Raw genomic sequence first — 144,179 nt, 5'->3', positions numbered from 1 at the left:
GATCATCTCTGCAGTAATCAAGATGTGGTCGGCAATGGCTGCTCCTCTTTCTCTAGAATACACTTGTGATTCATGTGAATCTCCACTTTATAACTCTTGCCATCACTAACAATTTCAGCAGCAAGCACTTGTCTTGTGCGTAGCTTCATTCAGTTGATGTCAAAGTTCTTGAATCATAAATGATAAGCTCTTCATTCCCATCTGGTTCTGTCTAGCAGAGATTTATTCCAATGCCATAGAGTGGAGCAACCCCAATAATAATCAACAATGTCTGTTTGTCATAGCAAATGAGTAGAATTGGATGTCAGTCACTTGATCACATTTTCAAAATGCACTTTCTGCCAGAAAGTCCATTGCCATTGATCTGTGTTGTAAAAGAAGCAGAGAGGAGTTATCATTGATTTTTGTGGTACAGATGTACAGAAGTTCAAAGAATATCTAGTGATCTTGCTTATGTTTTAACTGAAAGTAAATTGCCTTCATGTTGTCCTGCAAAACCTATACATATCTGTAGTGCTCAGAAAAGTGATTATCCCTTGGTCAATCCTCTGCTTTCACTGTTGGTGGACCTCCATGGGATGCAGGGAGACAGTTGTATCACTACAGTCTCCTCCCATAGGCTGCTCTCATGCCTGGACCACCTCCTCCTACTCTTTTATTCATCTGGACTGTTTCAGATTTTCTTCACTCCACTCCTTCACAGCACCACTGCAGTGTTCTTCGCTCTTTCTTAAATATCTTATCACAGAGATACCACCAGCATCACTGATGGGCTCAGCTGTGTACTGGTGGGTCCATTTTGGAGCTGGCCAGACCTATCTCTATCTGACAGGGGGGACAGCCTGGTGTCTTCTAACAGAAGCCTCCTAGGTATCACCCCCACTACCAAAACCTTGCCACATAAACCCAATACATATCCAGCTGTGGTTTTGTGAAAATTTTGTTCTTGTTCAGCAGCTGTGACAAGGTTTCACACATTACCTTCTGCATTGGATGAAGCTCAATATTATCACCTGTTTATTCTGAAACTTCGGCAGATGATTGCCATTCTTGTAAACAGAAACTGCACTTTTTGGTTGTGCAGCAGAATTCATTGTGCTGAAGTTCATCAAGTGAAAGGAATTCATTATGCTAACTGACCATGTGACAATCACGTGTATGTGGAACAGCCTTATTTTCTCTGGCTGCTACCAATTGAATGGCGTAAGAGAGGGAGAAGACATGATCTCAATTCTTTCTTCATCAAGAAGAAACAAGCTCCCCTGAGCAATTCATACTGCACAAAATGAGTGCAGTACCGGTGTGTCCTTGAGAAAACACAGCATGCAGGCTCACAGGACATAAGGCAGAGGCTGGTGTTCTATCATTAGAGAAGCACAAAAAGATAGTTACAGGCATGCGCTGCAAAACTGATGGCTTTCCTCTTCTCCTACATATCTTCTTAATATATAATTCATATAAATATAGCTACTATAATAGCTATATTTAAATGTAGCCTATAAAAAATAGTGTCTTCCAACACCATGTTTATCTGGCAGAAGAACTTTCCATGGCTAAAACCAAAATCCTGCTAGAATGTGAAATCTTTACAACTTTGTAGTTCTTGGGGTATTTCCAACTGTCATACGAGAACTGTTTTCCTTATTTAACATTTTTTTTTCAAATAGCCTGTTCAAAAAGTAGAATGAGTTGGTAAAGAGACTACAGAAATTCAGCATATCATTACCTTTTAACTGAAAGATTTTGAATGATTTTTCTAGACTTATGCCTGATGGATTTTACAAGCATTTGAAACAGAGAACCAAGTAGATCTTTTTTTACTCAGCCATGAATACCAGCTTCATGTGTTAGAAATACCAACCATGTGGTGCATTTAAAACCTATTTTAGTATTTCAGATTCCTTTTTATCAGAGGTTTTTTTTTTCAAGCAACAGATTTGTGTAGTTTTCACTCTGAAAGTTGATATTTCAGAATGTTTTCATTCTTTTGAAGAAACAGTTTGAGAGAATAGATATGCAGAAACATACATGACTAAAACCCAACTACATCTAAATAAAACTAAAATTTGAATTGTGAAATATAACTTAACATCAGAGAAGCCTAGAGTATTCACAGCACCATTCTAAGTGACTATTTCTTTTGTGGTTCATGCCATGTATAGTGAAGCAATGCTAAAAGCGTTTCTGTACATTCTGTGAGCAATTACAAACATTGGTCAATGCACCAATAAATGCTAAAGTGAATTACTTGCATATGATTCTCTATGGGCTAAAGCAAAAGTAAAGCAAAGAGAAACCATTCAGTGCCTGCAAAATTGATGTGACCATGAACTCTAAAAAGTGTTATATGGCTACATTTTAAAAATGCATAGTTTTTATAGAATATTTGTTCTCTGCTTCTCCAGAGATTTCTAGATTACTCAATTTTTATCTAGCATTTCTATCAGCTCTGAACAGAATGCTTGTAATACATCTAATATCACAAGAATAAAATATAGTTAGTCTTGAGAATATATTTTTCCAATTATGTTTTATTTACATAAAGGTAATTCTGAAAAATAGACACTGTTTGACAGTTGCTCAAATACCCTAAAGGCTGCCCTTCCCAATCTTCCCTCATACTAAGGCCCATACCTGCAATGAATAAAAATACTTGCAGCTATAAAAATTGTACATAAATCGAATCTATTATCTCCAAAACCAGCCCACATTCAATTTCTTTTCTAAGCTTTCGTTAGCTTTAAGTACACTTGAAACATATTTGTACAAATTTGTGCTCAGGCAGCTTAAGGACAATTAGGTAGATATAGGAAAGGGAAGTTAACACTAGAATGGCACTTGTCAGCTGGCTAGAAGTTTTATGAGATGTCAGTTTTACTAAAAATACACAGTGCTTGATCTTAGACTTCATTGTGTGAAGACATATTTGGCCAGACCTCAGCGTTTCATCCTGAGCCTGAATATATATATAAAGACTCCTTGTTATGCTGCATGTTGATAGAGAAATATTTCATTTCAGTTCTATCTCTAACTGCATTAAGTACTTCATCTTGGAATGCAGAGATTGAACTTCTGTTTTCACTTCCAATAGAGGGAACATTTGCCAGCTGTAGAAAGAGCCATTTTCCCTGAGTATACATAAATGCCATAAGAACAGTAAAACAAGTTGGCATAAATACAAAAAAAAGAGAGATTCAAGTAAAGAGAAAGAAGAAAAAATGAGAAGGAGGGAGGGAGGGAGGGAGGGAGGAAGGAAGGAAGGAAGGAAGGAAGGAAGAAGGAAGGAAGGAAGGAAGGAAGGAAGGAAGGAAGGAAGGAAGGAAGGAAGGAAGGAAGGAAGGAAGGAAGGAAGGAAGGAAGGAAGGAAGGAAGGAAGGAAGGAAGGAAGGAAGGAAGGAAGGAAGGAAGGAAGGAAGGAAGGAAGGAAGGAAGGAAGGAAGGAAGGAAGGAAGGAAGGAAGGAAGGAAGGAAGGAAGGAAGGAAGGAAGGAAGGAAGGAAGGAAGGAAGGAAGGAAGGAAGGATATATAGTGTTCTTACTCACTATTAGTAAGAAAAACAAGTAATAGATTGCATGAGAAGATTATTAGAAACAGCATGAACTCTTCAAGAAATTAAATCATTATTAAATGAAGAATATTTGGCCAAATCCACATTCTATGGTATGTGTTTTTTAAGTCTGATGTATAAAAAAGAAGAAAACAGAATTGATTAAAATGACTAGTTAGTTCTGTTGGTTGACAACAGGCAATTTGGAGTGAAATTTTTTCCTATTTGAATAACAGATCAATGAATTTAAAACATATATTAAGCTCTTTAAAACATTATATATATATATATAGGTAATTGGTAATTATAAAATACACAATATACAATTAGTCTATTAAATGTTTTGGTTTAGTCAAGTCTATATGTATTGTGACAATAATATAGCAACTTTTACCTATTATCTTCAGTAAATTTGTGAATTTGTCCCCACATTAAAAAGCATACATGAAATAGGGAGGGAAAGAGAACTGCAGAGAAACTGCTGGTGAGTGACACACAATGGTGTTAGTCAAAAATTAGCAGTTTTTGGTGAAGGCACCTATGTCAAAGCAGCCTCAAAGGAAAGAGCTGTTTTCTGATTGAAGGAAACAGCATGATTCCCATTTTGGTGGAGACAGAAGCTTCCTCTTTGCACTGACATGTATTCCTGAGCTCAAAGCCATGTCTCCCACTGCCTTAATTTCTGTATAATGTAATGTTGTCAGGTCCTTTTATTCTAGACAGGTTTTTTCAACTGCACTCACTTAGAAGCAGGCAGAAATAGAAGTCTGTTTAGCAACAACAGTTAGCTGAGCTATTCTGCTCCCTAAATTCCTGCTCATCTCTCTTGACACTCTGGCAGATGCATTTTTAATTGCTATTTAGTGACAATGGCATTCAGTCAGAGTTTTATAATTGTCAAAAGGCTTTTTTAAATTTTACAATACCTTGTCTTACCAACTAGTTATAGCTTTGTCAATCAGTGAAATTAGAGTGCAAGTTAATTTACATTTCAGCAAATGTGGTAAGACTTTTGCAAAAATATCTCTGTAACTCAACCTTAATTTTGTCCAAACTGTTCCACACTGGAATATCATCATTCAGCAGATGCTGTAAAACCAGTTGAAACACTGTTGAAATGCAAAATAGGAAATGCACTCTTTGTGCCATATGGGAGATGAAGAATGTATATGCTCAAAGCAGGACTGCACAAATCTTGTCAGTACAGAAGCCAGTACTAGACAAAAGCAGGTGATGTGAGTGGGAGAGAGCACAGAACTGACAATAAATAGGTGCCTACAGAGCATGCACATGCTAGAAATTATTTCTGTCACTGAATCCTAAATGATTTTGAGTTGGATTGGGTGTCTGGGTTTCTGTCTCGCTGTCTATATTCTGCCAATGCCTACATGGTAAGAAAATGTAAAATAAAATTGAAGGAAAAGACAAGTATCCATTCTTAAGCCACAAAGATAGAAATATAAAAAGAGACATGAAAATAAGGAGAAAATTTTTATGAGATAAAGTGTTTTATTAGAATAAATAAAAATGATTTTAGAAGAACAATCACTTACATGGTTAAGATGTCAAATATAAATTTTAAATCAATGTTTAACAAGAAATATAAATAAAGCATTTTGTAAGTCATGAAAATCTCTAAGAAAAGCTTTTCAAAGAAAAGTAGTGGAAATGATTAAAGGGATGAATAGACTTACTTATTAGAAAGATTAAAAGCATAAATACAAATAGTTTAGTGAAGTAATTAGGCGAGGGAAGAAAGGAGGACATAATAAACTACAAACATCTGAAGGCAGTAAACACAAAGGAAGGAGAGGAATAATTTAGCCTGATACAAGAGAGTGTAATTAGAAGTAAAGGAATTAAAGTTAAAAGGGGAAAAAATACATGGAGCAGAAGAGAAAAACACTTGCTCACTAGATGAAAAAAGATTGAAGTGATGAGGGTCTATATCTGAAACTAAGTAGATGAAAGGATTGGAAAGTATAGCAAAACAAACAATAACAAAAAGATAAAAAACAAGTTCTAGAGGGCTGCATGCAACTGTCTGATTACAAAATTTACATTCTAGGACATTGCTTACCTTCTAAAAAAATACTTTTTAAAAAATAACTGGAATGATCCTTTCAAAGATAATTTTCACTCCCGTGTAAGCCTTTATTAGTGCCTGTTACCTCACTGAGCTTATGTGGTTTGGTTTGGAAAGCCCTCTGGGAGAGTGAAGAAAGATACCTGTACAATCAGAGTGAGCATCTTCAAGTCATGTCAAGCCCAGAGAGCAAGAATCAGATTTATTCCCAAAATCACTGACAAAGCAATGATCAGGAGGATGTGTGAGAGACTCAGTGCTTGATCTTTGTCTTGCTTACTTGTAAAAGTTAGGGCTTTATGGGGAGGCTGTGTCAGCATTTCAGATTTGGATTCTGCTGTTCCCTGATCAGGTGTGCTCCATAGTCTTTCTGTGTCTCTTTCCTATTTTCTGTCCACTTTCTATCAATTTCAGACTATCACAATTCCTCTTCCTTTCTTTCACTGCTCTCCTCCTGTCTTCTCACAAATAATTTCCTGCGAGTTTCCCCCTGCTTTCCATGCAAGCACACTGGCTTCTCTCTGCCTCCTTTCCACTATTACTTCTCCCACAAGTCCTAATTCCTGCCTTCATTTTCTACTTGTCTCCCTTAGGGACAAATGACACAGAATATCTCAGTCCCACAGTCTCTCCCTTAGCCTCCTTCTTCACCTTCCAAATTTCTTTATTCAAAAAACAGCTCTTATGATAGGAAAAAAGAGAGGACAGTGCATAGGTTTGTTTTTTTTTTATTATATGTAGAAATAATTTACAACTAATTTAATTTCTGCCATAATATGAAAAGTAAAAAGTATATTCGAATGGAAAGCCACAGGTTTAGTTTTAATCAGCAATTTTCAGGCTCCTTTTCTGATTTTAACAAGAGTGAGGTATGTCCTGAGACACTTTCTAGAATTTCATTTCTTTCTGGAGGCAAGAGGAAGGCAGGGTTATAAAGTGAATAACCTCATATTACCATGAGGTTTAACTGAAGCACAAATAGAGTAGCTGTTATTAGAGATGGGCCATGTATTGGCATGAGGCTGAGCTCTAATCTTTCTTTCGACCTTAAGCTTCTGTTCCCAGGACTTTTGATCCAATTCTAAAGGCAGTAAAATATATTCCTACTGTCTGTTATGTTTCCCCAGTGTTCTCTATCAATCCTGATACTCCTTTTCCTAGGAAATGGAGGTTGTTATACTGTCTATCATTATTCAGTCTTGTAATTATATTTTAAAAGCATCCTAGATTTTAGTGCGTTTAAAAACTTAGTCTACTTATGTTACGCTTATCTTCCTATTGAGAGATTTAAGGTATAACCTAAAACCAGATATACAAAAGAAAAATAATTAAGACTTCTTTTCCTCTTTCTATATTCAGAGGGAGGGTTTTTTCTACTTTGTTTTTCAGGTGTACTGAAGCAGTTATGACAGGTAATGTCAGAACTATATATGATAACTTTTAAAGGAAGTACATGCGTTGTTAAGATTGATTTATTAGTTTACTATCAGATCAATTTTGTAACAAACTTTAAATTAAAGAATATCTTCCAAATTCCCTGACTAGTTTGACTGTTAAAGAGGCTACTCTGGCCTTGTTATGATACATAAAAGAACGAGAGTGGCTTATGAAAGTACCCTAGAAGATTCTGTCTGTTCCTTTAGTTTGAGCAATTGGAAAATATCTGCAAGAATGCCCCACAGAATTATTACACACAAATTGTCTCAAATTTGTTTCAAGTAGCATAGCTGTACATTTCCTTTCTTGAAGCTCTGCTTTGTGTACTGCAGCTTTAGAAGATCATTGCCCTCAGCTTCACTGAAAGCCCAAGGGGGAAAAAACCACTGTAAGAGCAGTCCCTGAAGTCACTTGCTTTTGAAAATGGTATCCAAAGTATACAATTCAGAAAATCACATTATTTTTTCACTTTGTCTCATTTGAAAAATCAAAACTAATCTCATGAGTTTCCTGATTCAAATTCTGTTACTCAGTTATTATCTAAAGATTCTAAATGTGCAACTCAGAAATATTTACCCATGGCCTAAAACTCAAGTGTGCTCATGCTCTTTTGAAGGAGCCAGTGGCTTTTTGGATTCACACTAAGATGTATATATATGTAAGAACATATGCAAGTGATTTTTCCATATGATGTATATAATTTTTTAAAATTTCCTTTCATTTTTTAATCAGCATTCTTCATTGATGAAAAGCTATGAACTGGAAACAGCGTTAGAAATCCTAACCCTGAAATTATCAGATTCTGGTAGAAAATTGAATAATTATTTTCCTTTCCATTTCCCAGTCTGTCATTTTGTGATGGCTCAAGTAATCCTTTTTTCATCTTGTTCTTGATGAGATGGCTAATAGTAAGTCACTTATTTTAGAATTAAAATTATTTTACAAGTCATGGGCTACTTATAAAATTCACATTTCTTGAATTGTTCAGTACAGATCCATTTGGGAACCTTGAGTTTGTTTTAATGACAGCTTAAGATCAAGCTATCAGGTGTGATTACAAGTCTCACATTTGTTAAGTGTCTATTTACTTAAGAGGTGTCCATTCTCTTCTGACTCAACATATTAACAGGTGACAGGTCAAGTTCTGAAGGACAAGTTACTGTGAAAAGCCACATCCTGTTTGCTTTGATTTGGCCCTTTAGACATAGTGAACAATGAATAGAGTTACCAATATCAGCCAGTCCACCTGGAGCTAAATAACAGTTGTATTAGGACAGTAAAGTATCAGACTGAATCTGCAAAAAAAGCAAATAGAAAATTTCAGAAAAGTGGTATGGAAGAAGCAGAAAAATTGTCTTTATAATGAAATAACAGATTTTTTTTTTTTTGTTTCTGTGAATGCACTTAAACATTCATCAGACTTGTACACGTTCCTTTTCCTTAGGTGTTTTTTATCTGATGGCATGAGGACTAGCAGCTAAATGTCAGCCATATAACTGAATCTATGCACTGACTATCACACAGTTCCACACCATTCTGTCTCCATAAGCCAGGTCACAAAAGAGAACGCTAATAGAAGTACTTCTTCACTGAACCACAAGGCTCATCTCTTGACTAGTATATCTTAGACATTTTTGTTTCTGTCAGTATGACTCTGATTTGTTCAGGGTCACTCCCACTTGAGCCCTATGGATCAGAGCATGTTCTGGGGACACAAACTGTGTCTTAAAAGCCTCTCCATCCTCTCAAAGATTTTTCTCAGAAAAGAGCTCTCTTCACCATCTCAAAGCTTTGGACTAAGTCTCCTCTGATGCAGACAATACATGTAATTAGGAAAACCAAAAACCATTTCACCACCCTGATAGTTCTCAGCAGTTGCACTGACCTCTTTAAAAGGCTACTTAGAACTTCTTTATGCCTGATAAACTTAAGTGTAGTTACAAAATCCAAAGGACAGAATGTCGGTTTAAAGCTGCTTTTAGTTAAATGCCTCTCACATCTCCTGCCAAGCATTTCTTTGTGGGACCAGCAGATAGCAGAAGAACATGTTGTTTCTTCCTTTTAATATTTTCAATGTGGTGGTAGGAGCATGTCAGAGTCTATTTATGAGTGGCTGCCACTACTGACCTTTTTTATCCAGAGTGTTTTCTAATAAGTAAAGAATTAACACCCAAAGAGTAGCAGTTTGTAATTTCCTGGCTTAACTTTGATATGAGTATTACCCTTTTGAACTCTATCATTACCCTCTTACTCATCTGAAAATTATGCATAAAATTAAAATCAGTAGCTGAGAATATAATTTGTTCCATTCGAGCCATAGGAAAAAAAATCCAGTAAGAGAGCTTGAGTTCAAACAGGAAATTTCAGTAACATCTTTCACTCAGGTAAGTGTAGATCCATCTAAATAATAGCTTTGACTGTCCAAAATCAGAAACAAGCAGTTATGATAACATGTTACATTACAAAATCCTGCTTTCCATGTCCTTACAAAGTTATTGTTACATGAACTAAAAGATAAGAAAAATGTTATGTTTTTGTGTGCTATATGTGTTCTATTATACATCATGTCTCATCTCTTGGTAATAAGGTCCTAATTTTTAGCCACAATCATATACAAATGCCCTCTGTTTTGCTTTGCTTTGTATTGTTTTATTTTCTCCTGTATTTAACAATTAAACTTCATATTTTTATTAACCAGTCTGATTTGTTAATTGGTGCTTGTTTCACTAAAAATGTTTTAATATTTGGCTTTAATGTTGTTCAAGCATTTATATTGTTCAAAGTTTAAGTCATCTTATCCTTAATAATGTAGCATAATCATTAAAAAACTTTTCCACTTTTCCTCTCATTAAAATATTCAACATATTTTGTTATTCCCCTACTACTCAGAGAATTGGACAAATATACAGCTGAAGGGGCACCTGAAGCTTTTGGGCTGTCTCCAGACTCTGGCCAGGAGTCAGGAACAAACACAATAATATTGTACTGGCAATCTGTAACTTTAACTGTACTTAGTGACTGTACTTTGTGTGCAGACTGTGGTATGTAGTGATGCTACTTAGTAGCTCTGTTTTCACATGTATTTCTCTAGTCTGAACTTCCAAAATCACAGTGATTTTCATGGACTGACTGATTTATCTTGAGACTTTTCTTAAAACCCTTCATAAATCATAAATCTTTTTCTTATTGCTCTAAGGAATGATTCTCAAACCTTGGTATTCTGGCATTCAAGAATCCTCACAAATAAATAAATAAATAAATAAACTGCAAGTGGAAAAATTAAACTATATACAATTTTGTGGTTGATTGACCTTGTCTACTCTCCAGATGCCCAGCCTCTCTATTACTACATCTTCCCAACAGGACCAGGGAGAAAATGTGACAAAAAACTTATGTGCCAAGATAACAGAGACTTCACTCAGCTATTACCATCTTGAGCAAAAAGGAATCAAATTGGTAAAATTGGTAGAATTTATTTCCAATTAAAAAGAATAAGATAATAAGAAATAAGGAAAATTATGAAACATCTTTTCCCCACTCCTCTCTTCCTCACCAAGTTAAACTTCATCCCTAAATTCTCTACTTCTCCCCTGAGCAGTGCAGGAGGATTGGGAGGAAATGAGCTGTAATATCAAATCCTATATCAAACAGCCCATATTTAGTTCCAGAAATCAATACTCTAATTTATCCCTCTGGCTAATCATCACAATCCAAACTACCCATCAAGAGGGACAGAATAATTAAAGAAAAGGTATAAGCCCCTGGTCACTTTTCTGGGAGAAAGCTGAACTTCATCTGCATAAGGAAAGCCCAAGAGGTCAGTGTTTCAAACAGGTGATAAAAACACAGCTGTTAGAAGCAGCTGTTGCAAAGTGAAAGAGTTTTTGGCAGTACCTTTTAGTTTCAAAATTAACATGCAGCAATCAAAAATGAAAGATCCTGACAAGTTTTAAAAATAGCCAGAAGCAATGAAGGGAAAAATGTCACTTACATAAACATGGCTAACTGGACATTTTGGGATTCCTGGAAGAGACTGGAAGAGTTACTTTATAATTCTGACATATATTATCCAGAACCATTTTGAAATACATTTACTTCAGGAGTCCATGATATATACATACCATTCACACCAATTGCTATACCAGTATACTATTATACCTATTATATTATATATTACTATAAATAACATTATTGTAAATATTTACAGCAGCATAAAATTAAAGAAAATGTCATTTATATTTCTTTTTATTATAGTTTTAAAGTATGTGTAATAAGACAGAAAACAATTTAAACTGTTTTTGCTAATGTTTATAAGTGGGTGTCATTAGAAAAATTCAGTTATGGGGAAAAGAAACAAAAAAAGGAAGAAAGAAAGCTTTTCTTAGAAATACCACCTTAAAGTCTGAGAAGGAATACAAAGATCTGTTGCATGAATAGCTCTTTTTCCAAAAAAGGTTTGCAGTAGATGACACATCTACCTGTGGTAATAAATCAGTAGCTGTTGCTGTGCTAACTCATGCTGTCTATTTGAGTGGTATGCATGCCATAAGAAGATGTACACAATCCTTCAAGAAATAATGAGTTTGACCAAAATGAGACATGTCCAGATGTTGGTGTTCCCTATTTTTATTTTTTTAGTCAGTCTCTGGAAGCCTGAACTAAGTTAGGCCCAAAGGCTTGTACTTATTTTGTAATAGCTTTCATTTGAACTTTGTAGATCTCTCCTTTCTTGAGACAGACAGATAGATAGACAGACAGACAGAACAAAGCTTATCTATCTATCTATCTATCTATCTATCTATCTATCTATCTATCTATCTATCTATCTGTCTGTCTGTCTATCTACCTATCTCAGAGTATATTACTCTCTCAGAACAGAGTAGTTATTGTCCTGTATTTATTCACTCATGCAAGAACATTTCTGAAATGCTCATGGATGTAAATGCTTCTACAAAATCTCAGCAGCTTCTTGGATATTTTTTGACACTCAACACAATTCACTACTTCTTCAGAAACTTGCAGAGTTGATTCCTTCCTAATTTTAATATGTTATTTCAGTGTCTCAGCATTAGCTTTCTTTCCTCTGATCCTCTGACACTGATTCTTCCTTTGAACCATGTACTGTATTAGGAGAAGCTGTTATAATACTGATTTGATATAATTCAAAGTTGGGCATACTGTGAAGTACAGTCCCTCACAGGGGCAGGTAATTCCTTTCATTTCATTATAGTCTTTGGTTAATATTATTGGCAGATTTTTTGTTGCTGTTACCAGATTTATGAAGTAATGGAATAATCTCTGGAGATAATTATTATAACTGTGATAAATGATTTACTATAGGGCAGAAATAATTTTAATTACTTTTACTCTACATCACATGGAAAGGCTGAGTGTTTCCTATTCCAGATATCTTACATGGTTTTTTGTACAACATCTCCACAATTATCTTTATCCATGTTCTCCAACCCTCAGTTAAGATTTCCTCTTAAAAGCACTCAGTTCATATTACTGATTTTGTTCCAGCTAGTACAGGAGGAATGGAAAGGATAGGAAAACATGATTAAATTCCTTTGCTACATCCAAAATACTAAAATAGCTTTGTTGCTAAGGGCTTCTGTATCTAGCCTCACTTTTGCAGCCCAATGTGTGAGTTAGGTAGGTTTGATTTTTATTGGGGTTTTTTTTTTCCCCTTTTGTCATTTCTTAGCTCTGAATTGTTTGGATTCACATTGCTGTAATTGCTTTAAAAAGAGTGGTTTTCCTGCAGAGGGTGAATTTGGCCACAAATGCCTAATTAGGAAGATGGAGTGCTTGCTCACAAAATGCCCTGTTAAAAAAAAGATATACAGCCTGTATTTATGTCAAGTAAAAACAACCAACAGGACAGGCACCACAATCCAACAACCTGGAAATCATATAGAATTTATAATCACTTCATTTGATTTTTTTTCTTCTTCAGTTTTGTATTGTTTTGGAGGATTTAGTCATCAAGAATTTGTCTCATGTAATTTAACAAGGCAAATGCCAAGTTTCATGATTCCTTATCTTAAGAGTAATTTTCATAAAGAACAGAAAGTTACAGATTTTTGGGTTAAGATGAATAAATAAATGGCTTTATAACAAAGAGCTAAAGTTATGTGTGGTCATTCTTTTAAATAAATCTGAGGAGTGATACATACCTAGAAATTTTGCATGAGTGTGACTGTGTTTGTGTATATCTGCCTGTGATGAGCAAGGGGAAATCATGGGTACCAAAGTCTTCTTCAGACAACAACAAAAAAAAAATACCTCATAACTGTAGGGGACTTTAACTACCTCAAGATCTGCTAAAAGGACAATACTGGATGCAATCCAGGTGGGGTTTGGAGAGTTAAAAATAATCTCCAGACACAGTGAATTCATGACATAAGTGAGGCACTTTATTGGACCTTATCAAATCACAGGGTTTTGCATCAGATGATGTACAATATCCTTCCAGACTTACTTGGAAAGCCTCACAAACAAATAAAAAATGAAAAACCAAGTATTTTGTGTTATCTAATTAAAATAAGCATGTACTTCTGTATATGTGTACATTTTTACATTGCATTTTTTCAAGCCTATGTAAAAAGAGTTATATTATTTCCCCACCCTGATTTTTTTCCACAATTTTTAGTCATTTTCATCATAGATTTTATTATGTCTGCTTGAACTTTTTCGGATCTGTATTTTATTTTTCAACTATTCATTTTTTTTATCCCTATAGCATCATAGAATGAAAAGATACGTGTGGTTGACAGGGACTTCTGGGCATTGCCTAATCCAACTTATCTGCTCAAAGCAAATTCAGTCAGAGAAGGTTGTCCAGAGCTGTGTCCATCTGGGTCTTGAATATCTCTGCAGATGGAGACTGCCCAGCTCTCAGCAACCCATTCCCATGTGTGATGAACTTCACATTAGAAACGTTCTTTGCTTATGATTAAACTAATTTTGCTGCATTTCTATTTGTGCTTCTTGCATTTTGTCTTCTCACTGGATACCACTGGGAAGGCACTCTTTGCACCATCCTATCAGATATTTATATAGTAAAGAATGCACAAATAATATATTGCAAATATTTATATTAATTATATTTTTAAAATTTCATAATAAAACTTCGAAAAGAGGGAATCAAAGAAACTATGAGGGTTTTTTGGATTTTTTCTTTTTTTTTGCTTTAATTAAATGTTCCTGATAGGAAAACATCTTATAAATCCAAATTAAATCCATTCAAATTATTTCAGCTAATTTTACAAATTAAAATTTTTAGTGGTTAATGGGAAGGGAGTATTCTGCATATATTCCTTGTCTGCTTGTGCAGAATTTCCTGCAGAATTAGATGAATAGTATTTCATTTCAAAGAATATATTCCAGATACTTGAATAGATATCAAATGGATTATTTGATGATAATGTGCTCATAAGTTTTAATTAAGTGTTTTGAGGCAAATGTAGTTCAGGGTCAATGTTACTGTTTTTAATTATTATTTTTAAAAATTCTTTTCAACAAATAGGTAAAACTTTGGTAAAGTCTTATAATCAATTTTTGTTATACTACTTTTATTTGCAAAATTCCAGCTCTTTGTGGAAAGCAAACTTTTCTGAGAACTAATAGCATAATGTGTAGATAAAAAAAAATCAAGGTCTTGTTAGTAATTTCTCTGCTATCAAGAGAGAGAATGAGATGTTCATACCTACAGCCTAATTTTTTTGAAACCTTTTCTGTGGGATGCTATGTGGAATTGAAGAACATCAAGCTAATAAACAGTATAGACCCACTTATTTTGTTTATCAGATCTGCCTGAAAAGCTGTCTCACCATTCCTACAGTGAAAGTGATGGCAAAACCTCGCTTTGTCTCCAAACTCTGAAGTCTTGTGGCACAGCTTACATTCAATTTGGCTCTTCTGAAGCACTGAGATTGGTCATTTGCTGCATTTAGGCATCCCAAGGTTTTGTTGGACTTTATTGATCATCTGTTTCTAGATAAGAGAGCTTTTAGGCAAGAGCCTGATTCTCCTGTCCCCATAGGAATCCAGACTAAAAGATCAAACAGAGACCAGCCCAAGAAACTAAAGCAATATCTTTAAAGTTATATGCTTACAGAGATATGTCATCACCCCAGCTGAGTGGTTTCTGCTAGTGAGGCACAAAATATCCCTGTTGATTTGGATGGAATTTCAGTCTTCTGAAAATTAACCTTGCTCAGTACATTTTATGTAAACAATTTCATATTCTAAATAGGGAAATAAAAGCTGAAGTCTTTGTAAGGAGTGTGGGCACTGTTTGAAACCTAAATATTAGTCTTGCTTCCTTTTAAACTTAATAGACGGAATACATACATCCTAATGAGACTGTTGTCCTTAGCTTTAAAACAATTTTATTTAATTGTAACAAACATTCCACATATCCTTATAAGAACAAGCAAATTGTCATCACACTAATCATCTTTCTTTTATGAACAGATATGTTTTACTAGGAGATACTTTAAACAGAAGAAAACAATCTGTCACCAGATAATTGCTAAAAGGATGGGAATAACTCATACTGTTTGTCTATTTCTTATGTTACGGGCTTGTGGCCTAATTTAATCTATTGTGAATGCACAGTAAACGCAACATAGTCATTTTAAAATCATAAACCTCTCAAAAAGCCAGGCAGAGGTCTTCTATAATGTGTTAGGTTATGGATATCATATTTACTATTGATCTCTGAATAGAACCAATTCATTCTGTACTAGAAAATATTTTTCATGTATTTTTAGAAGATATTGAATGGCTCTTAATCAGTGACAAGAATGTTTTGTGTGTTACTGCTCAAAGTAGATCAGCAACATTGTCAAGCATTTCAATAGAAAAACCAAAGATTTTAGAGGCTGAATCTTGCGTGGTATGACTTGAATGAACTGACTTCCTGTTCAGATTCCCTTAAATTAAAGGAAAGTTCAGAGTAAGCAATCCAAATGTGCTGATGGAGTTATATATGGAGATCCACCTACTATATTGTATGGACATAGTATTCATTGTAGTTTGAATCACTGCTGGGGAGGATTTAATTTAATTAGCTACTTGATTATTATAGTTTGTTTCTGTGTTATCTGTCTCAAGAAGCTTCTGTTACATCCCACTCCCTACTCATTCTATTTTCTTTTCTTCAAACCACCCCATTCTAATGACCAGGTTCCTGCATCTCCTTCTTTATTTTTTTTTCTATTCAAGATTGGATGCAGAAATCCCCAATATACTAACCTAATCTCACTTTTGTGTCCATGGTCCACTGGTCCAGGCTTGGATGACATTTAAAAAATATCACATATGTGGTCTAACCAAATATGGAATACAAGTGGGTATGTACTTGTATTAAATAAATTAATATCATCAGGTTTTGACTATTAAAATCTTTTTATTTCAGAAACCTTGTCCTGCTCTTGAAGTCTATTACTTCCTCCTTTACATCTCCTTAACAGCCTTTTCCTATAAAGACTGTGTTATTACACTCCCACAAGACTCATAAGTGGCTAAGAATAGAGGGTATGAATATAAGAATGAGATTCAGTTCACTGATTAAAGACTCTCGTTTTAAGTATCTATCAGAACATCTTTGGCAGATGTTTATCCTCCTGTTACAGTCAATAGTTGTTGAGGGTAGGACTGAGTTTGTAAAAGCAGGTATATAACACATAACACCACACAATTTTCCAGAGGGTGCCCCAGATATCCACATGGGACTGGCAGGTAAGATGGATAACAGACAGGAAGCCTCAACCCCTCTGAAGCAGCAGGAGAAGGCCACACAGTATGTTCCACAGCATTTCACATGCCACTCCACTCCTGCTTTTATATTCCTTGTTCTCAGCACATCCAGGTTACCATAGAAATTCTTTGTGGACATTATCACCCTAGATAATATCTACCTCAGAGTAAAACAAATCCCCTCAATGAATTTCAGAACAAAGAAACAATCCCCAAAACAATAAGCAATAATGATGGAACACTAGCCTCTTTCCAAGGCTTGTATAAATGACACATTTCTTTCAATTATCCTCTTATTTGTAAGGGAAGGATTTGCATCTGTGCATGAAGAATGACAGGTTCTGACTGAAAAACAACCAAACTACAGCTGCTATGTGAGAAAGGGAAATTCAGTGAATTGTTTCTGAAATTAGCTATCACATCATGTTCAATTACAGGGGAGTCAGGCTGTGTCTCTGAAGGTATTTCAGTTACACTTCTTACATTGATATTGACATTCAATAAAAGTACCAACTTCTAACCCTACTTTAGTGAGGAAATCTTGCCTGCCACCAATCCCTAGTCAACTCATTACAAATTTTCTTAGTTTCTGACAATTTAGTTTTCAGAATATCATTCACAAAGCCTATGCACATTAACAGTGTTTGCAGTCAGGAAAATAGGTATCATGAATATTTTGAAAGCATGAAATCTTGAAAAAAGTTGTGCTCATCTTACTGACTTTTAAACTAGTTTTTAAAATAAATAAAAGAATGAAAAATTTTGAAAATCCTGTAGCAGACATTTGAAAATCATTTAAATGTCAGACCTTATTTTTTATTCTTTTTATAGATTGAAGATATACCAAATTTAATTGATATATGTTACTTTTTTTCCTCATAAATGTCATGCCCACAAAACATCTTCTACATTTTTATCATTGACATTAAATTCCATGAAAGGAATAGTACTGTTGATGGCATGAAAATGCCTTTGAATCACCTGACAGAGTAACTTCTTTCTACTATATAGATAAAGTAGAAACGAAAGTTAAATAGATGAAGATAAATAAAGTTAAATAGATGAAGTAGAAATTTGTTCCCATCTCCCAGCTGTATAACTATACCAAAATAAATGCCAGCTAGTATCAGCATTTTCTTTTTTGACTCTTCAATTCATTAAGCACTGAAATAAAGTTTTCAGGTTTAAAGAATGCAAGTGCCACAATAATCTGAGTTTTCCTTATGTTTCATCACATTGTCTTTGTTTCTTTCTGTCACGATAATGTTGGGTTTTTTTAAATTTCCTCTGAAAAATAAAATTTGTGAGACACAATTCACTTAAGTAGTTTTGTTGTCATAAAATGGAAAAAATTGAGCTTTTAAAAGTATTTTGTCAAATATAAATAGAAATTCCCTTTCCAGAGTGATTTAGAAGGATTTAGAAGGAAAAAATATGGAACCTTTTTCCTAGAGTGACAAAACATGATGTTTCAGTACTAAAACATTACAGATATTTTTCTGCTTTCCTTTTAACTTGTGGATTATCTACTAGGAGAAGACATTTTACATTGTCAAACCAATTTTATACAAAATGATCGGTACCGCCTAGACTTATTTCAAATAAATGTGAAAGCCTGTGAAGATTACAATCTAAGCAGGCTGCAAAAAATAATTCAAGTAGTGATGCCCTGAATAATAAAGGACAGTTATCTCTGCTGATATGGCTGAATGTGTCAGAAGCTGTTACCACAATTTCTCAATTACCTGTATGCAAGATAATGTGAGGCTGGACTTGGCTGTCCCTCTTAATGTCAGGCAGTCACTTATACCTTTCCATAAGAGTGCTGATCTTCAGCGTCCTAGAGGACATTGAGATGTCTCTTTTTTGAAGAACTTTTCCAGAAGTAAATAATTCCATTTACTGGAATGATGTGAGGCAATCACACACAAATCACAGACATGGCACCAGGCAGTGGAGGGCTCCTCAAACAAGATATCAGCAAAAACAGCAGGGAGAGGAAAATTTTTCCAGAAACTTGGAAGGCTTTAATTCAGTATATCTCTTCATTGTAAAAGTAATAGAGATTTAAAGTGTTATTGAGTTTGTCACTGATAATGACAAATAAACATACAACATCTTTTTCACCAATATATGTCTTCTGTGGTAGACATTTTTTTTCACCCTTAATTTAATTATTAAAATGCTTTCTCACATAGATAATTCACAGGACAATTGGAAAGTCCAAATATATACTATGGAGCAACTCATCTTGACAATGAGATCTAGAGGAAAACAGTCTAAAAAAGTCCTCTTTCTTTTTTCTGTTTTTTTTTTTAATTGAGGATTCTTAGTCTGGTTCCCAAAGAGAGTACCATCTGTAATGAGATGATGCTACAGAAAGACTTACTATCAAACTTGGAGTCATAACTCTTTGCAGGGCACTGCAGGACTCATATGTACACAAATCGCCTCCAACTCAACAAAAATGTCATACTTTGAATAAACATAAGATACTAAATTGGGAGGTCGAGGATTGAGGGGGTGGGAAGACAGAGTATGTTTTAAATATTATCCCCTCCTCAAAGGCAGCAGAAGCTGCAGAAGGCTTGATATGGGATATTTTACTGGCTGGTGCATCTAAAATTTTCATGTAGCTCAAATTATAGTGTCTTGTTTTTCAAGATTGCATCCACACTGCAGTTCTTCGTAGACACAACATAAAGAAAAGGAGGAAATTAAAATATTATCAATGCTATGAAGCCAATAAAGCTGTGAACATTGTCTGTTAATAATTTCCTTATAAACTATTTATACATACTAAAATATTTTTAATTATATGTTACATGTTTAATTTGATCTTTATTCTGTCTCATCTCTCCTTCTTCTGGAAATTTTTTCTAGGTCAAAAGTAGTTCATGAACTAAGGGATTTAGCAGTTATGGATTTAATGCAAAGACATTTTATTTGAAAGAATGGGAAATGTGGTTAACAGGAATTGTACTTGAACACTGTTACAAGAATAAGCTTCTCAGTTCGATGTCTGATAGTCCCTAGATCATAGATTACTAAACCAATTTGGGTTGACATGGTCAAATTGTTTATTGCCTTGCAGACAGTGAATAGGGTGGTATTTGTTATTAGAACTTTTTTCTACAAGGAATGAAGCATCAAAAATAAAATAGTCTGAGCAAAATGGAAGAGCAGAGATGTGAAAGGCAGTGAAAGAGAAAACAGAGTTCAATTTAACCTCTTTGTCATCATAAAATAAGATATTTAGGTCAGACAATACATCCTAATATTCACCAATGACAACATCCTTAAGTGAGACAACTGTGTTCTCTTCAACAATGTATAAGATACATTTGATTAGCTTAAAAAGAAAAAGTGGGTTTGGGGTATAACATCAAAAGACAGTTTCAGTGATTTAAGAGAAAAAAAATAAAAGCTTTGATTTTTTGAAATCAATTTAAAAATTCAGAGTAAAATCTTTTGTTGATTTGCTGAACATTTTCAAAGTTCAGTCCACTGAAAAAGTGCCACCAGTAGCCATTATTTGGGTCCCATATCTTAGCTCTGGTGCCTGCAACTTAAGAAAGACATGAGCCTGCTGAAATGAGTCCAGAGAAGGCCATGAAGATGATTTGAGGGCTGAACACCTCTCCTATGAAGACAGGCTGAGAGAGTTGGGGCCATTCAGCCTGGCTAAGAGAAGGGATGACCTCATTGAGGCTTTCCAGTACCTAAATAGGACTACAAGACAGCTAGAGGATTTTTATGAGTGTATGTAGACAAGAAGGAATAGCTCTAAACTGAAAGAGGGCAGATAATAGGAGGGAATTCTCTACTGTGAGGATGGTGAGACACTCGAACAGGCTGGCCAGAGAAGTTGTGGATGCCCCATTCCTGGATGAGTTCAAGGCTGGGTTGGATGGGGCCCTGAGCAACCTGTCTAGTGAAAGGGGTCCCTGCTCACGGCAGCGGGTTGGAACTAGATGATCTTTATGCCTGGAATAAATTACAAGTTAATTTGTTATATCTAACAAGGTGTGAACTTTGCTTTATAAGAGATGGAGTGTTTTGCAACATTCTGAGAGTTCACAAACGTACAACCATGAAATTAATCATGTATGTGTCATCCAAGTGGAAGCTATGACTTTCTGCATACATGGCAATAGATGAGTTAAAATAATGTTGCACTTTTTTTTAGATTAATGTCCTTCATTTCTGTGGTAAAATTTTTACCAAATCCAAGAAAGTTATAAATAAATTGATCTATTCTGCTTCTACCTGGTCTTTTCTCAGAAGAATTCCAGTTACCATAAAATTTCTGTTACCTGAATAATTTTGTATGTTAACCTTAACAATTGCTATGTAACCATGTCAGGTGCTGAGAAATCCTCCTGAAATCTTAACAAAGGACAAAAACAAACAAAGCTACAGTATGATTGTAGTTACAGTTGTTAGTCCATTAATAAAAATTACTATTGCAAAACTGGATAGTTGAAAAGCACACACACATACAATCAGATCTCAAAATCAAGTTTTCTTTTCTTTTAGCATTTGTACTACTGTCTATGCATTTCAAAATGTAATTTAATTTTATGTAAAAAATTTCCTGAAAGGCAAAAATGCATTTCAACAGTGGTAATTCAGTCTTAAACCATGCATAAAAAACCAATAAAGAGCAAAATGCTAATAGGTTTGTAAATGCCCTATGACCGTTTCTAGCTATTTTTCAATATTTTTCAACAGTTAGGAAACAGTCACTGAAGTAAGTCAATAGTCTCTTACTGTATTATTCACTTTAGAAAAATGAATGTTTATCAAATGGACTTGAATTGATAATAATATGATAGTTCATGCTTGAGAAGCCTCACAATCACCATTGTGAAGAACTGGATATTGTCTTTCTGGCATAATTACATGGACAGTGGATTGCACTTACACCTTCCATGACCTTGAAAACAGTTTCCCATACCAATGTCAGAAACTTTTTTTTTTTTTTAATTCTGCTGCTGCTGCCAAGTGTATAGACTAGACAAGTAAATAAATTAAAAGGTATAAGGTAAATACTGGTAGTAAATAAACAGTTATGCTCTTTTTTCAGTTTTAGGAAAAAAAATCCTCAAAATTATGAACTATAATTTAAATTGCAGATTTTGTAAGACATTTCATTAAGAGAATTTAATTACGCTGAATTCTTATAAATTGTAAATTGGAATTTAAATGGCTAGTGTTTTTAAAATTTGGTTTTAAATATTCACTGAGATTCCTTGATTTCATGATCCTAAGTTTCAAAGATGTTAGATTTGATTTACAAGCTGTTGCATATTAAATGCTTTCAGTAGGTCTGACTTCTTTGTTCCACTATATGTTCCTGAATTTAGCAGAATATATTTTTCTTTCTTTTCATGGCATTTTTCTCTTAAATGTCTTGTAGATCTGCATATTTTTATAATTCTTTAGATACTTTGCTTCTACATTGGACATGCACTAATTCTACTGTTATTACATATAAAAATTTTCCTTGCATCTTAAAATCAATATTTATCTATACTGTATTTATTGATCTGTTACTCAGCAGTTCTAGTGTCCTTCTGTAAAGAAGACCAAGGAAGTCTTTATTTTCCTTCTGTTCATACCCCATCCTTACTGTAATATGAAACAGAATTCTAAAATGTTGCAACTATAGCTAGGAGAAGGTACATTCTCTACATGAATATAAGAAAGATATTGCTTTCTGATGGAGTGAGCAAGAAGGTTCCATAGGTATTTCCCATGGAAGAAAACATACTGGGCTTTTGGGCAGCTATGAAATTCTTATGCCCTACAAAGTTATCTGTTTCATGTTTGGATTTCACTGGTCTATCTTTCAACTGTTTACATTGCAGTCATAACAGATCACCTTATCTAAATGTAATTATTTCCATATAGCCCATATTTTTATTTCATTCAAACTCTCAACACTGTTAAATTTTAAAAAGGCTCCATTGTATTTAAAAATTGAATAGATTACCATATTACTAAAGAGGCATTCTTGATTTGAAATGGGGATTGGATTTACTGACGTGTTTAAGATTTGTTAGTTTTGGAGAAGAACATAAAGCAGGTCAGTGTTTCTGAATTATGTCACCATTTAGTGGAAAACAAGCCCTTTGAGAAATAGCAATCTACTTCACAATCACGTTACAGCTATAGTTACAGTTTATGATGATTTATTAATACAGTCTGGTTGGGTTGCTCAAGCATTTTATTTTGCTTGATCTGAATGCTATCTGCTTTATCATTTATGAAATTATGTAGAATAGTCTGACAGTGTTTTGAGATGGTGATATTCTTATTTATTAAAACACATGTCCATCTGTGTGATTACACATTAGATTTTTTCAGTACTATCTTGTCAGTTCCTTCAGTTTTTACACAACTTCATTTTTATTTAGTAAATGATAAAGTATTTTCTTTAGGTAACTCTATTCATGATTTGGGTTTTTCTTCCTTCATCTAAGGTAGTAAAGAATGTGGGATAAGGACTTTTTACAGCTGTATAGAAAACTACTAAACACTGGAAAAATGTATTTGCAGTTTAAAGATGTATACAAACACAGAGGAATGTGTGTGCATGTCCAGGGGCACTGGTAAAAATATTTTTCTTCTTTAGATGAAGTTAATCAGGAAAATATTATGAATCTGGGATATATCACAGGACAATATTATGAATTCGTGATTGGTCACAGCTGCAAGAGACTTTATCAGGAGAAATTAGGAGAGTTTCCACAATTCTAAACCCATATATATTTGATTCTTCTGAATATTTTTCATTACAAATACAATCTTTATTGATAAATAAAATTATCTGCTGTAGCAATGCACATGGGACTGTACAGGGCAATCAAGTTTTGCCTACATTATCATAGTGTTTATTTATTTACAGAAAAATCTGCATGAATGCCTTCCATTGGTTTACATGAAGTATTTACAGTGATTTCATTTCAAGAATTAAAATGATACATATATATGTGTAACTTAGAGGTAACATGCTGTTTTTCACTGGTCCTCTTGAACAACAAAATATTTAGGACGCTCCAGACATTTATTTTCACATGGCAGTCTTTTTTTACTCTGTGAAACTGACAAAAATGCTGTTGTGCTCAGTGACATCTCAGGAAATGCCTTTGCCTTCTTCAGGTTTCTAAACTGTGGTAGAACACTCAAACTGAACATGAGGCTGAGCTAAGATGTGTATGATAACCAAAAAACTCCAAGTTCCTTTGTCCCTGTGGTAACTATGTCTTGGGTCTATCCCAGAAACTTTTCCTGGCACAAGATTGTCAGCTACAGACATTTGGAATTTTTTTTATGATACTGTTTAGACCACTCAAGGGCCTAAAGTAGACACAGCAATTCTGAACAAAATCTCTCTTTCTCACATAGCTTATTTTCTGTGGGAACATGGTATCTGCTACATCCAAAGAAGAATATTTTATCACTAAAAGCTGCATCTCCTTTTAGAGCTTTTGCTGAGATAGATGTGTTAGCAATCCCCCTCTATCTTAGACTAGCCCTTAGCAGTATAAAGCAATTAAAGATAATCCTGGCATGCCTTGAAAAAGGATAATGTTTTCTGCAGCTCTTTTGTTCATGATTTTCAGGTGTGTGCTTTTCTCTACTGCCCCTGCAGATTGTGTAATATAGATTGCATACTGATAATGCAGGCTGTTATCTGTAGGTGTTCCTAAATAATGAATAGCCCACTGTAACAGCTTTTCTTACAAATAACTAGCAAAATCTGGCTTCAGTCTGTTTTTTGAACAAAATAATTTATAACATTTCTAAAATAGAAGCCTACCTCTAGGTTTTGAAATCCATTTTTTGGCACCTAAGGGTGTCTTTCAAGTTCCATTCATTTCAACTTTTAAATTATATTTAGTCCAAAAATTGAGGTACTTCTTTAGACTACACTGTGCCTGGACAAGCACAAACTCTTGTCCTGAAGTGTATTGGATTTGTATGGCCTGTTTTTAATTAGCACGGTGTCAACAGTGGTGGCTTCTATGAGAAACAGCTGGAACATTCCACCATGTCTGTCAGAGCCAATCCCTGCTGGCTCTGAAGATGGACATGCTGCTGGTCAAAACTGGGCCAATTAGATGTTGGTAACGCCTCTGTGATAATAGATTTAAGAAGAAATCAAAACAAAGGTGGTGGCGCAGTTCTAATTCCAGCCAGAGAGGAGGAGGAGGTGAAAACACATGAGCAGAACAGCATGGCAACACCACAGTCAGTAGAGAAGGAGGGGGAGGAGGTGCTCCAAGCACTGGAGATGACATTCCTCTGCAGGCCCTGCTGAAGGCCATGGTGAAGCAGCTGTGCCCCTGCAGCCCATGGGGATCCATGGGGAAGGCAGAGATCCACCCACAGCCCATGGGGGAGGTGCCCATCCTGGATGCCTGGAGAAGGCCATGGTCCAGTGAGAGTCCTGGAGTAGCCAGTCCATGGAGGACTGCACCCCATGGAAGAGTGACCCACACCACAGCAGCTTTGGGAGACTGTTGCCCATAGGATGGGCTCACATTTAAGCAGTTCATAGGAAACTGTTTTTCTCATGTTGGAGAAGTTTGTGGAGAACTGTCTCCTGTGGGAGGGACCCAATGCTGCAGCAGAGGATCAACTTCCCTCCGTGAGCAGGAGAAGCCATGGATGGTGCACTAACCATCATCCCTATTCCCTGTCTCCTTGAGCTGCAGGGGTAGACAGTAGAGCTGGGAAGGAGGGAGGGGTGAGGAGAAGATATTGTTAAGGGTTTATGTTACTTCTTATTACCCTGCTCTGATTTTGTTAGTAATAAATCCATTTCAAATCTCTACATTGAGCCTGTTTTGCTCTTGATGATATTTGATCAGCAGCAAATTCTCCCAGTCCTCAACCCATGAACCCTTCATTGAATTTTCTCTCCTCTGTCTGGCTGCAGAGCAGAGTCAGTGGGTGACTGGTGGGTGCCTGACATCTGACCTAGGTCAACCCATGACATGAAGCTACAAGGACCCTTATACAATATTTCAGTTCCCAGGGAAAAAAATCTAGGCATGACATTCTGTATATATTCCTACCTTACATATCCATATGTGAGAGGAAGACAAATGCTAGATGATAGCTCATACAGAAACATGTTTTGCTCTCTCTCAAGTGTAAGTGTATGCCTCCATCACACGTTTTGTTTTACCACATCGTCTGGGAATTACTGTGGAACATATTTGTAATGTGCGGGGTTGGTGAAGGTTCTGCGTTTCTTCTTAGCTTGAGGTTGCTTTAGCTACTTTCTCAGCAGGAGCTCCCCTCTTATTACTGGCCATGACTCTGTATGTGTAAGTGAACTCTCAAAACAGGGGGGAATACAGTGTGTTTAGTAACAATTTCACCCCCTAATCCAATGCCCTGTCCTTTGTTCCATCAATGTGACTCATGTGGTTTCTCTCAGCAAAGACTAATTGCTGAAAAAGCTGTAGTCACTCTGCTCTGTATTTTAAATGAAAACTTTAACTTTTTGTAGTCCTTGGTGCTTTATTGATCCATATTTAACAGAAGATTTTCCTTATGGAAATTATGCTTGCATTGACAAATACTGTGAATAATTCAGGATAAATGAGAGGAGCATATTGTAAATGATAGTTTGCACAATTGAAAATTGATGATCAGAATTTCTTCAAGCTCTAATCTACCATCAGACTGGGCCAATTAAGTACAGCAGTGATTATGGCATCACTATTTTCATTTGTTTGTCTGTCTTTCTATAACCATGATTCCATAGGAACATAAAAAAGGACATAATGTCCTTTTATTTATTTTTCTTTTTTGTCACAGTCTTGCCTCTGTCTACCCAAGGAATTATTTCAATACATCATTAGTCATCTTGGAAATAATTTAAAAGTTCTTCCTGGATGATCATAAGGGATTTCAGCACATTTAATTTATTGATGCTTTTCTCTGCTATTCTCATTGGACTAAAACACATGCCATTATGAATAACCCTTCCCACCACCCTTGATTTTTAAAGAAAGCATTGCAAATTATACTGTTTTTCATTCCCTCTAAAATTAGTTTTAACACAAGCACAAGTGTCTCAGTTGGAGTCAACTTACAGTAAATATATACTAAGAAGAAAGGAAATCAAATAACATAAATCAAGTAAAAAGTGAACTATCAGAGAAAAAATCAAAATGCCAGCATTTTTCATTATATATCTCCTTATTTTTAGAGGTTTTATTCCATGTTAAAAACTAAGACTAAAATCTGGCATATGAAATATGACATTTCAGTCTAGAAATAATTTTATCTCATATACATTGCTAATAGTTAATTTGTGGCATTTTGATAATATTATATGATTGAATGAAAGGTGGCATTACAAGCTGGAATCATTTCAAGAATTTAGATAAATGTTAGCATTAAAAGTATCTGTAAGAGGTATATCACATCTTTAAATTCACGTTTTCTTGATAAGTTTTGGGGTTTATGTTTGCAACTCCACTATATTTATTTTTCTATCACTATAGTATCATTTAGTATTATTGTTATTGTATGTTAGCTTTAGACTGTGCTTATTGTGCTTTACAGTCAAGTTGTTCTCACAGTTAATGAATTGAATGTGTACATGTATGTACACAGTATATGATGCTTGACAATATGGTCTCATTTGAATTCCATTTTCTTTTCCAATAATCTTGTATTTGACTGCAGTATTGCTGAAGAGAACCCAGGATATTAGAAAACCTTCTGGTGTGTTATGAACAGAGCCATCACGTCTCACAACATGAGCATGAGACTTAGGCAAGTGGCATTTGGTTTGCACCTTCTCACAGTAACACTTCTGTACCATATGTTTTTACAGCACAAAACCAGATAATTTGTCATACTTTGTGATCCCACATGACAATCACAACTGCATGCCTCAGCTGTGATCTGTCAAACCATTATGCCTGTCACATAAGGGTCAGAAGAAGGAGGAATACCTTGCTGCTGTGACTCAGCCAGAGGGAAGGAAAGAGGTCAATGCAACATCTCAGAGGAGCTCCACCACAGGGTAACATGACCCATCTCCAAGCAAGTGCTATTACACTCTTTCACCACTTGAATGTCTTGAAGAAAAATTTCAGTGGCCACTGAAGCATATTTTATTTCTGTGCAAACCCTTAAACAAAAATGCTTGTGCAGATGCACTACAGGGCTTTGAATAGAGTTTCAAATTTTCATTGTTGAAACACCACAAAAACTTCCATCTATTGATCCTTTGGCAGAAGCTGAAATACAAACAAGGAATTTAGCTTTCCACAGAATATTGAAAGTACAGTTTGCTGTGCAGATTAACACATGTTTTCTAGAGTAGCTACACATCCATTGTTCACACTCCCTGGAGTATGGCAATCAAATATTTCTGTTAAACATGGCAGACAGAATTCACGGACAAGCAGAAAAACACAGGAAATTTCTTTCTGCCAACACAAAGAAGGAATATAATAATCTTGAGATTCTGATTATATTCCTAGTTTTGTTCTTCATCAGTTAATATGTCCTGCCTTTACCTTTTCCCTCCAACTGTATACACAATAACACTTTTTTCTTTATGATAAATGTTACTTCCTTGGCTCCAAAGTTTTCCTTTGAAAGGTCTGAAATACTCTAAACCTACTTGGTAATTACATTAAAGTATCAGTTAATTCACTTTTATTCTTTTGTTCCTTAAAGTATACACATATATACATAAAAATTAAAAAGAAAAGCAAAAAAAAATCCTCCAAAAACCCCCAAAATGAAACAAACAAAAAACAACAAACAAACAAACATAAACACACAAACAAACAAAAAAACGCCCTCAAACAAAGAAACAAACAAAAAAGGACAATTCAGACATACCTTTAAAAAGTCCATGTCTGTAAAGGACATCTGGAACTCATTTTCCAATTAATGGCAAACTGCTGCCAGTTTGTCACTATACTCTTCTATATTGCCTCAATATAGGAGCGTATAGTGAGTCGCAGATTCTTTGCTGAATGAGTATTTCCATGTTCCTGATAATTCAAAAGTGTTGGGTGAATTCTAAATGATTCAAAGCCCTTTTGGTATGAGGACTTAAACTGCTAAGTTTGGTAACTCTGCAGTGCTTTTTTCAGAAGAGCTTAGGTGATTAAAAAGAAAAAGTACTACTGATACTACAAATAATCCAAACAATTTAGTCAAAATAATGTAGAGATGTTTTGATATTTCCAAGTAAATGTCTAGAACACAGACAGACATTTCAAAGAATGAGAAGTGGAAGACAAAAGGACCTTTACAGATCTAGACAGATCCAATGTGTCTCCACTGTTATCAAATATAACTGATCCTGAATGATCCTGTCCTGAATGAGGGACAGTTAAAAACTGAAAGTCACCAGAATGCCTAAGATATACAACTTCTGTCATTTTCTTGTCTGTACAAATAAAAAAAATCTTCAGTGCTCTTTTGAGTCCTGCTGGTATCACTTTTGAAAATTCTTCTTACATGCTTGTAATTATTGACCTTTTCCTTAGGTATTCATATTTTCTGAACTGTAGCCATCACAATAATCCTGTAAATAAGCACCTGGTTACTTTATAAATTCTATATTGTCACTTACTATGCGTTTGTACAGTGCCTGTCAGCACAGTCCTTTATTATTACTGTAATTTGTGTAATATATTAATATCAATTCAATTAATTATTATTTCCTGCAAAAGGAAGTAAAATTGATAGCATGCACCTAGCCTCACAGAGTTCAAGAAGCATTTGGACCATACTCTCAGTCACTCCTGGAGATGGAGCTGTGCAGATCTGGACACCATAATTCTTGTGAGTCCCTTCCAACTCAATATATTCGGTCACTCTGTGGTTCTGTGAAGTAAAGACATGGGAAATTTTCTTAAAAATATTAACTACAATATAATATCCAGGTATCTCAAGAGACAGACTCCTTCACAAAGACCTTTCCTCTGTCTCTGTCTCCTTCAGATACAGAAACACACAATATAAATAAATCCTTATTGCATCAATGAAAGGTAATTATACCTTCAGTGGCATCAACAAAATTTGAGACTGAAACACCTGCATGCACTCAGTTTGTGATGTATTAGCCATTTAGGAGACAAATATGAGATAGGTCACAATTAAGGTTGTGACTACTTTGTTTCTTCTAACCTCACTTGCCCTTTGATTTTAGGATATCAAATGATTAATTTGACTAGGCACAACCAATTAACTCCTAAATTGTTGTTGTTGGGTTTTTTAAAGCACTGAGGTCTGACCTAAGATTAGTTTCAATGATCTGAGAGACCTACAGCCAAACCTTGATATAATAATTTAGGGAGCCTTCTAAAGCAGGGAAGGAAATACCTAACTCATGTCATCTTTCAATAAGATGGAGGTGCCTAGAAAATGAAGACAAAAAAACGTAAAATTTCAGTTAATTTCCACTACTTATTCTTGTACCATTAAAATTTATATAACTGATATCACATGCCAATAACTGAATTTTTTCAAAATGAAAGCATAAATATTTTCAGAGAATTTGAAGGAATTAGCTGTTGATCTGCTTTGAACAATTACCAGCTGTAAGACCATTCAGTCTTTAATATGTATTCAATTCTCACCTCAAATTCAATTCCACGTATTAAATCCATGCATAAGAATCTATCATGTCTTTCATGAACAAACATGCAATAGCCTGATCTATTTTTCTTAATATATTTTTTCCTTTTCAATCTGACATCTTATTTCAGCTTTGCCTCTATTTTCTTACTTGTCACATATAGTCCTATTCCCTGAGTTTTCCATATCTTCCTTTTCCCAACTGATTTCATATCTGCCATTATTTAGCTTCACAATTGCAGAGCCACACCCCCATCCCTCATCTCACATCAACTTTTTTCCTCAACATTTTTTGACACCATCGCTACGCTTTACTGCTTCTCTTGCTCACATTGCAGACTAACATCTTTAGCACTTTAGTTTTATCTCCTCACGTTCCCAGACTCCAGTTCTTTGCATGATTTACTTACTCATTTACTTACTCATTTTGTTTTTACTATGGGCTAAGTTCTATTCAGGCAAGAAACATAGTATAATCATGTATGTTGGCAGGTTATTGCTGTCAGTCATCCTAGACAAGGGGGATAAAAGTACTAATTTGCATTAGTTTGCCTCCACCTGCAAAGACAATACTACCTGTGTTGTCCATGGTATAATGAAAGAACCACAGCATCATAGAAACTGTGTTGGAAATATATCTCCAAATGCTAGAGAATAGATTCTTCCCTGTGGCATTCTTTAGAAACTTCATTCATACAGACAAAATGATGGACAGCTTACTGAGAAACTGCTTAACAGTTCCTCTCCAAAGATATCTGGTGTTTTACTATGACTAGTTTCAAAAATAATTAGATTGAGTTAAGTAACCCCAAGACTGGTTTTTACTGTACTCCAGAAAAATGAGAAAGATTCTTAGGCAGAAAAAAATTTACTTTACCTTATTATATATTAAGATTGTCACATGAGACAATCAAAGTGAGTTGAATCAAGGAGAAAGTTTACAGTTTAAAAAATGTTACCTGTTTAATATTCTAGAATATTGTTTTAATAAAGCAAGTGTTCTTAATAAAAATAAATGATTAATTGATTTGTAGCTCTTTTTAAAATATTGCTTATAAATTGGAGACTTTGATAATCAAGGCATTTTTAAATTTTTTTTTTTTTTTCAACTTGTCCTTCTGTAAATCTCCTTATACTTTATAAGCACTTTGTTACTTAAAGCCATAGGGAAAATTTCAGTTATTTGAGACTATTTTGAGACTAGAAATTTCCAAATATATATTATTTCCCTTCAAACGTATTTAAAATTAATCCCTTTTGGACTATGGCAGTGGGCTTAAATTAAGGTAGAATTAGTACTCCTGACAAGAGAAGAAACACTATAAAGCTTCATCTTTTGACCTTCAAAATAATAGTTAACTTCAGCTTAAGCAGATGCTTTAAGCAAGACTGGATTTAGAGGATACTGATTGTTCTGAAAAACAGGAGATTGTATTTGACTTAAGCTTATTTACCATAAAATTTGTTTTGTTGCTTGTCATTCAATCTAAACAAAGCTGTGTGAACAAGCTGGGTCTCTATCAGACTGCCTCTATTTCCCAGGTTCTGAGCCACTGAGTTTGTCAGCTACTTACTTGCAGTGGGACTGGAAACTGCCATTGGGCCTTTACTGTCAATCTCTTAAATGTATAAAAAGAATGCTTGAAAATTGTTGAACATGGCTTACTTTTACCTATTAGCTTTCACACTCACATGCAGAATTTTCTTTCTGGTATGACTGTTTCTATCTTCTTATGCCTTTTGGAAGTTACCAGTAAAAAAAGTCTCAGCTAACTCCTGATATGGAAATCTGCACAGCAGCCCCCCAGGGAGCTGCTGCTTTCATAACAGCTAATGGCTTGTCTAAAATTGTTATGACTTTCTAGAAAAGAAGAATTTAATGTTTGAAAATTAGTACAAATTTTTTTTTCAATTTATAACGTGTTTAAAAATAGTAGCTGCTATATTTTATCACAAACAGGTGGTTTGGAGTATATTTTTCTAGATCTCATATATATAAGTCACTTCCTCCTGGTGAGATTTACCATTGGTAACAGAGATGACGTATTTGATTCTTTATCTGAAATATCAAAAAAATTTGTGCCAATGTAGGTGTATCTTCAGATACACACCTTTCTTTTTTTAGAATGGGATCTGTATATGTACCATTGCTTTATCTTGCTGGTGGCAATCACAGTTTATATGCACTAAAGGACACAGATCTTTAATTCCTACAATACCACTAATTTTGCATCTTTTCTCCTTCCTGTGCCACGTAGTATCTTATCTGTTTAGTAGGCAATTTTATAAAATTACGTTTTCTATCCTATGCTATTAAAAGCCAGGACCAAGTGGCTTCCTATCTTGTTTCATCTCTAGATTCCACTGTAAATAGTCAATAATGAGTAGTTTTGCAAAGATATAATAGCTGATGTCATTCTCATGTGATTATGAAATCAGCTACATAAATAGAAGAATAAAAGAATATTTTAAATGTAAAAACAAATTTAGTGCATGAAGAAAACAATCTCAAAGAAGAAATCATGTTCAAATATTTGTTATACTTTCATGCTCTATGTATAAGAAAATAAAAAGTTGGGTTTATTTTTCCTAATTCCCCTGATCTGTTGAACATAGTATTATTCTTTGTTCTCCAGTCTAGTCATATCAATTCCCCTGGATCTGGAAAGTTATCATAAAACAACTGATACAAGAAACCTGATAAGGTATGGACTTGTGCAGTAGAAAATGAGCTTACAACCAGAACTCATAGGCTAAAAACTCATATTAAAAAAAAAAAAATCTGCAAAATCTCTTCCCAATACTCTTATACATTTCTAGAACTCAATATCACTTTGAAGAATGGACTGAATAACAGAAAAAAATTAAAGATAAAATGTTGTGGGTTTCCGAAGACTTTCTGTATCAGAACACAAAAAGATAATAACTTCTGTTACCAATCTACATATGCGTAGATTGAAGAAGCAGAGCACAGTGCTCCCTGAGGAAATAAAAATTAATGAAGACCTGACAGTCAGTAGAAGCTGGAGTCAATCACCCTTTGTAAGGTACATTCCTAATATTCAAAAAAGCTTAGGAAGTGTGTTTACTCCTTGAAAATTATACAATTCAAGACCACTGAAAGGATTATTAAAAAAAAAAAAACGAAAACAAGGGAAAACCCAGAGCTCTAAATCTGAATCACTGAATGGAGAAAATATTGGAGAAAGAAAAATAAACTTGATATCAAGGAAGAGCTATTATCACAAGAATACAATGATCTGAACAAATCCATATAAATCACTGTTGTTTTGCAAGAAGATTGTACCATGACTCCCAGATTTCAGTGTGCTACATAAAATCTTTTACAAGCAACAGTGAAGGCTAGTGCTGCTACTGAAAATTATTTTTAATGAGTCCTGAAGTGTTAGTTTAGGTCAGTTTCTCATATTATTCATGAACTACGGTAAAACAGACTGAAATTTAATTTGAATTCAGGGTTCATTAATATTTCGTGTAGATACCAATTCTTTAACAAGCTGGTGAGTTATAGGGTACATGAGACTTTAAAAAATGCTATTTTGTGGCATATTTCCATAACTGCATTAAAACTTACTGCTACTTAGCTCATTTCTCAGGTTACTGAACTTGTAAATTGATAGAAAAAAATTCCTTATGAAAAAGCAAACAAAAAATCATACCATTATACACACCAAAATCATCCCATTTGTCTGGCAATAAACCATTTTTTTGTTTATTATAATTAGACAAAATCAAGATATCAAATATGAGCTTTGTCATAAGCTCACTTCACTTTTTTCCAACTGGAATTTATATTAAGACTGTTGTTTCATCTGTCTTTCGAACTGCATATCAAATTAAGGTGTCAAAAAAGGCAAAATTGTTCCTATTAAAAAAAAACCAAAACAACCCATCAGAATATTCTGTATTCTTACCAACAGGCAAGGAATAAACCAGTGAGACCAAATAGTAAATTTCTATAAATTATTTCAATCCCAAAATTGTTTTTCAAAACTAAAAAACCTGATGATCTTGGAGGTAGACATTAAGATCATTTAGAAAAAAAAATCTTAAACTTTTAAAATAAAATGCAGTGCATTTCAGTAATCTCATATACCCCTGGAGACAGAAAGAAAAAAATAAGCTTCCTTTTTTTGCCTTGTCTCATTACATCAAATGTTACAAGTCTACAAAAAGTTCAAGGTGCTGATGGACTAAAAGGGCATTAAAAGGGCAGTTAAGCCAGTTAGAGCAGATAAACACATTGCCATGGACATAGTAGATGATTTTTCTTTTTTCCTCTCTTTTTTTCTCCTGTTAATCTCAACAGTTGATGGTGCAGATAAACCCTGAGAGCTCAGTTCAGTCATCTAAACCAGCATCTGGTACTTGAGAGTTCTTGGGTCAGTCACAGGGGGCTGAGACATAGGAAACAGAATTGTGTGGGGGTTCCAGCCCTTCCACAGAGGCAGCTGGAGACCAGGACAGACTGGCAGGGATGAGGCACAGAAGTTGCTGTTTAGACAACTGACAATGTCATCATATTCCTGTTCCTCTCTGGTGATAAAATTACTGTAACAGGCTTTACCACAGAACTTCAGGTGGAGTTATGGCTTACTGATCATCTGCCATGTGCCCACATTTTATTTTTTCATTGGTTTACTCTGAGATTTGTTGAGAAGACAATTTTAGGGAATCTTGCTTTTGACACAAGTAGATGAATGATAAATCATCAAAACTGTAATATTTTTTTTTCTATTCTGTTGAAAGTTCAAGTGAACTAGACAGTCTAGAACAAAGTAACTTGGACACAGGGTATTAGTTATTGACCATCTTTGGACAAAATCAAACACCTCTTCTTAGTTCTTTTCTGTTCAGCAATGCAAAATGGGATCAAAAACTGGAGCACAATGAAAACACCAGAGATTCTAATGTTGAAAACTACCCTGACTGAAGTATATTACTTATTTAGACTGTTTTGTAATAAAATTACATTTGCTTAAAGTAATCTAACTTTTTGTTAAAATGGATACCAGCATTAAGAGGAAATATATTTCCTCCTCACTTATCCTTGTTTAGTCATTTGATACAATTCTTACAGAATAGCAGAATCTGTATCTTTAAACAAAGATACCTAAATCCAGTTGAGCAAAAACTGATACATGTACTAAAATGTTTTAAAAACTAAACTAAACATGTTTGGCAAGTTTTGTTTCAGAATTCCAAAAATATGGTAAAAAAATAATATAAAGGTAGACAAGTCCACTTGTCTAAAATAAATTCTGAAAAGTCCTAATGCCATGAAAATATGCAATGGATAAATTATTTAACCCCCTCCTCCCAAAAAGATAGAACAACAAAAGCAAGAATGTCTATAACTTAGTCATACTCTGTTAAAATACAAACCTGGTTGCAGAGAAAATGAGAAAGGGCAAATACTGGCAATCCAATGGTCTTTTCTAATGTAATATACCTATGCTCAGATTATAGCTTGGCCTCAAAGGTGCAGTTGTGGGTGTTTCACATATTTCATTCAGCATTCATTAGGATTTTTTTTTTTTAAGACTGTAGGTTTTTAAATGAAAATAAACATTGGAAGCTTGGGGGAAATATGCATTGGCAGCATTTTGTTCAATTTCCTTGGCAATGCTTTTTCCATCTCAGTAGCAATGGAAAATGAGATGAGAAGACATTTTTAATAAACTTTTGTCCTGGAGACACTTGCTCGGTTATAATCACTAAGTATTTTCATTAATTGTATTTTCATTTTATATTATGTGAGTTTCTAAATATATTTCAGGGAAAAAAAGAAAGATGTCCTTGACACTATTTACAGTAATTCTCAAGTTAGTGACCACTTCAAAATAACGTCCTGCAGTTGCTATTAAAATGTAGTTCAGAGTTTCAATAGACTGCTTGTGCCTGACAACTAATTTTTTTGTTGCTCCCTTGGGGAGTTGCTAGAAACAGTCTTCAATGTAGATTCATCCTGTGACTGAAGCACAGAAAGGAAAAGCTGAAAAATGAGCAATGGGAACAGCTTGCTGATGAAGTTGAATGAGGAGCTAGTAATGATATTGATGACATTACTAATTACTTAGCAGGCAGAATTCAAAATGAGAATTCATTTGTCATCGTGATATCATCAATCAGCTTTCTATTGCCTTGGGAAATAGGTTCGTGCTTGCTTGGTGCAAGATAAACTTTGCTTTATAACTCATTTTGGTTTGTGCATATGTACTTCTTAATTTTTGTGTTTGAATGTTTTACCCTTCCCTGCATTGCTTTCTGGTTTTATAAGTGTCCTATTTCAAAGGTTGTGTATTTTGCACTTAAATCAGAGAATTAAAACAACACAATCTCTGCCCCTCAAAACAAGCAAATTTTCAACAGGTTTTTGTATAAGGATCATAGCCTAAAGTAACATCCATCCCTGATACAAAAGGAAGCCTATTCAAATTTTATGCTTAAAAAAATTCAGATAGGTTCCTAGATATTTTAAGAAGAAAAATTACAGTAAGAATATGCAAATTCCCCTAATTTGGGGATAGAGGATCAAAAGTCATAGTTCCTGAGTCCTTGAGTAAAAAAATATCTCTGGGTATTTATTTAGGCTTTTCAAGCAATCCAATATTCCTAATCCTTCACCCTGTGAATCAGTATCACAGTCCCAAGAGCCTGGAAGCTATACTATCTCCTCCAAACAGCTGAGATTCCTGGCTGAGTCACCCTGTTGGAAAGGGAGCTGGCCAGACTTTACTGATTGTGCACTCCAAGATTTTCCTCTCTCCAATCCAACTTGGCATTTCTGTCTTTTTCATTTGCTTTCTAGATCCTTGAATTCTTGCCTTGTCTTTCACAGGGACACTTTCCACTTTTGTGTACATACACTATGATCAATAGTGCTTTGCAGTGAAGTAAGTAAAGAGAATATTTTTTTACTCACAAGGGAACTGCTAACTGTCCCCTTGAAAGCCACCAAAGCTATCAATGACTTGCCCTACCAGGCCCATGTCATGGCAGTAAGAATTAACCTGAGGGTTACCCAGGGTCCCAAATGAAAATGTGGGATCTGCTGGCTACATGTGTTTGGCCAAGGAAGTAGTGATCTGAATCAGCAAGTATATTGTCTGTTAATATGCTTATGGTACTATAGTCTAGTAATATATGCATAAGCTTAGAGGTACCCTCTAACTCATTAAACAACCTAATGGATCATCTGACAGTTGGAAAGGTTTTCTGTGTGATTGAATATTAAAGTGAATGTGTTAATTTGAGCCTGTATTATTATGCCATGGCATTTGCACTGTTTTCTATCATTTTGATTAATGCCTTGATTGTGACTAACAAGTAGAAGGAATGAGGAATAATATGCATAAAACTGCAGTCTATGGATGTTCTTACCATTCTAGTTTGTGCATCTACTGAAACAAAATAAGTAAAAATGGAGAGGGGGAAAAGTGATTCTTTTGGCTTTTAGTCTTATAAAATTTATAAGATTATAAAATATTGATTTTCTCTATCACTTCTACAAGATAGGAATGAAGGAGATTTCATTCAGTAAAATTCACAATCACGAAAAAGCAATTTACATATATTTTAGTCAAAAACAGAGGAAAACTTCAGAATTTTCTTAGTATCTAGAAACATTTCCAATTGAGTGGATTCTGAAGAATGAGGGCGTTCCAATTCACTGAGTTTATAATTGCAGTTTGGATTACATGCAGGCCATTAATTCTCCAGGACCCTTTGAAATACATTTGTAGCTTGTCATAACATCCCCACAGAACGGATTTTCATTTGCTTTATCTAGATCGTTTCACATTAAGTGGCATTTCACAGAAGCTGAATACTTTTTTACTTCTTCTGTTTACAAAGGGTCATATTCAATAACAAAAAAAGAAATATTACAAGAATTTAACAACTTAAAAACATGTAATACCCCCTAAGGATACAATCACTAGGATAATTTTATATGTATTAGGTTGTACTACAGATAGAATTTTCAAAGAACACTACACTTCACCTATATCAAATTCTTGTAAAAATGGAAGAGACTTAAGCAGATTTTCTGTTTTTCTAAAACAGGCTGACTACTTAAGATAGTTACCCCTGAGTAGAGTTCAGAGTATCATACGGTTTCTCCTCTGAAAATCTAACTTCAGGAAACTCTAGAGAAAAGCCGATGGTATCCTAAATCTCATCAGAATCATACATGGAGATATCATTCAAATAAATCTCTCAGAAGAAAGAGGTGCCTCTTAAAATGACAAAACAGATGACTTTAAATGAGAACTGCAGCTCCAGACAACTGGTTTGAAGGTGCTTGAATATTGCATTACCAGCACATTGCCTTGCTCTGTACAGTGGCAGTAGAACAGACGTTCAAATTTTGGCACATTACCCCTGACTCTCCTGCATGTCTCTTTCCAGCAACTGCTATGATAAGCTCTTTCAGAGGAAAGTAAAAAATTCTCCACAATGCATGTGAATCAACATTCTTGTGAGATAGGACAACTTTTAATAGAGACTTATTTTTCTGAATAAATGAACGGTGTTTTCCCTACTGTTTTCCCTGCTTGTATGAGGAGAATGTGTCAATTATATTTGAAGGCAAGGTAATATTTGCCATGAAGTGCAGTTAGCTTAATCTGATAATTAGTTTTAAATATAAATGCAGATCAGAAAACTACTTTTTATTATTATTTGATTTTTTAATTTTCTCTCCTGAAAATTACTTTTCACAAAAGAACTCAAAATGGCCTTGCCTTGGTGTAATGGAAGATTTGGAGCAAGAAAAATTTCATCTCCATAGATCAGGCTGCTGGCCTTGTCAGAGGTTCCCATTGACAGCAGTCTACTGAAAAAAAAAAAAAAGAGCAGAAAGGAGCAATTCTAGGACTCTTTAGATTTCTTTTCTTTTTAATCTAGGAGCTATCTTCAGTCATGATATTGTGCTGGGAATAGCTTATTATTGTTAAATTTGCTCCTATTTTATAAGCAGAGGTGACTGACTTTGCTCTTTGAAAATACTAATTTGGTTTTTTTTCTGTGTCATTATCTCTTCTTTTGGTTTTTGCTGAACACAAGAACTCAAAAAGCTGTTGATTAATCTAATTCCATTTAATTAGATAAATACATAGCAGGGAAAACAGAAGAAGGAGAGGTCTTTGATCTTTTCAAGTTAGACTAAATGATAATGGAAATTTCTCACTATAGGTAAGAAGGTTGTTTCAGCCTCTTAAGTCTCTAATGTTGTCAGTTACTCAAATGCACTTCCTAAGCTTTTAAGTTCAATTTAATTAAAATATATATCATAACAATTGACTTCCATTATTTCAGCACCAGAGAATCCTATCATGCTGTCATTACCTTATGTAAATGGATTTGTTTTACATAATGTGCAGAAATTATAGCACGGTCCATTAAAAATATATCTTTCTGAATTAGTGATAGATAAAGTGGTAGAGGTTTTAAAAATATTCCAAATCAACTTTTCTATAATTTAGTTTTTTCCAATTAGAAAGCCTATTCATTGTATTTACTTTTTTTTTTTTGTTTGGTTTTGTTTGGTTTCTTTTTTTTTTTTTTTTAGGAAAACATATGAAAGATATTAATGAAATAGTATCACTTATTAAATAGAATTCTTTCCTCGAAAGCTGGAAGATTTCAAAATTAAGGTCAGAATAAAAAAACTCTAAAGCAAATGTTTTGCTCTGAGAAATTCTTAATAGAACTTAACACATTTTTAATTACTAAGTGTCATGCAATGGTCTAATTATAATGGATTTTTTTCTTTTCTATTCTACATGTCAGATACTTATTTGTGTTAAGAATTGATTTTTTTTTTCAAAAAATACTTCATTTATATCTTCTTCACTTTCAGCTTTGTGATTTTCTATGATTCCCAAGGAAAATTTGACAGTAGGTTGTCTGTCAGTCTGTTCTTGCCATTGTTTTTGGATACACTGCTGATCATTGTAATGTCATAATTTCTTCAGGGATATACAGATTCTTTAGGAATACTTCTCCTTGATCCACCTTTTGCCTGGATTGTATGCTATTTGCCCAAGAGACAATATTCTTGTTTGGTTATTTTGCCCTGCCTGACATAACAGAGTCCTTATTTTCTGAAAGTGTTGTACAGATTGGCAGTGACATTAAAAATAGTATGAAGATTATATTTTTGTGTTTCTGGATTTTTATTTTCTTTTGTTCATAACCTGCAGATAGACTGCAGATTCAGAGACTGTGCCATGCCAAAAGTAAATTAAACTCATAATAAAATGAGTCTATTACACACTATGTTTTCCTGTACATTAATCTTGTGTAGGTACTGCTTTTTCACTGCATTTAACTGAAATACATTATATTGACTGATGAGTTTTAAAACTTATATTCAATAAGTTCAAAAATAATTATCTTCTTCAGTATTCAAATTAGTAAAATTACTAAAAATGACGGTGACACTGAAAATTTAAAAAAATGTTTAATACTAAACTTATGTGTTCTATTTCCTCATATTTTTCCATTATTATATGGAAAGGTACTGCCTTTTGTACCTGGTTCAATGGTATTCTTGACAAGAAAAAAAAGGAAAACTTATTCAGTTACTTTTCTGAGTTTCACAGAATGTTCCCACAGGTCCCTCACTTTAATGGTGAGTAGGGAGCTTGAGAAGCACTTTCCAAAGTTTGACTAAATAAGTCCTTGATGTCAGGACTGATGAATATCCTTATGTAATTAAGCAGCTATAGAAACACAACAGAGAACACAAACTGAGCTGAGTTGAGGATAGTACCCAGTCTTTTAGGTGAATTTTCCTGAAGATGAGTATCTGTTTTGTTTGTCCACCATGCACTGTATGTAATGTTCCTTTAAAAGACCTGCAACTGCACCACAGGAAAATACCAGCTGCTTGCTTGCTTTGTCCTGACAGAGAGCCTCTGGAGGCAGAGGCAGGTTGCTCTTCAATTGGAAATGACTAAGAAAGTCAGGAAAAGAGCAAATAAAGGAGGGAGACAATCTTCTGGAGAATGGTTTGGGACAGGGAGATTGAGCCAGACACAAAGGGCAGGAAAGGCTGTAACTCAAACAGGTATTTAAGAGTCTTCTGAGAATGGGAAATGGACAGTTAGGTCTGCGATATAATGTAAAAGGAAAAAAGCAAAAAAAACAAAACAAAAAAGGAGAACAACAACAAAACCTTTTATTAGGGATCTACTTGGGACTGTGTGGAACATGAGGCATGTGTACACTGCGCACCACAACTACTTTTTAAACACTGCTGCTTTCTTGGGAATCAAGTTGCTGCAGTTTGCCAGACATCCCAGAAATCATTTAACATCAGTCAAACACTAAAGCACACAAATGTCTGGATTGCTGCAGCCCAGAAGAATACTGAAAATTGCTTATGTGAGTGTAAAACTGTGGGAATTAATGGTAACACAGGGGCCAGGATTTTGCTTTCAAACTTCCAGTCTATTACATTTTACCCAGCAGAACTGAGTTATCTTTATTCTTTTTGTTTTAATCATGATGAAATACATCTTTAGAGAATAAAACCCCCTTCCTATTCTTAAAAAGCTTAATGTGAGGGGAAGATGAAAGAAGATTTACCTCAAAACTCTAATGAAGCTAGAGAACTCTAAAATCCAGCAAGAGAGAACTTGAATACCACTTGTTAGAAACTAACCTAAATAAGGTTTCCCTTGTGACAATCTCTGTTTGCCAGTGGTTGGCACTCACAAACAATATCCACAGCTCACATATTGATTCATTGATTCATTTTCTTTATTTTTAAAGATGAAGGAAGAAATCTATTATATAAGGCCTTCATTCTAACTAATGACTTGCCTGGTGTTGACAACACTGATATTTATATAATATTAAGAGATGTAAATGAGTACTGGGATATCTTGAAGTAGAGTTGAGGATGTTGCTGTGTCATTCCTATCAGCTCTAGGGGGAAATACAATTAAATCTGCTTCTCTGCTTAAAAAAATCTTAGCAAGTACATTTTAAAACCTGCCTTCTACTATTCCATACTCCTTTGCTAAAATGGAATTTATCCAGAGAATTTTCAAGTTGTTCCCAGAGCTCTTTGGTGGGAGCAATCTGCTTCCCATTAGATCTAATAGTGAGTGTGTGTCTGTGCTGCAGTCCCACATTGGTCTCTCTCACTTTCCTACCTTCTTTTCTCTCGGTAGGTATTAAAGTAATTCTAGCTTCCTTACATGGCCCTTATGACTTCTTACCAGTTTCACCTATGACAAGCATAGGATCTTGTGGTGAAATACCTTCTTTGATTTGTGAGATAGGGCGAACAGGTCAATAAAGAGTGCAAAGTGACAGCTTTTCTTGTCCTGTTCTCAGCTTTTATTTCAAAGGAATATAAATCACACTTTCACACAGACATAACAAAAAACATTGATTATTTCAGCAGCTCAGGCTGTCATCAAAAAGGCACAGCTACAATAACCTGGATCCCAGAGTATCTTAAGAATTTTGACTATTCTTGAATTTTAAAATATGCCACACTATATAGATAGTCCCTGCAATCACATATTTCTGGAAATCATTGTGCTTCAGTCATTGTTATAAAAATACTTAACTACTAAGTCAATTTAAACTCAAATTGCAAATTAAATACTTTTAATTTGACTCACTTAGTGGAACATGCACTTCTGTCAAAACAGCCAACATTTTCAGCCTATAAGCAAGTTATAAGCAAACTGAGAACAGCTCATAGGTGTGTCTCCCAAAGCATGCGCCTTTCACCACTGCCTGAGTTGCAATGTTGCCTTCTCCCTGCATGTTCAAGGAGAACAAGATCCATCCTCATAGTTTTCAAACCTCTTCAGTTTATGGATCCAAAATAATTTCTTGTCTAGTTGAAGATCCTTGATTAGAAATTTTAAGCTTGACAGGACACTTTGTTTTTTATTCTTATCTTTCAATACTTAACAGTAGTCCAGAGTTGCAATACTAGGAAATGGACCAGGCCAGAGACTGATCCCTGGTATCAGACCTCAGTCACCAACATGAAATATTACTTATTTCTTCCAACTAGTGTTCTTTCAAACAATGTCTGGTCAGGATTTAGGGTCCAGTACATCCCAGGAATTGTCCTTAACAAGCACTTTATATGTAGTGTCCTTGATCTAGAGATTAAGAGAATTTATTAACATTGACACATGCCCCTCTGTGCCAGTTGGCCTCAGAAATTTTCCCAGACATATTTAAACTACTCGAAGGGGTAAAAATTTGGAGGTCTTATATTGTAATCATTTATTGTAGTACAGCCAACTTGCTGACTAATTCTTCCTTTGTTTCTTTTTCCTGCTCATGCTTGTATGAGACACAATTTTTAGATGGTTTAGTCTTTGATTCCTTACTGTGGAAATGTTGATTTCTGTTTTCCTTTAATTGTCATTGCAGCAAATTCAAAACTTGAAAATATTGATCTAGTCAGACCCATATATGTCATAACCTAATATGAGGAAATATGAGCCTTGTCAGAACATAAAAAAAAAATTTATTTTGAATATATGAATTGATAATTTTAAATATTTATTAGACATCCATCTTAAGAAACAGTCAAAAATTATTTGCACACATTTTGCTCTCAAAAAGCAAGAGGATTTTTAGAGAGAGCTGCATTCATTTTCCTCAGGCTTCATGAAAAATCTTGCCCTTGTTATACAGTAGCAACTATCGGGAATGTTCTAAATTGTGTTGGTTTGATTAAAGAGGGCATTTCTGAGCCTCTCTGCTGCAAGAAATACACTCGTTAGTAGTGTAGCAGAACAAATTCCTAAGTGCAGCAAATCTATTTCAACTCTTCTTTAAACAGCAAAAAGTAGAAAATGTATTTCAATATTTGCTAACTTAAATGTTCCCTGCATATGAACCCCAACTCATTTCATCAATAAGCAAAATGAGTAGCAGTGCATATCTGATTATAGAATGGTTAGGGTTCCCCCTCTCTCTTGGGATTTTATATCTTTTTAATATGTATGGAGGAGACCTTATTACCTACAGACCTGAATTCTAGTGAAGTAGTCAAAATATCTGATAAAATTTCAGAATTCTAATTTAAAAACCCATGCTGATATAAATGATATATTTATTTTGCTTTCTCATTAAAAGAACAGCTCAACTAGATGCTCCTGAATTACTTTTGGGATTACTTGTATTTATTTCAGTTATTTCTTAGCCCCTTTGATGTCTAGCTAAATCTAGACATCATTTTTATAAATCCCATTTTTATAAATCTAGAGTAGATCAAACAAAGACTTAAATAGTAAGGCTCTCATACTGGTGAGTGTAGTAGAGATATGGGACAAGAGCAAAAGTATGTGTAAATCAGACACATTCAATTTATCTTCTGTATGAAAATTGTATTAAATTGCTTTTCTATATGCTTCTAGCATATACATTAAGCTAGAAAAATTTTCTTCTTCTATGGAATTGCAGTTGAATAATAGAACTCAAGATATTGTACTAATAACTACTAATTTGTAATATTTAGCAAAAATAATCATGTCTTATTACTGAAACACCTGAGATAAACAATATTTTTACTATTAAAGAATCTCATCATAACTACTATTACATTTCTGGACATAAGAATAAACGGACCAAGAATGTTTCAACATAATAGCATGTCTTGCCCTTAAAAAATTAAAATATGGTTATGATACAGAATGAAGGAATAATTTGGCCTTCTCAATAAAATATTTCTAAAATGGAATTTCTGATAAAGAAGGTTAGATATTTCCATCTCAAATAGCCAACTTTGTAATTGGATTTTTATTTATGTGACCACTATCTATGTGTCAAAATTCAATTTCCTGTTCTGTGGGAAGATGATCACAACTTTGAGGTTCAGATTATTCCAAGGCAAACCTGGTCTGTTTTATGGCTCTTTTTTACTTCAACATCTCTGAGCAGAGACTCCAATTTCCAATTTGTGCTGGATGTAGCTTCCATACTATGGACTACAAATAAATGCAGAGTGATAAAATTTTCCTGTAATGCACAGATTATGCCATCCTAGAATAGTCCATTGGTTCTGACCTATATAATTAATCTAGAATAGAAGAAAAGAAGAATTTAAAGAGTTATGCTTTGAACTTCCTCAAATATTGATTGATTACATTGTTTATCTAACAGTTGATCCCTTTCTAACATATTATTATGGGGTTAATTTTTATATTAAAGAAAATTTCATTTTTTCATTATCATTTCAAAAAATTTTCTTTTTTTTTCATTATCTATAAGTTATGGTGCAATTCTCAAATAAAGGAAGAGAAGAAAGAAATAAGGCAAATAGTTGATCAGCATTCTATTTGACTGTGAAAATAACTATGAAATAAAAGGATTTGTACTTTTTGCATAGGAATTTTTGTTGACATAACTCGAGCATAAAATATTGAGTGTTTTAGTATCTGCTCCAAAAAACCTTTCTCAGTGAATGTTCCGTGCACTAACAGTTCTTTCTCTGGGAGAAAAAACTTAGAATAAAAAAAATAATAATAAAAAAACCCCAAAGGGAGTAAAAGGAAAAAGAGGAAAGTAGGCAGAGAAAGAAATAGAAAGAGGAAGAAGGAAAGAGAAAGGGGAAGGAAAGAGAACAAGAAAGAGAAAGAGAAAGAGAAAGAGAAAGAGAAAGAGAAAGAGAAAGAGAAAGAGAAAGAGAAAGAAAGAGTTTAGTTTATTTAAGCACTTCCTTTGAGGCAACCAGACAGTTTACCAGTGTAGGATATTCTCTGATTGATGATATCTCTAAAATAGCAGTTTGGACTGGTCTTTTTACATTTATTTCCCATTTTCTATAAGGTATTTCTGGTCTGTTCAGAAATTCTTATTTGCAAGCATCCTGTAAAACATAATTAAGGTACCCTATCTTGTCTTGGCCCAGTATGGAGTTTCTTATAAATGGAGAAATAAAACATCAAATGTATTTCCATAACCATCTCAAACTGGTTGCTGTGGACTGCATTCTATCTAGAAGCTGCAAAGAGAGGTAAGAGAGGGAGCTTCCCTCATTCCTTCAGTCAGTCTGAAAAAAATGATCAAAAAAAGATGAAAATATTTTATAAATTAATCAGGTTTCTGTTTCCTGAACTTTGCAGCACAGAGAACTTTACTGTTTCATACACACAATGATCAAAGACAACCTTACTGCATCCCTTTTTCTATCCTGGCACTGAGTGTCAGGGTAAGCCAGCCATGAAATAGGCAGCAAGTTATAGTATTCCTGGAGGGACTGATCTCTACAAGCCTCTTCAAGGCTCCAAAAGGAATTTTTGAAGGACTGCCTACCACTGGACTCCAGCTAAATATCTCTTTTTTGTGCCTGATAGCAAAGAAGTTACACTCCTACCTGCAATAAAATTGTTTATTGCTTTTTCTCCTGTCCAAATGCCTGAATAGACTAGATACTGATCTTATCTTCTGGTATATTAAAAAAATTAGAATGTGCATATTCAGGATATAATTATGAATATGTATAGACAGACAAGCAACAGATAAACTCAGGCCCAGGAAATACAAAGAATTGAAAGTTGAAACAACCTAGAGAAGATCAGGAAGTTCAAGGAATTAAGGGGAAAAATTGAAGAAATCACGGAACCCCAATCATTCCATCAGGTTGGAAATGACCTCTGAGATCACCAAGTCCAACCAACAACTGAACACCATCTTGTCAACCAGGCCATGGCACTCAGTGACACATCCAGTCCTTCCTTAAACACCTCCAGGGATAGTGACTCCACTGCCTCTCGGGGCAGCCCATTCCAATGCCCAATCAGCTTGTCTGTGAAGAAATTCTTCCTAATGTCCAACCTAAATGTCCCCTGGGGCAGCTTAAGACTGTGTCCTCTTGTCTGTCACTGGTTTTCTGGGAGAAATGACTGACCTCTACCTTGCTATCTCTGCCTTTCTGGAAACCAGAGAGAGTGATAAGGTCTACCCTCAATTTCCTCTTCTCCAGGCTAAATAGCCCCAGCTCCCTCAGCCACTTCTAGAAGACTCGTGTTACAGACCCTTCACCAACTTTGTTGCCCTCCTCTGGAGATAAAGATGGATGAAGAAAAATTAAAATGAAATTTACAAAATTTACAATGAAAAGGAAAATAAAGTATTATTTCTAAAGATTTCAACCCCAAGGACACCACTAACTTTGTTAATCTCTCCCATTTATTTTTGTAGGAAAATTTTTCCACATTCTCTTCTAGGTTTAACTTAAGGAACAGAATCTAAAGAAATATGTATATTTGATATACTACTTCTCTCAGAGTCCTGACAATATTGGCTGATGTAGTTGTCAAGCCACTCTCCTTATCTCCTTAATGTTTGAAAGTCGTTGCAGTCAGGTCAAGTCCCGGAGGACTGGACAAAATGGAAATATCGCATCCCATTTTTATAAAATAAAAATGGAAAGGAGTATTCTGGGAATTATTGACTTGTCAGCCTCACCGCTGTGCCTGGGACAATCACGAAACAGATCCTGCTGGAAACTTTGCACATGGATAATAGGGAGGTAAATTGGGACAGCCAGAATGGCTTCACCAAGGGCAAATTCTGTGTCAACAGCTTAGTGGCCTTCTCTGGTGGAGTGACTGCATCAGTAGGCAAGCGAATGGCTACAGATGAATTTTGTTTGGAATTGTAAGGCCTTTGACCTGGTCCCCCACAACATCCTTCTCTCTAAATTGGAGAGAAATGGATTCAATGGGTGACTGTTCAGTGGATGAAGAATTGCTTGAATGATCACATCAAGAGTGTAGGGATCAGTGGCTCAATATCCAAATGGAGATCAGTCATGAGTGATGTTCCTCATGACAGGAATATTTTGTATTGGGCCCAGTACTGTTTAATACTGTCATGAATGCCATAGATGAAAGAACCGAGTGCACCCTCAGCAAGTTTGAAGACGACACCAAGCTGAGTTGTGCAGTTGACACATCTGAAGGAGGGGATGCCATCCAGAGGGATCTGGACAAGACTGAGAAATGGACCCATGGGAACCTCATAGGCTTCAACTGAAACAAGTGCAAAGTACCGCACCTGTTTTGGGGAACCTTCCAAACCAAACCCTTCCATGATTCTGTGATTCTCTACTTTATATTATACACATAAATATAAATTACCCAACATACAGATTTACCCAAAATACCAGAAGAAATTTGCTACTACAAGTACAATCAAACAACCACTACATCTTCATATTCATGTTAAATTTGTGTATGCTGTAACAAATTTTTCATCTGAATTTACCCATTTAATTGTTCTCAGTTGATCTATCTTAATTAAATCAAGTCTCTACAGTATATCTAAAGGCTGTATAGAGAAGTATGATTGATCTAGCACTCACATTGTGCTGAAATGACCATCTTCTGTATAGGTCTTCAAAATAAACATTTAACAGGGAATAATGGCAATTTTAGGTTTACTGTCCTCATGCTGGAAACAGTGGAACAAATTCTGTGGTGTATCATGTTGTCTAGATTCTTTCATTAGAAAGAACATATGTTTGACCCTGGTATTATTACTTTTTCTTTTAATTTTTTTTTTTCTGAATGACAGCATTTAACATCAAGGGAAAACAAGTGTCCCCTCTTGCTATACACAAGTGCAACAGCTCTTGTCAGTACTAGGTCATCTGCAAGCTCATTTTTTCTCCTACTGTTGATGCTAAATAAGTGCAAAGGCTCTGAGATTGGTGATATTGCCGCTAGCAATTGCAATCAAACCCTCCTGGGTGCAAACTTACAGCAGTACCTCCTGGTCTTCCTGGAAAACATTTGCAAATATTTTCACCTTGACCAAACAAGTCAAACTCATAATATCAGTGTGTTTCTTGCTCATGGAATGTACTGTCTACTACGAGGAGTGGGAATTGTCACCATTTCAGACCTTTTTTTTTTTAATCAGCCTTCACATCTGCCACTTCTTTTTTATCATATGCCAAATATGACATGAGAATGAGGGTAAAGTCCGAGGGTAAATTTCATCTGATTAAGTTTCTTGCACTCTCTGATGAAAAAGAAAACAAGCAGACCAAAAAATCAAATTTCAAACTGTGTGTATTCTTTTACTATATAATTTTAATGACCTGGATAGAAAGGGGAGTCACAAGACAGAGACAAGAGTGTGGTGGATAAACTATCAATTGGTGTCAGCTATAAAATTTGTAATGAATCACTGCATTTGATTCTAATATGCAGTGTCATTTATGCACATAACTAATCCCTAGATTATATCAAGACTTTTATGAAATATTAAATCTTTAAGGGTAACAACTGAAAATCAAAAGAAAGTATTCCCATTCCCAAAAGAACTACTGCAAATAATTTCAGCCAGAGGCCCATGATCACAAAATTTAGTACTGTGTAAGCAGCAATAACCTTAAAATTAAAGGATGTTTAAAACCAAGGTAGGGAGCTGGGAGTGTAAGGAAAACATTCTCAAAGGAGAAAGGGCTACTGAATAGAACCAAACAGTTATTTATCTAATATGTATATCAGTTTCTCATTTTCTTCTTCTGTTTAACAAGAAAACAAAATCAAGATACCTCAGTTATGCCTTATTTTTTTTTTCAAAATTCTCTTCAGAGTTTTTAAGAAAGGAAAGGAAAGTTTAAGTATTAACATTTTATTTAGCTCTTAACATTCAAGTTAAGAAGACTAAAGGGTGAAAGGAACATATTTGTTACATCCTATAACAGTGCCACTAAAAACATTAAAAAAAGTAAAAATTGGGCATACTGCAGGGTTTTCCCAGATATTTATGTAAAAAGACACTCACTCTCCCTGTCTTCCAAATCATCTAAACTTGAAGAAAAGCCAAGAGATTAATTACGGTAATGCTGAACCGTATTTCAAACCACTGCATCTATGGTGCTTGTTTATCTCAAACCCAGGACAGGGACTACTTTAGAACTTAACAGCTTACTGAATGAAGGCTCCTGTTTTCTTGTCCTTTTTTTTGAGACTGTACTCCAAAACACTGAATTCAGTGTTTTTCTGGGGTTGTAGAGAGACTGGCAGTGAACTCATACTGACTTTCAGTGGTATCAGGGTATGCAACTCCCAGCAGGGCTTATGAAATGTCATTCCTAATTGATATTGAAAAAAGCTTACATTATTCCACATTAAAATTGAGGTTATTTCATAGGATTGCCATAGAAAATTATTTGAATCACACAGTGATGCATGTTAATTTTTCCATATCACCACCCAATAAATTCTGCAATTAACCCATATCATTGCTCTCATATCATGTGCTTTGGGGAAATCTTTTCAATTAGAAACTCAGCATCAGGAGTGGAGAATTGGAAGGGATGCCTAAAATTGGATTTACTTTGCTTGTTTTCCCTTAAGGTTAAAATAGGCTTTTGAAAAAAAAGCATCTTTTTTTTACATCTTTTCTTATGGGGTTTTTCTCTCCTTCCAATGGGATTAATCAATTGCACCGGATGCGCAGGAATCAAAGAATATTGTGCATCTATTAAAATGAGAGATATGATTTAGAATAGTCATAAATGAGAGGTAACTAATTTAACCATCATCATAAATTGAACAAAGAATTTTTTTCTGGTCCATTTAATTCTTACAAGGACCTCAAAGTGAATATTTTCACTAGAAAAAACAAAACAAAACAAACCAGAAAAAATATAGCGATGACAATGACAACAACTACCAAACAATATTTCATCTCTAAAATGTGTGTTAATATCCATTTATAAATAACTACAGTTAAACACAAGGTTCTTATCATAACTAGGCTGTCAACTGGACTTTCTCTCTAGAGAGAGAAATAGGATATATTTTCCATTCTAAAGACCTCAGCACATGAGAGGACAGATTAGGTGTTTGTGACTTTAGTTCATTTACTTTGGTGTGATTTTGTTCTGGGTTTTTTGTTTGCTTGGTTTTGGTTTTGTTTTTTGTTTTGGTTTTGGTTTTGTTTTGGCTTTGTTTATTTTATTTTGTTTTTTTTCTTTTTTATTCTTTGTTTACTTACGTTTTGCTTTCACAGCTGTTTTTACTGTTTGGTTGGCACTGACCCAGAAACTATTGTTCAAAGTCTGCATTTTGCATTAGTGTTTCCTCACCCTAGCCTGGGTTTGGTTTTGTACAAAATTAGAATTGAGGTTGTCAATATACTTTTACAGTCTTGGTACAGTTTTTCCTTTCACATTCCATTTTCATGTTCTCATGCTAAAGGATATGAGGAGATTTCACTGATTGCAAATGGCTAAGACATATGCCCTAAGTTCGGAAAACATGGCTCCAGAAATTCTGTAAGCTGGCTTTAGAGTAATTCAGGTACACTGCTAGAACAGGTACACTTCTTCATTCAGGTACACTGCTGGAAGAGCAGTCAGTGGGAGCCTTTACACTCTGGGCACCAGGGCAAAGGAGCCGTGCAGAATTTTATAATTGTTCTTTTCAATACTCCTGTACTGTGACTGCTCCTGAAATAGGGAATTCCGAGGACACAATACATTGGCAGTAAAAGAATCTTCATTACTCTTCAATACACTTATATTACTGGCTATTAAAAGTTTAATTAGACTTTAGAGAAGACTATTCAGCCCATTAAAATAATAAATGAATTCTGGCATTAAACAAACTTGGACAATAATCATTAATTTTATGAAACAGAAATATATTTCTTTTGCCAAATGATATGACAGTCTCTGGGGGAAAGGCTCATAATCTAGTTTGTCTTAGATACAGGATTTCTCATTAGTCAGGAAATTATGTCAATTTTTTGGGAAAAGCTTTTAAGACCCAGGATCGAGTCTAGTTTCCTTTCACATTTTGTAGCTACAATATGGAAAAGTGAACTGTTTATAGAATACTGTTGATTTTTGAGATTCTGTGAGAGTAATTAAAGCATCTGCGCTCACTGTTCGCAGAGCAAGTTGTCTATTTCAGAACTGGACGTGCCTTGATAGCAAGAGTTTTAAGAGTTTGAAGTTATGAACTTTGCAATACCAAGGGCCCTGGTACCTACAGTGTACTTTTTAGCTAAAACATAATTTATAAAAAAGTATTCTGTTTTCTGTAGAGATCATGCCGGTCCTTGCACACTAATTTGTATCATGTACATTTTTAAATCTCTGGCTCCAGAGATATTTCACAAAGAAATAAATCTGAAGGAAGAATCTGTGACATTAAGTCTAGTTTGAGAAACATTCTAATAGGAAGTCAAAGTCTTTATTTGAGGTACTATTAATAGATTTAGGTATATTATGAAGACACAAATTGCCACACAATGTCACCTCCATGTTACTTGAAATGGTGGGGTTCTAATTTTTAACAAATTCGGTTAAGAAACTAAAAATGCCAACCATATAAATGGATAATATCAGCTGGGGATAATTTTTATTTGTTTAGCAAATATAATAGTAAAAAAACCCCTAAACTCTAGAAAAATAATTTATAATGTATTTGAAAATGTTACAAATAATTATCTCTTTATTAACAATATCAAAAATGTCACTATAATTTTTTTCTGCTAAATGAAAAATAGATGTCAATGCATATTTTTGTTCAGTGCAGACTTTAATTGCTTTGCTTTCTTGTTATTTGCATTGCTATGCAAAATCCAATGACCTTTATGTTACATTAGAATATCAGAAAAAAATGCAGAAATATTTCTGTCTTGCTGTGAAAAATGCTATTTGTTTTTCATGTTCCAGTCTACTGTTGGGACTTACATCCCACATGAATGCATCTTAAACTAAGATCCCAAGAGAAAACATGCTTATTTCTTCTCTCTCTAGAAGAAGGGAGAAGATAAGGGATGCAGATGAGTCAGAAAAAATCAGTATTCATGATCATGCATAAGAAGATCCTTCAGGTTTTTAGTCCTTCTTTTTTGCCCCTTGAAATTTTAGACAAAAATATCCTGATTCATTATTTTCAGCACTTTGTTAGGAACATATTTAATGTGTAAATGACCTTGTATTTTTTCTCCTTTTTTATTTTCCATTTTCTCTTAAAATTATGGTCTATTAATTATTATGCTATCAGGAAGAAGCAGTGAGGTTTTTTTCTTTCTTTTAATTTTAATTTTAATTATTATTGTAAACTGATTATGGAGAGAAGCTTTTCTATAGACCAAACTTTCCACATTAATAAAGAGTGGGCTGTTGTCTAGCCTAGTGTGGAGATTTGGAATATGGACAGTGGCAAGAAACTGCAGTGAGAAATCACTAAGGAGTTTAATATGTACTTGTGTTCCAATGTAAAAATCCTGGTTTCTGTTAAACATCAAGTGCTAAAAAACCCTTTTATGCTGAAGTTCATATCATTGAGTTTAGCTTACATTTGTATTTTTTTCTAGCCTTTCCCAGTACACAGCTTCATTCTCCCCTGCAGTATGTAGGAAGCTATCTGAATTAATGCTTCTGCAGTTTAGAAAACCTCTTGTGCTACATAATTTTGCTGGATGGAAAAAGATGGAATTAGACCTCTTTTGGCAGCCTCAGTGCAACCACTCACATATGAGCTGTCCTGCTGTTCCCTCTCTGAAAAGCCATTGTGTCTCTATCATTGTAGACTTCAGTCTTGGCAAAACTGCATTGCCACAGTGTGATTTCCATGGGCTTTATTTTAAACAGAATTATTTATGCTATTCTTACAGAATCTAAATCATCATGAGAGCCTCCAGAGTGAAGGTTAATTCTGTTGCCAGCAGCTGTAGCTTCACCCTCTGAAGCTGAATCTGGCTGTGGCAGCAATTACTGGCCATTCCTGTTCCGATAAATTTGTGTTTTCTCTTTGATCAAATATGTCAAGCTTTTAATTCTGCATAATCATTGATCGCATGAAGTGCCAGACCATCTTGTTTTATCATCATGCACATCTGCTGCTACTTTCCAGTCACACAGGTAAAATGCATTGACCTAGAACGTGTTGTTTTAACCTCAGCACCCTTATTGTGAATGAATGCCAAATGTGTCTGAAATACTGTTCCCAAACACTTGTAATTTGAAGAGATTATATACTAGATGAAATAATTGAAAAAAAAAATAACTAAAGCAATTGTCTCAAAAGTAAAGTGCCAGAAACTAAGATGGAGAAGTTGTATCATAAGGAGGAACACAATGCCTTTGATCTTTAAGAATCCTGTGGGTCATGCAGAATACCTGTTAAACTTATGTTACACAGTAGAGATCTTCTGGAATAACTGGAGCCTATTACTCTAATGATAAGTAAAAAGTAATAGGTCAAACTGCAATTTATTTGTTTTTTTTAGTTTGTGCCAAGTTTGGGCAAAAAGCCAAAATTTTAAAAGTAATGTGTGATGATAACAGACTATTAAAAATGCCCAGTACCTCACATACCAGTTTCTGCTGCTTATGATGTTTTGATTTCTATATTATGTATTTTCAGCTCAAATTTCTAAAAAAAAACTGTTTGTGTGCAAATTGACCTTTTCATTTTGAAAAATGCTTAAATGCGACTATTTCAGAACTGTTTATTTTTTCTCCTCTCTCCACAGTGAATAAATTAATGTAACAAGAACATTTCCTTTAAACTTTGTTTCATTAGAACTGTCTTTTCGGATAGTTTCAAGAAATTTTATAATTCATCAAATAGAATAGCCAGATAACATCACAAAATGCTCTGATAAAACGGAGCCATTTACTACCCATCATCCCCCTGCATACATACATCAGTTTTAAGCATTTACTGATTCAGAAAATAGGAAGCTCCAAGAAGAGGAACATGCTTCTACTGCTTAGTTAAATCCTATACTTTTACAGACATTAACATTTTCCATTCTTAATATGCCACAGTATGCTTTCAGCTCTTCAAGCCAAAAGTGCTAAAACAAGGTGAGGTTATATGGAGGGGTTATATTTGCTCTGAATTGTATCAATTCAATTTTTGCATTATCCACTCTCAGAATTTTGCACCTTGAAACCATAACTTAGAAGCACAATTTTTAGATGTGAAGCGGCAAAATGTCATGAGGCTCTGCATGTCATATTTTCACATAAGAGAGGAAAATTGCTAAGCTCAACACAAGACAGGGTGGTATATATCTTTTGACCACATCCAGTAATGTATACTTCATTTTATAGTAATTTCTAAGACTGCTGTACAAATTTAGCTGTAGACTTGCTCTTTAGCAAGCACTATTTACTGTACATGACAAGTTTAGAAGTTCAGCCAGTTTTCAACAGTCTGAGTGATAAAACATGGTAATATTCTTGAGATGGAAGTTTAACAATGCAAAAGTTTTAATACAAAAAGGAGTTTTTTTCAATGGCTAAACCAGAAAGGACTAGGAAATACATTTACGACTGGAAAGAAATTAACAAAGAACATTCCAAACAGGTGGTAATAAGAAGAAAATTTTAATAGATTTGAAAGTATTCAAAACAGTGTTCTTTGTTGTTTTTGTCCTGGGTTTCTTTTGTTTGTTTTATTTTGGCTTGATTTTTTTTCTGCTTTGATCAATCCCCCATTCACGCTTACACTTGTTCTTATACACTCCAGTAGAACAAGAATATTTGAGCTCCTTCCTTCTGGTTAAGCTGCACAGAAGGAGCAATTCTGATAAAAGCAGCTTGATTTTTTTCAGCTTTGATCAATCCCCCATTGACACTCACACTTGTTCTTATACACTCCAGTAGAACAAGAATATTTGAGTTCCCTCCTTCTGGTTAAGCTGCCCAGAAGGAGCAATTCTGATAAAAGCAGCAGTGCAAAGCAGAAAATATTGACAGTACACATAGAGATTATTCTCACGTAGATTAAAATTTTTCATATCTTTTAGTAATGACCCTTCTTTTGGCCTGAATTACTTTTGATTAAGCCCTACATTTCAGAGTTTAATTATTGGGTAATGCAAGGAATGATATTTAGCCATTCCAAATTGTCATCATATTTGGGAAGCATCTAATAATTTCGCTTGCTTGCAGGAGCTATCTAGCTTTTTTACTATTTCACTGTCTGCTGTAAATACTTTCAAAACATTTTGTATTTTCCCATATTCTCAGCAGGGGCCATAACTAGACTTTGAAAAATCCATGTAAGTACCATACTGTGGCTATGCATTTTTCACAATGTAGCAATAGTGTACTAGCACATGGCAGTTCAAACCACAATGTATATTTTTATAAGGGTAGCTAACATAATTCCTTGGTTTCCTCTGTGGGATTATGGACATCCAGAGAGTAAACAGTTATGTCACAGCAGTTTGACAGGAATTCAACAGAAGTTTGACAGAAGTCATTTTTATATTGGAGATGAACAGACATACACAGGTATCATTCAGTTCATTTTAGGGTAGACAGAAAGAAATGCCAGAGAAATCATATCCTATGAGTACACCTCCATTCACTTAAAAATGGAACATACAAGAGTGCAGCTCAGTATAGATGTCCAGATTGTGGACACCAACATCAGCCAAGACAATTTCCACCCTTACTATATTTCTTGTTTTAGTACATAAATGGAGGCATCTTAGGGCAGGCCTCTTTCAATACCTTTGAAAGAGTTATTTCACTCTTCCCTAAGAGTGTAATACCTCTTTCAAAGGTATTACACTCTTAGGGAACAGGGGAGTTTTCTGTCATTACAAGTAAACCTGATTAGAAATTAAGCCCATATATAAAATTTTCATTATATCAGATATTAAAAATAGTGACAGTGTTTTCATTACAAAAATTAAACATAGGAAAATGTGTGTTCTGGAAAGTCTATGAAAATATAGTCTATGAAAATATTGTTCAGTGCTTTGAGGTTTGGGGTTTTTTTTGTTTGTTTGTTTGTTTGCTTGGTTTTAGCATTAAAAGTAAATCCACAAATTAAGAAAAATTTAACTGTGTTGTTCAGGTTTATCAAATAATTTCCATCATACCTCTGATGGAAGACAAAAAAATACTTAATGTCCAATTAACGCTTTTTCTGACAAAATTTGTTAAATTGAAAATCATACATCTCATGGCTTTTTTAAAAGCTAGCACTGACATTTCTGTTGCCTCTGTGTTCTAGACCTAAATCTGTATTTTTATTTAAGAATGAGATGATTACATTTTTTATGGAATGTGCTAAAATTAGTTTAATAAACTCCTATTTTCCTTTAAAAACAACTGCCACCTTTTATCTAAATATAAACACTCAGTGAAATAACTGTTCGCCATATTTTAGCTACAAAGTTCTTTTTTGGGGAATTTAAACTCTTTGTAAATTGTAAATTATAAATTATAACATTTACCTCAGTCCACTAGTTACAAAATCACATATAAAACTGCAATGAACTTCATTAAGATGCTCCGAGCTATTTTTACTAGCTTTCATTAGCTTTAACATTACATGACATACATGCATATAAACATCTTGTGCACTCGGTTATTTGTTCAGCACTAGGATGAATCACAGAGAAATATGATAATTATAGCAATATCTTCTCAATTCATATATTAAAAAAATGCAAACAGACAAGCCATTTTACTTCATTCTTAATTCAAAGACCTTTTTAAACAAAGAATGAAACTTCATCTACAACAAAATAAGACGTTTCTTCCTAAACTTGTGTCAAAACCAAGACAGTGTAGCAAATGCAAGAACCAGAGATGGTCTAGGGTATGTTATCCTGTAGCCATATTGCTTCTGCTGAGGTGAGATTGTCACCACCAAATTAAAACAGGGCTATTTATCCACAAAGATTTAGAGGATTTACCCACTGATTTCCTTTAAGAAACGGATCTGCATATCAGGAGTTCACATACACTCTCATGTGCAGCCTGAGGGTTCAGTTGTACTGCACTGCTTGTCCTAGTGAGGCACATCATGCAAAGCAAAGCTGGCAATGAGCTGTCCAGCTAATTTCTCATGTGTGCACAAATACAGCTTTCCTGAGGGGTAAGTTTCTTACCTTCAAAGGAGGAAATGCTTGTACTTCTGATCGCTGCAGATGTGCTCTCAGAAAGTTTGGATATCATAAACTCAGACCTAACTCAACTGTGCCCTGAATGCAGTGCTCTGAATCACAGGGTGGAGGGAAAATTTCCTTCTAGTGTTATTACTCAAAAGATCCAAGTTCCTCACAAGGACAATATTTTTAGAACTGCTTCCTAGAACATATGGACTGCAAGCAGGGCCCAAGAGAGGAGACGATGTGCAGACCACACCAATCTGTCACCAGCAGAGGCCAGCAGCACCAAACTACTGCCCTGTCCAGGGGCAAGGGATAAACGGGAAAAAAGTTGTGGCTCCTGTAGGTAACTCTTGGAGGGAGCAATAGCCAAAATGAGACTTACAGGGCAGTGAGGTAACCAGGGAGGGAGATTAGCAGATTAGCAGGCACCACATAAGCCAAGGGACAGTGCATACATACAAGAAGGAGAGACTTTGAAGGAAGATACCAAAGTTTCACAAGCACTTGGCTGCCACTTCTTTGCAAGAAACACTAATGTTTTAATGGGTAAGTGTAGAGCAATCAGCAGAAAAGGCTTTGACTACTTCACTTGAAACCATTGCATCTTCCCTGTCAGAACATTTAGCAGTAAGCCATAATGCACAACATTTTGAAATGCCATGCTGAAGGCATTACTATTCACAAGAGCTGATATTGTAGAGGTAAGGGACACATAAATAAACTACCTGCTACCCCTTAGGGAAAACTACAAGTTCTTTCGTAATCATTAAGTCTTACAAATAAGAATTACCTAGTGTTTAACAGAAAATATTTTTATGAGCAAAGGGAAGACCTCATATAAAGAAAATTAGGATTTGCTCTTAGTCCAAATACAGTTTAACAATCTATTAGTGCAAGATATTTGATTAATCTAGAAAAGCCCTTCACAGGTAATATAAGAAATTCTTATTCACACTTCCTAATTAAAATCTTAATGAAAGATAAATAAAGTTAAGGCTACCAGGGGGATTTTCTGCCATGCCAGGATATTAAATAGCAGTGGAATATTTTTTTTTAAATGTAACTGAAAGTGGACAGGTTTTTACAACATATATTTTCTTTCTTCGTGTCAAAACTTCATGCACTCATAGAAGCCATGCCCTTGATTTTTAAAGGTTGTTGAATATGGGGCACCATATTTGTCTGATTCTGATACTTTATTTTGTGACAAGAACATCATACTTTCTTAATACTGTTGCTGATGAACTAGCACTGAGAAATAGGTAGAATAGGACTTGAAATTAAGTAACAGATAAAAGAAGCCAATGTGTTCTTTAATCTTTCAGGTGGTCATATCAATTATGCTTCTCATATAGATATTTTATGATATACATTGTAGATAAAATTGTTATTATAATAGTGGGGAAATATTCCACTGTAAGATAAAGAAGTTAAAAGGTTCTGTTAAAAGTTAAAGGTTCGGGTTCTGTTAGAAGTGGCCCTTCTTGTTCAATGTGATCTAAATAGGAATAATCTAGGAAGAATTCAAGCTCTCTGGGAAAATGGAAAACAAAAGTTATTATTGATGTCATTGCGGTGTAGGTATTTTTCTCACATTGCAAACAGAATTTTTAAACTTGCATGTGTTTTAACCTATCTCTGATTTTACACTGAAGGGTTACTCTAGACTTCACAATTGTAAGTGGATATTTGTTCTTTCAAGTCTTTAAATGTGATACTGGAAACACCATTTCCTATTTATGAAATCTAATTACATCCTTTTTTCTATGTGTGTTTAGCTATAGACAGTTCCATACTTCTTCACCATGTCAAGTCAAGAAGAAAACAAAACTAAATAAAACCAGAAGAAGCCTAAAATGACAGAGAAAGAAAAAAGAAAGAGAAAAAAGAAAACAAAACTAAATAAAACCAGAAGAAGTCTAAAATGACAGAGAAAGAAAAAAGCCAGAAAACCCCAGGACAGTTAAAACATTTACAGAACACTTATAAAGTTCCTGGTGAATGAAGAAGGAAGTCTGAGGACCAATCCAGATTTCCACTGAGGTGACAAAACCTTTATCAAATATGTTAGATTTGAGAAGACAATTCACAAAGAACTACTAAAGACATTGCATGGAAATGCACCTCAAAGGCTGGGTAAAACCTTGTTTGAGTGCTGCACTTCTTTCAATGCATGTATTGGGATCTATCTTGTAGTTGTAAAATTTTCCACACCATACCACATAGTTTTATAGTTATCTGATGAAAGATTTAATGGATAAGTCTATTGTTTGTCTATGCTATATCTTTCAAAATGTAATCAGAAAGCCTTTTTTCCATCAAAGAAGATAAAATGATAAAACTAATATCCCAGAAGTAAAATTGACTAGTAAAACTACACAGAGCTTATCTGATTGAACAAAATTTCTCATTTTCAGTTCAGTAGAGAACTGACTCTAAACTAATGGAATTCAAATATCTTTATGCCTCTTTCTTATACATTGAATAACAGAAGATAATCCCATCTTTGTAGAAGAAAATGCTTAAATGCTACTCTTTTCCATAACCATGGAGGTGGAGTTACCTATTCCCAGTCATTCACTCATCAGAACTGATCTGAACTTTATTTCACGTTTCCTTTGTTGCAAAAGGGAATGCCAGATTCTGCTACAGCTTGCTCAGTAGCTGTCAGTGTGCTCCAGATGCAGAAGTGTGGTTAAGAATCAAGAAAGTAGGAAAAGTCAGTTTTCATATTTTTGGATGTTAGCTAAAGAATAATCTCCCCACAATTAGATAAAAATATCCTGATTACAGTTCCATGTAATTATTGTGTGCAAAATATTAAGCAGAACTAGAAATGATAGAGAGAACAGGCACATATTTTGACCTCATATCCTTTGATACATAGGTCACAATGCTAACCCACTACCTCACTTCTAAGAGGGGCAAATCCATTAATTGTTGGAAATAGGAAGTTACATTAAAGAGGGTTAAAATTTTCATGGAATCAATATTTATATCACAAAAATACATAAAATAAATTTAGTGGAGCAATAACAACACCCTTCAACACTAGATTTAAGGTTTAAACTATTTAAGGACTTCAAGGGCCAAAGAAGTATCTTACTTTAGTTAAATTGAATTATAAAAAATGTAATAAAAACTTTCTTTAAATATAGATATTAGTCTTAATTTCAAGATATGTTCACTAGCATGTAATTTTTTTCCAAATAATTAAAACTGCTTCTTAAGATGTTCTGTAATGAGTAGTGACACATTAATGCTGCACAGTTAAAACAGATTATTTTAAAATTGAATCTAAATGTACTGTAATTCACTTTCATTAAAAGAGTAGACATTTTTCAAGTAAATTAAACTCTTCTATAAAAATCAATTCACTGTACAACAGTAACATAGTACAGACCTGCAGTAAAAATTCAATCATTTAAATAGGAGAAACACTAATCCAGAGGTAATAATTCTGTTGACACAACAACATTTATTCAAATTTAAGAAAATAAAATACCCACCCTGCATCTGTGAGACAGTCCAGAGTATCTTTAGACTCAGTAATTGTTTATTAGCTGTGAAAAGACAGATTATTTTATAGACAGCGAATTTGAAGCACACATTGAGAATTGGAGAAAAAAAATATTTGGAGAAACACTTTTAAATTTCTTCTATAGATTTTGGTCCCAGTATTGGATATTTGACATAAAACTAATGGTTTTGTGTAAATTTATCAGCTTAAAGAAAAATATCATATAATCTACAGGTATAATTGCATATGAGTTTATAATTACTGTTACACTTTTACTGAAAACATAAGCTAATATGTGCTATTAGCAGAGTTTAGGAGCTTTCTTCAGGTATGTTTGTTGGAGAGGAGTTGCAGAAGTGAATTTTTTTTCCTTTTAATACTAAACTTTAAGCATCAGAAGGCATAATTTTAAAAATTGGCAATTTAGCCTATAATTTAAACAATAAAATAAAGTAAGTGAAATCCACATTTTATTTAGAGTAACACCATCTCCCATTGTGGAGCTTGCATTCAGTTTCATATATCAATGTGCAATGAGATATTTCCCATTCTATATGTGGTGAATATGATCAGGATTTTTGACTTTAACTGGCTTATCTCTTCCTTTTAAGAAAATTCAAAATAGATTGTTTGAACTATATTAAACATCACTAAGTCTGTTCCTACAACATTAAATTTTTTCAGTTTTCATGCACAAAATAAAAAGAGGAAAGAAAGAAAGAAAGAAAGAAAGAAAGAAAGAAAGAAAGAAAGAAAGAAAGAAAGAAAGAAAGAAAGAAAGAAAGAAAGAAAGAAAGAAAGAAAGAAAGAAAGAAAAAGAGTCAGTCAAATTGAATTCTGACACACTTCAATTATTTTATCTGAACCAGATTAACTGCAGTGGTGATTGAACTTCATACACTGAAGAAGATGTAGAAGTCAATAATGTCAAGACATTTAGTAGCTTTACTTTTCAAGACTGGGCAATGAATTAGGCTGCATAAGGTAGCAGAAATGTCCTAGTATTTGTTACATATGATGGATTTTTCTATTTTAAATGTGTACAACATGAAGTTATTTCAGCATCAAGTCCTTTTTGGACAAATGACATCCATAATTCTCAATAGCCATTGTCAAGCTCAGTTTCATCTGGATGTTACTGCACTTCAAAAATTCCTGATACTTAGCTCATTCTGCAGCGTCACGATGTTGAAAGACTGAAATCAAACTTTGCCAAATGTTGTTTCAGGCAGGCAGTTGAGTTTCTTAGGACCACTACTTGTCAGAAGTAAAAATTGTTACCAGGGCCACATCCTCCGACAGATAAGAAACATTACATTCTCTTACACTTTTAGATTCTACTGGAGTTATTTCCTACCTATGTTTTAACATGTTAAGCTGTTGAGATAATTTTTCCAGGAAAACACCAATGTGCCTTTTGGTAGATAAGAGAAAAACAAGGTTCAACCTGATTAGACTTCACTGTGAACAGACAAGCACTTACAGTTTGATTCCATGTTACCTGCCATCATGACAATGGTTGACAAGAAAGCAGAGTTTGTTTCACACCTACTCACCTCATGAAGACAAACCAAGAAGAACATTTATGTCAAGAACACTTAAAAAGAAGCAGACAACGAATTGTATCCCACTTGTGAAAAAGAATCAATGCATTGCTTAAGGGCTTTGGGAAACCAAAGAAACTGTCTTTGGGTATATAGATTCTAACTATCAGAACAATCAGATCAACGCTCCTTGATGACACTTAGCAATAAAAGGATTCAGATAAACAGGAATGAAAGTTGCCTGATGATCAGTAAGAAAACCTACATTAATGTGTGATAGAGTATAGGACAGAAACTGAAATTGTGATGGCTGGCTGCTTATCTCATCTGCTGTTATCTCTACCAGATGTCCAGATAAATGATGATATAGAGTACTTGCACAGTGCAGGGTAGCAGTTTAGAACTACAATTTAACACATCTCATTACGCTGGAAAAAATGTGTTTTCCTGATAACAAAGTGGCCAACAATCTCAAATATTTTCATTTATTTCTACAACAGCATTCTATAATAGAATTTACATATTAATTTTATATTCTATTCTATTTTATTCTATAAAATGAACTTTTCTTACAAAATATTTGTGACAAGCTTGGTCACTGTTTATTTTTCAATGGATACAATAGTTTCATGGAAAGCATGAACAACTATTGGGACAAAACTGTAACTATGAAAGCTCTGCTAGTGGCCAAAATTATATGTTTAAGTTAAAGTTGTCTAAGTTTGAAGCCAGTCATACAAAAAATGCATGAAGTTATATACTTAATTACCAACTCTTTCTCAATTGTAGACATGATTTTTTTTTTTTTGTTGGAACTTAAGGTCACAACTGATGTATATGTTATCCTACTGCATTGCTAGATTATCTGATATTTATAAACTCAATTTGAGTCACATGTACTGTTAAAAAGATAATATTTTCAACATGCAATACATGGTCTCATTTTTTTCAGAGGATTGTCAAAATCTTTTCAGAAGGAGAGGTTTTATATACAGGGAGTGGAAAACCTTCTGCCTTCAAGAAAACAAAGAGGTTGAATGCTTGAATAAAACTTTGAAAAAGATTGTTAGCCTGGGAGGAAAATTTTGAAAATTCTTCCCTACAGACTTTCTACAAAGTTACAAGGTTACATGTCTTCCAGCAATTCAAAGAACAACAGCTGATTTACTGCATGGCTGGAGAATGCACACAAAGCAAAATGTTAAATGTTAATGGATTACCATTGTCTTATCGTGAAAAAACATAATCATTTAAAAAAAAAGCCAAAAATAAACAGTAAACATTTGAAATATACACAGACTGGCATAAAATACCTTAAAATACACATTTGTGAAACTATGAAAACCCTTATGGAAATAAGGTTTCACAGGGTATTTCTTTGCAGTATTTTGATTGGTCTTTGTTTCATTCCTCAGCAATAGGAAAGAAGGGTGGGACAGCACTAAATTTTTCTCCCTCCTCCTGGTTCGGATCCTGAAAAATGTTTTTGATTTTCTCTCTCAAATTGATTCATGTCACAGCTTTTGTTCTACAGACCATACTCTTCACACTGTACCATGAAATAAAAAAGTTTATTTTTGAAATCCATCGGAAGAATCTTTTTATCTGCTTCCAGCACTCTAAGTACTCTGTAGCCTCATTTGATCAGCAGGTAGTGGGAACAACAATTCAGTTGGAGGAGATCACAAAAAGGTGAATATCTTTGTTCAATCACCTAGGGAAATGATTGTACCTCTGCATTCAGCCTTGTTGAGGCCATACCTCAAGTCCTATGTTCAGTTCTGGGCCCCTCAGTTCAAGAAAGCAATGTGCTGGACCATATCCAGAGAAGGACAATGAGGCTGGTGAATTGTTGAAAGAGCAAGTCCTGTGAGGGGCAGCTGAGGGAGCTGAGGGTGTTAAGATTGGAGAAAAGGAGGCTTAGGGGAGATCTTGTTGCTCTCAACAACTCCCTGAAAGGAGGCTGTAGCCATGTGAGATTGGCTCCTTCTCCCAGGCAACCAGTGCCAGGAAAAGAGGAAACGGCCTCCAGCATGCCAGTGGAGGTTCAGGTTAGACTTCAGGAAGAATTTCCTCTCTGGAAGAATTGTCAAGCATCAATATGGACTGCCTAGGGAGGTGGTGGAGTCACCAGGACTGTCAGTATTCAATAAACAACCAGACATGGCACCTAGTGCTTGGCTTAGCTGACATGGTGGTGCTCAGTCAAAGGATGATCCTATGAAGGATAGGACTAGGTACTGCCTTTCAGTGTACCTAATATAAAAAGACTGTATTATCTAGGTTCTACCTTGTATATGTATGTAAAATTTCTCATCTCTTACTTTACAGAGACAGTGCAATGCTTTTACTCGCCAGCTGTATTTTGGTAGGTTGTTTTCTGCTGTTCAGTGCAGAGCATGGAGTGTGACAGGAACCTGACTCTAATCAGTATTCTCCTAGATAGAGAAAATGGGGATTAGGCATGTATATCCTGAAAAAGGGTTGGTTGTTATTCCTGATGTTAATCTTAAACCACCGGTTATTGCATTACTCAGCCTTATTAGCTGTCTAGCTGTTTACCAACTGTATAATTACTGAGTATTAGAATAAAATAAATTATATTTTCTGTACAGTAGGTTTGTCCAAAAAACATACAGAGTTGTTGCGTTATTACTTCTGAGCAGAGGATGTCAGTCAGTTGTTATTAGCTGAAAATTGAAGCAGAAGACTTTAAATGGGATATGGATCACTACTTGTGACCACTTTTCACATGATTTGCAATTGAAAGTCATCTATACTGATGTAATAGACTTATTATAACATGTACTTGAGTTTTCAATTTAGATATGCAATGTTTACATAGAAAAGTCATCTGCACCAGAAAAACTAGACATGGCTCTTAGCTTATGTACTTGGAAACCTTTTAGCATGGCTGCAGTAGACTACAGATGCATCTTAGTTCAGAGTTCCTGTTGGACAGCTGCCGCCTAAAATCACTATGGTGCACTTTCAGCGGCTGTTAGCAGCCAAAATCCATTCAGGTTCCAAACAGACTGAACATGCTCTGCTGCCTGAGATGCAGAGGGAGTTGTTCCTGCCATTCTAGCTGTCTCCTTCCATGCATTGTGCACTGACTATGATCAGTCCTTAAAGGGGAAATCACAGGACAGCCTCCTTGTTTAATTGCAGCAAATTGCTGTAGTTATTAACCTACACTTCTTCTTAGCCAGAGGTGAAGGGAAAGGAGCTTTCCTATCTGGAATTCAAAACTGTTAAAAGAGAGAAGAGAGAAGAGAACAGAATTTGAAAAGGAATTTATTTGGAAGATGATCTGGAGGTGTAGTGCAGGGTGGGATCATAGGTTATTAAGATTTTACAGTGGGCAAATGTGACTGCAAGAATATTTGCCTTTAGGATTAAGAAGATTTTTAATGCAAAAAGGCTGAAATGCTTTATTGCTTCAAATTGTGCCAAGTCAACTCATTTTTCTAATACAAGATTTTACAAATTACAAGTTTGTGACAGTTTCAGTTAGATGGTTGTCAAGACAAATTTTATAGTAAAGAGAGTAACACATCTTACCTTTCTTTTTTACAACCCACATATAGATAGAGGGAAAGGAGTAATAACTAAATGGAAAAGAACTGGAAATGTTTATCCTTCCTTTTTATCAGCTGGGTCAAAATCAGAATATCAACCAGATCTATGTTACTTCTGAAATAAATAAGTAACATTTTGTGAAATATAATCAGAGTAATTGAAACCTAAAACTTGTTTATCTACAGTGGTTTTCATCTTCAAAGCACTACAAACACAACAAATTCCTAACTATTTCCCAAAGCATGGAGTGTGTCCCATGAGAGGACAGATGAAATAGAGGCAGCAGGCAGAGAATGACCTCCAAATTGCTCTCCAGAGACTCAGCTATCATTAGTCACAACAGAGTGTAGGTAACATTTTCAAAAATATCTCTGTGATTTAGGAGCTGCCAGGCTGGTAGATGAAATCTGGCAAAATTTCTTCAGCATCCGAAGAGGGCAACACCCCACAGTGATCTGTTTTCTGCCTCAGTTCAGAGTTAATTCCTCTAAAACAACCTCCAATGTTTGCTTCTGTACACATGAATCAAAATCCTATATTTTCTAAAACTTTTCAGACACAGGAATATATAGATGTGTGTCCTCGAGGCTCCAGTGTACATTGGGTGACTAAGTCTTGTTGCTTCCCATCATTCAGTCCCAAGTTCTCAACGGTGTTTTAGTGTCCACCTTTGGGGAAGGAAAAAGAAAAGGACTTAGACTTAGGAACCTGAAAGAAATTATTGACTTTCAGAAGCTGACATTCAGTATTTTCAGACTTTTCAAGCTTATGAATTAGAATCTCAGAAAACTGTTTCAAAGGTTTCCCTAAATAAATATGCTTTCTAGGAAACTAGTACGTACTAAGTAGATCTTTTGAGCATGAGCAGGAATCTCAGAGCCTATACTGTTGCACAGTCCAAAATTATAAATTGTCCTAAAACCTACCAGGAACATTAGGATTTGAAAACTCTCAGGCTTTCTAAATCTTACAGTCTGAGAAGCAAGTACGAGGGCTTGTCCTTCTGCACCTGCCATGGAGATGGGGTAATTCAGTGGCCATTTGATTGAAAATGGGAACAGTTTTAGGAATGGGAACTAAAGTAATGTCTTCTTTATGTTCCCTGCATTACTTATTGTACTTTCTTCCAAAGGGAGAATGAAAGTCAAGGCCAGGTCTAAGAGGAGAGAGCTATCGGCTCAAACCTTCCAAGCCTGAAGGAGAGGACATCTCCACTTTCCTAACACAGCACTGTCCCTGCTGAGAGTTCAATGAGAGAAGTATAGCTAAGGTTCCTCTCAGGGCTTAGATGACATTTAAAAAACAGATCAAAACCAGTATACTCCTATAGGGTTGGTGTCCTTTCTTTTTCACAGTGTGTAATTTTAGATGTCTCTGAAATGTTCATGATATCGGAAAGAAGTGGAGTCTTACACAGTGTCAGACTTCTGGCCCTATTCTTGTCTACAGCTCCTTTTAACTGTTTAATCTCCGCTAAAATATTTAACATTATGGTCGTTAGGAAAGCATTTAAAAATGTTGTGACATTGTTTTTTCTCTCTATGTTTGCAAAAATGAAAAAACTACCACTTAGAAGACATTTTCATTTAGAAGACAGAAATGAGATATGATGTAGACCTGGAGGTTTCCTGAATTGAATCAAGGGGGTATGATTTTCCTGATAAAAAAACCACTTTTTCAGAAGTTTTCTTATTGAAGTTTGAGCTTCTGACATGGTTCTGACTGCAGTGATGCTTTCTTGCAAACATATTTTGAAACATGAGTGAAAAACCTCTAAGGATACACCATAAAAATGAACCCAAAGATGACATTATTACATGAAGCTTTTGTTTCAGCTCTGTGTGTTACAAATACCTTATGGCAAAAACGAGAAGTCATAAAACTGTGTATAGGTGATAATCTCAGCTGCTCAGGAATTGGAACAAGATTTTTTTAAAAGAGTTGACTGGATTAAAATACCTGTGAATTTATTAATTCTTAAGCTCAATTTATTACCTATTTATTAATAATTTTCTGAGTTTTGAATATGTAGCATATAAACATTATTTTCTCTAAAACTCAAGAGCAATAAAAATATTTTTTTTATTTTGAAATTAAAAACTGGGAGTCTCTTGAAATGTAATAATGTTGAAATCCGCAGCTTTAGGAAAACCACCAAATATTATAACAGTAAATTTATCTACATAGGCAACACTGTTCTTGCACAATGAATTTGCTGCTCATAAAGTTCATTTTATAGAAGTAAATAATGTACCTTAAATTACAAAAGCAGTTAAACATTTTATAAACACTCACTTTGTTTATTCAAGTGCTTCACAGCAATTTTATCCTTTAGAACACCTGTCACATTTCTTTACCATTATCTGAGAGATCATTTTGGGCTTGTTTATCTTTAAATATTTACTTTTAAGCATTTATTTTTTTTCTCTTTCCTCATAAAAACTTGAATAGCTTCTGGTATTCAACAGCTTAGTGGTAGGAAAGAACAGAAAATACCTCTGCATGTAGGAATGTTTAATCCTTTCCTGAGGATGAATATACAAATTCAATCTGGAAGCAAGCAATGGACTAAGACTTTTTACCTTCTTGATATATATTATGAATCAAGAGTCTCTGTATGTGATACTGGGCATTAATTCACTTGAGGAACGTCTAAACATCCTTAAAACACTGAAAACAGCTGTCCTATCAACACACAGATGCAGGCAAGGTAGATATGAAGAACTGGGAATGAGACATAAATCCATGCAATACTCTGCAGGAAGGCAGAAAAAATTTAAACCTTACCCTTGGGGCATTACTTGTGTTTTATGTGCAGCTTGTCAGCAAGGCTTAATAGCACAAGATCATGCTAAGTTGGCAACATGTCTTCTGGTCTGGAAATTATCCCATCCTTCAGGCTTAGAATACATCCAGAGCACTCTTATTTCCACCTGGAAGTAACTGTGCAGCTGTACCTTACAGCTGAGATATGGGCTACTAGGGCAGAAGGGAGATACTGCATTCCCTGGTTTGTCAGCAGCAGTTGTTTGGCCCACAGCAGTTGCCAGAAATCTAAAAGTTACTGTCAGTTTTCTCTCTGATTCTGTGTATCCTGTGGGGTTTTGACTGCTCCAGAAAATAATATTCTCTTTAGCTTAGCTGTTCTTTTGTTTTACTATATTCATAGATCCACAGAAAGGACCTTTTTTTCCTCAGACTGTTGTGGCAATAGCATAGCCTGTAAGTATGTCTCCAAAACTGATGTTAATCCCTGAAGCCTTTTAGCAGTGTCACAGAACCAGCCTGGTGTATCAGGCTTGACTGAACCAGGGTTTTTCAATTTACTGTGAAAAGAAGTAGAAAAAAAAAAGGGTTATCAAGTGAATTCTATGTATTCTAAACAACAACCAAAACAAACTCAAAATTTAACTAAAACAAAACAAAACAAAAAAAAAAAAAACAAAGCAGGACTAGGGTAGCCCAATCAGAAATTAACAATGTATAAAAAAATCCAGAATGCAAACTTTATTCCATGAAAAAAAAAAGGTCTGAAATCTTGGCAGAAGTCTTTAATAATGTGGCTTTGAAGTAGTCAGATGCTACAAGAGTCCATATTGGAAATATTTTAGAAGGACAGACAGTCAATCTGTCAGGGTGGTGACTGCATTAGCCAGCCTTATAACCCCAACCAGCTTAACCTGAGGCCTCCACCCACAGCCATGGGCCAGGGGCTGTATTTAAGCTCTGCCCTGGGCACTTCCACTCTCTCTCAGCTGTGGTGCTCTGTCTTGCTTAGCTGTGCCTGGCTACAGGAACCTTGAGACTGGTGTTTGACCTGTGGCTGGCTTGACCTTGGTTCTGCCTGGTAGGTCCAGTGCTCATGATTGTGATTTAGTGCTCATAGATTGTGATCTATGGTCTGACTGCCCTCAGTCTTGTCCCATCTCTGTGCCACTGTCCTATGACCAGGGCTTTGGCTTGAGTCACCATCTCAGGTGCTGTCCTGGTTGGGTACTGTGAGGTGAGGCTCTGGCTTCTGTCCCTCCTGGCCATGACATCCCCCTTGGCTTCCCAGGCCTTAGGGAGAAGCTGGTCCTTGCTGTTCCCTGAGAGGATGGATGTCCAAATACTAAATGGTCCCTCACAGAATTTGTTTTACTTTCTTTCTTATAGTGACTTTGTTGTTTTTACACCATAATTAACTGCTGTAAGTTAAGTAAATAAGAGGTGTGTTTTGTGAAATGGAAGGCTGAGTGCCTGAGATTTAGGTCTCTAGTAGTAGGAGTCAAAGTTATGTTTGTAAAGTGCTATAGAGCCATGCCAGGACTGAGCCCAGTCTTTGGCTGTTTCCCTACAGGAAGCCCTTCTGGTATGTAATATAAGTATTTCATGTGTACTCTTTACTTCAGCCAAGTTGAGATGATGAAGCAAAAAGCATGCAGAGAGTGAACTGCTTCTTAGTTATTTGTCAACAGACATTCTTGAAAGCAAAATGAAAGCTAAAATGCCTAAAACTGTATGAGTCATATGAGTGATGAGAAAGGAATGTGCTGAAAATGTCTCTAGGTATTGTGAAGTAGGAAAAATAGCGATTTGCTTGGGGGAGGCTCCATAGATGACTTCTGTACATACCAGAAAAGCTAGAAGACTCTTGAATTCCTGATTTGAGTCTTATCATAGCACAAGAAAACCTTGGTAACTCTCAGAGGGTTTAAAGGGTTTTAATAGCTTAGTTTTTTGTTTATGGTGGTTTTGCTTTGTTTTTTGTTTGTTTGGGGTTATTTTTGGAAGGGAACTTGGGGGGATTTTTGGTTTTTTTTTTGGTTTTTTTTTATTTGTGGGGGGGTTCTTAAGATCGTAAAGGAATAATGCTGTAGAATAGGTTATTGATACCACTGGGTTCCCATATGCAACTTGATACGGAAGGGAGTAGGAACCCCACACTGGTAGCTGTCTGCTGTACCTCCAAGAACTGGATTTCAGTTTTGCAGCTATAGTCAGGTGTGCTCTCTGTCTAAAACATGAAAATAAAGAAATCCCTTTTGCTTCTTTTTACCTTTGTTCTTTGCCCATTTTTATAACAGAAAATTATTAATATACTGTTTCAGTTTGGGACAGCAAAGCTTTGCTGCCAATTTTGTTACTGATGGTTATGAAGTTAGAGTAGAGTGAAATGCACTCTTTCTTGGTGTCTAACTTCTACTGAGTGTAGGAATTTATCCTTTCATAAGCATTTCCTAAGAACTAACTTAGGAGAATCCAAAAGATGTAAAAGAGTTAGGAACTTCTTCTCTTGTTACATCTTTTCATGTTTTACATATGATCCTTTGCCTCCTGGCTGTCCTAATCAAGGAGAAGCATAAGGAAAAAAATATGGGGTTGGGGCTCTGCAGTGACTGAGAATCTAAAGAACCCTAATGAAAGCTGAAAAAAAAAAACCCAGAACTGAAAATATTTTCCATGTTTTTCTGTTTCATCCAGGATTTCCAAGACCTAGCCCATTGCCCTAGTGGCTTGGATTGTGATTTGTGAAATCTAAGGGCTGAAAAAATTGTTATGCATAATCTTTTTGTGCTTTGGGTTCTGTTCTTTAAAAATATGGATTTTAATTTTGAAAATAATCAATAGGAAATATAGAAATTGTTTTTCCTCAGCTGTATAAAAGGATTCTACCACTTTACAATGTGTAGATGGAGAGATTAAACTGCTGTTGGAAGGGGAGACTGTAGATAAACTCTAAAAGTTTAATCATAGTTTTGCTAAATATTTATACTTAGAGTTTTGAAGTATCTATAATATAAATCTATTTTTAAAAACTAATGCATATTTGCATATATTAGCTTTTTAAGCTTTGCTGTAAAAGAAGCAGCAGGGTCAGAGGAGACTTCTTGATATTTTGCTAGTCATTCCATTAATAGTTTCTTGTGTGAAGACTACCAATTGTTTCCTTAAATTTAAGGTTCGCAAGCAAAACCATATTTCATTAAATCAGTGTAATTGGAAATAAGGAAACTACTGTTTTAATTCCCATGTCTTACTGAAAAGTGAACTGTCCAAAATAATAGTGGCTTCTCTGAGGGCGATGAAATGTTAGATTACTGACTTTCAAAGTCAGATGAATTAATTTATTGACCAGAAATAGTTGTACAGCACATCTTAATAATCACTTTAATTTGGAGCTTTTACAGGAAGCAGTGTGAATCATGTCTTTGACCTGCAAAAATCACCAGGTAATGGTGCAGTCTGTTTACTCTTCTTGCTATGTCTGGTTTATTAATTAGTCAGTTCACCCATGATGTTACTGAGTTGGACTGTAGATAGTTGCTGTACATGGAACATCTTAGGCAGGTAAACCAATTTAGCTCCTTCTCTGATATTAGTATGCTACAAGATTTGTGGAATTTACTGCACTGGACTCAGCTTTGGCATTTTCATTAATTGTGTTTTTCATATGCTGGTGGCATCTGCATATCATTTTTATCCCTACAGAAAACAGCTCATTAAAGCTCTAACACAATATGTATCTCTGAAGCTCTGTTATAAGCCTGGAAAGTCCGGGATGCCATATTTCCTGTAAATACTGCCAGACCCTTGAATGAACGGAACTTTGTCTCCTCTAATACTCCACATCTCCTCTAATAACTTGTTATTATGTCCCAGGAAAGAATAAACAAATGTAGAGACCAGAAAAATGTATTAAATCAAGAATTTTTTCTTAAACATTTCATGTTTCCAGCTCTCCTTGCCCCATGAGCCAGTATTAAATCGTAGCTGTAGTGTTGACAGGCATTTCTATGATTGTGTAAGACACAGCCTTTAATTTAGAATATAATAACATATTATTGTCTATAATTGACATAATATTCTGTCTATAAATGGATATCTATCATAACTATTGTTTCAATGTCTTGTTTTATTGCAAGATACAGTAATATATAGTGATGTAATTTTTGAAATATTAAATCAGGAATGTAGATCATGAGTACTTCAGTTATCCATTTAGATATACACTTAAATCTCAACAGTTTCAGTGAGTGACTGCTCAGTGGGTGACTAAGAACATCTAAAAGGAGAATATCTTTGCTACGCATCAGACTGCTGTTTAATTTTAATGTCCTTTTGCAGAAATTCATAAACATTTTACTTAAGATAGAAACTTTTTTCTCTCTTCAGGAGTTTTTTTCTTTTTTATCTTAAGTACCAACCAATACAACATTACTTGGAAATACATTTTCTCTTCTACTACCAGAAAAATGAAGTCTAAAAATATGGGTTTAATTTGACAAGTAAGGTATGAGGCAAAATATCAGTTGCAAATAGCAGCCTGAAAAATGTCTGTTGACAGCAGTATCATGATTTGATTCCTAGAAATGCCACTTTGAAACATTTTCATTGCAGGAATGTTAGCACTTATGTCCAGTTTTGCTATGCTTGAAGCAGAAACATGTTTCTGTTAACATTCCTGGAATCTGAATTTCATGGAATAATGGTAGCAGTGGTTCTAGTTCTTTTTATGACCAAAAGATATCGCATTACATATGTGAAGTTAATTTGATATTCCTATGAATATTTTCATCTTAATCAGGGATAGCCTCATCAGCAAAAAACAACCAAAAAAAAAAAACAGGCAGCCAACCCATAATCAATTAATACCCCCAAGTCCTTGCACTCTGAGATAAAGCCAGTGAAGTAGGTGAAAGATTTGGGATGCAAGGGATGCAAAGGCAATCACAGCCTTTGCCAACTGAGATGATGACTGAGCAGTGATCATTTTGGAAAACAAAGCTCCCCCACTTTGTCCTATAACTAAGGTTTTGATGCTAATCATGTTACATGATAATGGAATATCCCTTTAGCTGATTTTAGTCATCTGTCTTGGCAGTGCTGCTCAATTTCTGGCCCACCTGCAGCCTAATTCTGGGAGACCACAGTGAGGGAAAAAATACCTTGATGCTGCGCAAGCACTATTCAGTAACAACTGAAACACTGTTATGTTATTGACACTAGTTTAGCTATAAATCCAAAATACAGCACCAGATGGGCTGTTATGAAGAAAGCTAGAAGCTTTCCATACAGACCTAGTACAACTTGTAATGGTGGAAATCACTTTAACTGGGCTGTAATTGTGATTGGCAGTTGAGCAGGGGAAAAGATGGAAAAAAAAATTATTTCTTGTTACACTGCATTTTCACATGGTGCTACAGAGTTCTGCTAGAGCTATTTAAGTATACTCATTTTCATCTGCTTATGTTTCTACATTATTTCTGATTTCTCAGGAAAGAGAAACTTTGTGAGGATCTTTTAGTGAATATAGGAAAAATGTAACATAATAAAACAAATAGTCCCCAATCTTTCAAAAACAGGTCACTTTGAATTTAGAAGAGTTAAGAAGGAATTCAGAAAGAAAAAAAAAATGAATCCCATGAAGTGTTTTGAGTGTATGAAAACAAAGTAGTTGCAGAATCAATGTAATTGTAATACCTTGGCAGAGTTCTCAGCGCTAAAAAATATGTATTTTCTGCAACCCTTTTTTCTGTAAGTGAAATTACTATCAGGAAACTGATAGCTAGGTCTGAATAAAAGAAATAAAAATTTTGGATCTCATGCTTAAATGCCAAGTTGTCCTGGAGAAACTGATGAAAAATGTTTGCTAAGAGTTAAATACAAGAAGGAGTTCATGCTCTAATTGACATAAAAACATTATAATAACCAATTATTTGAAGGGGTCAGAAACCTGAAAATAGACTCACTTGAAAGATATTTTTACTATCATAGCCTTTATGCATTCTCAACATCAGTTTTTTCAACGAAATGCATCAGTGTCTCACCTTTCAAAGAACAAAACATAATTTTAAAATTCTCTTTTTAAAACAGAAAATCATAGGTGAAGTTTTAAGATACTTTCAAGAGCTGGTTAATCAAATAGCTGTTTATCAGAATCAATGCATACAGAAAACTGCCTTGTCAGAAGGAAAACACAGACTTTAGAGAGTGTATTGTGATCATAATGGTCATTATTATAACTGATGTAAATCATGTAACAGAGCTCAGCTTAGGTCTTGTTGGGTAACTTTAGTGATATCAGGTAAGATGATTAGACATAAAATAGTATGTAATTGTGGCTTAAATATAGATTGAGTTATAAGGGGAGAATATTGAGTTATAAGTGGAAAAAGGTCACCAAGTGAGTTAATTTGCCCATAGATAAATAAACATACATCAATTTCTCATTCAAATGACTAATCTCTAATATTAGGCCACACAAATAATAAATTCTCATTACTCTTAACACACTGCTTTAAATTCATATTAACTTTCTGATCTGCAAAACACTAGTAAGATGAAACATTTGAATTCAACTCAGTTGAAATCATTAAGCTGCAAGTTTTATTTCTTTGGTTTTCCCTCTGGCTTTTGTTTCAAAAAAACACAAGCTTAAAGGTTAGGTCTTTTCTGGTCTCAGGGTTCTATTATGTGAAGCCTACCACTCAGAATTAATCTTAAACATGTTTTTTTTTAAAGACTACAATTTTTTGTGTGTGGGGATATTTCTCACATTATTCAAGATCTCCAGGAAATTGAGGCCAGTTAACATTACCAATGTACAGAACTATTTATTGAGAAGTGATGACATTTTTATCATCATTGTATAGTTCATCAGTTTTTCAGGCTTTTACTTGAAGTGTTTTGTTTTTACTGATTCTCATTTCACCATTTTTTTCCTATTTTTCCTTTGTTTTAAATGTAAAATGACAAAGGTAAATCAAGCAAGAAGATGGTAAATAAAGTTGAAAATCATTGTAAATCACTATGATTTGAGCATTTTGGTAGGTTGGCATGGGTAAGACTGGAAAAGACCACAGTGGGTCATCTGGTCCAGCCTTTCTGCTCAAGCAGGGTCATCCCAGAACACGTTGCACAGGGTTGTGTCCAGATGGTTCTTGAATATCTCCAGTGAGGGAGGCTCCGCAACCTCCCTGGGCAACCTGTTCCAATGCATAGTCACTTACACTATAAAGAAGTTCTTCCTCATGTTCAGGTGGAACTTCCTGTGCATCAATTTCTGCCTGTTGCCTCTTGTCCTGTTGCTTGGCATCACTGACAAGAGCATGGTCCATCCTCTTGGCAGGCTCCCTTCAGGTATGTGTGAGCATTGATAAGATACCATCTCAGTCATATCTTTTCAAATTTGAACAGCCCCAGCTCCCTCAGCCTACACTCAAACAACAGATGCTCCCATCCCCTAATCATCTTTGTAGCCTTCCACCGGAGCTCTACGTGTCTCTTGTACTGGAAAGCCCAGAACTGGACAGGACATTCCACGTGCAACCTCATCAGGGCTGAGTAGAGGAGTAGGATGAAATCCCTCAACTTACTGGCTCTTCCTGATATATCCCAGGACACTGTTGGCCTTCTTGGCCACAAGAACACACTTCTGGCTCCTGAACAGCTGGGTGTCCACCAGGATCTCTAGGTCCTTCTCTGCAGAGCTGCTTTCCGGCAGGCCAGACCCCAGCCTGGGGTGTGGGGTTGTTCCTCCCCAGGTGCAGGAGCCTGCATTTGCCTTTCTCGAATTTCAGAAAGTTCTTCTCTGTCCATCCTTCAAAACTGCCAAGACCCTTCTGAAGGATGGACAGCACTCTGGAGTTTCAGCCATGCCTCACAGACTTGTATCCTCAGCAAACGTACTGCAGAGGCATCTTCACTTTTGTCCAAGCCATTGACAAATAAGTCAAGAAAGTCTGCACATAATAATCTGTGTACTCCTAGTTACTGAGAAATTCTTAGCCATTTGACTCCATCTAAATGATACTGCAGGGTTTTTGGGGAAAAAGATTATAAACAGCATGGCTGCCATCAGGGAGCTGTATGAGAAATCCCTTAAATTTGATTTCTTTGGAGGCACTAGTCTGCAAGGCCTATAGGACACACTTTCATTTAATCTGTAATATTGTGGTTATTTTCCAGTGGTTTACATTCATTTTTGTGATTTGCATGCCCCTACTCTGCGCACTGCTGTGCACCCCCTACTCTAGCAAACACAAGTTTGCAGTGGATACAAGGCTATATGAAATTAATCATAATAACAAAGTCACAAATCTGTTCCCATCTTTCAGCCAAAGAAGTGACAGAGTATCTTATTATGTTATTACTTTTGTTGTAATTCCTCCCTTATTTTCTTTTGCATTTCAGTGTTCCTTTATATTTTCCAACATTTCAATGCTCTAGGCTGAAGATTAGGGTCTTTATCAAATGTGTCCTCTTAATATTGAAATACTTTTCAATGTCCTTGGCAAATTCAAATGGCTAGCACAGGCATTATTGTAAAATCTCTGATGCTTTTGATGGTTATTATATTAATTTAGACTATTAAGAATATGTATGGTAAATCCTGCTTAGGCCTGGTTTTCATTCCAATGTCTCTAAGTCACATCTTCCGTTCTTATATGTACTTCAAAAAATTATTTTCTATGTATATATTTAGAAATCTCATTAAAGACAGTGTCATCCTAACAAATACAAAAAAAATAGTAATTTCTTCTACAATCAGGTAGTCCATGCCTCCTTTTTCTAATATAAATCTAATTATTTGAAAATTAGAAAGGCCTACAGAATGAAACTTCATTTGCTGGTAAATAATTTACTTTCATTCTCAGTATAAAAATACATGAGGCAATAAACTATAGATTTTTAACTGAATTCAAAATGCGTTCTAGAAGTAAATAATTCTGTCTGGTTTGCTGGGAGTTCTTTCAATAAGTCTTTCAACTTAATATATAGCCTCAAAAGCATGAAGAATACAAGGCCTTTATTTCTTTTTACTGAGATTTTTGAGTTTTGCAAGCTGTTCTTTCATATATATGGAAAAAGCACCTAACTTTTCACAGAAAACAGAATGAAAAATACTGAAACATTGGGGTATTTAATTGAAAAAAGATTAAACAGCTGTGGTATCTCCTTTTCTGTATATATCCTCCCATTGTCCATATACAGTAAGCAGAAAAATGATGCTGAAAATAATTGTGCACACAGTGTGTTAAGTTGTACTATTGATAGGAGAAGGGGCGATGCAGCAGTGTTTTTAACATAAAAGATCACAAGTACTGTAAATCATGCACACATGGAATACTTCCTCTTAGTTTGCTTTGGTTAGTAAAGTTGCATATAGGTTCATGTATATATCTCTGTACATATATAGAGAGAATACCTTCAAAAAAAAAAAAGATGAAATTGCAGTTTATGCTAAACTATAAATTTAAACTAGTAGACTAAAATTTCTGCTAGTGGAAATAGGGATTAAGGAATTAGAGATGAGCTATTTTCTATAGTTGCCACAACCTTGTTAAATACTCACAAAATACACTAACCACTGGGAGAAGCAGGTAAAAGACAAGAATGTGATTCTTCAGAAGAATAAAGCTTTCACTTTAATTATGCTTCAAGGTTTTTAATGTACAAAATTTTATCTGCAGCCTGATTCATGGAGTTATTTGGTGTCAGATGGAGAATTATTGCCAGTCCAGTTGGATGTTCTGCTTTTTTTCCTGTGTTACTGGTGCTGGAACTTGCATCTGTTGGCAAAGCAGTTTATATATTTAAGAAGGAATATATTCTTGAATGTCTATTTAAAGTGTACAGCAGGGGCTGTTCTCTTTTAGGTGAGAAAAAGCAGCATTGCTGTGACTTGAATGGATGGGGTAGATTTTAAAGACTGAACTTTAAAGCCGAATACACCTGGATCAGCTTTCCTACTGCCCCTCTCTAGACTGTCTATCCAGAAGGATTTGTTCTGTAAGACCACTGCACTGTCTCTCTAAATATTTTCTCAGTATTCATGTCTCTTTGAAAGTTTTCAGCAATTTCGTCAATTGCAAAGAAACTGTATGAAATCCAGTTAGGATTTTGTGGTTGTTAGTGTTAGAGAGCTATAGATTCAAAAGGATACCCAGTAAATATATAGGGTTAGTTAGGATTCAATCATTGAAAGCTTGCTTTGTAGGTGCACTTTGCTGGGCACTGCTTATGCTTCCTCGGGAAGCAATTGACAAGATTTAATTCTTTGCTTTCTAAAAAGTTAATACAAATACCATTTTTATATTGACTCCCATTCACCAACCTGTTAGACACTGGTCTCATTAAAAAAAAAAAAAACCCAAACAATTAAAATAATCCATTATCTTTATAGCTTCTCTGTGCTTTATTCTTTGCAGCTTCCTTTTATGACAAGGGTTTAATAGGCTATTTTTTTTTTACTTCATTGTCATTTTTCCCAAGTTAACATATGTATTGCAAACAGAAAAACAAAATCATTATGACAAAAGGCTTATATGTAGAATATAGTACTTATAGATTTAGCTCACTGAATTCCCCCCCATTTTTTTAGTCGCTGTAATAAGAGATTGCTAGGTCTGGGGTTTAGTTTTAACTAGCATCCTATGCCAGCTTGTTAAAACACTTATCAAAACCTGGATACTGCAATGCATAGACAACTGTCTGCTCAACTATACTTGTCTCTGGGTATGTAAAAAAGGGGTTAGGGCCACAGGCAACTTTATTATTGTGTTGCTTCTGGGGCTGCAGCTAGCTCCATATTACTGCCCTTCTCACACTCATTTTGGCTAATCTAGAGGCACATTCTCATTCCTATTATAAACTTTTCTGGTACCGTGGTTTTGGAGAGGAATTTTGCTTGTTCTAGATATTTTCTTGATTTTCTCTTTACAATGCAAGAAAAAGAAAATGCTTTCTTTAAAGGAGAAACTAGTCACTGCACCATAGTGAAAAGACTTTGAAGTCAGTGGCAAAGAACTATGACCCTCTGAGAGCTGCTGCATATACTTGACACCTTTTGCTCAATCATAACTGTTTTTTCACTGTGTGATGATTTTGCTCCATGTAGCTGTTCAGCTAGGTTGTGGTGAAGTATGCCTCAACCAGCTTTGAGAACAGTAGGCTAAATCTCACTACAGATGGAGTCTGGTGGAGAGCTATTAATCAAATAGCCAATTAGCCATCTCTCATGATAGCAGGTTCCAACACCATGTGATACAGCACATACCAGCTGCATTGTACCAAACTGATCATCTTTTGGGAAAAGTTGCACACAGCCACTGAAATCTGAACACCCAAACTTCCTCTACACATGACATCTTACCATCCATCTTTCTGCTGCAATGAATTTATTAGAATCATTGGTCTTAGAAAGTACCATCCATTTGAAATTAGAACTTAAGATAATATGCAGTATATCTTGTTAAACAGAAAATAAAGAAGAAAATTTTTTGGGATTTTTTAACAAACTGGAAAGCAGATTTCTGCTAAATTCTATAAATATTAATTCTACAAATTCTTCCTTAGAAATATTTGTTATTTTTGTTGTTTGTATAATATTTGTTAGTTTTGTTATGATATTGGTTGCTTAGTCAAAGGTATCCACATCAAGAAAACAAAAACATCATATGGGCAGCAATACAGTGGATATAAAAAGAAAAAAAAACCAAACCTTTGAGACATGAAGATGGAAATAAGAGGGACATGTGGGGAGAGTAAAATAGGAAGAATTTATTACTATGAGTAAAATAAGAGAAAATTTAACCAGCAGGCAAGGAAAGAACCATAGTTGCCTGCTTCACCTTTGGAGAAGCAGTACCAAAGACTCCTGCTGTAATTATTCTTCTTGAGAAAAGTAGCTCTAAGTTCTGCCTTGGGCTTCATAATGTAATAAATAGGGCCAGGAGACCCGCTCCTTTAAAAGGCCTTTACTAAAGACAGCTCTGGGTGGGGAACCCCACGGGTCGCGCACACCACTGCTGCTGCTGCTCCCGCTAAACAAAAACGGGGAGGAAGAGCGCAGCTTTGTCTCTCGGCAGGGCTGGGGCTTCCCTCCTCCCGAGAATCCTTAACAAAGAAATATAGGCTCATAGCCCTGGGGTATCCTCCAAGCTGGGTCCTATTTAAGTTATGGTGACAGGACAGAATCCAGCTCTGGTCAAGAGTGGGTGACTTAGTGTGGCTCTGGTGGGTTAAAGTCAAAGTTTATGTGCTGGTTTGTTGTTTTGAGAGGGTTCATTTAGTTCCCACAGCCTCTCATTTGAATTTGGTCCGGGTGCAAGGCTTCCTGGGAGCAGGGGAAGTGGTTCCCGACAGGAATGGATACAAATCCGGGGTGAGAGGGAAAGGGGTACAAATACAGAGTATGACGGGGAGAGACACAAATACAAGGTAAAATAGTAACATCTAACAGCAGCAAGTAAAGGCAAGTCTTAGATTTCTAACATTCAATGTTTAACAATAGACTAACACGGGGTACAAATACAGAGTACGATGAGGAGAGATACAAATACAGTGTAAAATAGCAACATTTAACAACGGCAACTAAAGACAAGTCCTAGAACTCTAACATTCAATGTTTAACAACAGACCAACACTTCAAATTAAGACCTTATCAACTTCATTAACATCAACTACCAATTACTACTCTGAAAAAGAGCTGTCATCTCCAGGATTTCATTCCTCACAATAAGATCTGTCTGCCAAAGGCAGTACGAGACGCTGAGACACAGCAACACTTCTCTCTGAACTCCTTGCCCAAAAGTTATGTTTATCTTCCTTCTTTTGTTTTCACTGCCTGCATCCCTCAGCTTGTTGAAAGACTAGATCTTGTTTCAGAAGGAAAAATAGGGAATGAAGATGTTTCACTGAGTATATAAAAATGAACAAATTTTATTCTACTATACCATTCCTTCTCAGGTTTTTACCCTATTGCAGAATGAGGTGCCTCCCACAGTTTCAGCATGAGTTCTTTCTGGAGGATATATTCCTTCAGGCAACAGACTGCTCCAGAGTGGATCCCTCACAGGGTCACAGTTCCTGCCAGAGAACCTGTTCATGTGCTCTCCATGGGCTACAGTTCCTGCCAGGACTCTGCTCTTGCAAGGGATTTCAGTGATCTGCAGCTTCCCTCAGGGCAGAGCCTTTTGCTTCAGGGATATCCTTCACAGGCTGCACATGGTCCTCTGCTACACAATGGGCTGCAGGGGAATCTGCTCTGGTTCCTGAAGCACCTCCTCTCCCTCCTTCTTCACTCCTCACTGGCCTGTGTGTCTACAGGGCTGTTTCTCACTTATTTTTTCACCCCTTTAACTCACAGCAGCTCTACAGTGCTCCTACTTTTTCTTAAATAAATTTACACAGAGGCACCACCACTGTCACTGTGGGGTGAGCCTTGTCTAGCTGGATTTGGAGCTTCATGAAGTTGTCTGTGTCTCACATGGGGGCATCTTGTGGTGTCTTCTTACAGAAGCCACTCCTGCAGCTCACCTGCTATCAAAACCTTGTTGTGTAAACCCAGTCCTTAAGCAAATTAAGTTATAGAGCTGTAGTATAAATTTGAGTGTAAATTTCACAAGCAGTTCCAAAGAAAAGAAACCCAGATGCAAGTGGAGGATTTTATCACAATACAGGCCTGATTTGACTTTGAGAATCCTGTGTGAAGGAAGCAATGGCCTGACCCAAAGCCAAATTAACCCATTAACTGTGTTTCTGATGAATACAAAATACATTAATGGAAATCATTCCATTAATTTTTCATTGTCTCAGGTAATGTTTTTTTGTGTTTTGTTTTTTTTTTTTACTTTCAAAGAATTGCCCAACATTCCTAAAAAAAATAAATCATGTTACTAGGCACCACTAAAAGGGTAAGCATGCAAAAAAAATCCTAAAAATTATATAGAGCAAAATATACAAGTAAATTATTAGCTGTCCTTTCCCCATAGGGAACAATGGCTCATCTTGAAAAAACATCCAACTGGTATCAAAAGGATAACAGGAATCCCTAAACTATCCACAAAGTAAAGTATGAACTGCAGTTTTCTCTTTTTGCAATTAAAACTAATTGCTCATTTGGCCCTAAAGTCTTGCTTTTTTAAGCCTGTAATCTACTGACTTTCTATTCTCTCTGTTTAAAAGAAAGAATAAAAGTAATTATTGTCAGAAATAGTAAACTCATATTAATCACAATTACAAGGAATAATGTCTGATTACAACTTTTAATCAATCATGCTATTCCATGTTTAACTCAGTAATGTTGGGACCACTAGAGTGGACAGCCATCTGTGCCTCTGTAAAATTAGAAATATGATGAATTATAGCTACTAGTAGTTTAAGACTATACTATGAATACAAATCATTAGAGCTGTGGCAATTTTAACATACTGCCAAAACCATTTTATCAGCTGTGTTTGCTGTTCTCCTCATGGAAAAAAAAAAAAAGTACCAAGAGCAAGAATCACACTTCACTTATCAGCTTTTAATAATGATTTACAATGAATGAAAAGACAGAGTTCTCCTCGGTTTCTGTTTACATAGCACGAATCCCTTCAGTCATAGTCAATGCTACAGTCTGAAGATTACAGTCTGCTCTTATCTCAGATGGCCACTACCTAGAGTCTGTTAAGCTTCCAGACTCTCAAATAATGTATCTCAAGTGTTACATTCCACCAAATTGCTGCATATTCATCACCAGTATAGCTAAGAGAAGAATCAAATCTTTTTGGAGATATCACTGATTTGTCAAAATGATAAACTTTGACACATGAAAATGACACATGAAAAAATACAACAGCATTCTTAGGACCACTTTAGGTATCTGTTGTTATTTCAGAGGTTAAAAGAACAATTCAGGTTGGAAGGGACCCTAAGAGATCCCCAGTTCAAATTCCTACTGAAGGCAAGATCACCACAAAGTATGTGGTCAGACATGGTTGGTCGGGGACTGATTTACTCCCAAGCATGGAGAGAGAATGCACAATAACTCTAGGCAGCCTGTGTCATGGACTGAGAGTTCCTTGTGGGGAGAAGGTTTATCCTTACAGGCAGTGAGAACTCCTCTTGGTTCAATTCATTTCCTTTGTCTCTGTTGTCTCATCTTGTGCCACTGTGCAGGGCCTGGCTCCATCTTCTCCATTGCCTACCCATGAAGGGGAGCTGCTGTTTGCTGTACCTAAAGCTGTCCTTGCTCCAGGATGATCAAGATCAGCTCTCTCGTGACCTTCTTATAGGGAAACTACACCAAGCTCCCACTGTAGTGGGCCTACATTGCACTTGGTCCAGTATTGTCACTTCTTTCATGTACTGGAAGATCAAAACTAGATAGAGTACTCTGCACGTATAGAACGAATAAATGCTGAATGAATGGAGATAACTAGGTTTACCAGTTTACCAGCTGTGCCTCTGATAATATAGCCCAGGATGTATTTCATTTTCTTTACTAGTAAATCAAGAACCTCTTTAAAATGTATGTAAATACATGTCCAGTGGTTACTGTTTTCAAATTCCTACAGTCATGCAGAAACGCATTGTAGAAGTACGTCTGGTTTTATTTCTCATTCTTGGTCTCAAAATAAAGATACTGCCTATTCTCACTTCAAACTACTGTGAATTTTTTCATCCTTTACATTTTCTTCATTGTGAAATTAAAAAATGTGAATTGTTTAGTTGCCTATTTCAAATGATCACTATAAATATGTATTTAAAACAGACACAGAGAGCAAAGATGCGATGAGGAGATTTTCTCTAACAGTATTTTCAAATCATTGGTTAAATATAGTCCCTTGAAAAACATAGACAATAATAATCTTGAAAAATTTAGAATTTAGCAGCTTTTCTCCTTGGTGTATATGGATAACTATTCAGGATGATGTTTTACCAGAAACATTAAATGTTTCTGTTATTGTTAAAAGGTACTACAGTCAGTACTATTTTTTTTAGAATACGATCCCTAAGTGTCTCAGCTCCTGACAAAGCTGACAGCTCTCTTTGAGAATTTGAAGATAATAGAGATAGGAACAGGGCTAAATGCATGACTTTGTGCCTTATGAGAGATCTGGTTTGGAGAAAAGTTAGTATTCAAATAAGAAACTGGACTCTAATCTTAATTCTGTGAAAAAATTATTCTGCAAACAGTAGTCTTTCATCAAAACATATGATCAGATTTAGCTCCAAATTTCATTGTGTTGGTTCATTTTTTTATGTTTAGTAAAGAGCTTTGGATAACTGGATAGTTCAACATCAAGAAAAAGAGATAAAAATGTTTGCCTTTAAATAATTTTTTGTGATCCTTAGTAATTAAAAAATTTGAGAAAAAAAACCAATACACATACCATCTTAGTTCTTGGAATGATTTGCATATTATATTAGCTTCATTTTTTCTGAAGCTTCCTATAGTAACTTCATGGTAAGCATAGTCATAATTTATGAATTTTGAAAGAATATGTAAAAGAATCAATAAAAAAAAAAGAGAAAAACCTAACCTTTGTCATCAGTGTTTTCAGTGCTTGCCTGCTCTTACAGAGAAAGATATGTTTTATTTTTAGTCTGTGATATATTTCATCATAATGAGCACAAAAAAATGCAAATATGAATTGATTTTATGCAGAGGTCAGTACAAGGGACAAGCAATCTGTGAAAAAGTTAGCGGTCTTAAGTAAAGAAAGTAATTAGAAAGATGACCATAACCTTTCTTTAATGAATAGCAATAATAAATTACTTCCTTGGTGGTTTTGTGACCCTGTCAAGCTAGTAAGGTGGTCTTTCCCAAGTGGATCTATGTTTCGATCCCTTTTGTAATCACAGTCTCACAGCTGTGGAAAATAGTACCATTTATTAATTGATCCCTGTTTACTTTCATCTGTAGTGGGCAAGAAGCACTCAGGTTCATTTTCCACTGTTGTGAAAGGCTCTTGGGAGAAAAAGTGGGGACATTTGTCAGCCTTGGGTCTTGAACGTTGTTTTTCTTACTTCTTGGTATTGTTGCTTGAGTCATTCACTTGTCAGTGTCACAGCAGGCTTAAGAGCAAGAGAAAATTATAGCTTTAGCAGTCAGCTCTACTGCACGAAGCACATGAAAAATGTCCTCCCAAATCTAGCACTGGTGTTTAGAGTTTTATTAAAAGTATCATCCAGTAAAAGATATATTTAAGAAAATCTATTTGTGTATATTAATTTGAGGTTTTTCCTGCTAGCTCAAACATTTATTGTGAAAGACAACCATTAGTTAATAAGCACTGTAATTGGCATTGAGTACTTTGAGGCTTTTTAGTCTTAGGGAATCCCAGACAAATACAGTGGCTGGAATCTCACGGCCCGGTCTGGGTTAGAGAGGCTCTCACTCCTGTGAGATAGGATGCTACAGCAATGTTTTAACATTGCATTGAAGCCTAGAAGAAAAAAACCCACATTCAGTTTATTTTCAAGCAGTACATCCCCTAATGCAGTACCTGAGAACAGCCTGTGCATTAATACATCTGATTAATTTAGCTGTCCTGATTTCAAAGCACTTCTGCCTACAGGCTACTATTTAGGAGCTTTCATAAATAGACTTCTTGACTATGTTTCCTAGGCCATATTAAAGTTTACCTCCCTCACAAGGTTTTGAGACAGACCTTTTTCCTGGTATTAGTATTTCTTGCTCTGCCTTTAACAGAATTATAGGAAATAGCAAGTTAGAGATAAGATACTAATTCTGTGTATTCAAGAAAAAAAAATTAAAAAATAATCAGAGAACTATAGACCGACATTGGGGAATTTTGGCTCTCCAACCAAAACTTCTTCTAGAAATCTAAAATTGCATTTTTAGACAGAAGCAGCATTAAGTAAGCATATTCAATCTGAGCTATAATATATATGCTGAAAGAATATTTAACTGCAAAAAGTTAGGAATAGAAAAGGGAAACTACAACTTCTAAGTGATTACATCTCTGCCTATATCTCAGATTAATCTATTTTGTGGCTTATATCTTCACACAATTTCTAAAACAAAAATAATGATTGAACAATTGCCTCTGGTAGATCAATTAAATAGTTACTAATGTATACTGGAATAAATCTTTTATTCTTGTATTTCTGAAACTAACATCAATGTATAGATTTTCAAAAACTGATAGGAAAAAATCTTTTTCTTAAAGTAAAACTTGATCTTGGTTCACCACCTGCTGCAAATGAGAAGTTGAATCCAAACTTCTGAAATTATTCTGATATATGTAGATGAAAATATACAGAATCCATTTTTTGAGTTAGATATACAGTTGGTGAACTCAGAAGTTTCTTCCCATTTGGGGCCAAAGTTCATATGAACAAATTTTGATATTTAATTTAATTTAGATTTGAAGCCAGGTGTCATTCCTTGGAGAAATTAATCCAAACAATTCCCCATTCAGGGCACTTCAATTTTCAGGATGTGGTAGAAAAATCTAAATAAAATTCTATGTTCCTATAAGGCAGAAACTGTAGATTTTACTGGTAAGACCTTCCCATCCCCAAAATTTTAATAAAAAACATATACTAGCAGAATATCTGGAAGGTTTCTGGGGAATTTTTTCTTCAAGTTACATCCTCAGTCATATATCTGGCTTTAAAAATGCTAAGAGACAAGCTAAATATCTTCATATTTTATCGTAGGCTGTGGGAATGACCTGCAAAAATAGATTTCCAAAATACAATTATTAAATCCTGTAAACATCAGGGGATTGAGAATCTTTTTTAGGCTGCAGTCTTTTCATACGGGCAAAGTCCAAAAGCCCATCGAGAATGCAGTGTTTATGTTCCATGAGCTGCCAAAATGTAATTAATTTTTTTGGAATACTTACATGTTAGCACATTTGAAAGAAAAAAAGCATCATAAAGAAAAAGGGAATGCAATTTATCATACTAAAATAAGTACACTGAAGAAATGTGGGCTTTATGTTAGAGACACTGCCAACAACCAGTCATGCATGTCTATTCTTCTGCCAGTGTTAATCTTGTGCATTGTATTTTCTTTCTTTCAATTTTGACTTTTTTTTTGTTCTATTTGAAAAATACAAAGAAAAGGAACATAGGACATGTGGGTGGAAACAGGCTGGGAAGAAGTATAAAAAAAAAGGAATGTCTGAAAGAGAAAAAAAAAAGGTGGAAGAAAAGGCCAAGTTTAAATATTTAGGCTAAGTAAAAGTCACTTAGATAAGCATCAGTATTCCAGGTTTCTTAACAAATTGTACTTAATCTAGTTTCATAAAATTGAAAAATATACTTCCTTGCAATCTGCTTTTGTTCTGCCCTGATATTTTGTACAATAGAACACATTTCCACCCACATTTTGGTCAGTATGCCAGGTGCGTAGCTCACAAGTTCTAGTTTATCACTTTTTTTTCTCTGATGTATGCAGGTCTTCCTTTTAACAACAGAGGAGAGAGAAATGCTATTTATTCAAAGAAGAGATTGAAATGCGACTAACTCACAAAAGTTACCAGGGCAGTTACAGTTCCGTTAAAGTACTTAAAATCTCATTGTTACTCAAGTGTTTAAATATTTAGCAGTCAAAAGGAAGGTCACAGAATCACAGGATGATAAAGGCTGGAAGGGACTGGAGATAACCTATGCCAACACCCCTGCTAAAGCAAGTTCATCCGGAGCAGGTTGCGTAAGGTTCCATCCAGGTGGAGCTCCAGAGGAGATTCCACAACCCCTCTGGAAAACCTGTTCCTGTATTCTGTCACCCTCCAAGGAAAGTTATTTCTTCGTATTAGAGATGCCAGCCTGTAGCTCCCTGGATTCCCCAGGAAGATGGGAGTGACATTGGCTTTCCTCAGTCCTAAGGCACATCTCCATTTTCCATGAACTTTCAAAGATTATGGATTTGTGCATGTCGTGTTTTTCTGAATGGTCCCTAACCCAATCCTCCTCCAACAAGGGAAAGTTTTCCTTTCTCCAGACTTTACCTGTTGCTACCACGCTCCAGTATTCCTGAGGACTGGCTTTAACAGTAAAAACTGAAGCAAAATTGGCATTCAGTAACTCCTCTTTGCCATCTGTCACCAGGGCATTCACCTTATTCAGCTGTAGATTCACATTCTCCCTAACCTATTTTTGATGCTGATGTACTTGAAAAAACTTGTTATTCTTGACATCCTTTGCCAGATTTAATTCTAATTGGACCTTAGCCTTGCTTGTTGCATCCCTGCATACTGTGACAATGTTCTTATACATGTGTCCTGTTTATTTTTTCATAAACCTTCTTCCATCTGAGTTTTGCCAGAAGCTCTTCACCCACTGTGCAGGTCTCCTACCCCCTCTGTGTGATTTCTTACTTAGAAGGGTGCACCTCTCTTGAGCTTGGAAGAAGTGATTAACCAACTCTTTTAGACTCCCTCCTAACTTTCAGATCTCTGACCCATCAGATTCCTCCAAGGAGGTCTTTGAAGAGCCCAAAGTCATCTGTCGAAGTCCAGGGTCGTAACCATACTTTTTGTCATGCCATAACCATACTTTTCCTCATGAGACCCTGAACTCCACAATCTCATGGTCACTTCAAGCCAAGGATGTCCCCAGCCAATCCTTTGTTTATATTGGTCCAGCAATACAATCCTCTTTGTTGGCTTCTTCATCATCTGTATCAAAACATTATCATCCGTGCTCTTCAGGAAGTTCCTGGACTGTGTGTGTCTAGCTGTGTTGTCTTTCCAGCAGATATCAGTTCCCCATGAGAACCAGGCCTTTGATTCTGAGTCTTCTTTTAGCTATCTACAGAAGGCCTCATTGCCTTCCTCTTTCTGCTCAGGTGGCCCATAGTACCCACACACAACTGTGTCACCCATGTTAGCCTGCTCCTTAATTCTTACCTGTAAGCTCTCCACTTGTTTTTCACACCCAGGCAGATCTTGATGCAATCTAGTTGCTTGCTTACACAAAGAGCATCTCTACCACCTTGCCTTGATTCCAGTCGATTAGACAACAACTAATATGATCACCAGATAAAAATCTGACTGGCTGGTGCAAATTCAACATATGTAGGTGCAAAAATGGTGACATACAGTTTTCTTTGAAAAAAAAAAGCAACAGGTTTTTGTTTCCCTTTTTTTAAAAATATTTTTTAAATAATATATTTATTTATATGTTTAATGCTTTTATCAGGATCACTGTATATGGATCAGCCTAGTTTGCAATTTTTTGTTCTTAGAATCAGAATCATGAACACTACTGTCTTTTAACAAGAGCAATGACCTCCCTTTAATAAAGAGGCACAGGAATCAGCCACAAAAACCAAGCTATTAATTATTTCTAGGTAATTTTCTTACCCAAGTACAACTAGCTAGCATTCCTGTATAGAGGTAAAAGTTTGGAATTATGTCCTTTTTTTAATGTCCTTTTTTTTTAGATTTTTAGATATTTTATTTTCTTTTTCCTCTCCAGATTGTTTACATGACTTTCTATCCTCATCTAGATGTAGATAATTTACATCTTCAGTCACCTCAGAGTGGTGGTCAGAGGTCAAATACAAAATATTTCCTGCATTGTAAGCTCAGTTTGCCCCCAAAAGAAAAACTAAATGTAGATGTGTTTTACTTGTATATAGGTTAGTATTTAGGAATCCAAGGTAGCCTTTGAAGAAGATCAAACATGAATCAATTGCTGTATATTTGCTTTCCTGAAGTGATAAAATAACATTTAGGCATGCTTTTCTTTTAGCAATTGTTTCTCTCTGGGTGCAATCTGTTTTTGATTGACACCAGAGATGGAAAAAAAAAGGATGGTGTGATAAAAGTCATTGGATTTTATTGGAGCACTTATCATTATACTGTGACAGTGTTAGTCCTGTTCATGGTGACATGCATGACAATTTTTGAAGGTCTTTTCTTTAGATAGTGTTTTTTCAGGGCCTCCAATATCTTCAAGGAAAAGTTATTTTGTTAAGGAGGTCTAAGTTAGCAAGGCTGATGCATGGTTCTTGATAGCATTGAAAGATGGCAGAATAAGAGAAAAGAAAGTAGAAGCTGTATACAGCTGCAGCAACAGCAATGACATTTTAAGTAATTATACCACTGAGCTGTCAAAAGACAAAATGTGTGACAGAGAATCTCTGCTAATTTTGGCGCACTGAATGACAGCCACAACATTCCATTTTAGAAGATGGGAATTTAGCAGTTATCTAAAAATAGGGAAAGTAGTAGTGTTAATCTAAGACATACAGCTTTCCAAGAAACAAATATTTTTGTACATAAATACGGATAAAATAAAGCTAAATCCAACAACTGCCTTGTGGCTTTGTCTTTTGTTATTGAAAAATTATGATCACAGTAAAATCCAGCTTCTCATTTAGAATCTATTTGATCTGTTGTGGAGCTCTTTCACACAAGAGACTTTATATGTGACCATAAATATTGAGAATTAAAGAATTAAAGATGTTGTCTCTTCTGTGGATGCAATTGGAAACTTTTTCTCTCAGTGAAAATCTCATACATAAGGGATTTGTATAAAAATCATACAGAAAAAGTTTAAAATCTACAAAGCAATTATATCAGGTTTAAATCTTGTGACCGGTCTAAATTTATTTTCTTTTTATTGCCATGTTAAAGTCATGTGTGAAACTCAGACCTCAGATCCTCCCTGAGAATGTGCAGTTATATAACAACCAGGTTTTAGCCAGCTGCATTTGGACCCCACATCACAGAATCCTGACACAGATTCAACCAACTGCTTAATGGGTCTAGTGACACCTGATGGGGATGCACTTCTCTCAGAGGGGAAAAAGAGTTCTAGCACAGGAGATAGTGGGGCTCCTTGTCAGAGCTTTAAATAATTTGGGAGAGGAAAAAGGGGGAAAACCAGACTAACCAGTGATGAGCAACACGGTGGCGTCCCAAGGCTTGAGGAAAGGAGCACTAATGGGATTCCTCAATCTGCTTTAAGATTTCTTGGCTACAATGTACCACACCTGAAATGTTTCTACACTAATGCACCCTGCAGGAGGAGCAAACAAGAGAGCTCAAGGCTTTGGGCCAGTTCCAGAGATCTGACGTCACCGGCATAAATGAAATTGGTGGGATGAGTCCTGTAACTGGGGTGCCCTGTTGAATGGTTACATTCAAGGCTCTTCAGCAGGGACAGGCAGGGCAGGAGAAGCAAGGATTGGCACTGTGTGTTATGGAAGGGTTAGAATGTATGGAGCTCACAGTTGGCAACAGCAAAGTTGAGATCCTCTGGAGAAGAATCAAGGGGCAAACAAATAGTGTGGATGTCATCACTGGAGTCTACTATAGACCACCCAGCCAGGACTATGATGCTGATAAATTATTCTTTGAGGAACTAAGAGATGCTTCCAAGTTAATTGCTCTTGTCCTTATGAGAAACTTCAATTTGCCAGAAATTAACTTGGAAGCATCACACAGCTGGTACAACCCAGGCCAGAATTCTTAAAAATCCTGACATGATAAGGTAACCATCTACTTGATCAAGGGAGGGGCAGTGGATGTAATCTTTTTGGATTTCAATAAGGCTTTCAATACTGTCTCTTATAGGATCCTTCTGGACAAAATGTCCAGCCACAGCTGGATAAACACATCATGGGATGGGTGAGCAACTGGCTCATGGGTGGGGCATAAAGGATTAGAGTGAATGGGGTGACATTTGGCAGTGACCTGTCATTAGTGGGGTTCTGCAGGGCTCCATCCTTGCCTCTGTGCTCTTTAACGTCTTCATTATTGACATAAATGGACCCAGGACTGGAAGGAATAATAAGCAAGTTTGCAGAAAATACAAAATTGGGAGAAGCTATTGACTTCTTCAAAAGTGGGGAGGCCCTGCAGAAAGACTCAACCAATGAGGGGACTGCACAATAACCAACCAAAGTTCAACAAAGGAAAGGGATGGATTCTGCACCTGGGGTGGGTCAACCCTGGATGTGCAGACTGGGAAATAAGATGCTGGAAAGCAGAACCATGGAAAGGGACCTGTGAGTGCTGGCCAGTAGAAAGTTGGTTATGGGTCAGCAGTGCCCTGAGAGCTGAGAGAGCCAACCATGTACATTGCACATTGCACATTTGTAAGATGTGATTGGACAGGAAGCTAGTTTATCTCATCTAGGCTCCCTTTCTCACAAAAGATTGCACCAGATGATTTTCTGAGGTCCTTAGCAACCTGAGTTGTTCTATATTGCTATGATTCTAGCCTAATGTTCATTTTCCATATGGTAAAACAGTCTGGATGCAGAAAGTCAATGGCAGATCTGTTGCACAAAAGAGATGTTCCTACCACTTTTGGCTTAAATCACTTGCTTATTCCATCACTCATTTGAGGATACTTCTTCCATAGCCTTCATTATCCAATCTATTAATAGTTTTCTTTCATTTTGTAGCCTCCATATATTTAATATATAACAGATAGTCTTTACATATTGCTCTGAGGCCATGGTGAATACTCCTCAGTGTGTCCTGAGGAAAGAACCTTTCCAAATATATTGCTTTTAATTTCACCAAATATCTCAGGGTTTTGTACTGTCAGACTTTAAAAGATAATGCAATTCCCTTTCCCTGCAGCTTTCAGTGTTTTGGGTTTTTTTTTTCCTGGTACATCTAGTCTTGTTTCATCTAAAGCAAACAGCCTCACTTTTTGGCTACATCATGTAACCAAAATGCTTCCAGGAATGTCTATATTTTATATATATTTATACATAAAATATATATTTTATGTATGCATCCATTTTTTATAATCTAAACCATTCTAGTTCATCAGAAAGTAATAGGCAATTGCAAAGTATAGCATATTTAGCTATAAGGTAGGCAGCTGAAATACATCATAAGAAGTGCTTATTTCTCTCTGTTGACTACAAAGAAGAATAAGTTGACTAGCTCAGAAACAGAGGATCAGAAATTGAATGGATTAATTCTGCTGCTTCAGCAAAATACAAGACAGATTTACTTCTCTTTGATAAGGATTTTGTATTCTCAGCCAGTACTTCAAGACTGTGGTGTGTACTACCTTGTGTATTGACATGTTAAAGGACAATGGATTGGATGCCATTGGTCCTGTAGTGCACACTGGCTTTTTGCTACCCTTTACCTCTTTAATGGATCAACAAAGAATTGCAATAAGACACTAAAATAAAGTGGAAGAAGGACTAATTTGATGCCTATCTATAATAGTTTATGTATGACAGCGGAAAACCTAATACTACTTCTGTAACTGAGAGGGTTGTTTGAACTGCAAGAAGTAAATATGAAGATGTGTTGTAATGACTTCTCAGGAGTTCATTTCAGAGAGATGGGGTTTTTGTTGTTTGGAGTTTTTTTTAACAACTCTCTGAATTATGAAAAGACAGGAGAAAAGATTCTTCACTGAATAAAGCAAAATTTAGTGAAACAGAAAATTCATATTGAATATGAAGAATTCCTGCAAGAATACTTTCTCATTTGTGTTTAAGGTTTCTTTTCCTCTTTCTGGTAAGATTATCCCAGAAAGACTGCACCAATCCAATAATACTGTTCTTACCTTACTAAAGCCAGTAGATTAGACCAACTGAAATATTTCAGTTCACAGAAAAAGTCAGCAGATATTTTGTAATTCCCAGAGCATGCACATCTAAGCAGGACCTTTTATCAAGGAAGCTTGTGATTTCAAAGTTGTATTGCTTTTGGGCAAGGTTTTTTTTTTTTTTTTGATTGTTTGTGGGGTTTGTTGTTTTAGTATTTTTTTGTTTGGTTGGTTTTTGTTATTGTTGTTTCTTTAAGAATCTGGATGCATATGGCTTTCACCAAATCACATATTATTCCAATTAGAGACTAGTCAAAATTTCAGTAAGAGATGTTGAAGGTCATCAAATCTCTTCCTACATAATGCACAGGAAAAAGTAACAAAAAAATGAAATAAACTAATAATAAAATTATTCATCTCAGCAAAGACTCATTTAGGTTGGGAAAAAACCTATCAGATACTGAATTATAATTTTCCAGAATAATATGGAATATGAAAGGAATATGAAAAGAAAATATGGAATATGAAATAATATAATATGAAATAATATGGAATATGAAAAGAAAATCAAAAATGCAGAAAAAAGACTTCAATATAGACATTAAAAGGAGATAGTAGCTTTAAAAAAATTTAGATACCAGAAACTTGGGCTCTCTAAATTGCAGATACTTAAGTGGAGGTAGATCACTAAATTTCTGACGCTCAGTTATGCCAGCTATGTATTACAAAAGGGTGAAAGCTACATGTCTCCCTTCTATCACCTTTTTTTTTAATAAAAATTAGTTAGGTTACAGTCCCCAATGGATGATTTTTCCTAGCTTGTCTGCAAACAGGCAATGTCAATATATATCTTTAAATATTTTCCCTTCATTCCCCCATCTCTGCACTGCAGGTCCAGATACATTCCTGATATTTAAGGAATGTATCTGGACCTGAATTTAAGCAGACCTGGAAAAGTATGGAAAATGTATGTGAAACAACAAAGAGAGAGACCTCTAAGGATCAACAACAAGACAAGAAATGAGGTGATTTATTTACTTTCCTGCTGAGGAGGCAGCTATTGTGTTTTGATTAGCCCAAAAGCTCATAAAATATTTTTGACATTTTGGAAAGTTTGAGGATGCTGATGAAGCAGCAATAAAGTACTAGGGGAGTATAGCACTAAAACTGTAGTACTAGGGGTAGAGTTGAAAGTAAAGCTGGGAATATTAAGCAGTCTACCTCCTCAGATTTCCCTGAAGAAAACTTGAAATTTCTCAAAAAGCGCAAGGTACTAGAAATAGAGTCACATTCCATATTGATAAACTCTTAATTTCATTTTTGCTTCAAAGGAAAAGCATGAGTCAACAAGAGAAGAACTTTGAGCTACATAAAAATGTTATCTGTATTAATAGGGCAAGGCCAGCAAAATGAAGGCTGGAAGTGCTGATAAATAGAAGGTAGTTTAAATTATGCTGATGTGTCTATTCCATTTTCTCAGCAGACCTTGAGCAGCATAATTAGATTGTTTTTTCACTCTCCATCCGAAGGGCATTCATTCTTTGTGTCCCTATCCTTTTTACAGCAAGTGTCTGGGAGTGGTATCCTATTAACACTGTCACTGGAAAATGAATCCATAGTGTGCTTTCAGCTGGAGTACAACTTCCTTCACCTAAAACCAGCAAAGATACCTACACAGTCATCATTATCTGAATTATGCATTCTGTGAAATATGGTCACAGGTCTCAATTTACCTTGAACAGATACAGGGACACACTTTTAATTTTAATTTCATTTTCTCTGCCTTTCCTTTGCCTATTCTAAAGTATAAGTTATAGATTACCTAACTTTCATCTGCCATTGAGTAGGAGAACATGGAGAGCCCAGGAAAATGTGTGCTCTCCCACTGTCACTCAGGTGTGAAACTACTCTTGAAATAAAATAATTAATATTGGAAAATTATAGGATTTTTGAAATGAAAAGGTGTTTGAAAGTCTAAATAACTTGAGGATAATTTGAGATGGGTTTTGGAGGGTGGTGGTGGTGCATATCAGTGTGTTTTCCATGCTGTCCTCAGCTGACACTCCATAACGGCTCAAGCTCCCCTCTGGTCTCAAGCTGAACTCCAAGGATGCATTCAACTTGAGGTTAAGACATCTAAACTTCAGTGACTACTTGTAGATTTCTGTACAAGAGATAATTAATAGACTCAAGCTAATGACAGAAGTCTGAAAATATCTGTTAGTTGATTACAGCTAGTGCTACTTGAAAGGCCCAAGAACACCTGAGATATCTATGTGGCAGGTATTCTATGGGTCAGAAGGGAGAGACACTCTTGAGTATGTCTTGAGTGACACTGGGCAGCCAAGAAATTTATGTTCTGATATTGGGACTGTATTAGGTGACTGTTTTGAATGCTCTTCTGGAAGTCAACTTTTGTGGCAGCAGCTCAGTCATTTGATATGCTGCACTCACTGTATTAACTAGATGTTTAGAAACATGCCACCTACATGAACACATGGTAATACAGATTTCCCTAGATTGAACTGAATTGTCTTTTGGGATGTGGAACTACTGTGTAATATTGGCACAAAATTTGAAAGGTGCATGGTACTTATGTACTACGAGCTTGATCACTACAAAAACAACTTAAGTTTACACAGAGAAATCTACTTAGCTTACGAAATTTAACCTGAAAAAAAAATCTGCATTTCCCACTGAATAGGCAGGTTAGAAGATGAACATTAAAAATATGGGATTACTTTTTCCATAGATGAGATATTGGAATGCAAGTTGGATTTAAAATCCAAGAAATAATAGGCTAAGGTGTTAACATTCCTTTCATATTTTTCCATAACCAGTATGATCATGTATTATCTGTATTGAATACGTCATTCACTGTTTCTCTTCAACAACTCAGTTTCAGGAAATAAATTAATCATATTGGGGAATAATGATAATTCACAGTTACTGAGGACTAGAATTTTGAAGAGTGATACCACTTTATTTTGGTGTGAATAAAAATGCTTGACTGGTACTTGTTTACAAATGCCATATGCTGAGAAAAACACTGCTTTCTGCACTTAAAGACAGGAGCCCTCAAATGAGAAAACTCTCAATTTTCAGAGACGTTACTCCTAACCAAATAAAAATCATGTATGATGCTCAAAATGAGAAGTGGCCTGCTGTTTCCAGCAACCACTTTCCAATAATCAATATACTCATTGCTAAAACAAATTTAAAAATACAAAAAAATATTATTATTTTCATCATATTACTAAGAAGCTTGGTTTGACTATCAACAGAAAGAAAAATAAGTTTTGGTTTGAGTATCAACATTAAGCAGTCCTGTTCTGGCCACGATCTGAAAGAAAACTTGTCAAGACCAGTATCAATACTGTCAATAAAACACTGATCTCTGTAGATCTCTTCTACTATGGCCCCTTCTGCCTTAAGACTCTGTGATGGATGAGAAAGTCACACAGAGTACACAACAAGGAAGGTTTTCAGAAGACTAAAACACTCCAACAAGGATCCAACTCAAAACAAAACTAAACTATTTGTTGCTATGTTAAGCATCTCAATTAATCCCAAGGGAATTTTCTTTCATGCACTCCTGGGCAAACATTTTCAGGGTCAGGTCCTAGACCCTGAGACCTTAAAGCACTATTCTACACCGTATAATAGAATGTAGGCCAGCTAATACAGCTCTGGGCATCTGCTCTATATTTTGATAAAAGATAGCCCAGAGATATTATTATGGCTAGTTCAAATATGGTGTATGGATGATAGGCAAGATGATAAAATGTTACAAATACCCACAAGACATACCTTTAGCTGTCACATTAGTTCTGCAAAAGGGCAACTTGTAGAAAGAGATGATCTGCTATAGTGAGGATGCATCCTAGCCTGGGATTAAAAGCTGTGAAACACAAAAGGAATGCAAGTGGGTTACCAAGACACAAGACACCTGTGTCCACAGCAAAAAGCTGATTTCCAAGAGAAGTCCTGGAAGTCACTTTTAAACCAAGTTGATGAGAAACTATCATAGCCTAAGAAGTGCTTACATCATCAACACAAAATTTAGAATTTAGGCCTATGGCTCAATTTACAAATTGAACTCTTAAGTTTGTCATATAAAGTTCATAGCACTGTGATATCACGTTAAGGAAGAGATATGCAGGGGTTTTTTTTGAGATTCATCTTACAACACCGTAACTTACTGTACCTCCATTTAAGTTATTTTTTAATGTGAACCAAGCTATGAATAGTAAAACCTGCTATGGATCTCGCAATTGGTATTTCAGCTGTTATTTAAAATGTTCTCAATGTAATTTTTAAAATGTTTTATATTAATTTAAAATTTCTAAATTTGAGCAGTGTTGTAAGCCAAGATATGTAACATGAAGTAAGTTTATAATATCATCCATTGGTTTATTTGCATATAATATAACAGTGAGAATCTTCTTCATCTTGACCACATCATAAGACTTTCTGAAAATATCAGCATGTACATGTGAATTTAGGAGGTTTCATGGTAATGTGAATTAAGCTGCATTCACTTTCACCTGAACCAGGTACACTGTTCTCCTCTAGAACTAAAACATTTCAACACCTCATATAAAGGGAAAAATAGAGGAAGGATATTTCATACCAATACGTAAAATAAAAATATACTTTGAGAAGCAGATACTTTTCTGAATATTGGAGATATTAAATGCAAGTATTGAGTGAAGAAAGAACTCTTTCAAAATAGTAGTGTATGATCATCTAATTGAGGCATATTGAGTAGCATATAAAGCACAAATTTATGGGATTAATTTACAGTTGCCCAGGTGAACTTTTGTTTCCTCTAGTTTCTAAGGATTTGATTTTGAAACATTAGTATGTTTTTCAAGTAGCTTCTGTGTGAAAATTTATGCAGGTCATATATCTGATATTAATGTTTTCTGTCTCTGTTTCTGTGCAGACATTATCCACACGATATGCGAAAGTTCAGCGTAAGGGAAGATTCCTGTCTGATTCTTTACTAGATTTTTGTAAAACAACTTCCAGAATCCAGTCTCATTAGAAAAATGTCTAGGATTTAGCAAGCTCGTGCACCAGTTATTTTATCTTTTCTTAATTAAAATAGATTACTATCTTCCTAGGGAGAGGAAACCCTTGATTCTAGCTCTTCTTTCCCAAGAGTCTGCAGTGCCTCCAGCAACAAATAGTGTGTATACAGCTGGTTGTATGGTATCAGAAGTGACAACACTGAGATACAAAGAATAAACACTGAGAACTAAGAATAAGAAAATATGCTGAAGTAGCTTTTATGCCTTACAGAGGAAAAAAAATCAAAAAGGGAGAAGTAATTTATGCTGTTGTGTAAGAGCTGAATATGTCACCAGCTCCAGTTAAAATACCTTGGAGCTTTCTACAACTGATTTGTTACTTGTTCATAGATTTTACTTTTTTTCTAGAGAGGCACCCAGTGCTCTCTGTAGAAATATGGCTCTGATTGTTGTCCTGCTGTTAACAGTGGATAAGCAGTGGTTGGATATGCTATGCTGGTTTGCTAAGAGCTACTTTGTCAATCTGTTTATATCAGTTATGGTTATTCATACAGAGCTGGAGCTGCAATACTTGGCTATCTCATCACTGAACACTGCAGTACCTGAGCATTATTGTTTAGGGGACTCTCATAGCCTTGAGTTACAAATCCAGGTTCTCTGGACAATGCCTGAGGAGAGACAGGCAGCTTAAAGATAAATCAATGTTGCAGTCATTTGTATGAGCACAACATATGTAAACAGATAGAAGTTACTTTAGAGTAGCTTTGGTGCAGACAAGGGTGTAGCCATCGCAGCATAGAAGTCTGAGACTGTTTCTGCATTTTGCATTAAAGAAAGCAGTAGATAAAATGAATAAATAATATTATGACCATGTGTCAGACCCAAAATTTCCCTTGCCAGGAAGTGGCCTTATTTCTGGGCCATGGAGTCATACTTCCATTTTCTTATTCACTCAATCTCTCCCCTTTGAAGTTTGCTTTCTGCTATACTAGTATATATGGTGAAGAGAAGATAACTTTTCCTTTATAGCTTGCAACCAGCCACTCTGCTGAGGGACAAGAGAGATGTGGGTCAACTCCCTTCTTGGAGAGGTTTTTCACCTCCTTGACAAACATTGTAACAACTAAGTAATGGAATCAATTAAATATAAATGGTGAGTGCCTGCCAGACTCCTCTAGCTACTTTTTGGAAGAAAAAATTGAGCCTGAGTTTGGATAACTTACATAGCCAAATTACTGAATTTGCTAAAGCACCTGAGTTAAGAAGAGACTTGCTAGTTTTTAATGTTATTTTTAAAGGTACAGTTATCTGCTATTGTTGATTATATTATGATTTAAGCCATTAAATTCTTGATACAAAATTGCAAAAAAACCAAAAATTAAATTATTTCCTAATGAGAATCTTATAGGGAAGTAAAAGGCTTCCTTGTAGCAAGTTCTTCATAATCTGCTATAAATTAGCTTAATCCAGTCCTGTGGACTATTCTATGTGTTATAAATTCCTCTTTCATATTGCCAAATTGGGTTTATGAATTCTCCTCATGAGAAAATATTATGAAATTACTAGAAAGTAGGAAAGGCAGTTATCAACCTGCCTACATGCTTGCATGGATCTGGTCTTATCTCTCTTCTCTGAATTTAGGCCTCTGAAAGAGGAAAATTGTGGTATATTTTCAATAGCCAGACAAGGGAGTAAAGAGCATGTGCATTGCCCTTCACATTAGTCATGTTTCAATTCTCCAGACAAGAATAACAAAAGCCTCAGGGCACTGCTTATGCTCTTTGTGCAAGAGTTCATGCCAGTGTGTGCAGGCTGTTGTAGGAGCATAATCTTGCAAAGGCTGCTATAGTTAGCTGGCTTTTCCCAGGGTACCCTTCCTGAAAAACAAACAGGAATGAATGGTAACAATTTGCATCTTGCAGTACACAGCAGTAGGATGTCCCATGTCCAGGGCAAAGCTACAGTTTAGCCCAAGTCAAACAGCAATTCCATGCAGGGAATTTTTGTTATAGTTCTGACTATAACGTGATAATCATAGAATATCCTGAGCTGGAAGGGACCCACAAGGGTCATCAAACAGCTGCTGGCCTTGCACAAGACAGTCCCAAGACACACCATGTGCCTGAGGGCAGCAAAGATGATTAAAGGAATGGACCACCGCTTACAAGGATAGGCTGGGAGATCTCAGAGAGACTTCAGACTTGAGAATGGAAGATTAAAAGGGAAGCTCATCAATGTCTATAAGTATCTGAAGAGTGTCAAGAGAATGGAGTCAGAATCTTCTAAGTGGTGCCAAGAAATAGGACAAAAGGCAATACCCAGAAATTGATGTATGAGAAGTTTCACCTGATTATGAAGTAAAATTTCTTTATTGTGTGGGTGACCATGCACTGAAATATATTGCCCAGAGAGACTGTGGAGTCTCCCCCACTGGAGATATTCAAGAACCATCTGGACATATTTCTGTGCCATGTGCACTGGGATGAACTGTCTTGAGCAGGGAGGTTGGACCAGATGATTTCGCTGTGGATTCTTCCAACCTTACCCATTCTGTGATTCTATGATTAGCCAGCTCTTTGAGTGTTGTGAGATTAACCCCATCAGGCCCCATGGACCTATAGGGATCCAGCTGGAGCATCTGATCTGGCACAATTTCAGGGTTAACTGGGACTTTATCGTTCTCAAAGCCATAGTACTCAAGCACTGGGCACTGGAACCCCATTAACCCATAAAGCATACAAGACAGAGGCAAACAAAGAATTAAACATCTCTGCCTTACCTATGTCCCTGTCTTCTGGACCTCTTCGTGCTATCTGTGCAGTGTTAACATCCAGCAACTTGATGTTCCCTATAAGGTTAAGAGCATTTGATTTGGAAGTGTCCTTTAATTCCTTGAAGAATAATTCACTGGTTTCATTGTCCTGGCTGGAAGGTCTATAGTAGACTCCCATGATAACCAGCATTATTTATTTTCCCCTTAATCCTTACTCAGTGGCCCTCATCCTTGCCTTTTCCATCTGTAAGCTCCATACAGCCACTCTGTTACATCCAATACCACACCCCTACCTCTCCCACCCTGCCATCCAACATGGCACTTCAGTCACAGGACTCGGCCCACCAGGTTTTACTTATGGCAATGTTGACATCTCTGGGACTAGGACAAAGCTTCAAGCTCCTCTTATTTGTTCCTTATGCTGCATGTGTTGGTCTAGAAACATTTTAAATGTGGCTTGTTTTAGCTGACACATTGTTTAGCAGATTGAGGGATCCCAGTCGTGCTCAGTTCCTCGAGTTTTTGCATTCCATCACATTGCTTATCCCTGTCAAGTCTGTTTTCATCCCTTTCCCTCTTCCAGGCTGGTTTAAAGCCCTAACAATGAGTTCTGCTAGCCCCTATGCCAAAACCCTTTTTCCTCCTCTGAGAAAGGTGCATCCCATGAGGCAACAGTAGACCTGCTGGAGTACAGACCATCCCATGGCCAAAAACCCCACAATTTTTCCAATGCCATTTGGAGCCTTGTGTTGGTTTGAGGAGTCTGCCTGTCCCTTTCATTATTCTTCCTTGCTACTGGAAAGACTAAGGGAATCATTACCTATACTCCTGCTTCTTCAACCGATCACCCCAAGGCCTTGAAACCTCTTTTGCCCTCAGATTTCTATTTGTCTTCTCATCAATAGTGGATAATAATCAGAGGGCTGTAACAGACTGGGCAGTTATCTAGTAGTGACCTTCACCTGAGCCCCTGATAGACAGCAGAACTTTCTGTCTGAATACTGGGTGCTCTGTGTCCTTGAGAAAGGAGTCACCTATGATAACTACCCTTCTTTTTCTCTTAACAGAGGTCATAGTGTAGGGGTTAGACTATGTTGCCCAATGTGGTCCCTCGATCTCCAAGGCACCTTTGTTCACCTCTCAGGTAAAACTGGGTGTGGCAAAACTGTCCTAGTTTTAGAGCTTCATATCTGTTGCAAAAATGCCATTCCTACTTGTCAAGTTTTCAGGAAAGGAATAGCCCTCTTTCTGATATGGGCACTGACAATCTTCCATCCTTCATGTTCAAGAGATCCTTGATTAACTACTTGACAGGGTTCTGAGTTCCCCTGCATTTCCACCACCATGGAGGTCTGAAGCTCTTGAGATTGTAGCATCTCTGAGAATAACCTACCAATTTCTTGCTCATTATCTTGAATACTGCACAGCCTGTTCGCTTCCTCCTGTTGTTCCTTCACACAGCTCATTGACAGTTTCAGACTTTTTGCTAAAGGCATGATTGTAAGTCCTAGCCTTACAGAGAGTCATCAGACTCTCTTGTTAACCTGAGACTGGTGAGCTACATTTACCAAAAAAAAGGTCTGGCTGGCTGGAGGCCTCTGACATGGCTGGTGCTGTGACTCAAGCAGCTGTGGGAAAGGAGCTCTGTGACATGTCAAAACCATACCTGAGAGAGCAGGTAAGACAGGGGATGAAAAGATCTCTTTGCGACCTCCTTCACCAGCTATTGAGTTTGCTCACTGCATTTGTTGGTTGACAAAAGAGGGTTGAGGTCATTGACAGACAGCCTCGTTTAAAAAGTGTATAACTAACAGTGTCCATAGGAAACAAAATTTTTTCTTAAAGCCACTTTGTAAAATCTGGCTAAGATCACTCAAGGGTACAAAAGTAAGGATGAAACAGAGTTTTGGCTGTATTACCTGCCACCAGGTACCCGGTCTGTGGACGTATATTGGCAGAAAATATCAAAGAGTATGACCTTTGTCAAGATCCATTTTGTTCTGTTTTCTAATCTAGAAGATACTTCAGAATCAAATTTGAAATCATCATTTAATTATATGCCATGTTCCATTTACTGTCAAACAGACATATGCAAGCTAACAGACTATTTTGTCCATCTGCTATGGCCATAAGTACTTCCAGCAACAATGTCAATTGATTTTCTCCTTCACAAGATTCATTGTCAGTTTCTTTGACCTTTTTTTTTTTTTTTAATGACCAAGCTATCCTGGTTTTAGCTTTATTCTAGTGTGTTTTAGTAAGGGAAAAATGGAACATAACCTCAGCACCATTTTAAAAAGAGAGGAAAAAAAAAGGATGCAGTTTCCTCTGATAGCTGCAGAAAGTGGTTTTTTGGGTTTTTTTTTCCCAGCAGGCCAATTGGGTATGTAGAAAAACAGGAGGTGAAAAAATTATCTTTCAGAAAAATTGTAAGAAATAATTGTAAATTCCATGCTACTGGTTGAAGCAAAACATGGGACCCTGCTGCTATTAAATAAAATTTAAATAATATTCTTTGTTTACTATAAAAATAATATTTTCTGAGCTTATTCAAGCAAACAAAATGTTGACTAATGCAATGAATTAGTGTGTGCTGAAGAAGCAATTATCAGCTAAAGAAGGAATAAAGAAAGGACATGGCCAATTAGTCAGGAATTCGGTGCAGGTGGCTGTCCTTGTTTAGGTTAAGTAAGCAGTCTCCAGAGGTGATGATATTTCATGAACTGTGAAACAAACCTTATCAAAGAGATAAAGCATAAATCCCTTGTATGATTTGAAGTCTGAATTCCAATCTATGCCTTGACAGAAGAGGTGGTTCAAGCCACAACTTTTAAATGGCAAAACAAACAGGATACCTTTAAAAATAATATTAGAAGAATAAACTCACTTTGCTGTAATTTTGAGAGTTGTTGCAAGATGTATTCTTCATACTGTCTGCAATTTCATTTGCTTTCTTTTTCTCTTTTCTAAGAGTAAAAGTTATATGGAAACAAGTGTAGGAATCTGCATGGGGGAATATTTCCTGTTTGGTTTCTGATGAATTTGAATACATTTGCCCAGCAGTTTTATGCAGAGCATGTAGAAGAAAGAATTAATCATTGAGAACTTTCTAAGTTCAAGTTGTTGAATAGTTTGCCACACCATGCTGATAATATTGAATTTCCATTAGATTTTACAGGATACATCTCAGACAGAATTAAATCAAGTAAAGATAGGTTGACCTCCTACTGCTCACACTGGCCTTCTCTTTTGTTACTAAACCGTAGGAGAAATCCATTGTAAGCATTTGCTTTTGCAATGGTCTGTTATATTATTTCAGCTGTGCAACTGCTATAGGAACAGAGAACTCCCTTGCCAAAACCAGAGTGAAAGCACTTAAAATTATCTGTGGGGAGCCTGATGAAAATTTACAACCACCACAAGCTGGTCACACAGATTTGCATGTTTACACAGCAGAAAAAGTGTACTGAGCTCAGACTTCTACATTTATCTGCCCAGGAAATGTGTTCCCAGAAAAAAAAAAAAAAAACCAAACCAAACTTCTACATCTGCTGTGCAGGTAGGCAAAGAAAAGTTTGCATGCAAAAGTCTAAGGAAAATAGTTACGATATCAGTCACACTAGTTCTTCATAACACTTTTCATCCAAAGGTCTTTACTTTGTTCTAGAAATCTATTAGCCATTAAAATGTAATTTTTGAAAGAAAACTTACACTTTCTTTTATTTAAATCCTTTATTAAAAAAATGCAAAAGTCTGAACTGATCTCTATTATTTAGACATTCAGATGTGATTTATGTTATTAAATCTAGTTTCTTAGCTCACCTCACCTTTCCTGTCATGTCAGTATGTCTTTCAATTTAATAATGATGCAAAAGTAGATGTGTAAATCTCCTAGGCAATTTACATTGCATTTCTTCATAAAGGCACATAAATTTCTCCCCTGCCAAATGTTTTGTTGTAGTCTCCCTAAAGTTTTCAATCCATCACTAGCATTTACTTATATAAATCCATGCTTACTCATATATTGCCCAATTGCTACAGTGCCCCAAGAAGGCTCCCTTAATGAGCTAAATGTGTATATAATTAAAGGTAGAATTCATTAGTTGGTTTGCTGATAGCTCACTATATTATATAAGACTGGATATTTCAGTAAGGAAATGTTGTCACATAAACATTGGGTCTAGTGAGATGCTAGGTCAATAAGCAGACAGAATCTACTCTTTTCCCCATGCTGTCCATACTGTAAACAGTGTTGGATTATGATACTTAAATACTTAATGGCCAGAGTCCATCTATACTTCTTATTTGTGAGGTGCAGAGCATTCTTACACTAGCTTGAGAATCTGGCCAGGTCTTTATTCTCCAGTTTGTTTCCTGAGCTTTGCCTACAAAAAGTGGGGAACTCATTATATAGTTGCAGCTATTTTTTCTACTTACTTACTCTACTTACTTACTCTTTCCATTTCTTTTTCATCATTCCATCTTCCCTCATGTCAGAGAATTCTTTTCAAAATTACTGGCATAGCTCCTTTATTCCTCTAAGAGCATCAAGAGATATAGCTCATCACTAACCCAAGGTGTCAGTGCTGTACTGACAAGCGCTGAGACATCTGTCTCCTTCAGCATTGGAGAGGATGGATAAGGACAGACTGTGTACCAGTCAACACTGCCTTGAACTAGGATTTCAGGAGATGCTAAGTTCTTTCACACACAGGAGCTACTGCTTCCTGCACCTCCTGAATCCTTCCAGTGCTTTATGGCCCTTCTCTTGGTTTAGAGTCAGCAAAAGCAGAGTAAACACTAGTGCCACCAAGACCTTCCTTTTGAGTGTCTCAAAAAGTGATCCAGGATTCCTAAAGATTTTTCTATTAGAAACGAAAAGGCTCTGGCTGTAAGACTTTAATGGCATGGTATGACACTTCAAATTATGTCAGGTAACTTTTCACATTTCCAGAGTATTAGGTTAGCACAAGGCTATTAATAACAAGATACATGTCATAAAGAGGTAAAGAAGGAGTTCATAACAACCATTTCAAATTTTTCTTTCCATAAATCATCAACCAGAATTAATGAATTTAAAATTCACATAACTAGACTACTATTAGGTATAATTCAGTAACTACAATTATTCTCTAGAAAATTATTTGTTATTAAAAATATGAGATGTGGATTTTTTCTTGAAAAATCTTTATAACATCCCTCTCTCAAAGGAGAATAAAAGCATAAATTATTGTATTATAGAAATCAAATTTATTAAAACTTTACTGTGGTGGCCAGCATAAATCTATTTTAACTCAACATATGAATTTAAATATGCAAATTACTCACAGGCACAAACACAGAGCAATTGATACTAATTGCTCAAGCACTTATCCTAATATGTTCTTGGAATGATAATGAAGGAAATGTGGTACATTAAATCCTATGAGTGACATCTCTGAAATTAAGTTTCTGTCAAAAGATCTACAAAGTAGTAGGCATATGCTCCAGTTTTCCATGAACACAGAATAGAGCTGAATGCTTTCAAGATTAGATTACGAAGTCAATGACTACAAGAAATGCAGTAGGTGCTGTGTCACTATAGAGCTCCCAACACAGAGAATCCAAAACAAATTCCTGTTTTCACATTAAACTTCTGTTTTCAGTCTAACCCTTTGTCACAAAATTAGATTTTCTAATCTTGGTTGAAGTAACTATTTGCAGAAATTTTCCAGTAAGAAAATCATAGCTTGAATTATCACTTAGTGTCTGCATGCTCTCCCTCCGTCCCCCAAAAGAACAAGGTAAAGTATTAAATGAAAGGATAACAATATTTTGAATTGGGAAAAATAGTTTAGTTACAGTCAAAACACACTTATTGCTTCTGTGTCTTTTTTACTAAACTTATTTTTTCATGATTTTGGAACAGAAGCAATTTTCACCTTAATATATTACTAGATAGAAACATCGCAACATAGAGAAATAATAAAACAAGAGAAATAAGAGTAAAAAACTCTCAAGAGCACATAAAACATTTTACTCTAATGTATGCTGGAGAAAAGTATTCACAGAACACACACAGCCACAGTGAAAAGGATTAGGATACTTCCTAAACTAGACATCAGTTTGCATGCAATAAGGTGACAAAAGACTTTCTGCAGAGACCTGCATCATTAGACACTCTAGAGGTGATTAGACACACTGAGGTAATTCTTCTGTTTTACAGACCATTGCCTTTTTCTAGCGGTAGCCCACAAAAAATACAACATATGTATAAAATACAAAAATTAATGGTCACATTAAAGGAATTAGGATGTGTAAAGATGATATAAACATTTCATACCTAGCAGCCTTAACATAACGCTTGTCATCCTCTGACGTATTTCAAAGATCCTCTCTCTTAGCTGTGCAACACAATCCATGACATCTACCCCTGAAGACTTTCCACTTTTACTGTGTTTCCAAGTCCTTCCTAGGCATCACCTACCTCAAAGGAACTATAAATGCATCAAAACTCAATAAATCTGTGAAGAATTTCTGACCTGCTTTCACCAGTATCTGAAAAAACTTCTTCCTTTGCTCCTCAGCAATGATTTCTTGCCTTCTGTGTTCTCTAATATGCTGTCATAGACTGCAGACTCCTGAGAGCTCTGAAGCAGTAGCAAAGGTACCTCCAGCATAGGTGAGGTGCCTGATAATTCATCATTAGGTTGCACTGGTCACAGCACTGCACAAGTAAGACCATATCTGAGTAAGAGAAGCTACCAGCCTTAGGCAGGATAATAAAGTGTGTACAATTTTATGAGGACCATCTCTCACTCTAGCATCAGCTAGCATGGATCACCCATTTCTGGCTATGGAATAGCTTTCATAGACCTCTGCAAGGAGCAAGTTATTAGTTATGGGCATGTTATTCCTGAGTTCCTATTTTGACCATTCTGGGTCCCAAGAAGCTTCTTCTTTTGCCTGTTGTAACACTCCCTGTGTTCATCAGCTACTGGTCAATCTGCCCTCAAGGTTGTCTTCTTGCAAGTCGGTATATACCATCACCTTGTCTACCTATCCAAAATTACCACCTGTGACATACCTGTTTCCATTGAATTCTGGTAAAACAGCATGTCCAACTTTGCTGTGACCATCAGTGATGGATATATCCCCAGTCAGTCAGACCCCAGTGGATCCTAGCACATCATTAACGACAGGCATACCCCTGTCTTAAGACCAGTAGTTTCTGGCATTGCAAGGTATTCTAGAACCTTACCCATCAGTTCAGAAAATTAAGACACATTGGTGGTATTCTTCATGCCTGAACATTTGACTCTTCCTGATGCAAATGGAATCTTATTTCAGCTCAAAATCAGTTCTATGTCCAGAAAGCATGAATCTGCATTCTCAGCAATGACAATTGTCTCCACTGTCATCTTTCACATAGCTCTGTCTTGGTGATCAATGTAGAAAAGCAACTGCTCTAAGCTCTGTCTCAATGACCTTCACAAATTCCATTAAATGTTTCATTTTCTAAAAGAAATGTCTGTGATACCAAGTAGATGCCAAATTGAGAACATAATCTGAATCACTATGCATGTACTGAAAACTGAGCAAAAACATACAGGAAGACCTTCCAACGTTTTTGTCGGAAAGCCTTCAATGCTGCCCTAATCTCCTGTCTGAGCAAAATAAACCACAATTTGACTTAATAGCAGTAAAATTCCATGAAGTACAATGCTTATGAAGCATTCTGTTGATGCAGAGATATTAAATTCCTTTTTTAATATCTACCTCTCCCTTTTCCTTCTTCAAATAATTTAGTCCAGGTTTCCTTGCTGTCTCGAGCCTTTTTGTGAAGGGCAGACTTTCACTTCTGCTGTGATGACAACAGCAGAAGCTGGCTTTATTTATTGTCTGTCACATGCCACACTTCTCTGTATCTCTAACTAAAAACATTTTCAGATAAAAAAATGTTGTTTCCCTCTCATTATTTACCATCTGGCAATGAGTGGAATATAATCTTTACATGGAGTACCAATAGCCCTTCTTCCTTAGCAGAAAAGGCATTGCCCAATGCATACACACAGGGGTTTTCTTAACCTTTACTCCATGAGACAGCTTTGCCAGAATGGACACACTTGAGTCTCTACTTCTACTGGGTCTGGCTGGGATGCAGTTAACTCTCATCACAGCAGCCTGGATGGCGCTCTGCTTGCATTTGTGGCTAACAGTGATGGTGACACACCTGCATTTTGCCCCTTGCTGATCAGTGTTTACACAGTATTAAGGCTTCTCTTTTTCTCACTCTGGCCCTGCCTTCATCCCCTAAAAATGATTCTGGGGTAAGCAAGAAAATGAAAGCAGTACAGTGGGACAGCTGACCTGAATAAAAGCAAGGTCATATGGTATTGTGCTCAGGAAAAAAAAAAAAAACTTAAGGAAAGGAGCTGTAAGGGAGAAACACAGTGCTTATGTTGTTTGTCTTTGCAAGCCACTGCTGCTTGTGATGAGGATCAGCTTTAGAGAAGTGGCTAAACATCTACCTGTAGATGAAAAGTAGTCAGTAAGGTTTTTTTATTTTGCCTTGCTTGCACATAGATTTTTTTTTCATTTGTTAAATTTTCCTTTTCTCAACGCACAAGATTTCTCACTTTTGCTCTTTTATTGTCTGCCCACCACACTGTGGGAGGGAGAAGAATTAGTCACCAGATGTGTTGGTGCTTAGTCATTAGCCAAGGTTGGGCCACAACATTTCCACATTCATATATCCACAGAGGCATACCTAGAAACATTTTTCTGTCTCCCTTGCACTATATTAATCTGTATTTAGCTTTCTTCCAGTTTTTATGGTTAAGCTATGATGTGTTGAGAGAACCACGTGGCTCACACCTGTTATCTATAGGAAAGCAAAGGAAGTAGCACTCCACACTCCTGCTGAAGAGAATAACAATCACCATTGATGCTTTCATCAGCCTCTTCTATAATGAAGTCTCTCTGCTTTACGATACAGCCTGCACTCATCTTCTTTTGAATTGGGTAAGAATACCTCGAACTCGCACTTTCTTGTGAGAGGATGATAAAAGGAAAGACTTGGTAAAGGGTAAAAAGGAGGAAAAGGCTCTATGACAAGAGATATATATTTTATTGCTACCAAGTTGTGGTTTTCCTCTTGGAAAGTATAGAAAAATTGCTGACCACATGAAAGGCTAGTATAAAGAAATAAAATCTGAAATCTGCAGCCACAATAATTCTATACTCAAACTTAGGTAGGAGAGGTGTCTCAGGTAACCTTGAAGAGGTTATGACTAGCTTTAGAGGAAAAGTCTGGCTGAGGATGCTGGCTCTGGAAATTATAGATCTTGTTTTCTTTTCACAGAAAGGCCATGGGGTAGAAAAGAAGGAACTTTAAAAACTCTACTATTAAGTCAGTTTTTCAGAAACTGATACAAAATAAAACTGCTGTAAGTTTACACCATTTGGAATCCATGGTAGTATTTAATTTATATTAAATAATAATATAAACTATTGGATCAGGACCTTAAGGGGAAATAGAGCAACTCACATCTAAATTTCCACACTGGCCTGGTTCATACATATGGTTCCCCTGAGCCTAATCACTCTACCTCATGGTACAACACAATCACCCTATTGCAATTTCTTCTAAAGTTTCTGCTACTGAATATTATCAAAGAATATGTATGAAACTAACTGAAACACCTCTGCTTGAGTATTTTGTGTCAGTGCACTATGACTATTTTTTACTTTTCAGAAACAAGGAAAAAGGAGATATTATTTAGCACTCATAGTCTCTGGGGTTAATAATAAGGAATAATTACTAAGACAAAATGCAAGGTGAATACCATGCGTTGGGGTTGGTATAATTATATACATCAAACTGTGTATGTGAAAATCTCATGAAGTGCAATGATTCCCATCAGTTTAAAACCAACTAAAATAAGGATGCAGGGATACAGAAACCAATCCTTCATCATCAGAAGAAAATAGACAATTAAAAAATTCTGAACTCATTTATATTATTTTCTCCTTGCAATGTAGCAAAATAAATGTCATATCTATTTTATGGTAATATGGATGCCACTTTGGTCTTGGGGCTCAGTTAGAACTAGAAATTTCCAGGTTAAACAATAGAAAGATCTGCCATATTGTTTGCTAAAAAAACCCAAATAACCAAAACAAACACAAACAAAACAACAAAACAAACAAATAAAAACTCCCAGGAGAATAATATGTCCCAAAACAGTAAAAAAAATCACTCCAGGGATCATTCATAGAGTTTCAGTGTCATGCCAGAATATGTTTCCAGCAATGAATAAATGAACAGACTAGTCACATGCTGGATCGCATACTAAAACCTGTGCAAGTTATTTTATGCAACCATCTTCAAAGTATTGTTGATTGAGTTAAAATTGGATTTCTTCTCTGACTGATTATCTAATGTGATAGAAAATACACAGTCCAAGAACAAATTTAGATTTCTGTGGAAAATTAAACTGTAATGTGGGGTTATCCACTGAGGCATTAAATATAGCTGTATAATTGTATCTGCAGATGACAACTGTGATATGACTGAACTTCATCTGGTTTGCAATGCAGACTTACAAAAAACATGTTCACAAAGGACAGATGCTTCCTTTGAAATATTTGGAGGGGAAAATTGATTTTCACAGTACACTTTTCATAAACAATCACTGTACTTGAAACTTCTGAAGAAGTAGCTTGAGTGTGAAAGTTTCTGCCTCTGAATCACAAAGGTAAAGAGAGTTCAGTGTATGGTCATTTTCACAAAAGAGAGTAACTGGAAAAACTATAAGCAATTTGAATAGTCACCATTCAATATCACTCAGAGCATTATACCATTTTTTTTCCTTTTGTTTTCTTTTTAAGTAAAAGTCTGCCCAAATATATTATTATAGAACTAGAAGCTTTGTTTTCAGTCAGGGTCAAAATACCAGTAAAGTTATGTGCCTTTTTGAAATTAAAATATTCCTAAGAAACAGGTACACAAAATGGTCATTTTTTATAAGCTCAAAACAGAGTTAAGAAATTAAACATAGAGCAGTGACTAACAATATTTACATATTTATTAAATTTTTTGTTAGAACCAATAAAAAATCGATATTTTAGTAATGATTTAACATATCTTTTCAAAAAATATTCTGATTATGGTTATGATTTACCAAAGGAATAAATCCAGATGAACACTTCACTAGCCATCTTTATTTGAGTTGTTATTTTCTGCTTTTCTATTTTGACATACTAGTCTTTTCCCTGTGTGTGATGATTACAGAATCATAGATTCATTTAGGTTGGAAAAGACTTCTAAGGCCATCAAGTCTGACTGTATGGTGATGAGGTAGGCTTGAGCATAAAAAATTGTGTGTCATCCACATCTGGCAGGAGTAGAACACCATTTAAAAGATTTAAGATCTTTATTCTGCTACCAATGACTTAGAAGGGGAATATTGGTCTTGTTCCACCAATAGCATCCCTGCACATCTTTTAATGCTTTTAGAAGTTATAATGAATCCCTAGAGGTACGTGTGTGGTGTTTATCATAAATCAGGTTGTGTTACTTCTATACTCTTAATATGACTGTCCAAAGTCTATGAAGGTGCAGTGCAGCAATGAAATTAGAAAAACTGATTTAACTTACAACAATAATAAATACATCTCCAATGAGCTACACAGTGGCAGAAAAATTAGGTGGTGGAAAATGAAACATTTCAAATATGCTTTCCACTTTTGCAGAACAACTTCTTTTTTGTTGCAGAATTTAATTTCTAACATTAAGATTTTTTGCTGCTCTGACTGATTGAGGCAAAACTGTGACCATTTCTTGCAGTCACTCAAAAGTCTGTATAGAGTGTAAAAATAATTGCTATGCTTTACATTTTATTGATGGCCTTATTAACTTGTAACACTTGAAATACACCTAAAATACTTATCTTACACTTTTTCACACAGTAAAATGTTCTTTGAGCTACTCACAAGGAAAGAAATATAAGTATGAACCTTTAGTAAAGGTATTAGGTTTACACAGCAGCAAGGTATCATGATTAAAACCAGAAAAAAATAACATGCTTTCATCACTAATACCACATGTGCATCTGATAAATCGCATAAGCATATGTTCTGGATTATGAAAATGACAGGGAAGAAAAAAGGTAGTGTCATGACTCCTATCAGGTCATCCTATAGGAACACAAGGTGTACAGTGGGGCTATTATAAGATAGTAATGGAGAATAATTGAGTCTGCTAAAATTGAGGCTGGTTTTGTGAAAGTTAGATGCCTGGAGGAAGTGAGAAATCTCTTGTATGACAGTTTCAGCTGCCTCTTTCTCTACCTGGAACACTCCTCTAAGAATTGCTACCAGGGCATATAAAAGCCTTGACAGCTGTGAATGGAGCTAAAGACAAATGCTAAAATAGAAAACATAAAGCTAGATGTTTCAGTCTAAAATTTAATAGTCAATGTAAATCATAGCTTATTTTCCTGCTATAAATAAGGCAAAGTAGATATCAAAGGAATATAATGAGCTACACTGGAGGTTGATGTAATTTGAGGTAGCTCCTTTGGAGTCTAACTGGATTTACATCAGACAAGGATTCTTTCCTACAAGCTGTCTTACAGACTTAAATAAAACAGACAAGGCAAGCAGGAGGTGTAAAACATACCAGGGGAGTGCATAACAATAGATTGATACGAATAAAGAGTTATATATTAAGATTTAAAAGGATGTGATTTGTTGAAACTCAGGTTTGCTGACTCTGCTTTGTGGTATGACTATGAACAGATCTTAACCTACCACAGCTGAGAAACAAAGGATGGTCAAGGGAGACTAAGATAGGGATCAAATAAGGACCATATTGAGTGAAGGAAACACTTATGACAAAGAAATTCAATTTTCTGTCATAACTACTTTTATTTAAAAAGAAAAATGAGAAAAATAAAAATTAAAATTGGTGAGAAGGAAAGACATATAAACAGATCTACATATGTGTATCGTTTGCAATTGCTTCTGCTAATTTTCACAGGCTGCAAACCGTTCTCTCATCCTTCTAAAATAGGAACACTTATCAAAGCTTTAATAACAAAGAAAAAATCTCCAGAAGTAGTTCATGCAGATGTAGGCCTGGACCTAGTGGAGTCAGGTGTCAGGTGAGGTGGTTACACTGTTTTTAGCATTCTCATGGCTCAGTAAAAAAATCCTGTCAGCTTACAAATATCTCCTACCTTCTACATGCAGAGTGGTTTCCTCAAGTATTAGTTATGGTAAGTCTCACCAGTGTTGTCAGTCTACTTCTTAGATCCAGTATTTTTTTTAACTCATCAATTGCTGTGGTGTTTCTACACCATTTCTAAATTGGTATGGTTATATTTTTTTTCTAATAAATGCCAATCTCTGTTAGTAAGAATCGTTATTTGCTATTGATTATTGAGAATGATCATGCTTCAAATTATTTGATTTTAAAGAAGAGACATTGATAGAATAAATGTAGGGGTTTTTTTCATATTAAAGAGAGAATAACTTTAAAACATCAAAAGAACTGCATTAAGGGCATAATAATCACCGAAAGAATTTTTTTGTATCATTTAGTGTGATTATTTTTCTGCCTTGTAGCAGGAATATATTTAACTTTTTAAACTGTTATTAAAATCAAAATTTTTAAACGCAATGTGTTAAATTTAGAAGTGGGTTGACATAAAATAATTAAGCTCTGTCAAATTGGAAATTATAATTTGAAAATTAAATTTGCAGTTATTTATGTTACATTTGAAAGAAAATTATAACCCTCTGAAATCCATTATAATGATTTTTTCTAGGAGACAAGTCTTTAATGTAACCACAGAAGAGCAAAGTATTTTAACTATTCCTAAATACCTATTCTTCAGCCCCAAATAGTATTAATTTTTGGCCAAAGGTTGTGTTTTAGGTACTGGAATACCTTGCTTTTCAGTACCCTTCCACTACAAATGATGCTATTCAAGGTTCTTCTCACGTGTAGTGTAAGATCATTCTAGCCCTATTCTAAACCTTTGAAAAACGTCCAAAGAAACACAATTCTGTGTGCTACATTTGAGTTGAATACATTTGGTATGTACACAAACTTGGACTGTTAAACTACACATGTATTGTTTTGCAAACATTCTTTAATGTCTGACATTTGACCTGCAGAGCTCATTAATGGGCAAGGCTTAAGCTGATCTCTTGTGTGCTACAAGAGCACTCAACAGGGGGCTGGGGAAAGTATTATTTCAATCCTAAACAATTATTAACATTTGACACTATTTCTCAACTCTAATATTTTTTCTAACACATTAGTGATTTATTTTGGAGCACCAGGTCTTTTTTAAACAAAAATAAGGTTTTGCTATGAGGCAAGTAAGTCAGACTTTTCCATTAGGTACATATGCAAAATGTGACATTATGGCAATGATCGCAGTGCTTTCAAAATCTTGGAAAAAAAAAAAAAGTAGTCAAATTACAAATAAAGAAGTTAGCTAAGATAATATTTAAGCAGTCCAGATTACCTGAATAATACAGACATACCTGTAAGATGTACATCTTACAGATATACATCTTACAGATGATACAACAGCAAGACAAAATGATTGAACACAGACTTTGGGTCCTAATGTCAGTGATAAATCTTTTTCAAGAATCAGATTTATCATCCTGAATTCTTTGAAAAAGAGAATGCTACTCATGATGGGATTTATCCTTCCTCGATACTGGGTAGCTTATTTTTGTTATCAGACATTGCTTTCTCCTCACTATAGCCCAGGTAAAGTCTGGAAATGGCCCACCAAACTCTCTCAAGATCAAGTTAAGAAGCTGCTGTATTCTGGGGATTTTGACCCCTCAGTTTGTCAGACTGTTCCTGTAAACAACATTGTCTAGCTCAGGCAGACTAGGCATTAGCAAGGAAAAATTGAGCTTATGCTTCTAGCCAAGATGAGTTCAGATGAGCCCTCAGAACCTGCAGAGTAAAGTCAATTCAAGATCAGAGGCCTTTTATTTGCAATGGTTCTATAATATTTAGGGATGTACATTCTATTGTAGCGTAAGTCTGGCGTAAATAAAGATTTTTTTTTTTTTTGGGGAAAAATGGATCGCATTTACAAGATGGGTGGATGCATTCTGTCAAGATGCAGGATTTCCATTTGGAAAATATGATAAAGTATGTTCAAGGAGACTCTTGAACCTGTTCTCTGCCCTGGTTCCCTTACTTTACTACTTGAAAGCCATTCAGTAGTAACCTTGGGAACTTTGCCAAGATTTTCACTGAACAAGATCTTTCTTAAAATGCATCTATTTAAAAGAATATGCTGGAAAAAAAATTGGGAAACAGTGACACACATCTATGGCATAAATCAGGTTCTAACACAGGACTGGCTTCCTCAAAAGATGAATTTTATTTTATTTTGCTTCTGATGATGTAAGTGGACCCACATGATTCAAAGAGGTCTTTGAAAGCAAGGACTCTTCAGGCATCTTACAGAGAGTAGCAAGCATACTGATGTTTAATTTATCTTTGGTGTGCATTTGTAATTAGCTCATTTGTGTGTATGCACCTCTCTCTCCCTCCCTGCACCACTTCTCCCACTCCCCACATTTGGAGGGTGATTTTGATAGAGCTGAGAGTGTCTGAGTAAAGTCAGAGTGATACAGGCAGGCAGGTGTTTACAGAGACCTGAAGGTGTTTCTAATTTTTGTGTGCCTTTTACATGTGCATAAAAATACTTACTGCAAGAGATGAGAAGAAATCCTGAATAGTCTTATTTTTTCTCGCTACACCAAATTCCAGAGGGATGGCTGTCTGCTAGAGCTTGGCTATTACAACTGATCAAGGTATGCTCTACGGTTCAAAAAGAAGTGAAAGACAAACTCTGTTCTCAATCTCACTTCAAAATTGGATCAAAAACCAGATATACACAAAACCAAAAATCTTTTCCAGGAATGTGAGCACATAGAAAATTATAGTAATAATATATCTTCTATCCAAAAATCATACTAAGCCTGATGTGCCAAAATGCTACAAATCCTCACATAATTTTTTTGAGCATACAATATTTATTATCCCCTGCTTCCTTTTTCCTTCCCAAAGCAGTATTTTAAGTACAAAACCATCTACATTTTCAAAGTCAGTTATCATGCTTTTGTTATTGATATTATAAATTAAGTTGGAGGGGTATATTATGGGCAATTTTGGTCTAAGGGTAATTATGTGGAAATTTATTCTTAAAGCATATATTTGATTGAATTTCAAGACTGGTATTTAAGTAAATAATGTTACTTCACATTTTTCATCTTACTTTACAGTGCTATTTAATCTGATTTTTTATCCATGTGATTCCATTTAACACTGAAACGTTTCACATTTTGCTTCACACAATTAATGTGTTTGCAGAAACAAATTTACAGATATTGACATTGGAAATTGATGTAGACCAAAAAAATATAATGTAAGCACAAATGGACAGGAGAGCAACAGAAAATTTTTTTTTAAGCTTTCAGGTGTGCCCAGTGAGAGCTACATAACTATGTGGAGAAACAGGGTAAATTCTAACTGAGAGAAATAGTGCAATTATTACATTACATTTTTTTTGTGATTCATACCATTGCCAAATATTATTTTATGCTAAAAGCTGAGTTCATAGAAAATGAACTTGCTGAAGTTTAGGTTTTACAGCTGATGCTCAGATGGCTTTTCTTTTTTGACATCTCACTGTGGAAAGTCTAAAGTTTTGTTCTTGTTGCATTTTAACCCCAGACAACAACTGCACACCACTCAGATGCTTGCTCACTCTTTCCCCCACCAGAGGGGATGGGGAAGATAATCAGAATAGGTAAACCCCATTCATTGAGATGAGAAAAGTTTAAGGATTGTATTGTTATTATTACTGAGACAACAAAAAGAGTGAGACAGAGAAATAAAACCCAAAAGAAACAAGGAACAAATAATACAGTTCCTTACCATCCACTGACTGATGCCTGGCCCATCCCTCAGTAATGACCAATTCCTCACAGCCGGCTTCCCCCAGTTTATACACTGGGCATGGTGTTCTGTGTTATGCAATACCCCTTAGACAGTTTGGATCAGCTGGCCCAGCTGTGCTCCTCCCCAATTTCTTGTGCTCCTCATTGGCATGAGAGCATGAGACACTGAAAAACCTTTGATTTAGGGTCAGCACTACTCAGCAATAGCCAAAACACCAGTGAGTTATCAACATTAGTCTCCCACTAAATCCAAAACACAGCATTGTACCAGACACTAAGAAAAAAAAAACAACAAACTTTATTCCAGATGAAACCAGAATAATCTACTTTAATTTTTGATATTAAAATTTTCCAGTTACATGACAACTTTTTTTTCTGTTCATACTACTTTTGGGGAAGTAAATTGTTTGTGCTTAGGCAGTATCTGATTCTGTTAATTAGGGATTTATTAAAACAGATAAGCAGTTAACTTTGGTTTCAGCCTAACAGATCATGCCCCAAGCAAAATACATTCTACTACTTTTCTCAGCTTCAGAAGTACATAGTGAGAGCTGAACTAATGCATTCAAGATAGGTGTTCAATTCTTTCTCAGAGGAAATGCTCTTTCAAACCCTCTAGAAAGAATGTATCCTATTATGAATTAAAATCTCAAAGGAGTTGGGACATTAAACACTTGTGTTGAAGCTAGATGAAACTTATAATTTGTGAGTCAGAAAGAATAACCTAGATGAATCTCTAAGTTTTATGGTTAGAGCGTGTGTGCTGGATGAGCAAAAAAAATCTCTAGTCCTTGTTTTAAAGACTATAGGTACGAGGGGTTTTGTATTGGACAGGGCTGAGGTGGCTATTAAAAATATAATATATAGCACCAAGATGTGGGATCAGAACATGCATTTAACTACTTCATGGGTAAATGGATACCACAGGTTTATGAAACTAAGAGTTAATTTTTTTTTAGTTTTATCCCTAACATGGAATCTTCAGAAAAAAACACAAAAATAACCCAATTCAGAAAGGAAATTCTGTATTTTAAGACATTGTATTGGAAGGTAAAAAGGAAATGTGAATTAACATCACCTACTAAATAGCTGCATAAAAGATGAAGAGGATGAAAGCATAATTTTTATGAGGTATTTTCTGAAAGAAAGCACTTACTGTAGTTTTCTTGTGTGAAGAAAATGTAAGGACACATAACTTACATCATAAGACTTCAGGCTGAGGATCATGATTAAAATAAGGAAACGGGATTTAGAGCCACCTCTGTCATAAATGATATTTATTGTTTTGTTTCTTTGTCCATTATCCACTTTGGGTACTTTTTGTTTCATGTAGGTTTAGGTGACTCCTAACTAAATATACAAGGCCAGGAAAATACATTCTGCAATTTTTTACATTCTTTGCATACTGTACAGGAATTCTGACCTGCAATTGAGATGTTCATAGCTCTTCTCTATTTTTCCATAGGTACTTATAGTCCAGACCTTGAAAGATATAACATAGAAACTTTGAATGAATTCCCACAGCATTTTATAAATTGCCTAATAACAAGAAGACATTTTAGAGGAGCTTAGGATAAAAATAAATATTTTTCAGGATCTGGACCATAATAATTAATACATTCTTAATCCTTATTTTTTTAATTATTTTATTTAAATTAAGAGAAAAATAACTATTTAGACTTGTATTTTAAGAGCAGTTATAAATATATCATTTAATTGTAAGGTGTCATCTTGAAAATTCTACTTTACAGCTAACGTTACATTGTGTGTGTGTGTGTGTGTGTGTGTGTATATATATATATGTGTGTGTGTGTGTGTGTCTCGTGTGATTTTCTTAAATGTCAGATAAAAGTTTAATTTTGCCCCTCAAAATTTCTTAAAATTGCCCAAATATGGTATTTCTTCATTCTTTTTGAAAGGCTTCAAGATCCTGGACACCCAGCTAATAACAAATGACATGATTTCTTATTCTCTCATAAATACTGTGCAGTTCATGGAAGAAAAGTCAATTTAATGGTTTATCTCTTTTCCTATTCTCTTTTACTCTGTTTCTTATTTGATCTTGAAATTTTCAACTTCATCCTTCATTGATCTTTTATTTTGCAGTGTTCAAAATCTTTTTAGAAATGTGGTTAGCATCTCTTAATACACATATCTATTTCAATTATCTCTTTCCTTTCTAATATCCCCTTTATCTGTTTTCATCATTCTTCTCAGATTTCTATTTAATCTTTTTCTGCATTTTTAATATCCTTTTTGTCTTTTTTAGCATTCTTCTCAAGGTCTGCAATTCACAAATTTCTTTTGTCATTTGATAACTCTTAAAGATTTATCTAGTAATCCTAGAGTGTTTGTTTCAGTTAACTTGAATTTTACATGGCATTAAAATTTATTACATATTTATTACACAAAACTATCCACTGTAAACTTTTTAAAACACTAAAAATTTCCCCTTAACTGATTCCTTCCTCAATATCATTACATTTAATTGTAAATAATCCCTTCAGATAAAGCCTGCTTGAAATTAAACATTCATTCTGGTACTTATGCCTGACTGAAAAAGATTTGGAAAAACACAAATGAAGTAACCACAATCCAATTTAGCAGTTGCACTATTTTTGTTTTACATACTGCATTGCCTATGAAAATGGAAACTTCTACTTAGGTCATTTTTTCTGATCTTGAGGACACATTACTTCACCATCTCCTCTCCCTTCTAAAACTCCCAATTTTAATATATACGTGTTTCATATTATCATTATATATTATTTCTATTACAACTTATGTCTCTACTCCTAAAATCAGTTATAACCAAAACTGTATTATCTCTATAAAGCATCAGGACTTATCTGAAAAAATAAGTCTCCTTTATATTTTATAGCAGTCAATTCATAACTCACCTCCATTTGTTATTTATATCTGTTCTTTCCATGATACATTTCATATAATCCTCCCCCATCATTCAGTCCATATAACAGTTCTGTCTTTAGTTCCTCAATGAACTAAAGTATAACTTTTGAAATTCTCATTTCTTTGTGAGAACTTCTTTTTTTTTTTTTTTTGTAGATTTACATAGTTAAAATCAGTCTCCTCTCACATCACAGCTGGCAATGTTCACCTAAAATCTTCCTCCAAGTCCTTATGCCCATATGTCCTGAATTTTTATGTGGCTATGTTCATTTCTGAATGAACAGAAATGAACATAACTCTATTTATAAACTAGTGGAGTTTCTAGTTGTCCTCCCTCATGTACCCCTGAGTACTAGTATCTGGCCTGTATCTCTTCAAATACTTACACATAGATAATTATATAGATATGCATATTCTTACTGAAACTTGTGTAAAATATTCATGCAGCTTTGCAGGATCAACAGCTAGATTCCTACATCTGCTGAAGGATCTACAGGTTGTGGTAGATGCGGGATGCCAGGTACCCACCAAAGCTGCTTTATCGCTTCTGCTCTTTAACTTTACAGGGGAGGGGAGAAAATAAGATGGAAAACCATTGGTCAGATAAGAAGAGTGAGATATTCACCAATTACCATCATGGAAAAACACATTCAACTTGGGGGAAAATTAATTGAATTTGTTACCAGTTAAATCAGGGTGAGATAATGTGATGTAAAAACCAAACCTTAAAACATCTTCCCCCACCCCTCTCTTCTTCCCAGGCTTAACCTTACTCATGAATCTGTACCTCCTCCTCCTCAGCAATACAGGGGGCAGGGAAGTGTGATTAGGGTCGCTTCACCACATTGTCTCTGACACTCTTCTTCCTCATGAGTTGGACTCCTCTTTCTCCTCTCCAGCATCAGATTGCTCAGCCTCAAGACAAGGAGGATCAGGGGAGACTTTCTTGCTCTCTATAACTCCCTGAAAAGAGTTTGTGGCCAGGCAGGGAGGAACTCTCTTCTCCCAGGTCACATGTGACAGGACAAGAGGAAAAACAGTGCCCTCTCAGTATTTAAAAGGAATGTCTGGATAAAAATGGTCTGGAAGGGATCATCAGTGAATAGAAGTACCCATCTGTGCCTTGCAGCTACAGTACCTGGCAAATTATATTGTCAACATATCTTGGCTACTCAAGGGAAAATTCTCTTCCCTTGGCAGGTTTTATCCAACCTTAAGACAATTAACTGTCTTCATAAATGTGTATGGAGAGTAAGTATCTTAACAACATGGGTCTGAATTCCACTTCCATAATTAACCATTGACAACCACTTTCTTTGCCACTGAGGTTTTCTGCACTTCGTTCTCAAGATGTGGCTATGAAACACAGAAGAAGTAAAATTTTAAATCTCTAAGGTGGTTTCTTTGGGGAATAGTTGGTGTGGAGTCTTGGGTGAAGGCTTTTTCCTCCCAGGAAATATTTGTTGGGAGTGCCTGCTGAGAGACATAATTTTTGAGTTTTTGTCTATTCTCAGTATGTCTAGATAATTTCTGTTCAGACACTGTTCATGCACATCAAGCTCACCTCCATGAAGAACCAGCTAAATACACACAGCTCCTTTATATAGCAGCTTTTAGTCTTTTGACAACTTTCCAAATGCACACAGTGAAACTATGGAAAACATAAAGAACATCAGGAATAGTTTCAGCTGGGGGTAAACATATAATTTTTTTCCACTCAAAGACTACATGAAAAGTAATCATCTGCAAAGACTGACTTTTTTTCTTCCTACTATATCTCTGAGACTGCATTATCAGACTGTCTGGTCTTCTTACATACTGTTTATTTTTGATTCTGCAGTTATGAATGTGTTATCACATAGGAGACAAATTACATTACTGATACTTTTTCCATATTTAAATTTATTATAGGCATGGCTTCCGGTTTTTGTTATTTGCAAGCAGCCCTTAATTTATGTTCACATTGTGCATTTTAATTTATTAAACAGTCAGAGGTAAAAAACAAAAACAAACAACTATTCCAGGATCCATAATTACAACCTGGACCATTTAAATCATCTGAGTCCAAGGCTGGTGACAGCTTGTTTCATCTAGAAGGTATGTAGCTCAAAAAGACTTAATCTACAGGAAACTAAAACTAGAGGAAAGTAAAAGGTTCTAAGTAAGAGATTCTCTTTCCAATAGTTTAAGTACTGATTTTAGCCAAAACCAGTGAGTCATAGAGTCAATTAATTAAATGACAATATCATTCTGATATCTGTAATAATGTTGTAAATACTGGCAGATTGTTTTAAAAAGAATCTCATTTTTCTTTTTTATATGTAATCTCTTTTCAAGCAGAAAGGAAAAAAAACCACTGTTTATTAATCAAAAATATTTTGTTTCTAAGATGACAGCAAATTTTGCAAAAGGATACTCCATATGCAAGCTAAAAGAACCCAAAATCACAAACCTAAAAGCAATATCAAATGGCATATCCAGATGTTGCTAGATGAAAATACCCTTTTAAATCTTAACCAATGCTTTAGTTAATTAGCTGCATTAACACTGTCCTACTGCCTTCTAGCTTCTGAAGGCCAAGAACAGAGTTTGCACTTGGAATGAAATGTATTTTAATTATAAAGAATTTTATATCAAGCACCCTCTAGAAATGAAGCCTGTTTGATTAGAGTTAGCAAGCCCAAAGAGCACTTTATGTGCTTGCAAATCCTAACCCTTTTTTTGTGCAAATAGTTATCAAGGAATTTGTCATGGTCTAAAATCCTAAGAGGTTCTGATTGTTCCTTGAAAAGGCTTTAAAAGCAAATACACTCAATGACTCAAGATGTCATCCTTTCCAAAGTTAAGCATTAAACATTTCAGGAACAGACTAATCATGTGTTTATTAACCTCTACTCTGAAACCATCAAGTCCACATAGCTTTGTTGACTTAAAAGTAAGGCTAGGTTTATTAACCCATTTTAGAAACAAGTATTAAGTGCTGCTTTGTGCTGAATCCTCTTGGAAGGCAGAATAAATTGATTTTAATGGAAATATATCAGTATTTTGTGAATTCTGTCCTATCTACAGTAAGTCTAAGTGAGGACAAAGAAAAAGCATCAGTAGTTCCTGCCTATAGACACATGCATTTAACTAAATCTTTTAGGTATTGAAAAACAACAAAAAACCTTATTAGGGTGATTACTCAGTAGATATGATTTCCAAAATTAATTAAATTCATCCCTGTGTTCTAAAAAATCATTATATTAGTTAGATTATTTAAAACCATGGATTATTATAGAATGATTCATAGAATTGTATGGGTTGGAAGGGATCCTAAGGATTATCTAGTTCTAATGTCCCTGTCATGGGCAGGAACAGCATCTTGCTCAAAGGCCCATGGCCTTGAACACTTCCAGGGATGGGGCATCCACAACCTCTCTGGGAAACCTGTTCCAGTGCCTCACCACCCTCACAGTAAAGCGTTGCTTCCTAATACCTGATCTAAATCTACTCTCTTTCAGTTTGAAGCATTCCCTCTTGTCTCATCACTACATCCTTTTATAAAAAGTTTCTCTCCATCTTTATTGTAGGCTACCTTTAGCCACTGAAAGGCTTCAATGGGGTGATGCCAAAACCATCTCTTCTCCAGACTGAACAACCTCGTCTCTCTTACCCTTTCCTCATAGGAAAGGTGCTCCATCCCTCCAACCATCCTCCTGGCTCTACTTTGGCCTCACTCCAACAGGTCCATGTCTGTCTTGTGTCAGGGATCCCAGAGCAGCACTCACCAGTGGGGCTGTAATACTCTTTTGTATTTAAGTGTAAGTTAACTTCTAACCAACCATGTTCCACTATGGATAAAAGAAAAGACACCACATGTATGGACTCAACAATTCTTTTTTCTGTATGTGTGTGCAACTAACATCTCAAAAAAATCTAATTAAAATACAACAATAGTCACCATTTTTTCACTTAAAGAAACACTAAGAATCTAAGTACAAATTAATATAGAGAATATTCACTGATATACTGTAACTTCTATAGAAATCTTACTAGTATCTGCTGCTTCCTTTGATGCTATTCTCACTCACAGTGTCCCTCTATTGTCACTGTTCTGTAAGGGGTAACACAGCAAGCCTCCAGTATGCCAAGGCCCTGACTAGGAGGAATATGATGTTCATCTTGGTTTAATTTTTGTTTCCTTGACCTGGACTGATGCCTTCTGGCTGCTCCACTGAGTGTGAGCATGGCCCTAGAGCCTCCCCAAGCTCAGCAACCTCAGAGGCTCTTGTTTGTTGGACAGGGACTCCCTGGGTTTGTCAGACTCATCCCATGGAGGCACTGGCACAGTTCAGACTCAGGCAGGGGAGGCAACACACACTTGGCCTGGAGATAAAAGCTGAAACCAGCCCAGCCCAGCTCTGGCCAAGGTGAGCCCTGAGCCCTGGCCATGGAAGTCTGTAAATGGCTTTTGAATAATAAGTTATATATACTGACATCATAAAGAGATCTAGACAGCTCATGCATGCACAACAGGGAAAAAAGTTAGAAATCCAAAGTTCTGGGATACACCAATGTCTTTCTGAATATCAAAATAGTCCTCCTTTTCCCTTTGCTATCCATGCCACCAGGCCATCTATAACATGAACAATATAGGACTCAACATATCAAGAAGAACAAAAAGAAAATCCAGAAAAGATCAAAGAGTGATAAGGAAATAAATTCATAAATAAACCCAGTTTATTTTTTCTGACTTGTTTTACCTGATATCTCAACTCCTGGATCTTCAATTTCTTTAGGGACTGAACTGTGTAATCAAAAATAAAGACATTCTGTGGAAAGCTTACCTATTCACCCAAACTTTCCTCTACTGCCAATGGAGACAGACAAGTTACATCTGTCCTGTATAGCAAGACAGTGGCAGGAGGCAAAGTCAGCATTAGACTGCTGATCATCCATACTGCTTAAGCATTTGCATGCTCCCTGGAATATTTGAGCCACTCCCATTTGCTTTCCAAGACATTGCCTGGGCATAGTTTAGGTGTTAATTTATGCTAGGGATCATTTTCCATAGATGGTTTGGATAATAATGCACTTTCTCTGCCCTACAAGGTCCTCTAACATTAGTCTAGTTGGCTTTGTATCTTCAAACCATCACATGATTCCACCCCACTCACCAGGGCTCACCACAAAAGCTTTGTTTGTTACTGTGAAAACATTCTCAAAATAAACTGCATCATATCTCGGCAGTTTCTTGACTTACTTTGAAATGAACCTCCTCTTTCATACACAGACACACATATACACGCACAGAATTAGAATTAGATTTACTTCTTTTGACTGTAGAGATGCCATATGGGCCCTGAAGAAGCCTTGGGCCAAACACTGTACCGTGTGAATTCAGTGAGCCTGCACCAGCTGGCCTCAGGTTCAGGCAGTGGTCTCTGCTTAATTGTATTTAGCAATGTGACATAATGTTTTGTTGTGATTTACCCCCAGCTGACAACTAAGTACTAAACTTACTCACTCCATCCTGAAACGGAAGGGTAAAAGTGAGAAGACAAATGTCTTCCAATAAGAGGAGTCTAATAACTGAAGGTAACAATAATAATCATAACAACAATAATACTGTAATGAAAAGGGAGAAAGGAAAAAAAAGAGGAGAGAGAACTAAAACCCAATAAAGACAAATGACAACACATGAGGGGAACTGTTGCTAGCCTCCAATCAATGCCTAGCCAGCTTCCAACCAACTTTTCCCCTAGATTATGTGCTGAGACTTACATGGCTATGTTCTATGGTATGGAATGTAACTTTGGTCAATTGAGGTCAGTTTTCCCATCTCTGGATCCTCACAACTTTTTTGTGCACCCTCAGCTTACTCATTGACAGGGCATCTTAAGTAGCAGCAAAGGGCTTGACTGTACAAACACTGCTCAACATTATAGAAAACTTCTCTGTGTGCTATCAGCACAAATCCAAAATGTAGCTCTGTACTCTTGTTCTGGTTCCTCCCAGATCAGCAGGAGGGGGCAGGGCCAAGACATTGTGTTATTCAATACCATCTTAAGTCATTGCTGGGGTGGGGAAAGGTGACCTCTCTCTTGGTTTGGAAAAGAAAGGTGTGGAGAAAGCCTGGTGGATGGAGCACTTGAGATACTCTGCCACCACCTGGCTGCAGTTGTGGAGCATCAATTCTAGTTGGGTATTTTGCATGTAAATTACCCACTCTTTGCACACTTGTCTTATTAGTATTGTTGCTCTTACTGTTCTCTTTCTCAGCTCTTTGCTGTTTCCAGTAAATTGTTCTTATCTCTACCAGCGATTTGCACCTTTTGTGCCCAAAGTTCTCAACTCCTCAGAGCAGGAAAGGGAGCAAAAGGTGAGGAGGGACTGAGCAGGGTCTGGTTTTGGAGAATCTCAGTGGAAGCACTGAACTGGAGAATACTATTCTTAAACCACAGCTACTATGATTTAAAGAAAATTAATTACCCCTGACAAAACCAGCACACTCCACACCCCTTAATCCATGCCATTTATATCATGCTTGGGTTCCACGTTATCCAATACATCCTCTTAAACCACCATCCTCTTTCTCATCCTTTGATATTGTACACAGATATGATTCCCTTAGTCTCCAAAATGCTCCCATGAAATGTCTGTAAAATATCTATAAATGTCCGTTGATTTCATTCACTCAAAAAATTTGGTCTCCATCTGTTGTGATAGTCACTCAGGGCAGGAGAGGTAGTACATTGTGTGGAGTTATTGGGCTACAAACCCAACTCAGGTTGAGAAACAAAGATGCATTATAAATAAGGAAATCAACATGAAAGCTCTTTAACAATTTCAAAACCCACATTTTTTAAATATAGCTTTATTGATCAACCATTTATGCCAAGCCTTCCAAATTCAAGCATTTTGTGTCTAGTCTGTCATTTTGCTTTGTGTTTTGTACTATAAAGATAATAATATTTTTTTTTTTTTACTAACAGAAGAAAATATATAAAACCTTCATTGGTACAATTGTTATGAATATTTTGATTAAATAAAAAATAAAATAAATGGTTAGCTATGATTATAATTATAAAATTGTGAAGTATAAGGTATAGAAATATAAGTAGTGCTGTGTTTGGAATACCTAGCGGTAGAAACCTCACCAAGAAGTTACTGGACCTTTGTGTTTCATTCAGGAAACTATGGATACCATCATGCTCAACAGTTATGCTGCTTGGAAACCCACTACCCTTCCCATCTTGATTTTAACATCAAGGATTCCAATCAGTAGATCTTATTAAAGATTATTGTTTTAGGATAAGAATATTGACAGAGTTATTAACTATTGGAATTAATCAATATAAAGAATAAATTTAAGAGTGGGCATAGTATGCATAGTATGTAAGAGAACTTGTGTAATGATGATTTAGCATAAAAAAGCATACAAAAGGGATGGGTTATATTTGTTGAGTGGGATATATCTTGGAGGAGCTATCCTCCATCTTCCTGGTGCCCCCAGTAAAGAGGTGTCTGCTTATTTCCATCAAATTGGTGTTGGATAAGTTTCTCTTGTTCAGTTTTGTGATACAATAAATTGAAGCCTTTCAATTTTTGCTTCTTGCAGCATTTGCTTTCATCTGCACATATGGAACTGGAGAAAATGAACAAAACCAAAATACTAATAACTTTTCTACATTTCAGATACATATTTATTATTTCAACTCTAAGAGTGGTCAAGTGTGATGGAATACTATTTACTACTTTTCATATCTTTTAGAATAGTCTACTTGAAAGAATATAAATGATCTAGAGAACAGAATTCATTAACTAGCTCAGCTTCACCATTAATCATGCACTTTATCTTAATTCTGATTTTGGTTAATCAATGACATATGCATCACTTTAATCAAATACTTGATTAAATTCTTTAATAAATACTTTTTCAAACTTCAATATTAATTGCAATGCAACTGTTGGAGCAGAGAATGAGTCTATGGTCATTCAAGTGGTGTACACACAGGAAAATGTCATCTTTTACTCTTTTGAATATTCCCATACATATTTAGCAAATATTTTGGAAAAGTTACACAGAATTCATTTTTACCTCACAAGCAGCTAACTAGGAAGGCATTTGTTATAGTGTAAGATTCTTCTCTTTGTGATTTAAAATGATCACAGTAGCCTTAGTTCAATTCAGTGAGATGCTTGTACATTCATATGTGCCAATATCCTCTACACCTGATTATGCAAGACAACACAATATGCTTTCCAAAAAGAAAACTACTGATTAGTTCATTGTACTGCCTGAAGTTTTCAGTAATTTGATAGGTTCTCATAGTTTGACCATCACTGACTGCATTAAATTTTGTGTCTCCATGATGCTAAATTGTTCACCTTACAAGGTATTAAATGTTACGTAATTTAAATATTAGTATGTTACATTTACATTGAGCAAATGGTTTAAGAATAACATTTCACCACAGCTGAAAGCTTATATAAGTAATCCACATCTAGTTTAACACTAAGATACAGTCTGAGAATAAATCTGCAATCTATATTTATATATATTTACAAACACTAATTTATAATATGGCTAGAGCTCTGAAGACTCCAAACAATACAAACAATTGAGACAAAATGTATTTATAAATTTCTAATAACTTTAAAAATAACTATGAAGTTTTGCCCTGTCTTTTACTTCAATGCACTGTTTCTGCATATCTTTCTGGACTAATTTGTATTAGTTAATTAACAGATCTTTTAATCACTGATCGTATAATGGAAATCACTGTAGTTCCTTCATATTTAACCAGATTTCAGGAGAGCAGGTGACCTAATTGCAGTTTAATGAGAGGCAGAAACACAAAATAGAGGAAAAACCCTGAAAAATCCCTCAGTCTTGTTTTGATCCCTAGGTAATTATTAGACAAGAATTTAGGTTGGATTTTTTTTCCCAGTAGTGGAGTTCTTGTGTCTCTAACCATTTTCACCTCATTTACTAGGTGGCTTCCTGTGTTACATTTGTTTGGGGAAAATTTTCTTCATAGTATGGAGATAAGTTCATAAAATTTTCTTCTTGCATATGTAGGTAAGTTAAGAGCTGGCAGCAGTGCAGATAATGTAGAGATGGTTTAGTTACTGGTAAGCAGTGCTTCCACAGAGTAAAAGCCTTTTCTGCTCCTCACCCCACACAAGCAGAAGTAGTTTCAAGGTGCACAAGAATTTAGGAAGGGACACAACCAGGGGAGCTGACCCCAATTGACTCGAGGGATAATCTAGAGCATATGGCATCATGCTTATCATGTTCAGGCTTATGGCATTTGTCTTCCCAAGCTGTTATGTGATGGAGCCCTCCTTTCCTGGGGATGGCTGAAACCTGTCTGCCCAGGGAAAGTGGTAGAAATTAATTTTGCTTTGCTTGTTTTCATGGCTTTTGCTTAACCTATTGAACTATCTTTATCTCAACCCATGAGTTTTCTCACTTTTACTGTTCGTGTTCCCTCTTCCAGCCCACAGCAGGTGAGTGATCGAGTGAGTGGCTGTGTTGGGCCTGGTTGCCAGCTGGGGTTAAATCACAGCACTTTCTCATTCTACTCTGGCAGCCCATAATACAATTCAGAAATTAATTTCCTCTGACAATTAGGGGTTTTCAGAACGAGGTATTGTCGCAATATCATTTTTCACAAGAGCTTGAAATCAAGAATAGGTCTTGTTTTGTCAATATTATTACTAATAAAAATAAAAATGTGAGACCAGATATATAAAAAAATGCTTTATAGGGAATCTAAGCTGATTCTTTGCCATTAATGTTTACATATCAGAGAACTGGAGATCAGTGGTGTTGCATTCGTTCTTGGTTTCTCTTTCATGTACCACTTCGAGTGTTTGCCATTATGTGCAGATGTGGTTGCAAATTCCCATAGTGTAAGTATAGTGTTTTCATAATCTTTGTTGCAAAAAGATAGAGCCCAGTTAAAATAGCTTTCTGTTTCTATAACTCACTGAAACACCATAATTTCACTGTCAGCAAGAGCAATTCAGGATTATCATGTAGTGCTGATTTAGGGAAAATTATATCTATAAATAAAGAAATGTTACACTTTTGCTATCATTATTATTATTCAAAATAAAATCAACATGTTTTAAATAATATTTCAGAATAAAATATTTTTTGAATCTTATTTCAATAATTTATCATGTTCTTTTGTCTCACCCGGTCCCTTATCAGTCCCTCCTGCACTGGAAAATGGTGCATCCCGGGCCCAGGTGGGCCACAGGTGTGAGCTCCCGTTATTTTTCTGGGTTTTCAGTCCAGAGCAGGTTTGAGCAGTTCCAGGAAAAAGAAAAGCCACAGTCACAGGAGAGCTCTGTCCTGCTGTCTGTGCTGCAGACAGCACAGTCTGTGAGAAGGAATGCGGAGGAGCAAGTGCAGTTTCTGCAAACAAACTGCACGCTTCTTCTCCCCACCTTTGCTCTCAGAACCACTCTTAAAGGTGCAAAACTGAATGTCTAGCATAAGCAGAACAGATGGCTGGGATACAAGCATCATAAAGTCACCCTAGGACAATCAGGAGAGACACTTTGGTGTTTGCAAACATATGGTTCCGTATGTTTAGGTTGTTAGTAAGCAATGTCACAAGGTAACATAGATGTTTCCTGGCACAATTTCTGTAAAATTAGGATCCAGTCCTATGCTTTCTAGAGTATGGAAATGCCATGAAGAAAAGTAAACTAAAAACTGTTTTGCAGAGGAAGAATTATTCAGTGTAACTACAAGTTTTGTGGGAACACAATTTGCATTATGTGGCAAAATATGGCAACTGGCTCCTTCGCAGATCATGATTTAAATAACGTGTATCTTTTTGTTACTGACATGTGAAATACATATATATTTGGAGGTGATTCTTTGTTTCCTAAAGAACTGATTCTTATCACAAAATCCAATGAAATCACTATTATACTGGAGAAAATAATTTCTTTCCCTTGCTTTATTTCTGTCTCATCAGTATTAAAAAGTGAGCAGATGAAACTCTTATGAGATGTGGTTAGTAGCATTGGACCTGATCTGGTGCACTAACTGGGTCAATTGCTGTTTGGTATCCCTTTGCTCCTTCTTCTCCCTTTAGAAGGCTTCCTGTGCTTTCAGCATATTGCCATATACTAAATGTTAGTTTCACATATCTCCAAGTAAATAGAATGGCCTAGAAAATGTAAGAATTCAATTTTGCTTGTAAAATGATAATTTAGCAAATATTCTAAAATGGTAACTTGTTTGTCTGCCAAATTACTTGATAAAATATTTTACCTTGAGTTTAAATTAACTCAAGAGATTCAGAAACAGATGTAAGTGTAAAAAATATGTTTATTGCCTACACAAATGCAAAACATTACTTCAACATTTTAAATAAAGAAGGGATGCAAATTTTTTTCCAATTCTTTTTCCCATTAACTTGGAGGCTTTATAAGAAATGTATTTTAGGAGGCTTTGTTATCCTTGTATTGGTGGATTTTGTCTATCATGATGACAGAAAGTTATCATAAGGCTCAGTGATAATGGTGGTGTTTTCACTTCTGCATTCTGTGACCATGTCTGTACAAATTCCTGCAGACAAATCGGCTCTCCCTCCTCATGCTTTTGACTTTCTGGATAAAATCCAGTTTTATAAATCTGGTTTTACATCCATAAAACAGTATTAGCATGTCTTAGCCCTCTAAGAATCAAGGCCTATTTTGTAGACATCAATCTCATTGTCAGTATCCAGACTGCCCTGAAAATTCCTTTGGACAAATTACATCTAATGAAGATGAAGACCATTGTATCCATCATTACCTTGGCAAGACAGCTTTGGCAGAGAGAAAAGGAGTTAGTGGTTCTGGGAACTAGCATGCCTAGACAACTGTTGTAGGAAACCAAGATGCAGAAAGGAAGAGGAAAGGGCAGGAAGCTGTCAATATTCCAGGAACCTTGATCTTTGACAAAGGACATCGAGCCAGTCTTAATGGACAGCTGCTTCTTGGAGTTCACTGAAATCATTTGGGTTTTTTCAAAGCATACCATTTATCTCTAAATCTCTTCTAAATTACCATATCACAATATCTGAAATAAAGAAACTTATGCAAGATTCATCCAAAGATATCTCAAGTAGCAACCTGACGATAATAATACTTAAATTAATAAAAAATTATATTTTAATGGTGGAAAAGAAGAATGAAACATACTCAAATAATACCACATTTTTTAAAGGAAACCTAATTGATATTTATTTACTGTAAATCAATTTACATTACCTCCATTCATTAAGGGTCATAAGACATACTACTTATGATTATGCTAAATTAAAATCAGACAACAGCTGTAATTTATAGCTTCGTTATCTTCTTGGAAACTAGGTACACAAAATGTGGTGTTTTCTCCTTCAGTACATATTGAAACGTTTAGAAATAGTGGCAAATGGTCCATGCCTTAGTATTTTATTTACCTGTTGGGTCATCTTTTGTAAGTTGTTCATTGTTGTAGTCAGGACAGTTTAGTCTCCTATCTGTGACATATATATTTTACTTTGGGAACGTCTTATTTGGTCCTTTCAATGAGATGGACTACAATGGAGAGTTCTAGGCCTAACGGTAACCACTGAAAAATTTGACAGCTGTGACACCAGTGCTTTCGCTTACATCTCTGTGAAACACCATGCAACTGAAAAAAGACCATAATCTTTAGTAGGTCTGGAACTAGGAAAAAAAAAAAAAGAAATCCTCTGCTCTTAAGACTATATTTATGTATCAATTTCTTTTTACCAGAATCATTTCTGCAGCTTGAATGGAACTGCGTAAGTGATCTGATAACTGATATTCCATCTATTTCTTGACAGTACAGGATTTGTAATCCTTTATCTCTCAAATTCCATTAAGGATTCCTAACATATAGGAATCCTAAGGCATGATTCTTCTCAACAAATAATCAAAAAATCTTGTATAACCTACTGTACTTAATGAGGGAGAGTCAACAGTTATTTTGTAGGGTTGAGCAACCTCAGAACGACTTCAATTCTACCAACATTAAAAGATAATTTTTAAGTTCCTAAGGAAAAGGGTTTAGATCAGCATTCATGTCACACAGAAACATTTTTTTAAGACATGTCTATGCTCTTAAGTAATTTTACAGCCTTTATTTAGCCAGATTTCATACAGGTGTCTATCATGAAAAAGACAATGCAGTTTTAAAAAGACAATGCAGTTTTAAAAAGATATATTCAAGTTTCTATTTTTGTATCTTCATCTTTCAAGGACAGTTCTGGTTTTGTTTTAGTGAGTTACTGAAAGCTGGCAATTTCTTTCACTTGTCAGCACCCAACTGATATTCATAGTGCAAACAATTATTTTCCTGTCAAGAAGAAAAAAGAAACAAGTCACCCTTGATTCTATGATAAAAATGAAACTTGTCACTCAACACTGGGAAAGAAATTAAGCACTGATAACTTCAACATGTATGTGTGTTTATTTACACATTAGAGAAGAGAGAAAGTTCATTTCTTACCTAATGAAATAAACACTATTTTGATTCAAGATCTTGTTACCACAATAAAAAAATATTTTCAATTGAGAGAACTTATTTTAAACCTTGGTTATAAACATATTTTTCATTTCTGTATGTTTCTTTTGGGGTGGGTGGAGTTTTGTTCTTGCCTTTAACTAGGCCTTTCAGAATTAATAAAGGAGTATCATGATCACACACTGAAATGTTTGTACTATAATTTTTCTACAATCACTATTGTAAATATTTTACTTCCACTGTGTAACTAAATAGCTACCCAAATATGCAGAACATAGAGATTTCAAAGTGAGATAAAATGAGCTTAATTATTTTCTGTTACCTACAGAAATCTGAATAAAATAAATGTGAAAAGAGGTACTCTTTTTGATCAAGAGTCAGAAAAAGCAGAATTTTACTAGATTAATGCAAGTAACTTTTCCACTTTCAAAAAATATTTTCAAGGAAAGTTCCACTTGACACTTAAGGACAAGATACTGCAATCAGTAACATTCCAATTAACTCTCGCATTTACCAGTATAAATCAAGGGTTTAGTAAATTTATTTCTAGAACTTTTTAAGTGGTGATAAACAGTTTCTTTTTAGGGTCAGTGATCTGAGCAGAAGATTGAGAGGAGATAAGAATCATATTTAGAGATCTATGAGTGATTTTCAAGTTGAACTCAAATTTTATCTACCTGAGTCTAAATTTCCAAATTAGTGAACAAGAGTTAATGATATCACAAGGATTTTTTGTGGTGTAATAACTGATTGTAATAACTTTTTTTAGAGTATCAGAACAAGATATTAACTTCACTGTAATAATTTGGTGGGGTTCCAAGGGCATATTAAATGTGACCCACATTCTCAAAAACAATTACTTTGATCTTGGGGAAAGAGTGAAGGACTTTAAGATGGGGAATTTTAAACAAAAACTTTACATATATCTGTTGCCTAGTCCCATGAGGATTCACCCAGAACCCATGTGATCTGGAATTTTTGCTAATGGTCTGGATGATAACAAGAATAACCTAGATATTATATTAATTACATAAGCTTCTGGGCTAATCTAGTCCATACAATCAAAAAAAAAAAAGGAAACTAACTTAGAGTTTAAGACTAAAATATTCTCTTTGGAGCAGAAGAAAAATATATTTAACAGTGAAATGTACAACTGCAAAAAGTGGGCAGCAGTAATTGACTACTGCAGTCATGATTGGAAGAGTTGTCTGCAAAGAAATTTTACAGAAAACAGTCAGGCTTCTACTGGATCACAAGATGAGTCAACAGTCCTGTGAAAAAATGGATTATATAAATGAGCATATAGAAGCCACAGCACAGGAGGTGCATCTGTGATAAACATACCTCAAACAAGACCCCTCTGGAGTAAAGTACTCAGTCTGGACCAACTTTGTAGTGCAACTACACTACTATCTTTTGAATAGAAGACTTAGACTTCAGCCTTTTACAGGATGGAATAGCATCTGTTTGACTTGCAGGTGTGTTGATTCATGGGACAGAAAAGAAGATCTTAAAAAAGATCTTAAAAAGAAGATTGCAGGGAATCTTCTGCTTGTTTTTCTCTCTCCCAAATCTATCTTTATTTCACACTGATAAACAAATATGTAAGAAAATATAATACTTCCATAGCATATCTGTCATGTAAGATAATTTTCCTAACATACTTTGAAAATACAGCTCCTGTAGTAATCAAAATCTATTCTTATTTTCTTCTTGTACTCAGATATTACTAGGAAAGAAATCCACAAAACCCCAACAAATTTCTGCTCGAATTTCCTCTCACTTTTCTTTGTCTCTAAGATTGCTTTCTTAGTGCCTCTAGGTCTACAGTCTAAATCCTATTTCTCCATAGCAAACTTTTCTACTCTACCCAGTTAGGGAGGTTTACAGCACTGAATCATTCCAGTTCTTTCCAAAGATCAACAAATGTTAACTAGCCTGTCTCCCAGCTTGTTCTTGGAGGATTTGATTATAAAATACTGTGTTATTTTGCCACCAAATCCTAAAAATAACACTAGGAAGTACTAAAAGCCCAGGAGAGTAAGTTTGTATTTCATACATGGCAATTGGTAAAAGCCAAGTGTGTAGTTGAGATGAGGAATTGTGGTGATGATTGCTTGTAGAGGAGATGGACTTATGAATGGTTGTTGGAAGTTCACATTAATAGATTAAAATAAAATAGATGATTAGGAAAAACAAAAAGAGAGAATGGATTTCTCTCAGTATAAATACAACACAGTTACCTGAAAAGTAACATAAATACCTGATCAACATAAACACCTGCAACTGTTCTTTGATATATGTTATTTGTTCATGTTCCTTGGAACTCAGGAATGGATTGATCTGAGAATTAAAGTAAAAGAAATTGCAATTTTTAATATTGTGGGGATTAGCAACCTTTGTAACTCCTTATCCTATTTCAACATTTGTACAAAGATCATGGAAATCAGCCCCACCAGATGTCTGAGTTGTAAGTGACTGTTGCAGGTCTATAGTGCAAGGATTATCATGATAGATGTAAGATATTGCCTCAAAATATTCCTGTGACACAAATTATTGTATTCTATTATATTGAGGACTCAGAGAACACTAAGACACTCTGTCTCTTGAACATATATTAAAAGCAAAAAGGTAGTTGGCAACCTCATCAGTCACTTGATTTTGAAATATCACGGCCACAGTCCTTCACCCCATCCTCTCAGCTTCACATCTCTACTCCTGAAACTCCCGGTGAGAAAACACTATAGACAGAAAGCTCTGTGAATACAAGCCTATATGGCCAGATCTATTCCAATCGACCAGAACTTTTTTTTCAGAAAAAATTGTGAGACTTCCCATTGGCCTCTCACAGATGTGCTGTGGCACCTCTCATGTGACCATCTTGGCCTCCTTTTCCCACTGGGGAAGAAATTACCCTCACTGCCCTGTCTGTACTGTAAGCTCATTCACACCATGTGTCTTGGAGCTGTCTTTGGCTGATTTAATATATGTTCCTTTTTCCCTTCTGCTCTGTCACTGAACTTGCAGAAAAAATATGGTACATTGCTAAAAACAGGGGTGGCAACCTCTTCCTGGATGCCCCTGATGATCAGTACTGTGCACATAATCCCCTGCCAACAACTTTTTGCCAGTCCAATATTTTTGGAGTTCAGGTATATGTTATTGCTAGATACTTAATAAAATCTATGTCTTTCTAGTCTTGTAAGCAGAATGTTAGAATGGAAGAGTTCTCTAATTGGGAGGGAAAGCTTGCTTTCAGTGCATGCAATACAATTACTTTGTCTCTGTAGACATGTGCATTATGTAATATTCCCCTTGTCTCTACTATGATAGACTTCTCTTTTACTTACCACTTTACATTAATAGAATGAATGCATATTTCATGCTAACCAGTAGTTATCTTTATACATAGGATCACATCTAGAGATTTCTGCCTCAAGACTTGCTTAAAAAAGAAGTAATTACTTTACAATATTAGGAAGAAAATTTCTTCAATGCAAATTCTGTAAATAAATTTGTCAGCTACTGGCTTCCTTCAGCAAGTAATAGAAAATATCTAACAATGTCATCTGGGAAATTAATACATCTGGAAAAACTGTAGAGTGAACTGATATATGCCTCTAACATTAACATGCACAGATGATTTCTCTCCCAGTATAGAACCTTTGTATTGTTTTTGTTGCACTACTTGCTCCTATCATAAAGCACAGAAGAAGTCTCTCTTGGTTTGAAATTTGAATACATGGGGATAAAAATTATCTCTATTTTTGGAAAGTTGACTAGTAGCTCTTCACTAACTTAGGGAAAAATATGTGTAATAATGATGAATTTACTTTACTGTCAACTAAATCAGGTTTGATTTCCTATAGCTAGCACTATTCCATATTCAAGGCCAATAGTTGATTAACCTATTTGTATAATTTTACATCCAGATACCCTTCTAAACCAAACACATTTTTAAAAGAAATTCCACCACTGTGGTCCCAATTCTCTAGATACTGAGACAAATTTTCCCATACTGCATAATGCATGCACAGACACACTTTCAGTGTGTATATCACAGGAGAGAATATAGTGTGGAAAAATTAAACACCCTTAGGAAAAAAACACATAATTGATGGGTACTTATTTTTGAAAATCCTAGTCTTTCAGCATAGAAAAAAAATAGTGTAAAGGAATTTTTTTTTTTTTGTTGGTGAGGGGGTGATCTTAAGATTGAACAATGCCTGTAAAACAGATGGTTATGGGTAAAAATGTGTTTTCTTATAAATTTTCAGATATTAACCTATAATTTTGCAAGTATTCTGTTGTGATTTTAAGTCTAGCTGAGATGAAACACCATACAGCTTCTCATGAACTCTTCCTCTCTTCCCTCCTGCCCTCGTGGAATGGGGAGGAAAATTGAAGTAAAACTTGCATGCTGAGATAAGAACAGTTTAATAATAGAAAATACAATAAAATACTAGTAATACAATAAAATAATAGTAAATAGTAATAATAATAGGGAAAAAATATTGATGCACAATGTAACTTCCCACTATGCACTGACAGATTCCAATTCCCCTTCCTGAACCCAGATTGGCCCCTTCTTTTGGGTAACTCTCCCCCAATTTATATACTGGGCATGATGTTCTATGTCTCTATGTTGGTCAGTTTGAGTCACCTGTCCCAGCTGTGCTCCCACCCAGTTTCTTTTGCATACCTCCTTACTGGCAGAGCATGAGACAAGGAAAAGAATGGTACTTAGGAAAAAAATAACTCAAAAAAACACCCCAAAACATCACTGTGTTATCAACAGCATTCTAATTCCAAATCCAACACTGTAACAAGTACTGAGAAGAAATGAACTCTACCCTAGCTGAAACTAGGACATATTCTTAGTTTTCTATGTAATGATGTGTTATTCGTCTTAGCTGGATCAATGCTGTAAAAGTACCTAATCTGAGTCAACTTTAACCACTCCTTCCTTGATAGAGTGAGAGAAATTCAGCACTGATGAAAGCTGGGGCAATTCCAACAACTTATATTGATTTATGCCCACTTATACTTGAGATGAATTTGGTCAACTCACTTATACAGGGGTTGAATAAATGACTTCATCACATCAAGCTATTGGAAATAAAAGCAGTTTGCTAATGTAAGTCTGATTTTGGGAACACTTACAGTTATGTGTATGATTCAGTAAAGCTGGTTTTGTGGATAGACTGGTACAACAGCTATAAATCATTCAAAAGGAAACAAAATAAAAATGAAAAGCCAAGAAGCCAAAAATCATACTTTATCTCAGATCTTTAAAAGCTATATGTAGTTCTGGAAATATAGAGCTCTGATAAATGCTTACCATGGCATGATCCGTATCATCAATGTAACACTTCTCACTCCATGAATATTTATGTTTTATTTCAGAGGAATTCTCTGAGAATTTCCTCTCAGTTTCTCAGCCTCAACAGAAATTTACCTGTTCCTTCACATTAATTTGATCCTAAGCAAAAAAAACCCAATATCATTGATAGTAATTGTAAAACCTTAACATGAGCTATGTCTTTTTCCTTTTCTTTTCCTTAAGCTTCTTGACTTAATGAAAAGTAAACAAGAGCTTTAAGCCAAACAAGAAGTAGAACAGTACTGTTTTGTTACTTTTTCATTTTTGTTTTTCATAATACCTTGTATACTCTGGTTAAAACAGAAAATTGAAGTGAATGAAAACAACCCACTATCATAGGTCACAGACAGATGTGGAGAAGTTGCAGTTGAAGTTTCTATGTTATCATTTGAAAGCATTATATTAATAAAGAGACCAGCAACATTTTATCTGTAAGTCTTACGGAAGAATCATTTAGGACTTGATCATTTAGATCTTGATGTAAAATAGAGATCATCAAAGGTGATCTCATTTCCTCAGGGCCCTTGAAAATCTATATTGAGTGAACAATTCCATACACACTATTGATGGAAAATATCTGTTTATTTCATTTTTCCCTATTGAGAAAAAAAATTGAGGGCTGGATAGATCTTTCTGTTTCACTTTTCAATGACTAGTTAAATGGTTTTAATGCCTAATCACTGTGAAAAATGAATGAAAAATTGCCTATATTTCTGTCAGTAACAGTACACACATTGCACATTAATCCAGAAACAAAACTTTTGCCTACTAATGTACATGTCCCAGTAACTGCTCAATTAACTCATAACAGTGATGTACAGTATAGGTCTCATTAGAACCTTTCCAAAGTCAATTCTCCAAGGTCTTGAAGTTTAGTTGCTTGAAAGGTAGAAAAGGACTTCATTGTCATTGAAATCACAATAAAATAATGAATATTAATTAGTTTATTTTACAAAGTTACTTGTTTACAATTTCCTGGTTTGGGTATCCTTTTCTTATATGCTTTGTAATCATTTGCATAGCAAATTTCAATTTGTAATAGAGATGTATCAGGGAAATATTGACTAATTTTATCAATCTAATGCATTATCAACCTAATGCATTTTCCCCTAATTCTCTGCTGGTACTCAAAGTGTATCTTTTATCCTTCACTAGTCCTTACTGTACGATCATCATCTATCTCCAATATTTTTACTGCGTCTTATTTCATCGTTTTACCTCTGACCAAATTTCCTGTTAACTGATAATCCTGTTTTCAGTGTTTTGGAGACACAATCACAGACACACAAAGGACTTTGGAGAAAAAAAAATAGTACTCTTGTTTGGGAGCTCTGATAAAACAGATCAGCAAGACTAGTGTTCATGTAGTATGTATCTCGGAAACTGCAGGATCAGAGAAGCCTGGCGACCTCAGTGATCTAAGGAGTGTCCTACTAGAAAGCACTGTTGAAGCAAGTAGGACTTTGCAAATTTCCTGCTTAGACACTATAGAGGCACATGTGAAAAAAAAGTATAAAAATGTCAGAGAAAGTCAAAACATAAAGCAAGTTGTGTGAGCTGATCCCAATATATAGTTTATTCAAACCTAGGAAGTTCTATCTCATTAGGAACTTGACACACATCTTGAGAAGGCAGTTAAAAGCAGTTACCATCCAAAGCTTTGAGGATTGCAAGTAGATTTCTTCAGTTAGTAATTTAAGTCATCAATGTATTTAGCTTCCCTTTTTTTTCTACTGGAATTTCCATGCAATAGTCCCAAATACACACACTATCCATGCAGGAAGAAACACTTCAGTGCATGCCCAGTAAATCAGGCATCTTTATCGAAGATCTGCACATGCAAGACATTTTATGACTATTTAACAAACTCATATGTCAATCTTATGCTTCCCAACAACACCAAGTTTTCTGTTTCTGTGTGGTGTAGTGCATATGCACAAACTTTTGCTTGAAACTACCTCAGGTTCATAAGCCATTCTCCTGCAAGAATCTCGAGCATGATTTTAAAGCAATTCCTCCAAGCAACTTCAGATGATCAAATCTTACACTCTTCACAGCTTCTTTAATGGTACTGGACTTGAATGTCATGAAAATATGAAGCCTGGAAGAATGGAAAGTTTGTGGTCCTTGATATATGGCTGAAAGAAATTCACATTTTCAGTTGACTATTGCACAGAAAAGCTTAATGTTATGGTAGAAAAATAAAGTATGTGAGAAAAGATGAGGGAAAGAAACCAGAACAGATGATTAATAT

This window comes from Molothrus ater, chromosome 5, assembly GCF_012460135.2.
Source record: "Molothrus ater isolate BHLD 08-10-18 breed brown headed cowbird chromosome 5, BPBGC_Mater_1.1, whole genome shotgun sequence".
Lineage (NCBI taxonomy): Eukaryota > Metazoa > Chordata > Aves > Passeriformes > Icteridae > Molothrus > Molothrus ater.
Note: the sequence above shows the minus strand (reverse complement) of the source record.